Raw genomic sequence first — 144,179 nt, 5'->3', positions numbered from 1 at the left:
CTCCAACAAGCTTTTACAGTGAAAACTGCAGAAACTTCAAACCGGCACTAGGAATAAGACTGTGAATCCAGAGTAAAATTTCTCCTGCAACACGTTCCCTTTGTGATAGATGAAAGAACGTCTCTCCACATGCTCAGTCCTGAGAGATAAGTGTGTGAAAGCCGTTCTTCACATAGCTTTTAGGGAATACATAGTTTCTTTTCATTAAAAAACTCCACTCCATACATATCTATTGGGAGGTACTAGCTTCAACGCTGTTTTACAGGGAAAACTGCAGGAACATAAAACCGGCACTAGGAAACAGACTGAGCAACCAGATTAAAAGTTTCTCCTGCAACCCGTTCCCTTTGTGATAGATGAACGAACGTCTCTCCAAATGCTCAGATCTGAGAGATAAGTGTGTGTGAAAGACATATTTCACATAGCATGTTGGGAACACAAAGATTCTTTTCAGTAGCAAACTCCACTCCATACATATCTATGGGTATGTGCTAGCTCCAACTCGGTTTTACAGTGAAAAATGCAGGAACTTCAAACCGGCACTAGGAAACAGTCTGAGAATCCAGAGTAAAAGTTTTCTCCTGCAAACCGTTCCCTTTTTTGATAGATGAAGGAACGTCTCCCCACATGCTCAGTTCTGAGAGATATTTCTGTGTGAAAGCCGTCCTTCACCTAACTTGTTGGGAGCACAAAGTTCCTATTCATTTGCAAACTCCACTCCATACATATATATGGGCAGGTACTAGCTCTAACTCGGTTTTACAGTGATAACTCAGGAACTTCAAACCGGCACTAGGAAACAAACTGAGAAACCAGAGTAAAAGTTTCTCCTGCAACCCGTTCCCTTTGGGCTAGGTGAAAGAACGTCTCTCCACATGCTCAGTTCTGAGACATAAGTGTGTGTGAAAGCCGACCTTCACCTAACTTGTTGGGAACACAAAGTTTCTTTCAGTAGCCAACTCCACTCCATACATATCAATGGTTATGGGCTAGCTCCAACACTGTTTTACAGGGAAAACTGCAGGAACATCAAACCGGCACTAGGAAACAGACTGAGCAACCAGAGTAAATGTTTCTCCGGCAACCCATTCACTTTCTGCTAGATGAACGAACGTCTTTCCACATGCTCAGTTCTGAGAGAATAGTATGTGTGAAATCCGTCCTTCAACTAGCTTGTTGGGAACACAGGGTTTCTTTTAGGTTGCAAAATCCACTCCATACATATATACGGGGAAGTACTAGCTCCAACTCTGTTTTACAGTGAAAACTGCAGGAACTTCAAAACGGCACTAGGAAACAGACTGAGAAACCAGAGTAAAAGTTTCTACTACAACCCGTTCCCTTCATGCGAGATGAAAGATTGTCTCTCCACATGCTCAGTTCTGAGAGATAAGTGTGTTTGAAAGCCGTCCTTCACCTAGCTTGTTGGGATCACAAAGTTTCTTTTCAGTTGCAAACTCCAATCCATACATTTATGGGGAGTTACTAGCTCCAAATCGGTTTTACAGTGAAAACTGCAGGAACTTCTAACCGGCACTAGGAAACAGACTGAGAAACCAGAGAAAAAGTTTCCCCTGAAAACCTTTCCCTTTGTGCTTGATGAACGAACATCTCTCCACATGCTCATTTCTGTGACGTAAGTGTATGTGAAAACCGTACTTCAACTTGCTTGTAGGGAACACAAAGTTTCTTTTCAGTAGCAATCTCCACTCCATAAATATCTATGGGTATGGGCTAGCTCCAACTCGGTTTTACAGTGAAAAAATGCAGGAACTTCAAACCGGCACTAGGAAACAGTCTTAGAATCCAGAATAATAGTTTCTCCTGCAAGCCGTTCCCTTTGTGTTAGATGAACGAACATCTTTCCACATGCTCAATTCTGAGAGATAAGTGTGTTTGAAAGCCTCCTTCACCTAGCTTGTTGGGAACACAAAGTTTCTTTTCAGTTGCAAACTCCACTCCATACATATATATGAGGAGTTACTAGCTCCAACTCGGTTTTACAGTAAAAACTGCAGGAACATCAAACAGGCATTCGGAAACAGACTGAGAAACCAGAGTAAAAGTTTCTCCGGCAACACGTTCCCATTGTGCTAGATGATCGAACTTCTCTCCACATTCTCATTTCTGAGGAATAAGTGTGTGTGAAAGCCGATCTTCACCTAGCTTGTTGGGAACACAAAGTTTCTTTTCAGTTGCAAACTCCAATCCATACATATATATGGGGAGTTACAAGCTCCAACTCGGTTTTACAGTGAAACTTGCAGGAAATTCAAACCGGCACTAGGAATCAGACTGAGAATCCAGAGTAAAAGTTTCTCCTGCAACCTGTTCCCTTTGTGCTAGATGAACGAACGTCTCTCCACATGCTCAGTTCTAAGGAATAACTGTGTATGAAAGCCGACCTTCACCTAGCTTGTTCGGAACACAAAGTTTCTTTTCAGTAGCAAACCCCACTCCATAAATATTTATGGGTTTGAGCTAGCTCCAACTCGATTTTACAGTGAAAACTGCAGGAAATTCAAACTGGCACTAGGAAACAGACTGAGAAACCAGAGTAAAAGTTTCTCCTGCAACCTGTTCCCTTTGTGCTAGATGAACGAACGTCTCTCCACATGCTCAGTTCTAAGGAATAACAGTGTATGAAAGCCGACCTTCACCTAGCTTGTTCGGAACACAAAGTTTCTTTTCAGTAGCAAACTCCACTCCATAAATATCTATGGGTTTGGGCTAGCTCCAACTCTGTTTTACAGTGAAAACTGCAGGAACTTCAAACCGGCACTAGGAAACAGACTGAGAATTCAGAGTAAAGTTTCTCCTGAAACCCGTTCCCTTTGTGGTAGATGAACGAACTTCTCTCCACATGCTCAGTTCTGAGACATAAGTGTGTGTGAAAGCCATCCTTCAACTAGCTTGTTGGGAACACAAAGTTTCTTTTCATTTGCAAATTCCACTCCATACATATCTAAGGTTATGGGCTTGCTACAACTCGGTATTACAGTGAAAACAGCAGGAACTTCATACCGGCACTAGGAAAGAGACTGAGAGACCAGAGTAAAATTTCTCCTGCAAACTGTTCCCTTTGTGCTAGATGAACGAACGTCTATCCACATGCTCAGTTCTGAGAGATAAGTGTGTTTCTAAGCCGTCCTTCAGCTAGCTTGTTGGGAACACAAAGTTTCTTTTCAGTGGCAAACTCCACTCTATACATATATATGGTGAGGTACAAGCTCCGACTCGGTTTTACAGTGAAAACTGCAGGAAATTCTAACCGGCACTAGGAAACAGACTGAGAAACCAGTGTAAAAGTTTCTCCTGCAAACCGTTCCCTTGTGCTAGTTGAAAGAACGTCTCTCCACATGCTCATTTCTGAGTGGTAAATGTGTGTGAAAGCCGTCCTTCACCTAGCTTGTGAGGAACACAAAGTTTCTTTTCATTAACAAACTCCACTCTATACATATCTATGGGGATGGTAATAGCTCCAACTCTGTTTTACAGTGAAATCTGCAGGAATTTCAAACCGGCTCTATGAAACACACTGAGAAACCAGAGTAAAATTTTCCCATGCAACCCGTTCCCTTTGTGCTAGATGAACGAACGTCTCTCCACATGCTGAATTCTGAGATATGTGTGTGTGAATGCCGTACTTCCCATAGCGTGTTGTGAACACAAAGTTTCTTTTCAGTTGCAAACTCCTATCCATACATATGTATGGGTAGGTACAATCTCCAACTCTGTTTTACAGTGAAAACTGCAGGAACTTCAAACCAGCATTAGGTAAAAGACTGAGAAACCAGAGTAAAATTTCTAATGCAACCCTTTCCCTTAGTACTAGATGAAAGAACTTCTCTACACATGCTCAATTCAGAGAGACAATTGTGTTTCTAAGCCGTCCTTCACCTAGCTTTTTGGGAACACAAAGATTCTTTTCAGTTGCAAACCCCACTCCATAAATATATATGGGGAGGTACTAGCTCCAACTCTGTTTTACAGTGGATACTGCAGGAATTTCAAAACGTCTCTACTAAACAGACTGAGAAAACAAAATAAATGTTTCTCCTGGAACCCATTCCCTTTTTGCTAGATGAACGAAAGTCTCTCCACATGCTCATTTCTGAGGGATAAGTTTGTGTGAAAGCCGTCCTTCAACTCGATTGTTGGGAACACAAAGTTTCTATTAATTTGCAAACTCAACTCCATACATATATATGGGGAGGTTCTCCCACCAACTCGGTTTTCACATGAAAATTGCAGGAAATTCAAACCGGCACTAGGAAACAGACTGAGAAACCAGAGTAAAAATTTCTCCTGCAAACCTTTCCCTTTGTGCTAGATGAACGAACCTCTCTCCACATGGTCATTTCTGAGAGATATGTCTGTGTGAATGCCGTCCTTCAATTACCTTGTTGGGAACACAAATTTTCTTTTCATTTGCAAACTCCACTCCATACATATCTATGGGTTTGGGCTAGATCCAACTCGGTTTTACAGTGAAAACTGCAGGAAGTTCAAACCGGCACTAGGAAACAGACTGAGAAACCAGAGTAAAAGTTTCTCCTGCAACCCGTTCCCTTTGTGCTAGATGAACGAACGTCTTTCCACATGCTCATTTCTGAGACATAAATGTGTGTGAAAGCCGAACTTCACCTAGCTTGTTGGGAACACAAAGTTTCTTTTCAGTTGCAAACTCCACTCCATACATATCTAAGGTTATGGGCTTGCTCCAACTCGGTTTTACAGTGAAAACAGCAGGAACTTCAAACCGGCACTAGGAAAGAGACTGAGAGACCAGAGTAAAATTTCTCCTGCAAACTGTTCCCTTTGTGCTAGATGAACGAACGTCTATCCACATGCTCAGTTCTGAGAGATAAGTGTGTTTCTAAGCCGTCCTTCAGCTAGCCTGTTGGGAACACAAAGTTTCTTTTCAGTGGCAAACTCCACTCTATACATATATATGGTGAGGTACAAGCTCCAACTCGGTTTTACAGTGAAAACTGCAGGAAATTCTAACCGGCACTAGGAAACAGACTGAGAAACCAGTGTAAAAGTTTCTCCTGCAAACCGTTCCCTTGTGCTAGTTGAACGAACGTCTCTCCACATGCTCAGTTCTGAGGCATAAGTGTGTGTGAAAGCCGACCTTCACTTAGCTTGTTGGGAACACAAAGATTCTTTTCAGTAGCAAACTCCACTCCATACATATCTATGGGTTTCGGCTAGCTCCAACTCTGTTTTACAGTGAAAACTGCAGGAACTTCAAACCGGCCCTAGGAAACAGACTGAGAAACCAGCGTAAAATTTCTACTGCAACCGTTCCATTTGTGCTAGATGAACGAACGTCTCTCCACATGCTCAGTTCTGAGATATGTGTTTGTGAATGCCGTACTTCCCATAGCGTGTTGTGAACACAAAGTTTCTTTTCAGTTGCAAACTCCAATCCATACATATGTATGGGTAGGTACACTCTCCAACTCGGTTTTACAGTGAAAACTGCAGGAAATTCTAACCGGCACTAGGAAACAGACTTAGAAACCTGAGTAAAAGATTCTCCTGCAATCAGTTCCCTTTGTGCTAGATGACCGAACTTCTCTACATATGCTCAGATCTGAGAGATAATTGTGTTAAAGCAGTCCTTCACATAGCTTGTTGGGAACACAATGTTTCTTTTAAGTTGCAGACTCCAATCCATACATATCTATGATTAGGTAGTAGCTCCAAATCGATTTTACTGTGAAAACTGCAGGAACTTCAAACCGGCACTAGAAAACAGACTGAGAAACCAGAGTAAAAATTTCTCCTGTAACACGTTCCCTTGGTGATAGATGAACTAACGTCTCTCAACATGCTCAATTCTGAGAGATATTTGTCTTTGAAAGCCGTGCTAAACCTAGCTTGTTAAAAACACAAAGTTTATTTTCAGTTGCAAACTGCACTCCATACATATATATGGGGAGGAAATAGCTCAAAATCGTTTTTACAGTGAAAACTAAAGGAACTTCAAACCGGCACTAGGAAACAGTCTGTGAAACCAGAGTAAAACTTTCACCTGCAAACCGTTCCCTTTTTGCTAGTTGAACGAACGTCTCTCCACATGCTCAGTTCTGAGAGATAAGTGTGTGTGAAAGACATCTTTCACATAGCATGTTGGGAACACAAAGATTCTTTTCAGTAGCAAACTCCACTCCATACATATCTATGGGTATGTGCTAGCTCCAACTCGGTTTTACAGTGAAACATGCAGGAACTTCAAACCGGCACTAGGAAACAGTCTGAGAATCCAGAGTAAAAGTTTCTCCTGCAAACCGTTACCTTTGTGATAGATGAAGGAACGTCTCCCCACATGCTCAGTTCTGAGAGATATGTCTGTGTGAAAGCCGTCCTTCACCTAACTTGTTGGGAACACAAAGTTCCTATTCATTTGCAAACTCCACTCCATACATATATATGGGCAGGTACTAGCTCCAACTCGGTTTTACAGTGATAACTCAGGAACTTCAAACCGGCACTAGGAAACAGACTGAGAAACCAGAGTAAAAGTTTCTCCTGCAACCCGTTCCCTTTGTTCTAGATGAACGAACGTCTCTCCACATGCTCAGTTCTGAGACATAACTGTGTGTGAAAGCCGACCTTCACCTAACTTGTTGGGAACACAAAGTTTCTTTTCAGTAGTCAACTCCACTCCATACATATCAATGGTTATGGGCTAGCTCCAACACGGTTTTACAGTGAAAACTGCAGGAACTTCAAACCGGCACTAGGAAACATACTGAGAAACCAGAGTAAAAGTTTCTCCTGCAACCCGTTCCCTTTGTTCTAGATGAACGAACGTCTCTCCACATGCTCAGTTCTGAGACATAAGTGTGTGTGAAAGCCGTCCTTCACGTAGCTTGTGGGGAACACAAAGTTTCTTTTCAGTTGCCAAATCAACTCCATACATACTTATGGGGAGGTACTATCTCCAACAAGCTTTTACAGTGAAAACTGCAGGAACTTCAAACCGGCACTAGGAAACATACTGAGAAACCAGTGTAAAATTTCTCCTGCAACCCGTTCCCTTTGTGATAGATGAACGAACTTCTCTCCACATGCTCAGTCCTGAGAGATAAGTGTGTGTGAAAGCCGTTCTTCACATAGCTTTTTGGGAATACATAGTTTTTTTTCATTAAATAACTCCACTCCATACATATCTATGGGGAGGTACTTGCTCCTACTCTGTTTTACAGGGAAAACTGCAGGAACATCAAACCGGCACTAGAAAACAGACTGACCAACCAGAGTAATAGTTTCTCTGGCAACCCGATCACTTTCTGCTAGATGAACGAACGTCTTTTCACATGCTCATTTCTGAGAGAATAGTATGAGTGAAATCCGTCCTTCAACTAGCTTGTTGGGAACACAGGGTTTCTTTTAGGTTGCAAAATCCACTCCATACATATATACGGGGAAGTACTAGCTCCAACTCTGTTTTACAGTGAAAACTGCAGGAACTTCAAACCGGCACTAGGAAACAGACTGAGAAACCAGAGTAAAAGTTTCTACTGCAACCAGTTCCCTTCAAGCTAGATGAAAGTTTGTCTCTCCACATGCTCAGTTCTGAGAGATAAGTGTGTTTGAAAGCCGTCCTTCACCTAGCTTGTTGGGATCACAAAGTTTCTTTTCAGTGGCAAACTCCTATCCATACATTTATATGGGGAGTTACTAGCTCCAAATCGGTTTTACAGTGAAATCTGCAGGAACTTCTAACCGGCACAAAGAAACGGACTGAGAAACCAGAGAAAAAGTTTCCCCTGAAAAACTTTCCCTTTGTGGTAGATGAACGAACGTCTCTCCAAATGCTCATTTCTGTGACATAAGTGTATGTGAAAACCGTACTTCAAATTGCTTGTTGGGAACACAAAGTTTCTTTTCAGTAGCAGTCACCACTCCATAAATATCTATGGGTATGGGCTAGCTCCAACTCGGTTTTACAGTGAAAAATGCAGGAACTTCAAACCGGCACTAGGAAACAGTCTTAGAAACCAGAATAAAAGTTTCTCCTGCAAGCCGTTCCCTTTGTGATAGATGAACGAACATCTTTCCACATGCTCAATTCTGAGAGATAATTTGTTTGAAAGCCGCCTTCACCTAGCTTGTTGGAAACACAAAGTTTCTTTTCAGTTGCAAACTCCACACCATACATATATATGAGGAGTTACTAGCTCCAACCCGGTTTTACAGTAAAAACTGCAGGAACATCAAACAGGCATTCGGAAACACACTGAGAAACCAGAGTAAAAGTTTCTCCTGCAACACGTTCCCTTTGTGCTAGATGATCGAACTTCTCTCCACATACTCAGTTCTGAGGAATAAGTGTGTGTTAAAGCCGAACTTCACCTAGCTTGTTGGGAACACAAAGTTTCTTTTAAGTTGCAGACTCCAATCCATACATATCTATGATTAGGTAGTAGCTCCAAATCGGTTTTACTGTGAAAACTGCAGGAACTTCAAACCGGCACTAGAAAACAGACTGAGAAACCAGAGTAAAAATTTCTCCTCTAACACGTTCCCTTGAAGGTAGATGAACGAACGTCTCTCAACATGCTCAATTCTGAGAGATATTTGTCTTTGAAAGCCGTGCTACACCTAGCTTGTTGGAAACACAAAGTTTATTTTCAGTTGCAAACTCCACTCCATACATATATATGGGGAGGTAATAGCTCAAAATCGTTTTTACAGTGAAAACTAAAGGAACTTCAAACCGGCACTAGGAAACAGTCTGTGAAACCAGAGTAAAACTTTCACCTGCAAACCGTTCCCTTTTTGCTAGATGAACGAACGTCTCTCCACATGCTCAGTTTTGAGAGATAAGTGTGTGTGAAAGGCATCTTTCACATAGCATGTTGGGAACACAAAGATTCTTTTCAGTAGCAAACTCCACTCCATAAATATCTATGGGTATGTGCTAGCTCCAACTCGGTTTTACAGTGATAACTCAGGAAATGCAAACCGGCACTAGGAAACAGACTGAGAAACCAGAGTAAAAGTTTCTCCTGCAACCCGTTCCCTTTGTGCTAGATGAACGAACGTCTCTCCACATGCTCAGTTCTGAGACATAAGTGTGTGTGAAAGCCAACCTTCACCTAACTTGTTGGGAACAAAAAGTTTCTTTTCAGTAGCCAAATCCACTCCATACATATCAATGGTTATGGGCTAGCTCCAACACGGTTTTACAGTGAAAACTGCAGGAACTTCAAACTGGCACTAGGAAACATACTGAGAAACCAGAGTAAAAGTTTCTCCTGCAACCCATTCACTTTGTGCTAGATGAACGAACGTCTCTACACATTCTCAGTTCTGAGAGATAAGTGTGTGTGAAAGCTGTCCTTCACGTAGCTTGTGGGGAACACAAAGTTTCTTTTCAGTTGCCAAATCAACTCCATACATACTTATGGGGAGGTACTATCTCCAACAAGCTTTTACAGTGAAAACTGCAGAAACTTCAAACCGGCACTAGGAATAAGACTGTGAATCCAGAGTAAAATTTCTCCTGCAACACGTTCCCTTTGTGATAGATGAAAGAACGTCTCTCCACATGCTCAGTCCTGAGAGATAAGTGTGTGAAAGCCGTTCTTCACATAGCTTTTAGGGAATACATAGTTTCTTTTCATTAAAAAACTCCACTCCATACATATCTATTGGGAGGTACTAGCTTCAACGCTGTTTTACAGGGAAAACTGCAGGAACATAAAACCGGCACTAGGAAACAGACTGAGCAACCAGATTAAAAGTTTCTCCTGCAACCCGTTCCCTTTGTGATAGATGAACGAACGTCTCTCCAAATGCTCAGTTCTGAGAGATAAGTGTGTGTGAAAGACATATTTCACATAGCATGTTGGGAACACAAAGATTCTTTTCAGTAGCAAACTCCACTCCATACATATCTATGGGTATGTGCTAGCTCCAACTCGGTTTTACAGTGAAAAATGCAGGAACTTCAAACCGGCACTAGGAAACAGTCTGAGAATCCAGAGTAAAAGTTTCTCCTGCAAACCGTTCCCTTTTTTGATAGATGAAGGAACGTCTCCCCACATGCTCAGTTCTGAGAGATATTTCTGTGTGAAAGCCGTCCTTCACCTAACTTGTTGGGAGCACAAAGTTCCTATTCATTTGCAAACTCCACTCCATACATATATATGGGCAGGTACTAGCTCTAACTCGGTTTTACAGTGATAACTCAGGAACTTCAAACCGGCACTAGGAAACAAACTGAGAAACCAGAGTAAAAGTTTCTCCTGCAACCCGTTCCCTTTGGGCTAGGTGAAAGAACGTCTCTCCACATGCTCAGTTCTGAGACATAAGTGTGTGTGAAAGCCGACCTTCACCTAACTTGTTGGGAACACAAAGTTTCTTTTCAGTAGCCAACTCCACTCCATACATATCAATGGTTATGGGCTAGCTCCAACACTGTTTTACAGGGAAAACTGCAGGAACATCAAACCGGCACTAGGAAACAGACTGAGCAACCAGAGTAAATGTTTCTCCGGCAACCCATTCACTTTCTGCTAGATGAACGAACGTCTTTCCACATGCTCAGTTCTGAGAGAATAGTATGTGTGAAATCCGTCCTTCAACTAGCTTGTTGGGAACACAGGGTTTCTTTTAGGTTGCAAAATCCACTCCATACATATATACGGGGAAGTACTAGCTCCAACTCTGTTTTACAGTGAAAACTGCAGGAACTTCAAAACGGCACTAGGAAACAGACTGAGAAACCAGAGTAAAAGTTTCTACTACAACCCGTTCCCTTCATGCGAGATGAAAGATTGTCTCTCCACATGCTCAGTTCTGAGAGATAAGTGTGTTTGAAAGCCGTCCTTCACCTAGCTTGTTGGGATCACAAAGTTTCTTTTCAGTTGCAAACTCCAATCCATACATTTATGGGGAGTTACTAGCTCCAAATCGGTTTTACAGTGAAAACTGCAGGAACTTCTAACCGGCACTAGGAAACAGACTGAGAAACCAGAGAAAAAGTTTCCCCTGAAAACCTTTCCCTTTGTGCTTGATGAACGAACATCTCTCCACATGCTCATTTCTGTGACGTAAGTGTATGTGAAAACCGTACTTCAACTTGCTTGTAGGGAACACAAAGTTTCTTTTCAGTAGCAATCTCCACTCCATAAATATCTATGGGTATGGGCTAGCTCCAACTCGGTTTTACAGTGAAAAATGCAGGAACTTCAAACCGGCACTAGGAAACAGTCTTAGAATCCAGAATAATAGTTTCTCCTGCAAGCCGTTCCCTTTGTGTTAGATGAACGAACATCTTTCCACATGCTCAATTCTGAGAGATAAGTGTGTTTGAAAGCCTCCTTCACCTAGCTTGTTGGGAACACAAAGTTTCTTTTCAGTTGCAAACTCCACTCCATACATATATATGAGGAGTTACTAGCTCCAACTCGGTTTTACAGTAAAAACTGCAGGAACATCAAACAGGCATTCGGAAACAGACTGAGAAACCAGAGTAAAAGTTTCTCCGGCAACACGTTCCCATTGTGCTAGATGATCGAACTTCTCTCCACATTCTCATTTCTGAGGAATAAGTGTGTGTGAAAGCCGATCTTCACCTAGCTTGTTGGGAACACAAAGTTTCTTTTCAGTTGCAAACTCCAATCCATACATATATATGGGGAGTTACAAGCTCCAACTCGGTTTTACAGTGAAACTTGCAGGAAATTCAAACCGGCACTAGGAATCAGACTGAGAATCCAGAGTAAAAGTTTCTCCTGCAACCTGTTCCCTTTGTGCTAGATGAACGAACGTCTCTCCACATGCTCAGTTCTAAGGAATAACTGTGTATGAAAGCCGACCTTCACCTAGCTTGTTCGGAACACAAAGTTTCTTTTCAGTAGCAAACCCCACTCCATAAATATTTATGGGTTTGAGCTAGCTCCAACTCGATTTTACAGTGAAAACTGCAGGAAATTCAAACTGGCACTAGGAAACAGACTGAGAAACCAGAGTAAAAGTTTCTCCTGCAACCTGTTCCCTTTGTGCTAGATGAACGAACGTCTCTCCACATGCTCAGTTCTAAGGAATAACAGTGTATGAAAGCCGACCTTCACCTAGCTTGTTCGGAACACAAAGTTTCTTTTCAGTAGCAAACTCCACTCCATAAATATCTATGGGTTTGGGCTAGCTCCAACTCTGTTTTACAGTGAAAACTGCAGGAACTTCAAACCGGCACTAGGAAACAGACTGAGAATTCAGAGTAAAGTTTCTCCTGAAACCCGTTCCCTTTGTGGTAGATGAACGAACTTCTCTCCACATGCTCAGTTCTGAGACATAAGTGTGTGTGAAAGCCATCCTTCAACTAGCTTGTTGGGAACACAAAGTTTCTTTTCATTTGCAAATTCCACTCCATACATATCTAAGGTTATGGGCTTGCTACAACTCGGTATTACAGTGAAAACAGCAGGAACTTCATACCGGCACTAGGAAAGAGACTGAGAGACCAGAGTAAAATTTCTCCTGCAAACTGTTCCCTTTGTGCTAGATGAACGAACGTCTATCCACATGCTCAGTTCTGAGAGATAAGTGTGTTTCTAAGCCGTCCTTCAGCTAGCTTGTTGGGAACACAAAGTTTCTTTTCAGTGGCAAACTCCACTCTATACATATATATGGTGAGGTACAAGCTCCGACTCGGTTTTACAGTGAAAACTGCAGGAAATTCTAACCGGCACTAGGAAACAGACTGAGAAACCAGTGTAAAAGTTTCTCCTGCAAACCGTTCCCTTGTGCTAGTTGAAAGAACGTCTCTCCACATGCTCATTTCTGAGTGGTAAATGTGTGTGAAAGCCGTCCTTCACCTAGCTTGTGAGGAACACAAAGTTTCTTTTCATTAACAAACTCCACTCTATACATATCTATGGGGATGGTAATAGCTCCAACTCTGTTTTACAGTGAAATCTGCAGGAATTTCAAACCGGCTCTATGAAACACACTGAGAAACCAGAGTAAAATTTTCCCATGCAACCCGTTCCCTTTGTGCTAGATGAACGAACGTCTCTCCACATGCTGAATTCTGAGATATGTGTGTGTGAATGCCGTACTTCCCATAGCGTGTTGTGAACACAAAGTTTCTTTTCAGTTGCAAACTCCTATCCATACATATGTATGGGTAGGTACAATCTCCAACTCTGTTTTACAGTGAAAACTGCAGGAACTTCAAACCAGCATTAGGTAAAAGACTGAGAAACCAGAGTAAAATTTCTAATGCAACCCTTTCCCTTAGTACTAGATGAAAGAACTTCTCTACACATGCTCAATTCAGAGAGACAATTGTGTTTCTAAGCCGTCCTTCACCTAGCTTTTTGGGAACACAAAGATTCTTTTCAGTTGCAAACCCCACTCCATAAATATATATGGGGAGGTACTAGCTCCAACTCTGTTTTACAGTGGATACTGCAGGAATTTCAAAACGTCTCTACTAAACAGACTGAGAAAACAAAATAAATGTTTCTCCTGGAACCCATTCCCTTTTTGCTAGATGAACGAAAGTCTCTCCACATGCTCATTTCTGAGGGATAAGTTTGTGTGAAAGCCGTCCTTCAACTCGATTGTTGGGAACACAAAGTTTCTATTAATTTGCAAACTCAACTCCATACATATATATGGGGAGGTTCTCCCACCAACTCGGTTTTCACATGAAAATTGCAGGAAATTCAAACCGGCACTAGGAAACAGACTGAGAAACCAGAGTAAAAATTTCTCCTGCAAACCTTTCCCTTTGTGCTAGATGAACGAACCTCTCTCCACATGGTCATTTCTGAGAGATATGTCTGTGTGAATGCCGTCCTTCAATTACCTTGTTGGGAACACAAATTTTCTTTTCATTTGCAAACTCCACTCCATACATATCTATGGGTTTGGGCTAGATCCAACTCGGTTTTACAGTGAAAACTGCAGGAAGTTCAAACCGGCACTAGGAAACAGACTGAGAAACCAGAGTAAAAGTTTCTCCTGCAACCCGTTCCCTTTGTGCTAGATGAACGAACGTCTTTCCACATGCTCATTTCTGAGACATAAATGTGTGTGAAAGCCGAACTTCACCTAGCTTGTTGGGAACACAAAGTTTCTTTTCAGTTGCAAACTCCACTCCATACATATCTAAGGTTATGGGCTTGCTCCAACTCGGTTTTACAGTGAAAACAGCAGGAACTTCAAACCGGCACTAGGAAAGAGACTGAGAGACCAGAGTAAAATTTCTCCTGCAAACTGTTCCCTTTGTGCTAGATGAACGAACGTCTATCCACATGCTCAGTTCTGAGAGATAAGTGTGTTTCTAAGCCGTCCTTCAGCTAGCTTGTTGGGAACACAAAGTTTCTTTTCAGTGGCAAACTCCACTCTATACATATATATGGTGAGGTACAAGCTCCAACTCGGTTTTACAGTGAAAACTGCAGGAAATTCTAACCGGCACTAGGAAACAGACTGAGAAACCAGTGTAAAAGTTTCTCCTGCAAACCGTTCCCTTGTGCTAGTTGAACGAACGTCTCTCCACATGCTCAGTTCTGAGGCATAAGTGTGTGTGAAAGCCGACCTTCACTTAGCTTGTTGGGAACACAAAGATTCTTTTCAGTAGCAAACTCCACTCCATACATATCTATGGGTTTCGGCTAGCTCCAACTCTGTTTTACAGTGAAAACTGCAGGAACTTCAAACCGGCCCTAGGAAACAGACTGAGAAACCAGCGTAAAATTTCTACTGCAACCGTTCCATTTGTGCTAGATGAACGAACGTCTCTCCACATGCTCAGTTCTGAGATATGTGTTTGTGAATGCCGTACTTCCCATAGCGTGTTGTGAACACAAAGTTTCTTTTCAGTTGCAAACTCCAATCCATACATATGTATGGGTAGGTACACTCTCCAACTCGGTTTTACAGTGAAAACTGCAGGAACTTCAAACCGGCATTAGGTAAAAGAATGAGAAACCAGAGTAAAAGTTTCTAATGCAACCCTTTCCCTTAGTACTAGATGAAAGAACTTCTCTACACATGCTCAATTCAGAGAGATAAGTGTGTTTCTAAGCCGTCCTTCACCTAGCTTTTTGGGAACACAAAGATTCTTTTCAGTTGCAAACTCCACTCCATAAATATATATGGGGAGGTACTAGCTCCAACTCTGTTTTACAGTGAATACTGCAGGAATTTCAAAACGTCTCTACTAAACAGACTGAGAAAACAAAATAAATGTTTCTCCTGGAACCCATTCCATTTTTGCTAGATGAACGAAAGTCTCTCCACATGCTCATTTCTGAGGGATAAGTTTGTGTGAAAGCCGTCCTTCAACTCGATTGTTGGGAACACAAAGTTTCTATTAATTTGCAAACTCAACTCCATACATATATATGGGGAGGTTCTCCCACCAACTCGGTTTTCACATGAAAATTGCAGGAAATTCAAACCGGCACAAGGAAACAGACTGAGAAACCAGAGTAAAAATTTCTCCTGCAAACCTTTCCCTTTGTGCTAGATGAACGAACCTCTCTCCACATGCTCATTTCTGAGAGATATGTCTGTGTGAAAGCCGTCCTTCACTTACCTTGTTGGGAACACAAATTTTCTTTTCATTTGCAAACTCCACTCCATACATATCTATGGGTTTGGGCTACATCCAACTCGGTTTTACAGTGAAAACTGCAGGAAGTTCAAAACGGCACTAGGAAACAGACTGAGAAACCAGAGTAAAAGTTTCTCCTGCAACCCGTTCCCTTTGTGCTAGATGAACGAACGTCTCTCCACATGCTCATTTCTGAGACATAAATGTGTGTGAAAGCCGAACTTCACCTAGCTTGTTGGGAACACAAAGTTTCTTTTCAGTTGCAAACTCCACTCCATACATATATATGGGGAGGTACTAGCTCCAACTAAATTTTACAGTGAAAACTGCAGGAATTTCAAACCGTCACTAGGAAACAGACTGTGAAACCAGAGTAAAAGTTTCTCCTGTAACCCGTTCCCATTGTGTAGATGAACGAACGTCTCTCCACATGCTCAATTCTGAGACATAAGTGTATGTGAAAGCCGTCCATCACCTAGCTTGTTGGGAACACAAATTTTTTTTAGTTGCAAACTCCAATCCATACATATATATGGGGAGGTACTAGCTCCAACTCGATTTTACAGTGAAAACTGCAGGAAATTCAAACCGGCACTAGGAAAGAGACTGAGAAACCAGAGTAAAAGTTTCACCTGCAACCCGTTCCCTTTGTGCTAGATGAACGAACGTCTCTCCACATGCTCAATTCTGAGACATAAGTGTGTGTGAAAGCCGTCCTTCAACCTGCTTGTTGAGAACACAAAGTTCCTTTCATTTGCAAACTCCACTCCATACATATATATGGCTATGGTCTAGCTCCAACTCGATTTTACAGTGAAAACTGCAGGAAGTTCAAACCGGCACTAGGAAACAGACTGAGAAACCAGAGTAAAAGTTTCTCCTGCAACCTGTTCCCTTTCTGTACATGAACGAAAGTCTCCACATGCTCAATTCTGAGAGATCATTGTGTTTGAAAGCCGTCCTTCACCTAGCTTGTTGGGAACACAAAGTTTCTTTTCAGTTGCAAACACCACTCCATACATATATATGGGGAGGTACTAGCTACAAATCTGTTTTACAGTGAAAACTGCGGGAAATACAAACCGGCTCTAGGAAACAGACTGAGAAACCAGAGTAAAAGTTTCTCCTGCAAACCGTTCCCTTTGTGATAGATGAACGAAAGTCTCTCCACATGCTCAGTTCTCATTCATATATATGTGTGAAAGCCGAACTTCACCTAGCTTCTTGGGAAACCAAAGTTTCTTTTCAGTAGCAAATTCCACTCCATACATATCAATGGGTATGGGCTAGCTCCAGCTCGGTATTACAGTGAAAACTGCAGGAATTTCAAACCGGCACTAGGAAACAGACTGAGAATCCAGAGTATAGTTTCTCTTGAAACCCGTTCCTTTTGTGCTAGATGAACGAACTTCTCTCCACATGCTAAGTTCTGAGAGATAATTTTGTGTGAAAGCCGTTCTTCACCTAGCTTGATGGGAACACAAATTTTCTTTTCAGTATCCAACTCAGCTCCATAAATATATATGGGGAGGTAATAGCTCCAAATCGGTTTTTCAGTGAAAACTGCAGGAATTCAAACTTTCACTAGGAAACAGACTGAGAAACCAGAGTAAAAGTTTCTCCTGCAAACCGTTCCCTTCTGCTAGATGAACGAACGTCTCTCCACATGCTCAGTTCTGAGGCATAAGTGTGTGTGAAAGCCGAACTTCACATAGCGTGTTGGGAACACAAGGATTCTTTTCAGTAGCAAACTCCACTCCATACATATCTATGGGTTTGGGCTAGCTCCAACTCGGTTTTACAGTGAAAAATGCAGGAACTTCAAACTGGCACCAGGAAACAGACTGAGAATCCAGAGTAAAATTTCTCCTGCAACCCGTTCCCATTGTGCTAGATGAAAGAACGTCTCTCCACATGCTCAGTTCTGAGAGGTAAGTGTGTGTGAAAGCCGTCCTTCAAAAAGCTTGTTGGGAAAACAAATTTCTTTTCAGTTGCAAATCCCAATCCATACATATCTATGGGTATGGACTATCTCCAACTCGGTATTACAGTGAAAACAGCAGGAACTTCAAACCGGCACTAGAAAACAAACTGAGAATCCAGGGTAATAGTTTCCCCTGCAACACGTTCCCTTTGTGATAGAAGAACGAACGTCTCTCCACATGCACTATTCTGAGAGATAAGTGTGTTTTAAAGCCGTCTTTCAACTAGCTTGTTGGGAACACAAAGTTTCTTTTCAGATGCAAAATACGTTCCATTCATATATATGGGGAGGTACAAACTCCAACTCGGTTTTATAGTGAAAACTGATGGAAATTCAAACTGGCACTAGGAAACATACTGAGAAACCAGAGTAAAAGTTTTTCCTGCAACCCGTTGCCATTTTGCTAGATGAACGAACGTCTCTCCACATGCTCAGTTGTGAGATATAAGTGTGAGTGAAAGCCGTCCTTCACCTAGCTTGTTGGGAACACAAAGTTTCTTTTAAGTTGCAAACTCCAATCCATACATATCTATGGGTAAGGGCTAGATCCAACTCGGTTTTACAGTGAAAACTGCAGGAACTTCAAACCGGCACTAGTAAACAGACTGAGAATCCAGAGTAAATGTATCTCCTGCAACCCGTTCCCTTTGTGTTAGATGAACGAACGTCTCTCCACATGCTAAGTTCTGAGAGATAAGTGTGTGTGAAAGCCGAACTTCACATAGCTTGTTGGGAACACAAATTTTCTTTTCAGTTGCAAACTCAAGTCCATAAATATATATGGGGAAGTACTAGCTCCAAATCGGTCTTACAATGGAAACTGCAGGAATTTCAAACCGGCACTAGGAAACAGACTTAGAAACCAGAGTAAAAGTTACTCCTGCAAACAGTTCCCTTTGTGCTAGATGAACGAACTTCTCTACACATGCTCAGATCTGACAGATAAGTGTGTTAAAGCAGTCCTTCACATAGCTTGTTGGGAACACAATGATTCTTTTAAGTTGCAAACTCCAATACATACATATCTATGATTGGGGAATAGCTCCAACTCGGCTTTACAGTGATAACTGCAGGAACTTCAAACCGGCACTAGAAAAAAGACTGAGAATCCAGAGTAAAAATTTCTCCTGTAAAACGTTCCCATTGTGATAGATGAACGAACGTCTCTCCACATGCTCAGTTCTGAGAGATATGTGTCTGTGAAAGCCGTGCTTCACCTAGATTGTTGGGAACACAAAGTTTATTTTCAGTTGCATACTCCACTCCATACATATTTATGGGGATGTAATAGCTCCAAATCTGTTTTACAGTGAAAACTGCAGGAAGATCAACCTGGCACTAGGAAACAGACTGAGAAACCAGAGTAAAAGTTCCTCCTGCAACCCGTACCCTTTGTGCAAGATGAACAAACGTCTCTCCACATGCTAAGTTCTGAGAGATAAGTGTGTGTGAATGACATCCTTCACATAGCATGTTGGGAACACAAAGATTCTTTTCAGTTGCAAACTCCACTCCATACATATATATGGGTAGATACTATCTCCAACTCGGTTTCACAGTGAAAACTGCAGGAATTTCAAACCGGCTGTAGGAAACAGACTGAGAAACCAGAGTAATAGTTTCTCCTGCAACCCGTTCCCTTTGTGCTAGGTGAACGAACGTCTCTCCACATGCTCAGTTCTGAGAGATATATCTGTGTGAAAACCGTCCTTAAACTATCTTGTTGGGAACACAAAGTTTCTATTTATTTGCAAATTCCACTCCATACAGATATATGGGAAGGTACTAGCTCCAACTCGCTTTTACAGTTATAACTCAGGAACTTCAAACCGACACTAGAATGCAGACTGAGAAACCAGAGTAAAAGTTTCTCATGCAAACCGTTCCCATTGTGCTAGATGAACGAACGTCTCTCCACATGCTCAATTCTGAGAGATAAGTGTGTTTGAATGCCGTCCTTCACCTAGACTGTTGGGAACACAAAGTTTCTTTTCAGTTGGAAACTACACTCAATACATATATATGGGGCAGTACTAGCTCCAACTCGGCTTTACAGTGAAAACTGCAGGAACTTCCAACCGGCACTAAGAAACAGCCTGATAAACAGGAGTAAAATTTTGCCTGCAAAACGTTCCCTTTGTGGTAGATGAACGAACGTCTCTCCACATGCTCAGTTCAGAGAGATAAGTCTGTGTGAAAGCCGTCCATCACCTATCTTGTTGGGAACACAAAGTTTCTTTTCAGGTGCAAACTCCGCTCCATACATATATATGGGGAAGTACTAGCTCCAACACGGTTTTACAGTGAAAACTGCAGGAATTTCAAAACGGCACTAGGAAACAGACTTAGAAACCTGAGTAAAAGATTCTCCTGCAATCAGTTCCCTTTGTGCTAGATGACCGAACTTCTCTACATATGCTCAGATCTGAGAGATATTTGTGTTAAAGCAGTCCTTCACATAGCTTGTTGGGAACACAATGTTTCTTTTAAGTTGCAGACTCCAATCCATACATATCTATGATTAGGTAGTAGCTCCAAATCGATTTTACTGTGAAAACTGCAGGAACTTCAAACCGGCACTAGAAAACAGACTGAGAAACCAGAGTAAAAATTTCTCCTGTAACACGTTCCCTTGGTGATAGATGAACTAACGTCTCTCAACATGCTCAATTCTGAGAGATATTTGTCTTTGAAAGCCGTGCTAAACCTAGCTTGTTAAAAACACAAAGTTTATTTTCAGTTGCAAACTGCACTCCATACATATATATGGGGAGGAAATAGCTCAAAATCGTTTTTACAGTGAAAACTAAAGGAACTTCAAACCGGCACTAGGAAACAGTCTGTGAAACCAGAGTAAAACTTTCACATGCAAACCGTTCCCTTTTTGCTAGTTGAACGAACGTCTCTCCAAATGCTCAGTTCTGAGAGATAAGTGTGTGTGAAAGGCATCTTTCACATAGCATGTTGGGAACACAAAGATTCTTTTCAGTAGCCAACTCCACTCCATACATATCAATGGTTATGGGCTAGCTCCAAAACGGTTTTACAGTGAAAACTGCAGGAACTTCAAACCGGCACTAGGAAACATACTGAGAAACCAGAGTAAAAGTTTCTCCTGCAACCCGTTCCCTTTGTGCTAGATGAACGAACATCTCTCCACATGCTCAGTTCTGAGACATAATTGTGTGTGAAAGCCGTCCTTCACGTAGCTTGTGGGGAACACAAAGTTCTTTTCAGTTGCCAAATCAACTCCATACATACTTATGGGGAGGTACTATCTCCAACAAGCTTTTACAGTGAAAACTGCAGGAACTTCAAACCGGCACTAGGAAACATACTGAGAAACCAGTGTAAAATTTCTCCTGCAACCCGTTCCCTTTGTGATAGATGAACGAACGTCTCTCCACATGCTCAGTCCTGAGAGATAAGTGTGTGTGAAAGCCGTTCTTCACATAGCTTTTTGGGAATACATAGTTTTTTTTCATTAAATAACTCCACTCCATACATATCTATGGGGAGGTACTTGCTCCTACACTGTTTTAAAGGGAAAACTGCAGGAACATCAAACCGGCACTAGAAAACAGACTGAGCAACCAGAGTAATAGTTTCTCTGGCAACCCGTTCACTTTCTGCTAGATGAACGAACGTCTTTCCACATGCTCATTTCTGAGAGAATAGTATGAGTGAAATCCGTCCTTCAACTAGCTTGTTGGGAACACAGGGTTTCTTTTAGGTTGCAAAATCCACTCCATACATATATACGGGGAAGTACTAGCTCCAACTCTGTTTTACAGTGAAAACTGCAGGAACTTCAAACCGGCACTAGGAAACAGACTGAGAAACCAGAGTAAAAGGTTCTACTGCAACCAGTTCCCTTCATGCGAGATGAAAGTTTGACTCACCACATGCTCAGTTCTGAGAGATAAGTGTGTTTGAAAGCCGTCCTTCACCTAGCTTGTTGGGATCACAAAGTTTCTTTTCAGTGGCAAACTCCTATCCATACAGTTATATGGGGAGTTACTAGCTCCAAATCGGTTTTACAGTGAAAACTGCAGGAACTTCTAACCGGCACCAAAAACGGACTGAGAAACCAGAGAAAAAGTTTCCCCTGAAAACCTTTCCCTTTGTGATAGATGAACGAACGTCTCTCCACATGCTCATTTCTGTGACATAAGTGTATGTGAAAACCGTACTTCACCTTGCTTGTTGGGAACACAAAGTTTCATTTCAGTAGCAGTCTCCACTCCATAAATATCTATGGGTATGGGCTAGCTCCAACTCGGTTTTACAGTGAAAAATGCAGGAACTTCAAACCGGCACTAGGAAACAGTCTTAGAAACCAGAATAAAAGTTTCTCCTGCAAGCCGTTCCCTTTGTGATAGATGAACGAACATCTTTCCACATGCTCAATTCTGAGAGATAATTTGTTTGAAAGCCGCCTTCACCTAGCTTGTTGGGAACACAAAGTTTCTTTTCAGTTGCAAACTCCACACCATACATATATATGAGGAGTTACTAGCTCCAACCCGGTTTTACAGTAAAAACTGCAGGAACATAAAACAGGCATTCGGAAACACACTGAGAAACCAGAGTAAAAGTTTCTCCTGCAACACGTTCCCTTTGTGCTAGATGATCGAACTTCTCTCCACATACACATTTCTGAGGAATAAGTGTGTGTGAAAGCCGACCTTCACCTAGCTTGTTGGGAACACAAAGATTCTTTTCTGTAGAAAACTCCACACCATAAATATCTATGGGTTTGGGCTAGCTCCAACTCGGTTCTACAGTGAAAAATGCAGGAACTTCAAACCGGCACTAGGAAAAAACTGAGAAACCAGAGTAAAAGTTTCTCCTGCAACCCGTTCCATTTGTGCTAGATGAACGAACGTCTCTCCACATGCTCAGTTCTAAGAGATAAGTGTGTTTGAAAGCCGACCTTCACCTAGCTTGTTGGGAACACAAAGTTTCTTTTAACTTGCAGACACTAATCCATACATATCTATGATTAGGTAGTAGCTCCAAATCGGTTTTACTGTGAAACCTGCAGGAACTTCAAACCGGCACTAGAAAACAGACTGAGAAACCAGAGTAAAAATTTCTCCTCTAACACGTTCCCTTGGTGGTAGATGAACGAACGTCTCTCAACATGCTCAATTCTGAGAGATATTTGTCTTTGAAAGCCGTGCTACACCTAGCTTGTTGGAAACACAAAGTTTATTTTCTGTTGCAAACTCCACTCCATACATATATATGGGGAGGTAATAGCTCAAAATCGTTTTTACAGTGAAAACTACAGGAACTTCAAACCGGCACTAGGAAACAGTCTGTGAAACCAGAGTAAAAATTTCACCTGCAAACCGTTCCCTTTTTGCTAGATGAACGAACGTCTCTCTACATGCTCAGTTCTGAGAGATAAGTGTGTGTGAAAGCCGACCTTCACCTAACTTGTTGGGAACAAAAAGTTTCTTTTCAGTAGCCAAATCCACTCCATACATATCAATGGTTATGGGCTAGCTCCAACACGGTTTTACAGTGAAAACTGCAGGAACTTCAAACCGGCACTAGGAAACATACTGAGAAACCAGAGTAAAAGTTTCTCCTGCAACCCATTCACTTTGTGCTAGATGAACGAACGTCTCTCCACATTCTCAGTTCTGAGAGATAAGTGTGTGTGAAAGCCGTACTTCACGTAGCTTGTGGGGAACACAAAGTTTCTTTTCAGTTGCCAAATCAACTCCATACATACTTATGGGGAGGTACTATCTCCAACAAGCTTTTACAGTGAAAACTGCAGGAACTTCAAACCGGCACTAGGAATAAGACTGAGAAACCAGAGTAAAATTTCTCCTGCAACCCGTTCCCTTTGTGATAGATGAAAGAACGTCTCTCCACATGCTCAGTCCTGAGAGATAAGTGTGTGAAAGCCGTTCTTCACATAGCTTTTAGGGAATACATAGTTTCTTTTCATTAAAAAACACCACTCCATACATATCTATTGGGAGGTACTAGCTCCTACGCTGTTTTACAGGGAAAACTGCAGGAACATAAAACCGGCACTAGGAAACAGACTGAGAAACCAGAGTAAAAGTTTCTCCTGCAACCCGTTCCCTTTGTGATAGATGAACGAACGTCTCTCCAAATGCTCAGTTCTGAGAGATAAGTGTGTGTGAAAGACATCTTTCACATAGCATGTTGGGAAAACAAAGATTATTTTCAGTAGCAAACTCCACTCCATACATATCTATGGGTATGTGCTAGCTCCAACTCGGTTTTACAGTGAAAAATGCAGGAACTTCAAACCGGCACTAGGAAACAGTCTGAGAATCCAGAGTAAAATTTTCTATTGCAAACCGTTCCCTTTTTTGATAGATGAAGGAACGTCTCCCCACATGCTCAGTTCTGAGAGATATTTCTGTGTTAAAGCCGTCCTTCACCTAACTTGTTGGGAGCACAAAGTTCCTATTCATTTGCAAACTCCACTCCATACATATATATGGGCAGGTACTAGCTCTAACTCGGTTTTACAGTGATAAATCAGGAACTTCAAACCGGCACTAGGAAACAAACTGAGAAACCAGAGTAAAAGTTTCTCCTGCAACCCGTTCCCTTTGGGCTAGATGAAAGAACGTCTCTCCACATGCTCAGTTCTGAGACATAAGTGTGTGTGAAAGCCGACCTTCACCTAACTTGTTGGGAACACAAAGTTTCTTTTCAGTAGCCAACTCCACTCCATACATATCAATGGTTATGGGCTAGCTCCAACACTGTTTTACAGGGAAAACTGCAGGAACATCAAACCGGCACTAGGAAACAGACTGAGCAACCAGAGTAAAAGTTTCTCCGGCAACCCATTCACTTTCTGCTAGATGAACGAACGTCTTTCCACATGCTCAGTTCTGAGAGAATATTATGTGTGAAATCCGTCCTTCAACTAGCTTGTTGGGAACACAGGGTTTCTTTTAGGTTGCAAAATCCACTCCATACATATATACGGGGAAGTACTAGCTCCAACTCTGTTTTACAGTGAAAATTGCAGGAACTTCAAAACGGCACTAGAAAACAGACTGAGAAACCAGAGTAAAAGTTTCTAATGCAACCCGTTCCCTTCATGCGAGATGAAAGATTGTCTCTCCACATGCTCAGTTCTGAGAGATAAGTGTGTTTGGAAGCCGTCCTTCACCTAGCTTGTTGGGATCACAAAGTTTCTTTTCAGTTGCAAACTCCAATCCATACATTTATATGGGGAGTTACTAGCTCCAAATCGGTTTTACAGTGAAAAATGCAGGAACTTCTAACCGGCACTAGGAAACAGACTGAGAAACCAGAGAAAAAGTTTCCCCTGAAAACCTTTCCCTTAGTGCTTGATGAACGAACATCTCTCCACATGCTCATTTCTGTGACGTAAGTGTATGTGAAAACCGTACTTCAACTTGCTTGTTGGGAACACAAAGTTTCTTTTCAGTAGCAATCTCCACTCCATAAATATCTATGGGTATGGGCTAGCTCCAACTCGGTTTTACAGTGAAAAATGCAGGAACTTCAAACCGGCACTAGGAAACAGTCTTAGAATCCAGAATAATAGTTTCTCCTGCAAGCCGTTCCCTTTGTGATAGATGAACGAACATCTTTCCACATGCTCAATTCTGAGAGATAAGTGTGTTTGAAAGCCTCCTTCACCTAGCTTGTTGGGAACACAAAGTTTCTTTTCAGTTACAAACTCCACTCCATATATATATACTGGAAGGTACTACCTCCAACGCGGTTTTACAGTGAAAACTGCAGGAACTTCAAACCGGTCACTAGGAAACAACTGAGAATCCAGAGTAAAAGTTTCTCCTGCAACCCGTTCCCTTGGTGCTAGATGAACGAACGTCTCCCCACATGCTCAGTTCTTAGAGATAAGTGTGTGTGAAAGCCTTCCTTCACCTAGCTTGTTGGGAACAGAAAGATTCTTTTCAGTTGCCAACTCCACTCAATACATATATATGGGGATGTACTAGCTCCTACTCTGTTTTACAGGGAAAACTGCAGGAACTTCAAACCGGCACTAGGAAACAGACTGAGAAACCATGGTAATAGTTTCTCCTGCAACACGTTTCCTTTGTGATAGATGAACGAACGTCCCTCCACAAGCTCAGTTCTGAGAGATAAGTGTGTGTGAAAGCCGTCCTTCACCTAGATTGTGGGGAACACAAAGTTTATTTTCATTTGCAAACTCCAATCCATATATATTTATCGGTAGGGTCTAGCTCCAACTCGGTTTTACAGTGAAAACTGCAAGAACTTCAAACTGGCACTAGGAAACAGACTAAGAAAACAGGGTAAAAATTTCTCCTGCAACCCGTTCCCTTTGTGTTAGATGAACGACCGTCTCTCCACATGCTCAGTTCCGAGATAAGTGTGTGTGAAAAGCCATCCTTCACATATCTTGTTGGGAACACAAAGTTTCTTTTCAGTTGCACACTCCAATCCATACATATCTATTTGTAGGGACTATCTCCAACTCGGTTTTACAGTGAAAAATGCAGGAACTTCAAACCGGCATTAGAAAACAGACTGAGAAACCAGAGTAATAGTTTCTCCTGCAAAACGTTTCCTTTGTGATAGATGAACGAACGTCTCTCCTCATGCTCAGTTCTGATAGATAAGTGTGTGTGAAAGCCGTACTTCAACTAGATTGTTGGGAACACAAAGTTTCTTTTCACTTGGAAACCCCACTCCATACATATATATGGGGAGGTACTATGTCCAAATCGGTTTTACAGTGAAAAATGCAGGAACTTCAAACCGGCACTAGGAAACAGACTGAGAATCCAGAGTAAAAGTTTCACTTGCAACCCGTTTCCGTTGGGCTAATTGAAAGTACGTCTCTCCACATGCTCAGTTCTGAGGGATAATTGTGTTTGATAGCCGTTCTTCAACTAGCTTGTTGGGAACACAAGGTTTCTTTCAAGTTGCCAACTCCATTCCATACATTTATATTGGGAGGTACTAGATACAACTCGGTTTTACAGTGATAACTCTGGAAATTCATACCTGCACTAGGAAAAAGACTGAGAAACCAGAGGGATAGTTTCTCCTGCAACCCGTTCCAATTGTGCTAGATGAACGAACGTCTCTCCACATGCTCATTTCTGAGAGATAAGTCTGTGTGAAAGCCTTCCTTCACTTAGCTTGTTGGGAACAAAAAGATTCTTTTCCCTTGCCAAATCCACTCCATACCTATCTATGGGTATGGGCAAGCTCCATATCGGTTTTAGAGTGAAAACTGCAGGAACTTCAAACAGGCACTAGGAAACAGACTGAGAACCCAGAGTAAAAGATTCTCCCACAAACCGTTCCCTTTCTGCTAGATGAAAGAACGTCTCTCCACATGCTCAGTTCTGAGAGTTAAGTGTGTGTGATAGCCGTCCTTCATATAGCTTGTTGGGAACACAATGTTTCTTTTCATTAACAAACTCCAATCCATACATATCTATGGGTAGGGAATAGCTCCAACTCGGTTTTACAGGGAAAACTGCAGGAAATTCCAACCGGCACTAGGAAACAGAATGAGAAACCAGAGTAAAAGTTTCTCCTGCAACCCATTCACTTTGTGCTAGATGAACGAACGTCTCTCCACATGCTCATTTCTGAGATAAGTGTGTGTGAAAGCCGTCCTTCCATTGGCTTGTTGGGAACACAATTTTTGTTTTAAGTTGCAAACTCCAATCCATACATATCTATGATTAGGGACTAGCTCCAACTCGGTTTTACAGTGAAAACTGCAGGAACTTCAAACCGGCACTAGAAAACAGACTGAGAATCAAAAGTAAAGTTTCCCCTGCAACACGTTCCCTTTGTGACAGATGAACGAACGTCTCTCAACATGCTCATTTCTGAGAGATATTTGTGTTTGAAAGCCGTGCTTCACCTAGATTGTTGGGAACACAAAGTTTATTTTCAGTTTCAAACTCCACTCCATACATATATATGGGGAGGAACTAGCTCCAAATCGGTTTTACAGTGAAAACTGCAGGAACTTCATACCGGCACTAGGAAACAGAATGAGAAACCAGAGTAAAATTTTCCCCTGCAACACGTTCCCATTGTGCTAGATGAAAGAAGGTCTCTCCTCATGCACCGTTCTGAGAGATAAGTGTGATTGAAATCCGTCCTTCAACTAGCTTGTTGGGAACACAAAGTTTCTTTCGAGTTGCCAACTCCACTACATACATATTTATGGGGAGGCAGTAGATCCAACTTGGTTTTACAGTGATAACTCAGGAACTTCAATCCGGCACTAGGAAACAGACTGATAAACCAAGGTAAAAGTTTCACCTGCATCCAGTTTCATTTGTTCTAGATGGACGAACATCTCTCCAGATGCTTATATCTGAGAGATAAGTGTGTGTGAAGCCTTCCTTCACCTAGCTTTTTGGGAACTCAATGTTTCTTTTCAGTTGAAAACTCCACTCCATACATATATATAGGGAGGTACTAGCTCCAACACGGTTTTTCAGTGAAAACTGCAGGAACTTCAAACCGGCAATAGGAAACAGACATAGAAACCAGAGTAAAAGTTTCTCCTGCAAACCGATCCCTTTGTGCTAGATGAAGGAACGTCCCTCCACATGCTCAGTTCTGAGAGATAAGTGTGTGTGAAAGCCGTACTTCAACTAGATTGTTGGGAACACAAAGTTCCTTTTCACTTGGAAACCCCACTCCATACATACATATGGAGAAGTACTAGCTCCAACTCGGCTTTACAGTGAAAACTGCTGGAAATTCCAATGGCACTAAGAAACAGAATGAGAAACCTGAGTAAAAGTTTCCCTTGCAACCCGTTCCCTTTGTGCTAGATGAACGAAAGTCTCTCCACATGCTCAGTTCTGAGAGATAAGTGTTTGTGAAAGCCGCCCTTCATATAGCTTGTTGGGAACACAAAGTTTCTTTTCATTAACAAACACCACTCCATACATATCTATGGGTAGGGACTATCTCCACCTCGGTTTTACAGTGAAAACTGCAGGAAATTCAAAGCGGCACTAGGAAACAGACTCAGAAATCAGAGTAATAGTTACTCCTGCAACCCGTTCAATTTGTGCTAGATGAACGAACGTCTCTCCACATGCTCAGTTCTGAGAGAAGTGTGTGTGAAACCGTCCTTCCATTGGCTTGTTGGGAACACAAATTTTCTTTTAAGTTGCAAACTCCAATCCATACATATCTATGATTAGGGACTAGCTCCAACTCTGTTTTACAGTGAAAACTGCAGGAACTTCATACGGGCACTAGAAAACCTACTGAGAAACCAGAGTAAAAGTTTCTCCTGCAACACGTTCCCTTTGTGATAGATGAACGAACGTCTCTCCACATGCTCAGTTCTGAGAGTTAAGCCTGTGTGAAAGCCGTCCTTCAACAGGCTTGTTGGAAACACAAAGCTTCTATAAATTGGCAATCTCCAATCCATAAATATATATACGGAGGTACTAGCTCCAACTCGGTTTTACCGTGATAACTCAGGAACTTCAATGTGGCAGTAGAAAACAGACTGAGAAAATAGAGTAATTGTTTCTCCTGCAACCCGTTCCATTTGTGCTAGATGAACGAACTTCTCCCCACATGCTAAGTTCTGAGAAATAAGTCTGTGTGAAAGCTGTCCTTCACCAAGCTTGTTGGGAAAACAAAGTTTCTTTTAAGTTGCAAGCTCTAATCCATACATATATATGGGGAGGTGCTAGCTAGAACACGGGTTTACAGTGAAAACTGCAGAAACATCAAACCGGCACTAGGAAACAGACTGAGAAAGCCGAGAAAAAGTTTTCCCTGCAACCCGTTCCCTTTGTGCTAGATGAACGAACTTCTCTCCACATGCTCAGTTCTGAGAGTAGTGTGTGTGAAACCGTCCTTCCATTTGCTTGTTGGGAACACAATTTTTCTTTTAAGTTGCAAACTCCAATCCATACATATCTATGATTAGGGATTAGCTCCAACTCTATTTTACAGTGAAAACTGCAGGAACTTCAAACCTGCACTAGAAAACAGACTGAGAAACCAGAGTAAAAGTTTCTCCTGCAACACGTTCCCTTTGTGATAGATGAACGAACGTCTCTCCACATGCTCAATTCTGAGAGAAAAGTGTGTTTCAAAGCCGTGCTTCACCTAGCTTGTTGGGAACACAAAGTTTCTTTTCAGTTGCAAATTCCACTCAATAAATATATATATGGGGAAGTACTAGCCCCAACTCGGCTTTATAGTGAAAACTGCAGGAAATTCCAACCAGCACTAAGAAACAGACTGAGAAACCAGAGTAAAAGTTTCTCCTGCAACCCGTTCCTTTGTGCTAGATGAACGAACGTCTCTCCAAATGCTCAGTTCTGAGAGATATGTCTGTGTGAATGCTGTCCTTCACACAGCTTGTTTGGAACACAAAGTATCTTTTCAGTTGAAAATTCCACTCCATACATGTCTATGGGTATGTGCTAGCTCCAACTCGGTTTTACAGTGAAAACTGCAGGAATTTCAAACCGGCAATATGAAACAGACTTAGAAACCAGAGTAAAAGATTCTCCTGCAAACAGTTCCCTTTGTGTTAGATGAACGAACGCCTCTACAAATGCTCAATTCTGAGAGATAAGTGTGTTTTAAAGCCGTACTTCACCTAGCTTGTAGGGAACACAAAGTTTCTTTTCAGTTTCAAACTCCAATCCATACATATATATGGGGAAGTACTAGCTCCAAATCGGCTTTACAGTGAAAACTGCAGGAAATTCAAACCGGCACTAGAAAACAGACTGAGAATCCAGAGTAAAAGTTTCCCTGCAAAAGTTCCTTTTCTGATAGATGAACGAACGTCTATCCACATGCTCAGTTCTGAAACATATGTGTGTGTGAAAGCCGTCCTTCAACTTGCTTGTTGGGAACACAAAGTTTCTTTTCAATTGCCAACTCCACTCCATACATATATATGGGTATGGACTAGCTCCAACTCGGTTTTACAGTGAAAACTGCAGGAACTTCAAACCGGCAGTAGGAAACAGAATGAGAAACCAGAGTAAAAGTTTCTCATGCAACCAGTTCCCTTTCTGCTAGATGAACGAAAGTCTCTCCACATGCTCAGTTCTGAGAGATATGTCTGTGTGAAAGCCGTCTTTCACGTAGCTTGTTGGGAACACAAAGTATCTTTTCTGTTGCCATTTCCACTCCATACATATATATGGGGTAGTAGTAGTTCAAACTCGGTGTTACAGTGAAAACTGCAGGAACTTGGACCCGGCACTAAGAAACAGACTTAGAAACCAGAGTAAAAGTTTCTACTGCAACCCGTTTCCTTTGTGCTAGATGAATGAAAGTCTCTCCACATTCTCAGTTCTGAGAGATAAGTGTGTATCAAAGCCGTTCTTCACATAGCTTGTTGGGAACACAAAGTTTCTTTTTTTAACAAACACCACTCCATACATATCTATGGGTAGGGACAATCTCCAACTCGGTTTTACAGTGAAAACAGCAGGAAATACAAACCTGCACTAGGAAACAGCCTGAGAAACCAGAGTAAAAGTTATTCCTGCAACCCGTTCACTTTGTGCTAGATGAACGAACGTCTCTCCACATGCTCAGTTCTGAGAGAAGTCTGTGTGAAAGCCGTCCTACCGTTAGCTTGTTGGGAACACAATGTTTCTTTTAAGTTTCAATGTCTAATCCATATATATCTATGATTAGGGACTAGCTCCAACTCGGCTTTACACTGAAAACTGCAGGAAATTCAAACCGGCACTAGAAAACAGACTGAGAAACCAGAGTAAAAGTTTCTCCTGCATCACGATCCCTTTGTGATAGATGAAGGAACGTCTCTCCACATGCTCAATTCTGAGAGATATGTGTCTTTGTAAGCCGAGCTTCACCTAGCTTGTTGGGAACACAAAGTTAATTTTCAGTTGCAAACTCAACTCCATACATAAATATGGGAAGGTACTAGCTCCAACTCGGTTTTAAAGTGATAACTCAGGAACTTCAAAACGGCACTAGAATACAGACAGAGAAACCAGAGTAAAATTTCTCATGCAGACCGTTCCATTTGTGCTAGATGAAAGAAAGTCTCTCCACATGCTCAGTTCTGAGAGATAATTCTGTGTGAAAGCCGTCTTTCACCTTGCTTGTTGGGAACACATAGTTTCTTTTTAGTTGCCAATTCCAATCCATACATATATATGGGGAAGTACCAACACCAAATCGGTTTTACAGTGAAAACTGAAGGAATTTCAAACCGGCACTAGGAAACAGACTTAGAAACCAGAGTAAAAGATTCTCCTGCAACCAGTTCCCTTTGTGCTAGATGAACGAACGTCTCTACACATGCTCAGATCTGAGAGATATGTGTGTTAAAGCCATCCTTCACATAGCTTGTTGGGAACACAAAGTTTCTTTTCATTAACAAACTCCACTCCATACATATCTATAGGTAGGGACTATCTCCAACTCGGTTTTACAGTGAATACTGCAGGAAATTCAATCCGGCACTAGGAAAGAGACTGAGAATACAGAGTAAATGTTTCTCCTGCAACCCGTTCACTTTGTGCTATATGAATGAACGTCTCTCCACATGCTCAGTTCTGAGATATAAGTGTGTGTGAAAGCCATCCTTCACTTAGCTTTTGGGGAACACAAAGTTTCTTTTCGGTTGTAAACTCCACTCCATACATATCTATGGGTATGGGCTAGCTCCAACACGGATTTACAGTGAAAACTGCAGGAAATTGAAACCGGCTCTAGGAAACAGACTGAGAAACAAGAGTAAAAGTTTCTCCTGCAACCCGTTCCATTTTTGTTACATGAACGAACGTCACTCCACATGCTCAGTTCTGAGAATTATGTCTGTGTGAAAGCCGTCTTTCACGTAGCTTGTTGGGAACACAAAACATCTTTTAAGTTGCCAACTCCACTCCAAACATATATATGGGGAAGTACTAACTCCAACTCGCTTTTACAGTGAAAAATGCGGGAACTTCAAACTGGCACTAGGAAACAGACTGAGAAATCAGAGTAAAAGTTTCTCCTGCAACCCGTTCCCTTTGTGCTAGATGAAAGAAAGTCTCTCCACATGCTCAGTTCTGAGAGATAAGTGTGTGTGAAAGCCGTCCTTCAACTATCTTGTTGGGAATACAAAGTTTCTATGTATTTTCAAATTCCACTCCATACATAAATAAGGGATTGTACTAGCTCCAACTCGGTTTTACAGTGATAACTCAGGAACTTCATACAGGCACTAGAATACAGACTGAGAAACCAGAGTAAAAATTTCACATGCAAACCGTTCCCCTTGTTCTAGATGAAAGAACGTCTCTCCACATGCTCAATTCTGAGAGATAAGTGTGTTAGAAAGCCGTCTTTCAAATAGCTTGTTCGGAACACAAAGTTTCTTTTCAGTTGCAAACACCACTCAATACATATATATGGGGAAGTACTAGGTCCATCTCGGCTTTACAGTGAAAATCGTGGAACTTCCAACAGGCACTAAGAAACAGACTGAGAAACCAGAGAAAAAGTTTCTACTGCAACACGTTCCCTTTGTGCTAGATGAAAGAAAATCTCTCCACATGCTCAGTTCTGAGAGATATGTCTGTGTGAAAGCCCTACTTCACGTAGCTTGTTGGGAACACAAAGTATCTTTTCAGTTGCCAACTCCACTCCATACATACATATGGGGAAGTACTAACTCCAACTCGATTTTACAGTAAAAACTGCAGGAACTTCAAACAGGCACTAGGAAACAGACTGAGAAACCAGAGTAATAGATTCTACTGCAACCCGTTCCCTTTGTGCTAGATGAACGAACGTCTCTCCAAATGCTCAGTTCTGAGAGATAAGTGTGTGTGAAAGCCGTCCTTCACATAGCTTTTTGGGAAAACAAAGTTTCTTTTCATTAACAAACTCCACTCCATACATATCTATGGGTAGGGACTAGCTCCAACTCGGCTTTACACTGAAAACTGCAGGAAATTCAAACCGGCACTAGAAAACAGACTGAGAAACCAGAGTAAAAGTTTCTCCTGCATCACGATCCCTTTGTGATAGATGAAGGAACGTCTCTCCACATGCTCAATTCTGAGAGATATGTGTCTTTGTAAGCCGAGCTTCACCTAGCTTGTTGGGAACACAAAGTTAATTTTCAGTTGCAAACTCAACTCCATACATAAATATGGGAAGGTACTAGCTCCAACTCGGTTTTAAAGTGATAACTCAGGAACTTCAAAACGGCACTATAATACAGACAGAGAAACCAGAGTAAAATTTCTCATGCAGACCGTTCCATTTGTGCTAGATGAAAGAACGTCTCTCCACATGCTCAATTCTGAGAGATAAGTGTGTTAGAAAGCCGTCTTTCACCTAGCTTGTTGGGAACACAAAGTTAATTTTCATTAACAAACTCCACTCCATACATATCTATGGGTAGGGACTAGCTCCAACTCGGTTTTACAGTGAAAACTGCCGGAAATTCAAACCGGCACTAGGAAACAGACTGAGAAACCAGAGTAATATTTTCTCCTGCAACACGTTCATTTTGTGCTACATGAACGAACGTCTCTCATCATGCTCAGTTCTGAGATATGTGTGTGTGTGAAAGCTGTCCTTCCCTTGGCTTGTTGGGAACACAATGTTTGTTTTAAGTTGCAAACACCAATCCATACATATCTATGATTAGGGACAAGCTCCAACTCTGTTTTACAGTGAAAACTGCAGGAACTTCAAAACGGCACTTGAAAACAGACTGAGAAACCAGAGTAAATGTTTCTCCTTCAACACGTTCCCTTTGTGCTAGATGATCGAACGTCTCTCCACATGCTCAGTTCTGAGAGATAAGTGTGTGTTAAAGACATTCTTCACATAGCATGTTGGGAACACTAAGACTCTTTTATGTTACAAACTCCACTGCATACATATTTATGGGTAGGTACTAACTCCAACTCTGATTGACATGAAAACTGCAGGAAATTAAAACCGGCTATAGGAAACAGACTGAGAATCCAGAGAAAAATTTCCCCTGCAACCCATTCCCTTTGTGCTAGATGAACGAACGTCTCTCCACATGCTCAATTCTGAGAGATAAGTGTATTTGAATGCCGTCTTCAACAAGCTTGTTGGGAACACAAAGTTCCTTTTCAGTTGCCAACTCGTCTCCATACAAATCTATGGGTATGGGCTAGCTCCAACTCGGTTTTACAGTGATAACTCAGAAACTTCAAACCGGCACTAGAAAACAGACTGAGAAACCAGAGTAAAAATTTCCCCTGCAACCCGTTACCTTTGTGCTAAATGAACGAACGTCTCTCCACATGCTCAGATCTGAGAGATAAGTCTCTGTGAAAGCCTACCTTCACCTAGCTTGTTGGGAACACAAAGTTTCTTTTCAGTTGCAAACTCCATTCCATACATATATATGGGGAGGTACTAGCTCCAAATCGGTTTTACAGTGAAAACTGCAGGAATGTCAAACCGGCACTTGGAAACAGAATGAGAAACAAGAGTAAAAGTTTTTCGTGCAACCTGTTCCCTTTTTGCTAGATGAATGAACGTCTCCCCACATGCTAAGTTCTGAGAGATAAGTCTGTGTGAAAGCTGTCCTTCACCAAGCTTGTTGGGAAAACAAAGTTTCTTTTAAGTTGCAAGCTCTAATCCATACATATATATGGGGAGGTGCTAGCTAGAACACGGGTTTACAGTGAAAACTGCAGGAACATCAAACCGGCACTAGGAAACAGACTGAGAAATCCGAGAAAAAGTTTTCCCTACAAACCGTTCCCTTTGTGCTAGATGAACGAACTTCTCTCCACATGCTCAGTTCTGAGAGTAGTGTGTGTGAAACCGTCCTTCCATTTGCTTGTTGGGAACACAATTTTTCTTTTAAGTTGCAAACTCCAATCCGTACATATCTATGATTAGGGATTAGCTCCAACTCTATTTTACAGTGAAAACTGCAGGAACTTCAAACCTGCACTAGAAAACAGACTGAGAAACCAGAGTAAAATTTTCTCCTGCAACACGTTCCCTTTGTGATAGATGAACGAACGTCTCTCCACATGCTCAATTCTGAGAGAAAAGTGTGTTTCAAAGCCGTGCTTCACCTAGCTTGTTGGGAACACAAAGTTTCTTTTCAGTTGCAAATTCCACTCAATACATATATATGGGGAAGTACTAGCCCCAACTCGGCTTTACAGTGAAAACTGCAGGAAATTCCAACCAGCACTAAGAAACAGACTGAGAAACCAGAGTAAAAGTTTCTCCTGCAACCCGTTCCTTTGTGCTAGATGAACGAACGTCTCTCCAAATGCTCAGTTCTGAGAGATATGTCTGTGTGAATGCTGTCCTTCACACAGCTTGTTTGGAACACAAAGTATCTTTTCAGTTGAAAATTCCACTCCATACATGTCTATGGGTATGTGCTAGCTCCAACTCGGTTTTACAGTGAAAACTGCAGGAATTTCAAACCGGCAATAGGAAACAGACTTAGAAACCAGAGTAAAAGATTCTCCTGCAAACAGTTCCCTTTGTGTTAGATGAACGAACGCCTCTACACATGCTCAATTCTGAGAGATAAGTGTGTTTTAAAGCCGTACTTCACCTAGCTTGTAGGGAACACAAAGTTTCTTTTCAGTTTCAAACTCCAATCCATACATATATATGGGGAAGTACTAGCTCCAAATCGGCTTTACAGTGAAAACTGCAGGAAATTCAAACCGGCACTAGAAAACAGACTGAGAATCCAGAGTAAAAGTTTCCCTGCAAAAGTTCCTTTTCTGATAGATGAACGAACGTCTATCCACATGCTCAGTTCTGAAACATATGTGTGTGTGAAAGCCGTCCTTCAACTTGCTTGTTGGGAACACAAAGTTTCTTTTCAATTGCCAACTCCACTCCATACATATATATGGGTATGGACTAGCTCCAACTCGGTTTTACAGTGAAAACTGCAGGAACTTCAAACCGGCAGTAGGAAACAGAATGAGAAACCAGAGTAAAAGTTTCTCATGCAACCAGTTCCCTTTCTGCTAGATGAACGAAAGTCTCTCCACATGCTCAGTTCTGAGAGATATGTCTGTGTGAAAGCCGTCTTTCACGTAGCTTGTTGGGAACACAAAGTATCTTTTCTGTTGCCATTTCCACTCCATACATATATATGGGGTAGTAGTAGTTCGAACTCGGTGTTACAGTGAAAACTGCAGGAACTTGGACCCGGCACTAAGAAACAGACTTAGAAACCAGAGTAAAAGTTTCTACTGCAACCCGTTTCCTTTGTGCTAGATGAACGAAAGTCTCTCCACATGCTCAGTTCTGAGAGATAAGTGTGTATCAAAGCCGTTCTTCACATAGCTTGTTGGGAACACAAAGTTTCTTTTTTAACAAACACCACTCCATACATATCTATGGGTAGGGACAATCTCCAACTCGGTTTTACAGTGAAAACAGCAGGAAATTCAAACCTGCACTAGGAAACAGCCTGAGAAACCAGAGTAAAAGTTATTCCTGCAACCCGTTCACTTTGTGCTAGATGAACGAACGTCTCTCCACATGCTCAGTTCTGAGAGAAGTCTGTGTGAAAGCCGTCCTACCGTTAGCTTGTTGGGAACACAATGTTTCTTTTAAGTTTCAATGTCTAATCCATATATATCTATGATTAGGGACTAGCTCCAACTCGGCTTTACACTGAAAACTGCAGGAAATTCAAACCGGCACTAGAAAACAGACTGAGAAACCAGAGTAAAAGTTTCTCCTGCATCACGATCCCTTTGTGATAGATGAAGGAACGTCTCTCCACATGCTCAATTCTGAGAGATATGTGTCTTTGTAAGCCGAGCTTCACCTAGCTTGTTGGGAACACAAAGTTAATTTTCAGTTGCAAACTCAACTCCATACATAAATATGGGAAGGTACTAGCTCCAACTCGGTTTTAAAGTGATAACTCAGGAACTTCAAAACGGCACTAGAATACAGACAGAGAAACCAGAGTAAAATTTCTCATGCAGACCGTTCCCTTTGTGCTAGATGAAAGAAAGTCTCTCCACATGCTCAGTTCTGAGAGATAATTCTGTGTGAAAGCCGTCTTTCACCTTGCTTGTTGGGAACACAAAGTTTCTTTTTAGTTGCCAATTCCAATCCATACATATATATGGGGAAGTACCAACACCAAATCGGTTTTACAGTGAAAACTGAAGGAAGTTCAAACCGGCACTAGGAAACAGACTTAGAAACCAGAGTAAAAGATTCTCCTGCAACCAGTTCCCTTTGTGCTAGATGAACGAACGTCTCTACACATGCTCAGATCTGAGAGATATGTGTGTTAAAGCCATCCTTCACATAGCTTGTTGGGAACACAAAGTTTCTTTTCATTAACAAACTCCACTCCATACATATCTATAGGTAGGGACTATCTCCAACTCGGTTTTACAGTGAATACTGCAGGAATTTCAATCCGGCACTAGGAAAGAGACTGAGAATACAGAGTAAATGTTTCTCCTGCAACCCGTTCACTTTGTGCTATATGAACGAACGTCTCTCCACATGCTCAGTTCTGAGATATAAGTGTGTGTGAAAGCCATCCTTCACTTAGCTTTTGGGGAACACAAAGTTTCTTTTCGGTTGTAAACTCCACTCCATACATATCTATGGGTATGGGCTAGCTCCAACACGGATTTACAGTGAAAACTGCAGGAAATTGAAACCGGCTCTAGGAAACAGACTGAGAAACAAGAGTAAAAGTTTCTCCTGCAACCCGTTCCATTTTTGTTACATGAACGAACGTCACTCCACATGCTCAGTTCTGAGAATTATGTCTGCGTGAAAGCCGTGTTTCACGTAGCTTGTTGGGAACACAAAACATCTTTTAAGTTGCCAACTCCACTCCAAACATATATATGGGGAAGTACTAACTCCAACTCGCTTTTACAGTGAAAAATGCGGGAACTTCAAACTGGCACTAGGAAACAGACTGAGAAATCAGAGTAAAAGTTTCTCCTGCAACCCGTTCCCTTGTGCTAGATGAAAGAACGTCTCTCCACATGCTCAGTTCTGAGAGATAAGTGTGTGTGAAAGCCGTCCTTCAACTATCTTGTTGGGAATACAAAGTTTCTATGTATTTGCAAATTCCACTCCATACATAAATAAGGGATTGTACTAGCTCCAACTCGGTTTTACAGTGATAACTCAGGAACTTCATACCGGTACTAGAATACAGACTGAGAAACCAGAGTAAAAATTTCACATGCAAACCGTTCCCCTTGTTCTAGATGAAAGAACGTCTCTCCACATGCTCAATTCTGAGAGATAAGTGTGTTAGAAAGCCGTCTTTCACCTAGCTTGTTCGGAACACAAAGTTTCTTTTCAGTTGCAAACACCACTCAATACATATATATGGGGAAGTACTAGGTCCAACTCGGCTTTACAGTGAAAATCGCGGAACTTCCAACAGGCACTAAGAAACAGACTGAGAAACCAGAGAAAAAGTTTCTACTGCAACACGTTCCCTTTGTGCTAGATGAACGAAAATCTCTCCACATGCTCAGTTCTGAGAGATATGTCTGTGTGAAAGCCCTACTTCACGTAGCTTGTTGGGAACACAAAGTATCTTTTCAGTTGCCAACTCCACTCCATACATACATATGGGGAAGTACTAACTCCAACTCGATTTTACAGTAAAAAACTGCAGGAACTTCAAACAGGCACTAGGAAACAGACTGAGAAACCAGAGTAATAGATTCTACTGCAACCCGTTCCCTTTGTGCTAGATGAACGAACGTCTCTCCAAATGCTCAGTTCTGAGAGATAAGTGTGTGTGAAAGCCGTCCTTCACATAGCTTTTTGGGAAAACATTGTTTCTTTTCATTAACAAACTCACTCCATACATATCTATGGGTAGGGACTAGCTCCAACTCGGCTTTACACTGAAAACTGCAGGAAATTCAAACCGGCACTTGAAAACAGACTGAGAAACCAGAGTAAAAGTTTCTCCTGCATCACGATCCCTTTGTGATAGATGAAGGAACGTCTCTCCACATGCTCAATTCTGAGAGATATGTGTCTTTGTAAGCCGAGCTTCACCTAACTTGTTGGGAACACAAAGTTAATTTTCAGTTGCAAACTCAACTCCATACATAAATATGGGAAGGTACTAGCTCCAACTCGGTTTTAAAGTGATAACTCAGGAACTTCAAAACGGCACTAGAATACAGACAGAGAAACCAGAGTAAAATTTCTCATGCAGACCGTTCCATTTGTGCTAGATGAAAGAAAGTCTCTCCACATGCTCAGTTCTGAGAGATAATTCTGTGTGAAAGCCGTCTTTCACCTTGCTTGTTGGGAACACAAAGTTTCTTTTTAGTTGCCAATTCCAATCCATACATATATATGGGGAAGTACCAACACCAAATCGGTTTTACAGTGAAAACTGAAGGAAGTTCAAACCGGCACTAGGAAACAGACTTAGAAACCAGAGTAAAAGATTCTCCTGCAACCAGTTCCCTTTGTGCTAGATGAACGAACGTCTCTACACATGCTCAGATCTGAGAGATATGTGTGTTAAAGCCATCCTTCACATAGCTTGTTGGGAACACAAAGTTTCTTTTCATTAACAAACTCCACTCCATACATATCTATAGGTAGGGACTATCTCCAACTCGGTTTTACAGTGAATACTGCAGGAAATTCAATCCGGCACTAGGAAAGAGACTGAGAATACAGAGTAAATGTTTCTCCTGCAACCCGTTCACTTTGTGCTATATGAACGAACGTCTCTCCACATGCTCAGTTCTGAGATATAAGTGTGTGTGAAAGCCATCCTTCACTTAGCTTTTGGGGAACACAAAGTTTCTTTTCGGTTGTAAACTCCACTCCATACATATCTATGGGTATGGGCTAGCTCCAACACGGATTTACAGTGAAAACTGCAGGAAATTGAAACCGGCTCTAGGAAACAGACTGAGAAACAAGAGTAAAAGTTTCTCCTGCAACCCGTTCCATTTTTGTTACATGAACGAACGTCACTCCACATGCTCAGTTCTGAGAATTATGTCTGCGTGAAAGCCGTCTTTCACGTAGCTTGTTGGGAACCCAAAACATCTTTTAAGTTGCCAACTCCACTCCAAACATATATATGGGGAAGTACTAACTCCAACTCGCTTTTACAGTGAAAAATGCGGGAACTTCAAACTGGCACTAGGAAACAGACTGAGAAATCAGAGTAAAAGTTTCTCCTGCAACCCGTTCCCTTTGTGCTAGATGAAAGAACGTCTCTCCACATGCTCAGTTCTGAGAGATAAGTGTGTGTGAAAGCCGTCCTTCAACTATCTTGTTGGGAATACAAAGTTTCTATGTATTTGCAAATTCCACTCCATACATAAATAAGGGATTGTACTAGCTCCAACTCGGTTTTACAGTGATAACTCAGGAACTTCATACCGGCACTAGAATACAGACTGAGAAACCAGAGTAAAAATTTCACATGCAAACCGTTCCCCTTGTTCTAGATGAAAGAACGTCTCTCCACATGCTCAATTCTGAGAGATAAGTGTGTTAGAAAGCCGTCTTTCACCTAGCTTGTTCGGAACACAAAGTTTCTTTTCAGTTGCAAACACCACTCAATACATATATATGGGGAAGTACTAGGTCCAACTCGGCTTTACAGTGAAAATCGCGGAACTTCCAACAGGCACTAAGAAACAGACTGAGAAACCAGAGAAAAAGTTTCTACTGCAACACGTTCCCTTTGTGCTAGATGAACGAAAATCTCTCCACATGCTCAGTTCTGAGAGATATGTCTGTGTGAAAGCCCTACTTCACGTAGCTTGTTGGGAACACAAAGTATCTTTTCAGTTGCCAACTCCACTCCATACATACATATGGGGAAGTACTAACTCCAACTCGATTTTACAGTAAAAACTGCAGGAACTTCAAACAGGCACTAGGAAACAGACTGAGAAACCAGAGTAATAGATTCTACTGCAACCCGTTCCCTTTGTGCTAGATGAACGAACGTCTCTCCAAATGCTCAGTTCTGAGAGATATGTCTGTGTGAATGCTGTCCTTCACACAGCTTGTTTGGAACACAAAGTATCTTTTCAGTTGAAAATTCCACTCCATACATGTCTATGGGTATGTGCTAGCTCCAACTCGGTTTTACAGAGAAAACTGCAGGAATTTCAAACCGGCAATAGGAAACAGACTTAGAAAACAGAGTAAAAGATTCTCCTGCAAACAGTTCCCTTTGTGTTAGATGAACGAACGCCTCTACACATGCTCAATTCTGAGAGATAAGTGTGTTTTAAAGCCGTACTTCACCTAGCTTGTAGGGAACACAAAGTTTCTTTTCAGTTTCAAACTCCAATCCATACATATATATGGGGAAGTACTAGCTCCAAATCGGCTTTACAGTGAAAACTGCAGGAAATTCAAACCGGCACTAGAAAACAGACTGAGAATCCAGAGTAAAAGTTTCCCTGCAAAAGTTCCTTTCTGATAGATGAACGAACGTCTATCCACATGCTCAGTTCTGAAACATATGTGTGTGTGAAAGCCGTCCTTCAACTTGCTTGTTGGGAACACAAAGTTTCTTTTCAATTGCCAACTCCACTCCATACATATATATGGGTATGGACTAGCTCCAACTCGGTTTTACAGTGAAAACTGCAGGAACTTCAAACCGGCAGTAGGAAACAGAATGAGAAACCAGAGTAAAAGTTTCTCATGCAACCAGTTCCCTTTCTGCTAGATGAACGAAAGTCTCTCCACATGCTCAGTTCTGAGAGATATGTCTGTGTGAAAGCCGTCTTTCACGTAGCTTGTTGGGAACACAAAGTATCTTTTCTGTTGCCATTTCCACTCCATACATATATATGGGGTAGTAGTAGTTCGAACTCGGTGTTACAGTGAAAACTGCAGGAACTTGGACCCGGCACTAAGAAACAGACTTAGAAACCAGAGTAAAAGTTTCTACTGCAACCCGTTTCCTTTGTGCTAGATGAACGAAAGTCTCTCCACATGCTCAGTTCTGAGAGATAAGTGTGTATCAAAGCCGTTCTTCACATAGCTTGTTGGGAACACAAAGTTTCTTTTTTTAACAAACACCACTCAATACATATCTATGGGTAGGGACAATCTCCAACTCGGTTTTACAGTGAAAACAGCAGGAAATTCAAACCTGCACTAGGAAACAGCCTGAGAAACCAGAGTAAAAGTTATTCCTGCAACCCGTTCACTTTGTGCTAGATGAACGAACGTCTCTCCACATGCTCAGTTCTGAGAGAAGTCTGTGTGAAAGCCGTCCTACCGTTAGCTTGTTGGGAACACAATGTTTCTTTAAGTTTCAATGTCTAATCCATATATATCTATGATTAGGGACTAGCTCCAACTCGGCTTTACACTGAAAACTGCAGGAAATTCAAACCGGCACTAGAAAACAGACTGAGAAACCAGAGTAAAAGTTTCTCCTGCATCACGATCCCTTTGTGATAGATGAAGGAACGTCTCTCCACATGCTCAATTCTGAGAGATATGTGTCTTTGTAAGCCGAGCTTCACCTAGCTTGTTGGGAACACAAAGTTAATTTTCAGTTGCAAACTCAACTCCATACATAAATATGGGAAGGTACTAGCTCCAACTCGGTTTTAAAGTGATAACTCAGGAACTTCAAAACGGCACTAGAATACAGACAGAGAAACCAGAGTAAAATTTCTCATGCAGACCGTTCCCTTTGTGCTAGATGAAAGAAAGTCTCTCCACATGCTCAGTTCTGAGAGATAATTCTGTGTGAAAGCCGTCTTTCACCTTGCTTGTTGGGAACACAAAGTTTCTTTTTAGTTGCCAATTCCAATCCATACATATATATGGGGAAGTACCAACACCAAATCGGTTTTACAGAGAAAACTGAAGGAAGTTCAAACCGGCACTAGGAAACAGACTTAGAAACCAGAGTAAAAGATTCTCCTGCAACCAGTTCCCTTTGTGCTAGATGAACGAACGTCTCTACACATGCTCAGATCTGAGAGATATGTGTGTTAAAGCCATCCTTCACATAGCTTGTTGGGAACACAAAGTTTCTTTTCATTAACAAACTCCACTCCATACATATCTATAGGTAGGGACTATCTCCAACTCGGTTTTACAGTGAATACTGCAGGAATTTCAATCCGGCACTAGGAAAGAGACTGAGAATACAGAGTAAATGTTTCTCCTGCAACCCGTTCACTTTGTGCTATATGAACGAACGTCTCTCCACATGCTCAGTTCTGAGATATAAGTGTGTGTGAAAGCCATCCTTCACTTAGCTTTTGGGGAACACAAAGTTTCTTTTCGGTTGTAAACTCCACTCCATACATATCTATGGGTATGGGCTAGCTCCAACACGGATTTACAGTGAAAACTGCAGGAAATTGAAACCGGCTCTAGGAAACAGACTGAGAAACAAGAGTAAAAGTTTCTCCTGCAACCCGTTCCATTTTTGTTACATGAACGAACGTCACTCCACATGCTCAGTTCTGAGAATTATGTCTGCGTGAAAGCCGTGTTTCACGTAACTTGTTGGGAACACAAAACATCTTTTAAGTTGCCAACTCCACTCCAAACATATATATGGGGAAGTACTAACTCCAACTCGCTTTTACAGTGAAAAATGCGGGAACTTCAAACTGGCACTAGGAAACAGACTGAGAAATCAGAGTAAAAGTTTCTCCTGCAACCCGTTCCCTTGTGCTAGATGAAAGAACGTCTCTCCACATGCTCAGTTCTGAGAGATAAGTGTGTGTGAAAGCCGTCCTTCAACTATCTTGTTGGGAATACAAAGTTTCTATGTATTTGCAAATTCCACTCCATACATAAATAAGGGATTGTACTAGCTCCAACTCGGTTTTACAGTGATAACTCAGGAACTTCATACCGGTACTAGAATACAGACTGAGAAACCAGAGTAAAAATTTCACATGCAAACCGTTACCCTTGTTCTAGATGAAAGAACGTCTCTCCACATGCTCAATTCTGAGAGATAAGTGTGTTAGAAAGCCGTCTTTCACCTAGCTTGTTCGGAACACAAAGTTTCTTTTCAGTTGCAAACACCACTCAATACATATATATGGGGAAGTACTAGGTCCAACTCGGCTTTACAGTGAAAATCGCGGAACTTCCAACAGGCACTAAGAAACAGACTGAGAAACCAGAGAAAAAGTTTCTACTGCAACACGTTCCCTTTGTGCTAGATGAACGAAAATCTCTCCACATGCTCAGTTCTGAGAGATATGTCTGTGTGAAAGCCCTACTTCACGTAGCTTGTTGGGAACACAAAGTATCTTTTCAGTTGCCAACTCCACTCCATACATACATATGGGGAAGTACTAACTCCAACTCGATTTTACAGTAAAAACTGCAGGAACTTCAAACAGGCACTAGGAAACAGACTGAGAAACCAGAGTAATAGATTCTACTGCAACCCGTTCCCTTTGTGCTAGATGAACGAACGTCTCTCCAAATGCTCAGTTCTGAGAGATAATTGTGTGTGAAAGCCGTCCTTCACATAGCTTTTTGGGAAAACATTGTTTCTTTTCATTAACAAACTTCACTCCATACATATCTATGGGTAGGGACTAGCTCCAACTCGGCTTTACACTGAAAACTGCAGGAAATTCAAACCGGCACTTGAAAACAGACTGAGAAACCAGAGTAAAAGTTTCTCCTGCATCACGATCCCTTTGTGATAGATGAAGGAACGTCTCTCCACATGCTCAATTCTGAGAGATATGTGTCTTTGTAAGCCGAGCTTCACCTAGCTTGTTGGGAACACAAAGTTAATTTTCAGTTGCAAACTCAACTCCATACATAAATATGGGAAGGTACTAGCTCCAACTCGGTTTTAAAGTGATAACTCAGGAACTTCAAAACGGCACTAGAATACAGACAGAGAAACCAGAGTAAAATTTCTCATGCAGACCGTTCCATTTGTGCTAGATGAAAGAAAGTCTCTCCACATGCTCAGTTCTGAGAGATAATTCTGTGTGAAAGCCGTCTTTCACCTTGCTTGTTGGGAACACAAAGTTTCTTTTTAGTTGCCAATTCCAATCCATACATATATATGGGGAAGTACCAACACCAAATCGGTTTTACAGTGAAAACTGAAGGAAGTTCAAACCGGCACTAGGAAACAGACTTAGAAACCAGAGTAAAAGATTTCTCCTGCAACCAGTTCCCTTTGTGCTAGATGAACGAACGTCTCTACACATGCTCAGATCTGAGAGATATGTGTGTTAAAGCCATCCTTCACATAGCTTGTTGGGAACACAAAGTTTCTTTTCATTAACAAACTCCACTCCATACATATCTATAGGTAGGGACTATCTCCAACTCGGTTTTACAGTGAATACTGCAGGAAATTCAATCCGGCACTAGGAAAGAGACTGAGAATACAGAGTAAATGTTTCTCCTGCAACCCGTTCACTTTGTGCTATATGAACGAACGTCTCTCCACATGCTCAGTTCTGAGATATAAGTGTGTGTGAAAGCCATCCTTCACTTAGCTTTTGGGGAACACAAAGTTTCTTTTTCGGTTGTAAACTCCACTCCATACATATCTATGGGTATGGGCTAGCTCCAACACGGATTTACAGTGAAAACTGCAGGAAATTGAAACCGGCTCTAGGAAACAGACTGAGAAACAAGAGTAAAAGTTTCTCCTGCAACCCGTTCCATTTTTGTTACATGAACGAACGTCACTCCACATGCTCAGTTCTGAGAATTATGTCTGCGTGAAAGCCGTCTTTCACGTAGCTTGTTGGGAACCCAAAACATCTTTTAAGTTGCCAACTCCACTCCAAACATATATATGGGGAAGTACTAACTCCAACTCGCTTTTACAGTGAAAAATGCGGGAACTTCAAACTGGCACTAGGAAACAGACTGAGAAATCAGAGTAAAAGTTTCTCCTGCAACCCGTTCCCTTTGTGCTAGATGAAAGAACGTCTCTCCACATGCTCAGTTCTGAGAGATAAGTGTGTGTGAAAGCCGTCCTTCAACTATCTTGTTGGGAATACAAAGTTTCTATGTATTTGCAAATTCCACTCCATACATAAATAAGGGATTGTACTAGCTCCAACTCGGTTTTACAGTGATAACTCAGGAACTTCATACCGGCACTAGAATACAGACTGAGAAACCAGAGTAAAAATTTCACATGCAAACCGTTCCCCTTGTTCTAGATGAAAGAACGTCTCTCCACATGCTCAATTCTGAGAGATAAGTGTGTTAGAAAGCCGTCCTTCACCTAGCTTGTTCGGAACACAAAGTTTCTTTTCAGTTGCAAACACCACTCAATACATATATATGGGGAAGTACTAGGTCCAACTCGGCTTTACAGTGAAAATCGCGGAACTTCCAACAGGCACTAAGAAACAGACTGAGAAACCAGAGAAAAAGTTTCTACTGCAACACGTTCCCTTTGTGCTAGATGAACGAAAATCTCTCCACATGCTCAGTTCTGAGAGATATGTCTGTGTGAAAGCCCTACTTCACGTAGCTTGTTGGGAACACAAAGTATCTTTTCAGTTGCCAACTCCACTCCATACATACATATGGGGAAGTACTAACTCCAACTCGATTTTACAGTAAAAACTGCAGGAACTTCAAACAGGCACTAGGAAACAGACTGAGAAACCAGAGTAATAGATTCTACTGCAACCCGTTCCCTTTGTGCTAGATGAACGAACGTCTCTCCAAATGCTCAGTTCTGAGAGATAAGTGTGTGTGAAAGCCGTCCTTCACATAGCTTTTTGGGAAAACAAAGTTTCTTTTCATTAACAAACTCCACTCCATACATATCTATGGGTAGGGACTAGCTCCAACTCGGTTTTACAGTGAAAACTGCCGGAAATTCAAACCGGCACTAGGAAACAGACTGAGAAACCAGAGTAATATTTTCTCCTGCAACACGTTCATTTTGTGCTACATGAACGAACGTCTCTCATCATGCTCAGTTCTGAGATATGTGTGTGTGTGAAAGCTGTCCTTCCCTTGGCTTGTTGGGAACACAATGTTTGTTTTAAGTTGCAAACACCAATCCATACATATCTATGATTAGGGACAAGCTCCAACTCGGTTTTACAGTGAAAACTGCAGGAACTTCAAAACGGCACTTGAAAACAGACTGAGAAACCAGAGTAAATGTTTCTCCTTCAACACGTTCCCTTTGTGCTAGATGATCGAACGTCACTCCACACGCTCAGTTCTGAGAGATAAGTGTGTGTTAAAGACATTCTTCACATAGCATGTTGGGAACACTAAGACTCTTTTATGTTACAAACTCCACTGCATACATATTTATGGGTAGGTACTAACTCCAACTCTGATTGACATGAAAACTGCAGGAAATTAAAACCGGCTATAGGAAACAGACTGAGAATCCAGAGAAAAATTTCCCCTGCAACCCATTCCCTTTGTGCTAGATGAACGAACGTCTCTCCACATGCTCAATTCTGAGAGATAAGTGTATTTGAATGCCGTCTTCACCTAGCTTGTTGGGAACACAAAGTTCCTTTTCAGTTGCCAACTCGTCTCCATACAAATCTATGGGTATGGGCTAGCTCCAAATCGGTTTTACAGTGATAACTCAGAAACTTCAAACCGGCACTAGAAAACAGTCTGAGAAACCAGAGTAAAAATTTCTCCTGCAACCCGTTACCTTTGTGCTAAATGAACGAACGTCTCTCCACATGCTCAGATCTGAGAGATAAGTCTCTGTGAAAGCCTACCTTCACCTAGCTTGTTGGGAACACAAAGTTTCTTTTCAGTTGCAAACTCCATTCCATACATATATATGGGGAGGTACTAGCTCCAAATTGGTTTTACAGTGAAAACTGCAGGAATGTCAAACCGGCACTTGGAAACAGACTGAGAAACCAGAGTAAAAGTTTTTCGTGCAACCTGTTCCCTTTTTGCTAGATGAATGAACGTCTCCCAACATGCTCAGTTCTGATAGATAATTCTGTGTGAAAGCCGTCTTTACCTAGCTTGTTGGGAACACAATGTTTCTATTCATTGGCAAACTCAACTCCATACATATATATGGGGATGTACTAGCTCCAACTCTGTTTTACAGTGATAACTCAGGAACATCAAACCGGCACTTAAAAACAGACTGAGAAACCAGAGTAAATGTTTCTCCTGCTACTTGTTCCCTTTGTGCTAGATGAACGAACGTCTCTCCACATGCTCAGTTCTGAGAGATAAGTCTGTGTGAAAGCCGTCCTTCACCTAGCTTGTTGGGAACACAAAGTTTCTTTTCAGTTGCAAAATCCACTCCATACATATCTATGGTTATGGGCTTGCTCCAACTCGGTTTTACAGTGAAAAATGCAGGAACTTCAAACCGGCACTAGGAAACAGACTGAGAAACCAGAGAAAAAGTTTCCCCTGCAACCCGTTCCCTTTCTGCTAGATGAACGAACGTCTTTCCACATGCTCAGTTCTGAGAAGTAAGTTTCTGTGAAAGCCGTACTTCAAGTAACTTGTTGTGAACACAAAGTTTCTTTTCAGTTGCAAACTCAACTCCATACATATATATGGGGAGGTACTAGCTCCAACTCTGTTTTATAGTGAAAACTGCAGGAACGTCAAACCGGCACTAGGTAACAAACTGAGAAACCAGAGAAATAGTTTTCCCTGCAACCCGTTCCCTTTGTGCTAGATGAACGAAGGTCACTCCACATGCTCAGTTCTGAGAGATATGTCTGTGTGAACGCCGTCCTTATCCTAGCTTGTTGGGAACACAATGTTTCTATTTATTTGCAAACTCCACTCCATATATATATATGGGAAAGGACTAGCTCCAACTTGGTTTTACAGTGATAACTCAGGAACTTCAAACCGGCACTAGAATACAGACTGAGAAACCAGAGTAAAAGTTTCTAATGCAAACCGTTCCCTTTGTGCTAGATGAACGAACGTCTCTCCACATGCTCAAATCTGAGAGTTAAGTGTGTTTGAATGCCGTCCTTCACCTAGCTTGTTGGGAACACCAAGTTTCTTTTCATTAAAAAACCCCAATCCATTCATATCTATGGGTAGGGACTAGCTCCAACACGGTTTTACACTGAAAACTGCAGGAAGTTCAAACCGGAACTAGGAAACAGACTGAGAAACCAGAGTAAAATTTTCCCCTGCAACACGTTCCCATTGTGCTAGATGAAAGAAGGTCTCTCCTCATGCTCCGTTCTGAGAGATAAGTGTATTTGAATGCCGTCTTCACCTAGCTTGTTGGGAACACAAAGTTCCTTTTCAGTTGCCAACTCGTCTCCATACAAATCTATGGGTATGGGCTAGCTCCAACTCGGTTTTACAGTGATAACTCAGAAACTTCAAACCGGCACTAGAAAACAGTCTGAGAAACCAGAGTAAAAATTTCTCCTGCAACCCGTTACCTTTGTGCTAAATGAACGAACGTCTCTCCACATGCTCAGTTCTGAGAGATAAGTCTGTGTGAAAGCCGTCCTTCACCTAGCTTGTTGGGAACACAAAGTTTCTTTTCAGTTGCAAAATCCACTCCATACATATCTATGGTTATGGGCTTGCTCCAACTCGGTTTTACAGTGAAAAATGCAGGAACTTCAAACCGGCACTAGGAAACAGACTGAGAAACCAGAGAAAAAGTTTCCTCTGCAACCCGTTCCCTTTCTGCTAGATGAACGAACGTCTTTCCACATGCTCAGTTCTGAGAAGTATGTTTCTGTGAAAGCCGTACTTCAAGTAACTTGTTGTGAACACAAAGTTTCTTTTCAGTTGCAAACTCAACTCCATACATATATATGGGGAGGTACTAGCTCCAACTCTGTTTTATAGTGAAAACTGCAGGAACGTCAAACCGGCACTAGGTAACAAACTGAGAAACCAGAGAAATAGTTTTCCCTGCAACCCGTTCCCTTTGTGCTAGATGAACGAAGGTCACTCCACATGCTCAGTTCTGAGAGATATGTCTGTGTGAAAGCCGTCCTTATCCTAGCTTGTTGGGAACACAATGTTTCTATTTATTTGCAAACTCCACTCCATATATATATATGGGAAAGTACTAGCTCCAACTTGGTTTTACAGTGATATCTCAGGAACTTCAAACCGGCACTAGAATACAGACTGAGAAACCAGAGTAAAAGTTTCTAATGCAAACCGTTCCCTTTGTGCTAGATGAACGAACGTCTCTCCACATGCTCAAATCTGAGAGTTAAGTGTGTTTCAATGCCGTCCTTCACCTAGCTTGTTGGGAACACCAAGTTTCTTTTCATTAAAAAACTCCAATCCATTCATATCTATGGGTAGGGACTAGCTCCAACACGGTTTTACACTGAAAACTGCAGGAAGTTCAAACCGGAACTAGGAAACAGACTGAGAAACCAGAGTAAAATTTTCCCCTGCAACACGTTCCCATTGTGCTAGATGAAAGAAGGTCTCTCCTCATGCTCCGTTCTGAGAGATAAGTGTGATTGAAAGCCGTCCTTCACCTAGCTTGTTGGGAACACAAAGTTTCTTTCCAGTTGCCAACTCCACTACATACATATTTATGGGGAGGCAGTAGATCCAACTTGGTTTTACAGTGATAACTCAGGAACTTCAAACCGGCACTAGGAAACAGACTGATAAACCAAGGTAAAAGTTTCACCTGCATCCAGTTTCATTTGTTCTAGATGAACGAACATCTCTCCAGATGCTTATTTCTGAGAGATAAGTGTGTGTGAAGCCTTCCTTCACCTAGCTTTTTGGGAACTCAATGTTTCTTTTCAGTTGAAAACTCCACTCCATACATATATATAGGGAGGTACTAGCTCCAACACGGTTTTTCAGTGAAAACTGCAGGAACTTCAAACCGGCAATAGGAAACAGACTTAGAAACCAGAGTAAAAGTTTCTCCTGCAAACCGATCCCTTTGTGCTAGATGAAGGAACGTCCCTCCACATGCTCAGTTCTGAGAGATAAGTTTGTGTGAAAGCCGTACTTCAACTAGATTGTTGGGAACACAAAGTTCCTTTTCACTTGGAAACCCCACTCCATACATATATATGGGGAAGTACTAGCTCCAACTCGGCTTTACAGTGAAAACTGCTGGAAATTCCAATGGCACTAAGAAACAGACTGAGAAACCTGAGTAAAAGTTTCTCTTGCAACCCGTTCCCTTTGTGCTAGATGAACGAAACTCTCTCCACATGCTCAGTTCTGAGAGATAAGTGTTTGTGAAAGCCGCCCTTCATATAGCTTGTTGGGAACACAAAGTTTCTTTTCATTAACAAACTCCACTCCATACATATCTATAGGTAGGGACTATCTCCAACTCGGTTTTACAGTGAAAACTGCAGGAAATTCAAAGCGGCACTAGGAAACAGACTGAGAAACCAGAGTAATAGTTACACCTGCAACCCGTTCAATTTGTGCTAGATGAACGAACGTCTCTCCACATGCTCAGTTCTAAGAGAAGTTTGTGTGAAACCGTCCTTCCATTGGCTTGTTGGGAACAAAAATTTTCTTTTAAGTTGCAAACTCCAATCCATACATATCTATGATTAGGGACTAGCTCCAACTCTGTTTTACAGTGAAAACTGCAGGAACATCTTACGGGCACTAGAAAACAGACTGAGAAACCAGATTAAAAGTTTCTCCTGCAACACGTTCCCTTTATGATAGATGAACGAACGTCTCTCCACATGCTCAGTTCTTAGAGTTAAGTCTGTGTGAAAGCCGTCCTACAACTAGCTTGTTGGAAACACAAAGCTTCTATAAATTTGCAATCTGCAATCCATACATATATATATGGAGGTACTAGCTCCAACTCGGTTTTACAGTGATAACTCAGGAACTTCAATGTGGCACTAGAAAACAGACTGAGAATATAGAGTAATTGTTTCTTCTGCAACCCGTTCCATTTGTGCTAGATGAACGAACTTCTCCCCACATGCTTAGTTCTGAGAGATAAGTCTGTGTGAAAGCTGCCCTTCACCAAGTTTGTTGGGAAAACAAAGTTTCTTTTCAGTTGCAAGCTCTAATCCATACATATATATGGGGAGGTGCTAGCTAGAACACGGGTTTACAGTGAAAACTGCAGGAACTTCAAACCGGCACTAGGAAACAGACTGAGAAAGCAGAGAAAAAGTTTTCCCTGCAACCTGTTCCCTTTTTGCTAGATGAACGAACGTCTCCCAACATGCTCAGTTCTGATAGATAATTCTGTGTGAAAGCCGTCTTTACCTAGCTTGTTGGGAACACAATGTTTCTATTCATTGGCAAACTCAACTCCATACATATATATGGGGATGTACTAGCTCCAACTCTGTTTTACAGTGATAACTCAGGAACATCAAACCGGCACTTAAAAACAGACTGAGAAACCAGAGTAAATATTTCTCCTGCTACTTGTTCCCTTTGTGCTAGATGAACGAACGTCTCTCCACATGCTCAGTTCTGAGAGATAAGTCTGTGTGAAAGCCGTCCTTCACCTAGCTTGTTGGGAACACAAAGTTTCTTTTCAGTTGCAAAATCCACTCCATACATATCTATGGTTATGGGCTTGCTCCAACTCGGTTTTACAGTGAAAAATGCAGGAACTTCAAACCGGCACTAGGAAACAGACTGAGAAACCAGAGAAAAAGTTTCCCCTGCAACCCGTTCCCTTTCTGCTAGATGAACGAACGTCTTTCCACATGCTCAGTTCTGAGAAGTAAGTTTGTGTGAAAGCCGTACTTCAAGTAACTTGTTGTGAACACAAAGTTTCTTTTCAGTTGCAAACACAACTCCATACATATATATGGGGAGGTACTAGCTCCAACTCTGTTTTATAGTGAAAACTGCAGGAACGTCAAACCGGCACTAGGTAACAAACTGAGAAACCAGAGAAATAGTTTTCCCTGCAACCCGTTCCCTTTGTGCTAGATGAACGAAGGTCACTCCACATGCTCAGTTCTGAGAGATATGTCTGTGTGAAAGCCGTCCTTATCCTAGCTTGTTGGGAACACAATGTTTCTATATATTTGCAAACTCCACTCCATATATATATATGGGAAAGTACTAGCTCCAACTTGGTTTTACAGTGATATCTCAGGAACTTCAAACCGGCACTAGAATACAGACTGAGAAACCAGAGTAAAAGTTTCTAATGCAAACCGTTCCCTTTGTGCTAGATGAACGAACGTCTCTCCACATGCTCAAATCTGAGAGTTAAGTGTGTTTCAATGCCGTCCTTCACCTAGCTTGTTGGGAACACCAAGTTTCTTATCATTAAAAAACTCCAATCCATTCATATCTATGGGTAGGGACTAGCTCCAACACGGTTTTACACTGAAAACTGCAGGAAGTTCAAACCGGAACTAGGAAACAGACTGAGAAACCAGAGTAAAATTTTCCCCTGCAACACGTTCCCATTGTGCTAGATGAAAGAAGGTCTCTCCTCATGCTCCGTTCTGAGAGATAAGTGTGATTGAAAGCCGTCCTTCACCTAGCTTGTTGGGAACACAAAGTTTCTTTCCAGTTGCCAACTCCACTACATACATATTTATGGGGAGGCAGTAGATCCAACTTGGTTTTACAGTGATAACTCAGGAACTTCAAACCGGCACTAGGAAACAGACTGATAAACCAAGCTAAAAGTTTCACCTGCATCCAGTTTCATTTGTTCTAGATGAACGAACATCTCTCCAGATGCTTATTTCTGAGAGATAAGTGTGTGTGAAGCCTTCCTTCACCTAGCTTTTTGGGAACTCAATGTTTCTTTTCAGTTGAAAACTCCACTCCATACATATATATAGGGAGGTACTAGCTCCAACACGGTTTTTCAGTGAAAACTGCAGGAAATTCAAAACGGCAATAGGAAACAGACTTAGAAACCAGAGTAAAAGTTTCTCCTGCAAACCGATCCCTTTGTGCTAGATGAAGGAACGTCCCTCCACATGCTCAGTTCTGAGAGATAAGTGTGTGTGAAAGCCGTACTTCAACTAGATTGTTGGGAACACAAAGTTCCTTTTCACTTGGAAACCCCACTCCATACATATATATGGGGAAGTACTAGCTCCAACTCGGCTTTACAGTGAAAACTGCTGGAAATTCCAATGGCACTAAGAAACAGACTGAGAAACCTGAGTAAAAGTTTCTCTTGCAACCCGTTCCCTTTGTGCTAGATGAACGAAAGTCTCTCCACATGCTCAGTTCTGAGAGATAAGTGTTTGTGAAAGCCGCCCTTCATATAGCTTGTTGGGAACACAAAGTTTCTTTTCATTAACAAACTCCACTCCATACATATCTATAGGTAGGGACTATCTCCAACTCGGTTTTACAGTGAAAACTGCAGGAAATTCAAAGCGGCACTAGGAAACAGACTGAGAAACCAGAGTAATAGTTACACCTGCAACCCGTTCAATTTGTGCTAGATGAACGAACTTCTCTCCACATGCTCAGTTCTAAGAGAAGTGTGTGTGAAACCGTCCTTCCATTGGCTTGTTGGGAACACAAATTTTCTTTTAAGTTGCAAACTCCAATCCATACATATCTATGATTAGGGACTAGCTCCAACTCTGTTTTACAGTGAAAACTGCAGGAACTTCTTACGGGCACTAGAAAACAGACTGAGAAACCAGATTAAAAGTTTCTCCTGCAACACGTTCCCTTTATGATAGATGAACGAACGTCTCTCCACATGCTCAGTTCTTAGAGTTAAGTCTGTGTGAAAGCCGTCCTACAACTAGCTTGTTGGAAACACAAAGCTTCTATAAATTTGCAATCTGCAATCCATACATATATATATGGAGGTACTAGCTCCAACTCGGTTTTACAAGTGATAACTCAGGAACTTCATTGTGGCACTAGAAAACAGACTGAGAAAATAGAGTAATTGTTTCTCCTGCAACCCGTTCCATTTGTGCTAGATGAACGAACTTCTACCCACATGCTTAGTTCTGAGAGATAAGTCTGTGTGAAAGCTGCCCTTCACCAAGTTTGTTGGGAAAACAAAGTTTCTTTTCAGTTGCAAGCTCTAATCCATACATATATATGGGGAGGTGCTAGCTAGAACACGGGTTTACAGTGAAAACTGCAGGAACTTCAAACCGGCACTAGGAAACAGACTGAGAAAGCAGAGAAAAAGTTTTCCCTGCAACCTGTTCCCTTTTTGCTAGATGAACGAACGTCTCCCAACATGCTCAGTTCTGATAGATAATTCTGTGTGAAAGCCGTCTTTACCTAGCTTGTTGGGAACACAATGTTTCTATTCATTGGCAAACTCAACTCCATACATATATATGGGGATGTACTAGCTCCAACTCTGTTTTACAGTGATAACTCAGGAACATCAAACCGGCACTTAAAAACAGACTGAGAAACTAGAGTAAATGTTTCTCCTGCTACTTGTTCCCTTTGTGCTAGATGAACGAACGTCTCTCCACATGCTCAGTTCTGAGAGATAAGTCTGTGTGAAAGCCGTCCTTGACCTAGCTTGTTGGGAACACAAAGTTTCTTTTCAGTTGCAAAATCCACTTCATACATATCTATGGTTATGGGCTTGCTCCAACTCGGTTTTACAGTGAAAAATGCAGGAACTTCAAACCGGCACTAGGAAACAGACTGAGAAACCAGAGAAAAAGTTTCCCCTGCAACCCGTTCCCTTTCTGCTAGATGAACGAACGTCTTTCCACATGCTCAGTTCTGAGAAGTAAGTTTGTGTGAAAGCCGTACTTCAAGTAACTTGTTGTGAACACAAAGTTTCTTTTCAGTTGCAAACACAACTCCATACATATATATGGGGAGGTACTAGCTCCAACTCTGTTTTATAGTGAAAACTGCAGGAACGTCAAACCGGCACTAGGTAACAAACTGAGAAACCAGAGAAATAGTTTTCCCTGCAACCCGTTCCCTTTGTGCTAGATGAACGAAGGTCACTCCACATGCTCAGTTCTGAGAGATATGTCTGTGTGAAAGCCGTCCTTATCCTAGCTTGTTGGGAACACAATGTTTCTATTTATTTGCAAACTCCACTCCATATATATATATGGGAAAGTACTAGCTCCAACTTGGTTTTACAGTGATATCTCAGGAACTTCAAACTGGCACTAGAATACAGACTGAGAAACCAGAGTAAAAGTTTCTAATGCAAACCGTTCCCTTTGTGCTAGATGAACGAACGTCTCTCCACATGCTCAATTCTGAGAGTTAAGTGTGTTTGAATGCCGACCTTCACCTAGCTTGTTGGGAACACCAAGTTTCTTTTCATTAAAAAACCCCAATCCATACATATCTATGGGTAGGGACTAGCTCCAACTCGGTTTTACAATGAAAACTGCAGGAAGTTCAAACCGGAACTAGGAAACAGACTGAGAAACCAGAGTAAAATTTTCCCCTGCAACACGTTCCCATTGTGCTAGATGAAAGAAGGTCTCTCCTCATGCTCCGTTCTGAGAGATAAGTGTGATTGAAAGCCGTCCTTCACCTAGCTTGTTGGGAACACAAAGTTTCTTTCCAGTTGCCAACTCCACTACATACATATTTATGGGGAGGCAGTAGATCCAACTTGGTTTTACAGTGATAACTCAGGAACTTCAAACCGGCACTAGGAAACAGACTGATAAACCAAGGTAAAAGTTTCACCTGCATCCAGTTTCATTTGTTCTAGATGAACGAACATCTCTCCAGATGCTTATTTCTGAGAGATAAGTGTGTGTGAAGCCTTCCTTCACCTAGCTTTTTGGGAACTCAATGTTTCTTTTCAGTTGAAAACTCCACTCCATACATATATATAGGGAGGTACTAGCTCCAACACGGTTTTTCAGTGAAAACTGCAGGAACTTCAAACCGGCAATAGGAAACAGACTTAGAAACCAGAGTAAAAGTTTCTCCTGCAAACCGATCCCTTTGTGCTAGATGAAGGAACGTCCCTCCACATGCTCAGTTCTGAGAGATAAGTGTGTGTGAAAGCCGTACTTCAACTAGATTGTTGGGAACACAAAGTTCCTTTTCACTTGGAAACCCACTCCATACATATATATGGGGAAGTACTAGCTCCAACTCGGCTTTACAGTGAAAACTGCTGGAAATTCCAATGGCACTAAGAAACAGACTGAGAAACCTGAGTAAAAGTTTCTCTTGCAACCCGTTCCCTTTGTGCTAGATGAACGAAAGTCTCTCCACATGCTCAGTTCTGAGAGATAAGTGTTTGTGAAAGCCGCCCTTCATATAGCTTGTTGGGAACACAAAGTTTCTTTCATTAACAAACTCCACTCCATACATATCTATAGGTAGGGACTATCTCCAACTCGGTTTTACAGTGAAAACTGCAGGAAATTCAAAGCGGCACTAGGAAACAGACTGAGAAACCAGAGTAATAGTTACACCTGCAACCCGTTCAATTTGTGCTAGATGAACGAACGTCTCTCCACATGCTCAGTTCTAAGAGAAGTGTGTGTGAAACCGTCCTTCCATTGGCTTGTTGGGAACACAAATTTTCTTTTAAGTTGCAAACTCCAATCCATACATATCTATGATTAGGGACTAGCTCCAACTCTGTTTTACAGTGAAAACTGCAGGAACTTCTTACGGGCACTAGAAAACAGACTGAGAAACCAGATTAAAAGTTTCTCCTGCAACACGTTCCCTTTGTGATAGATGAACGAACGTCTCTCCACATGCTCAGTTCTTAGAGTTAAGTCTGTGTGAAAGCCGTCCTACAACTAGCTTGTTGGAAACACAAAGCTTCTATAAATTTGCAATCTGCAATCCATACATATATATATGGAGGTACTAGCTCCAACTCGGTTTTACAGTGATAACTCAGGAACTTCAATGTGGCACTAGAAAACAGACTGAGAAAATAGAGTAATTGTTTCTCCTGCAACCCGTTCCATTTGTGCTAGATGAACGAACTTCTCCCCACATGCTTAGTTCTGAGAGATAAGTCTGTGTGAAAGCTGCCCTTCACCAAGCTTGTTGGGAAAACAAAGTTTCTTTTCAGTTGCAAGCTCTAATCCATACATATATATGGGGAGGTGCTAGCTAGAACACGGGTTTACAGTGAAAACTGCAGGAACTTCAAACCGGCACTAGGAAACAGACTGAGAAAGCAGAGAAAAAGTTTTCCCTGCAACCCGTTCCCTTTGTGCTAGATGAACGAACTTCTCTCCACATGCTCAGTTCTGAGAGTAGTGTGTGTGAAACCGTCCTTCCATTGGCTTGTTGGGAACACAATTTTTCTTTTAAGTTGCAAACTCCAATCCATACATATCTATGATTAGGGATTAGCTCCAACTCTATTTTACAGTGAAAACTGCAGGAACTTCAAACCTGCACTAGAAAACAGACTGAGAAACCAGAGTAAAAGTTTCTCCTGCAACACGTTCCCTTTGTGATAGATGAACGAACGTCTCTCCACATGCTCAATTCTGAGAGAAAAGTGTGTTTCAAAGCCGTGCTTCACCTAGCTTGTTGGGAACACAAAGTTTCTTTTCAGTTGCAAATTCCACTCAATACATATATATGGGGAAGTACTAGCCCCAACTCGGCTTTACAGTGAAAACTGCAGGAAATTCCAACCAGCACTAAGAAACAGACTGAGAAACCAGAGTAAAAGTTTCTCCTGCAACCCGTTCTTTGTGCTAGATGAACGAACGTCTCTCCAAATGCTCAGTTCTGAGAGATATGTCTGTGTGAATGCTGTCCTTCACACAGCTTGTTTGGAACACAAAGTATCTTTTCAGTTGAAAATTCCACTCCATACATGTCTATGGGTATGTGCTAGCTCCAACTCGGTTTTACAGTGAAAACTGCAGGAATTTCAAACCGGCACTAGGAAACAGACTTAGAAACCAGAGTAAAAGATTCTCCTGCAACCAGTTCCCTTTGTGTTAGATGAACGAACGCCTCTACACATGCTCAATTCTGAGAGATAAGTGTGTTTGAAAGCCGTACTTCACCTAGCTTGTAGGGAACACAAAGTTTCTTTTCAGTTTCAAACTCCAATCCATACATATATATGGGGAAGTACTAGCTCCAAAACGGCTTTACAGTGAAAAGTGCAGGAACTTCCAACAGGCACTAAGAAACAGACTGAGGAACCAGAGTAAAAGTTTCCCTTGCAAACCTTTCCCTTTTTGCTAGATGAACGAACGTCTCTCCACATGCTCAGTTCTGAGAGATAAGTGTATTTGAATGCCGTCTTCACCTAGCTTGTTGGGAACACAAAGTTTCTTTTCAGTTGCCAACTCGTCTCCATACATATCTATGGGTATGGGCTAGCTCCAACTCGGTTTTACAGTGATAACTCAGAAACTTCAAACCGGCACTAGAAAACAGTCTGAGAAACCAGAGTAAAAATTTCTCCTGCAACCCGTTACCTTTGTGCTAAATGAACGAACGTCTCTCCACATGCTCAGATCTGAGAGATAAGTCTCTGTGAAAGCCTAACTTCACCTAGCTTGTTGGGAACACAAAGTTTCTTTTCAGTTGCAAACTCCATTCCATACATATATATGGGGAGGTACTAGCTCCAAATATGTTTTACAGTGAAAACTGCAGGAATGTCAAACCGGCACTTGGAAACAGACTGAGAAACCAGAGTAAAAGTTTTTCGTGCAACCTGTTCCCTTTTTGTTAGATGAACGAACGTCTCCCAACATGCTCAGTTCTGATAGATAATTCTGTGTGAAAGCCGTCTTTACCTAGCTTGTTGGGAACACAATGTTTCTATTCATTGGCAAACTCAACTCCATACATATATATGGGGATGTACTAGCTCCAACTCTGTTTTACAGTGATAACTCAGGAACATCAAACCGGCACTTAAAAACAGACTGAGAAACCAGAGTAAATGTTTCTCCTGCTACTTGTTCCCTTTGTGCTAGATGAACGAACGTCTCTCCACATGCTCAGTTCTGAGAGATAAGTCTGTGTGAAAGCCGTCCTTCACCTAGCTTGTTGGGAACACAAAGTTTCTTTTCAGTTGCAAAATCCACTCCATACATATCTATGGTTATGGGCTTGCTCCAACTCGGTTTTACAGTGAAAAATGCAGGAACTTCAAACCGGCACTAGGAAACAGACTGATAAACCAAGGTAAAAGTTTCACCTGCATCCAGTTTCATTTGTTCTAGATGAACGAACATCTCTCCAGATGCTTATTTCTGAGAGATAAGTGTGTGTGAAGCCTTCCTTCACCTAGCTTTTTGGGAACTCAATGTTTCTTTTCAGTTGAAAACTCCACTCCATACATATATATAGGGAGGTACTAGCTCCAACACGGTTTTTCAGTGAAAACTGCAGGAACTTCAAACCGGCAATAGGAAACAGACTTAGAAACCAGAGTAAAAGTTTCTCCTGCAAACCGATCCCTTTGTGCTAGATGAAGGAACGTCCCTCCACATGCTCAGTTCTGAGAGATAAGTGTGTGTGAAAGCCGTACTTCAACTAGATTGTTGGGAACACAAAGTTCCTTTTCACTTGGAAACCCCACTCCATACATATATATGGGGAAGTACTAGCTCCAACTCGGCTTTACAGTGAAAACTGCTGGAAATTCCAATGGCACTAAGAAACAGACTGAGAAACCTGAGTAAAAGTTTCTCTTGCAACCCGTTCCCTTTGTGCTAGATGAACGAAAGTCTCTCCAAATGCTCAGTTCTGAGAGATAAGTGTTTGTGAAAGCCGCCCTTCATATAGCTTGTTGGGAACACAAAGTTTCTTTTCATTAACAAACTCCACTCCATACATATCTATAGGTAGGGACTATCTCCAACTCGGTTTTACAGTGAAAACTGCAGGAAATTCAAAGCGGCACTAGGAAACAGACTGAGAAACCAGAGTAAAAGTTACACCTGCAACCCGTTCAATTTGTGCTAGATGAACGAACGTCTCTCCACATGCTCAGTTCTAAGAGAAGTGTGTGTGAAACCGTCCTTCCATTGGCTTGTTGGGAACAAAAATTTTCTTTTAAGTTGCAAACTCCAATCCATACATATCTATGATTAGGGACTAGCTCCAACTCTGTTTTACAGTGAAAACTGCAGGAACTTCTTACGGGCACTAGAAAACAGACTGAGAAACCAGATTAAAAGTTTCTCCTGCAACACGTTCCCTTTGTGATAGATGAACGAACGTCTCTCCACATGCTCAGTTCTTAGAGTTAAGTCTGTGTGAAAGCCGTCCTACAACTAGCTTGTTGGAAACACGAAGCTTCTATAAATTTGCAATCTGCAATCCATACATATATATATGGAGGTACTAGCTCCAACTCGGTTTTACAGTGATAACTCAGGAACTTCAATGTGGCACTAGAAAACAGACTGAGAAAATAGAGTAATTGTTTCCCCTGCAACCCGTTCCATTTGTGCTAGATGAACGAACTTCTCCCCACATGCTTAGTTCTGAGAGATAAGTCTGTGTGAAAGCTGCCCTTCACCAAGCTTGTTGGGAAAACAAAGTTTCTTTTCAGTTGCAAGCTCTAATCCATACATATATATGGGGAGGTGCTAGCTAGAACACGGGTTTACAGTGAAAACTGCAGGAACTTCAAACCGGCACTAGGAAACAGACTGAGAAAGCAGAGAAAAAGTTTTCCCTGCAACCCGTTCCCTTTGTGCTAGATGAACGAACTTCTCTCCACATGCTCAGTTCTGAGAGTAGTGTGTGTGAAACCGTCCTTCCATTGGCTTGTTGGGAACACAATTTTTCTTTTAAGTTGCAAACTCCAATCCATACATATCTATGATTAGGGATTAGCTCCAACTCTATTTTACAGTGAAAACTGCAGGAACTTCAAACCTGCACTAGAAAACAGACTGAGAAACCAGAGTAAAAGTTTCTCCTGCAACACGTTCCCTTTGTGATAGATGAACGAACGTCTCTCCACATGCTCAATTCTGAGAGAAAAGTGTGTTTCAAAGCCGTGCTTCACCTAGCTTGTTGGGAACACAAAGTTTCTTTTCAGTTGCAAATTCCACTCAATACATATATATGGGGAAGTACTAGCCCCAACTCGGCTTTACAGTGAAAACTGCAGGAAATTCCAACCAGCACTAAGAAACAGACTGAGAAACCAGAGTAAAAGTTTCTCCTGCAACCCGTTCTTTGTGCTAGATGAACGAACGTCTCTCCAAATGCTCAGTTCTGAGAGATATGTCTGTGTGAATGCTGTCCTTCACACAGCTTGTTTGGAACACAAAGTATCTTTTCAGTTGAAAATTCCACTCCATACATGTCTATGGGTATGTGCTAGCTCCAACTCGGTTTTACAGTGAAAACTGCAGGAATTTCAAACCGGCACTAGGAAACAGACTTAGAAACCAGAGTAAAAGATTCTCCTGCAACCAGTTCCCTTTGTGTTAGATGAACGAACGCCTCTACACATGCTCAATTCTGAGAGATAAGTGTGTTTGAAAGCCGTACTTCACCTAGCTTGTAGGGAACACAAAGATTCTTTTCAGTTTCAAACTCCAATCCATACATATATATGGGGAAGTACTAGCTCCAAAACGGCTTTACAGTGAAAAGTGCAGGAAATTCCAACAGGCACTAAGAAACAGACTGAGAAACCAGAGTAAAAGTTTCCCTTGCAAACCGTTCCCTTTTTGCTAGATGAACGAAAGTCTCTCCACATGCTCAGTTCTGAGACATAAATGTGTGTGAAAGCCATCCTTCATATAGCATGTTGGGAACCCAAAGATTCTTTTCAGTTGCAAACTCCACTCCATACATATACATGAGGAGGCACTAGCACCAACTCGGTTTTACTGTGAAAACTGCAGGAATTTCAAACCGGCTATAGGAAACAGACTGAGAATCCAGAGTAAAAATTTCCCCTGCAACCCATTCCCTTTGTGCTAGATGAACGAACGTCTCTCCACATGCTCAATTCTGAGAGATAAGTGTATTTGAATGCTGTCTTCACCTAGCTTGTTGGGAACACAAAGTTTCTTTTCAGTTGCCAACTCGTCTCCATACATATCTATGGGTATGGGCTAGCTCCAACTCGGTTTTACAGTGATAACTCAGAAACTTCAAACCGGCACTAGAAAACAGTCCGAGAAACCAGAGTAAAAATTTCTCCTGCAACCCGTTACCTTTGTGCTAAATGAACGAACGTCTCTCCACATGCTCAGATCTGAGAGATAAGTCTCTGTGAAAGCCTACCTTCACCTAGCTTGTTGGGAACACAAAGTTTCTTTTCAGTTGCAAACTCCATTCCATACATATATATGGGGAGGTACTAGCTCCAAATCGGTTTTACAGTGAAAACTGCAGGAATGTCAAACCGGCACTTGGAAACAGACTGAGAAACCAGAGTAAAAGTTTTTCGTGCAACCTGTTCCCTTTTTGCTAGATGAACGAACGTCTCCCAACATGCTCAGTTCTGATAGATAATTCTGTGTGAAAGCCGTCTTTACCTAGCTTGTTGGGAACACAATGTTTCTATTCATTGGCAAACTCAACTCCATACATATATATGGGGATGTACTAGCTCCAACTCTGTTTTACAGTGATAACTCAGGAACATCAAACCGGCACTTAAAAACAGACTGAGAAACCAGAGTAAATGTTTCTCCTGCTACTTGTTCCCTTTGTGCTAGATGAACGAACGTCTCTCCACATGCTCAGTTCTGAGAGATAAGTCTGTGTGAAAGCCGTCCTTCACCTAGCTTGTTGGGAACACAAAGTTTCTTTTCAGTTGCAAAATCCACTCCATACATATCTATGGTTATGGGCTTGCTCCAACTCGGTTTTACAGTGAAAAATGCAGGAACTTCAAACCGGCACTAGGAAACAGACTGAGAAACCTGAGAAAAAGTTTCCCCTGCAACCCGTTCCCTTTCTGCTAGATGAACGAACGTCTTTCCACATGCTCAGTTCTGAGAAGTAAGTTTGTGTGAAAGCCGTACTTCAAGTAACTTGTTGTGAACACAAAGTTTCTTTTCAGTTGCAAACTCAACTCCATACATATATATGGGGAGGTACTAGCTCCAACTCTGTTTTATAGTGAAAACTGCAGGAACGTCAAACCGGCACTAGGTAACAAACTGAGAAACCAGAGAAATAGTTTTCCCTGCAACCCGTTCCCTTTGTGCTAGATGAACGAAGGTCACTCCACATGCTCAGTTCTGAGAGATATGTCTGTGTGAAAGCCGTCCTTATCCTAGCTTGTTGGGAACACAATGTTTCTATTTATTTGCAAACTCCACTCCATATATATATATGGGAAAGTACTAGCTCCAACTTGGTTTTACAGTGATATCTCAGGAACTTCAAACTGGCACTAGAATACAGACTGAGAAACCAGAGTAAAAGTTTCTAATGCAAACCGTTCCCTTTGTGCTAGATGAACGAACGTCCATCCACATGCTCAATTCTGAGAGTTAAGTGTGTTTGAATGCCGTCCTTCACCTAGCTTGTTGGGAACACCAAGTTTCTTTTCATTAAAAAACTCCAATCCATACATATCTATGGGTAGGGACTAGCTCCAACTCGGTTTTACAATGAAAACTGCAGGAAGTTCAAACCGGAACTAGGAAACAGACTGAGAAACCAGAGTAAAATTTTCCCCTGCAACACGTTCCCATTGTGCTAGATGAAAGAAGGTCTCTCCTCATGCTCCGTTCTGAGAGATAAGTGTGATTGAAATCCGTCCTTCACCTAGCTTGTTGGGAACACAAAGTTTCTTTCCAGTTGCCAACTCCACTACATACATATTTATGGGGAGGCAGTAGATCCAACTTGGTTTTACAGTGATAACTCAGGAACTTCAAACCGGCACTAGGAAACAGACTGGTAAACCAAGGTAAAAGTTTCACCTGCATCCAGTTTCATTTGTTCTAGATGAACGAACATCTATCCAGATGCTTATTTCTGAGAGATAAGTGTGTGTGAAGCCTTCCTTCACCTAGCTTTTTGGGAACTCAATGTTTCTTTTCAGTTGAAAACTCCACTCCATACATATATATAGGGAGGTACTAGCTCCAACACGGTTTTTCAGTGAAAACTGCAGGAACTTCAAACCGGCAATAGGAAACAGACTTAGAAACCAGAGTAAAAGTTTCTCCTGCAAACCGATCCCTTTGTGCTAGATGAAGGAACGTCCCTCCACATGCTCAGTTCTGAGAGATAAGTGTGTGTGAAAGCCGTACTTCAACTAGATTGTTGGGAACACAAAGTTCCTTTTCACTTGGAAACCCCACTCCATACATATATATGGGGAAGTACTAGCTCCAACTCGGCTTTACAGTGAAAACTGCTGGAAATTCCAATGGCACTAAGAAACAGACTGAGAAACCTGAGTAAAAGTTTCTCTTGCAACCCGTTCCCTTTGTGCTAGATGAACGAAAGTCTCTCCACATGCTCAGTTCTGAGAGATAAGTGTTTGTGAAAGCCGCCCTTCATATAGCTTGTTGGGAACACAAAGTTTCTTTTCATTAACAAACTCCACTCCATACATATCTATAGGTAGGGACTATCTCCAACTCGGTTTTACAGTGAAAACTGCAGGAAATTCAAAGCGGCACTAGGAAACAGACTGAGAAACCAGAGTAAAAGTTTCTCCTGCAACCCGTTCAATTTGTGCTAGATGAACGAACGTCTCTCCACATGCTCAGTTCTAAGAGAAGTGTGTGTGAAACGGTCCTTCCATTGGCTTGTTGGGAACAAAAATTTTCTTTTAAGTTGCAAACTCCAATCCATACATATCTATGATTAGGGACTAGCTCCAACTCTGTTTTACAGTGAAAACTGCAGGAACTTCTTACGGGCACTAGAAAACAGACTGAGAAACCAGATTAAAAGTTTCTCCTGCAACACGTTCCCTTTGTGATAGATGAACGAACGTCTCTCCACATGCTCAGTTCTTAGAGTTAAGTCTGTGTGAAAGCCGTCCTACAACTAGCTTGTTGGAAACACAAAGCTTCTATAAATTTGCAATCTGCAATCCATACATATATATATGGAGGTACTAGCTCCAACTCGGTTTTACAGTGATAACTCAGGAACTTCAATGTGGCACTAGAAAACAGACTGAGAAAATAGAGTAATTGTTTCTCCTGCAACCCGTTCCATTTGTGCTAGATGAACGAACTTCTCCCCACATGCTTAGTTCTGAGAGATAAGTCTGTGTGAAAGCTGCCCTTCACCAAGCTTGTTGGGAAAACAAAGTTTCTTTTCAGTTGCAAGCTCTAATCCATACATATATATGGGGAGGTGCTAGCTAGAACACGGGTTTACAGTGAAAACTGCAGGAACTTCAAACCGGCACTAGGAAACAGACTGAGAAAGCAGAGAAAAAGTTTTCCCTGCAACCCGTTCCCTTTGTGCTAGATGAACGAACTTCTCTCCACATGCTCAGTTCTGAGAGTAGTGTGTGTGAAACCGTCCTTCCATTGGCTTGTTGGGAACACAATTTTTCTTTTAAGTTGCAAACTCCAATCCATACATATCTATGATTAGGGATTAGCTCCAACTCTATTTTACAGTGAAAACTGCAGGAACTTCAAACCTGCACTAGAAAACAGACTGAGAAACCAGAGTAAAAGTTTCTCCTGCAACACGTTCCCTTTGTGATAGATGAACGAACGTCTCTCCACATGCTCAATTCTGAGAGAAAAGTGTGTTTCAAAGCCGTGCTTCACCTAGCTTGTTGGGAACACAAAGTTTCTTTTCAGTTGCAAATTCCACTCAATACATATATATGGGGAAGTACTAGCCCCAACTCGGCTTTACAGTGAAAACTGCAGGAAATTCCAACCAGCACTAAGAAACAGACTGAGAAACCAGAGTAAAAGTTTCTCCTGCAACCCGTTCTTTGTGCTAGATGAACGAACGTCTCTCCAAATGCTCAGTTCTGAGAGATATGTCTGTGTGAATGCTGTCCTTCACACAGCTTGTTTGGAACACAAAGTATCTTTTCAGTTGAAAATTCCACTCCATACATGTCTATGGGTATGTGCTAGCTCCAACTCGGTTTTACAGTGAAAACTGCAGGAATTTCAAACCGGCACTAGGAAACAGACTTAGAAACCAGAGTAAAAGATTCTCCTGCAACCAGTTCCCTTTGTGTTAGATGAACGAACGCCTCTACACATGCTCAATTCTGAGAGATAAGTGTGTTTGAAAGCCGTACTTCACCTAGCTTGTAGGGAACACAAAGTTTCTTTTCAGTTTCAAACTCCAATCCATACATATATATGGGGAAGTACTAGCTCCAAAACGGCTTTACAGTGAAAAGTGCAGGAACTTCCAACAGGCACTAAGAAACAGACTGAGGAACCAGAGTAAAAGTTTCCCTTGCAAACCTTTCCCTTTTTGCTAGATGAACGAAAGTCTCTCCACATGCTCAGTTCTGAGACATAAATGTGTGTGAAAGCCATCCTTCATATAGCATGTTGGGAACCCAAAGATTCTTTTCAGTTGCAAACTCCACTCCATACATATACATGAGGAGGCACTAGCACCAACTCGGTTTTACTGTGAAAACTGCAGGAATTTCAAACCGGCTATAGGAAACAGACTGAGAATCCAGAGTAAAAATTTCCCCTGCAACCCGTTCCCTTTCTGCTAGATGAACGAACGTCTCTCCACATGCTCAGTTCTGAGAGATAAGTGTATTTGAATGCCGTCTTCACCTAGCTTGTTGGGAACACAAAGTTTCTTTTCAGTTGCCAACTCGTCTCCATACATATCTATGGGTATGGGCTAGCTCCAACTCGGTTTTACAGTGATAACTCAGAAACTTCAAACCGGCACTAGAAAACAGTCTGAGAAACCAGAGTAAAAATTTCTCCTGCAACCCGTTACCTTTGTGCTAAATGAACGAACGTCTCTCCACATGCTCAGATCTGAGAGATAAGTCTCTGTGAAAGCCTAACTTCACCTAGCTTGTTGGGAACACAAAGTTTCTTTTCAGTTGCAAACTCCATTCCATACATATATATGGGGAGGTACTAGCTCCAAATATGTTTTACAGTGAAAACTGCAGGAATGTCAAACCGGCACTTGGAAACAGACTGAGAAACCAGAGTAAAAGTTTTTCGTGCAACCTGTTCCCTTTTTGTTAGATGAACGAACGTCTCCCAACATGCTCAGTTCTGATAGATAATTCTGTGTGAAAGCCGTCTTTACCTAGCTTGTTGGGAACACAATGTTTCTATTCATTGGCAAACTCAACTCCATACATATATATGGGGATGTACTAGCTCCAACTCTGTTTTACAGTGATAACTCAGGAACATCAAACCGGCACTTAAAAACAGACTGAGAAACCAGAGTAAATGTTTCTCCTGCTACTTGTTCCCTTTGTGCTAGATGAACGAACGTCTCTCCACATGCTCAGTTCTGAGAGATAAGTCTGTGTGAAAGCCGTCCTTCACCTAGCTTGTTGGGAACACAAAGTTTCTTTTCAGTTGCAAAATCCACTCCATACATATCTATGGTTATGGGCTTGCTCCAACTCGGTTTTACAGTGAAAAAATGCAGGAACTTCAAACCGGCACTAGGAAACAGACTGATAAACCAAGGTAAAAGTTTCACCTGCATCCAGTTTCATTTGTTCTAGATGAACGAACATCTCTCCAGATGCTTATTTCTGAGAGATAAGTGTGTGTGAAGCCTTCCTTCACCTAGCTTTTTGGGAACTCAATGTTTCTTTTCAGTTGAAAACTCCACTCCATACATATATATAGGGAGGTACTAGCTCCAACACGGTTTTTCAGTGAAAACTGCAGGAACTTCAAACCGGCAATAGGAAACAGACTTAGAAACCAGAGTAAAAGTTTCTCCTGCAAACCGATCCCTTTGTGCTAGATGAAGGAACGTCCCTCCACATGCTCAGTTCTGAGAGATAAGTGTGTGTGAAAGCCGTACTTCAACTAGATTGTTGGGAACACAAAGTTCCTTTTCACTTGGAAACCCCACTCCATACATATATATGGGGAAGTACTAGCTCCAACTCGGCTTTACAGTGAAAACTGCTGGAAATTCCAATGGCACTAAGAAACAGACTGAGAAACCTGAGTAAAAGTTTCTCTTGCAACCCGTTCCCTTTGTGCTAGATGAACGAAAGTCTCTCCACATGCTCAGTTCTGAGAGATAAGTGTTTGTGAAAGCCGCCCTTCATATAGCTTGTTGGGAACACAAAGTTTCTTTTCATTAACAAACTCCACTCCATACATATCTATAGGTAGGGACTATCTCCAACTCGGTTTTACAGTGAAAACTGCAGGAAATTCAAAGCGGCACTAGGAAACAGACTGAGAAACCAGAGTAAAAGTTACACCTGCAACCCGTTCAATTTGTGCTAGATGAACGAACGTCTCTCCACATGCTCAGTTCTAAGAGAAGTGTGTGTGAAACCGTCCTTCCATTGGCTTGTTGGGAACAAAAATTTTCTTTTAAGTTGCAAACTCCAATCCATACATATCTATGATTAGGGACTAGCTCCAACTCTGTTTTACAGTGAAAACTGCAGGAACTTCTTACGGGCACTAGAAAACAGACTGAGAAACCAGATTAAAAGTTTCTCCTGCAACACGTTCCCTTTGTGATAGATGAACGAACGTCTCTCCACATGCTCAGTTCTTAGAGTTAAGTCTGTGTGAAAGCCGTCCTACAACTAGCTTGTTGGAAACACGAAGCTTCTATAAATTTGCAATCTCCAATCCATACATATATATATGGAGGTACTAGCTCCAACTCGGTTTTACAGTGATAACTCAGGAACTTCAATGTGGCACTAGAAAACAGACTGAGAAAATAGAGTAATTGTTTCCCCTGCAACCCGTTCCATTTGTGCTAGATGAACGAACTTCTCCCCACATGCTTAGTTCTGAGAGATAAGTCTGTGTGAAAGCTGCCCTTCACCAAGCTTGTTGGGAAAACAAAGTTTCTTTTCAGTTGCAAGCTCTAATCCATACATATAAATGGGGAGGTGCTAGCTAGAACACGGGTTTACAGTGAAAACTGCAGGAACTTCAAACCGGCACTAGGAAACAGACTGAGAAAGCAGAGAAAAAGTTTTCCCTGCAACCCGTTCCCTTTGTGCTAGATGAACGAACTTCTCTCCACATGCTCAGTTCTGAGAGTAGTGTGTGTGAAACCGTCCTTCCATTGGCTTGTTGGGAACACAATTTTTCTTTTAAGTTGCATACTCCAATCCATACATATCTATGATTAGGGATTAGCTCCAACTCTATTTTACAGTGAAAACTGCAGGAACTTCAAACCTGCACTAGAAAACAGACTGAGAAACCAGAGTAAAAGTTTCTCCTGCAACACGTTCCCTTTGTGATAGATGAACGAACGTCTCTCCACATGCTCAATTCTGAGAGAAAGTGTGTTTCAAAGCCGTGCTTCACCTAGCTTGTTGGGAACACAAAGTTTCTTTTCAGTTGCAAATTCCACTCAATACATATATATGGGGAAGTACTAGCCCCAACTCGGCTTTACAGTGAAAACTGCAGGAAATTCCAACCAGCACTAAGAAACAGACTGAGAAACCAGAGTAAAAGTTTCTCCTGCAACCCGTTCTTTGTGCTAGATGAACGAACGTCTCTCCAAATGCTCAGTTCTGAGAGATATGTCTGTGTGAATGCTGTCCTTCACACAGCTTGTTTGGAACACAAAGTATCTTTTCAGTTGAAAATTCCACTCCATACATGTCTATGGGTATGTGCTAGCTCCAACTCGGTTTTACAGTGAAAACTGCAGGAATTTCAAACCGGCACTAGGAAACAGACTTAGAAACCAGAGTAAAAGATTCTCCTGCAACCAGTTCCCTTTGTGTTAGATGAACGAACGCCTCTACACATGCTCAATTCTGAGAGATAAGTGTGTTTGAAAGCCGTACTTCACCTAGCTTGTAGGGAACACAAAGATTCTTTTCAGTTTCAAACTCCAATCCATACATATATATGGGGAAGTACTAGCTCCAAAACGGCTTTACAGTGAAAAGTGCAGGAACTTCCAACAGGCACTAAGAAACAGACTGAGAAACCAGAGTAAAAGTTTCCCTTGCAAACCGTTCCCTTTTTGCTAGATGAACGAAAGTCTCTCCACATGCTCAGTTCTGAGACATAAATGTGTGTGAAAGCCATCCTTCATATAGCATGTTGGGAACCCAAAGATTCTTTTCAGTTGCAAACTCCACTCCATACATATACATGAGGAGGCACTAGCACCAACTCGGTTTTACTGTGAAAACTGCAGGAATTTCAAACCGGCTATAGGAAACAGACTGAGAATCCAGAGTAAAAATTTCCCCTGCAACCCATTCCCTTTGTGCTAGATGAACGAACGTCTCTCCACATGCTCAATTCTGAGAGATAAGTGTATTTGAATGCTGTCTTCACCTAGCTTGTTGGGAACACAAAGTTTCTTTTCAGTTGCCAACTCGTCTCCATACATATCTATGGGTATGGGCTAGCTCCAACTCGGTTTTACAGTGATAACTCAGAAACTTCAAACCGGCACTAGAAAACAGTCTGAGAAACCAGAGTAAAAATTTCTCCTGCAACCCGTTACCTTTGTGCTAAATGAACGAACGTCTCTCCACATGCTCAGATCTGAGAGATAAGTCTCTGTGAAAGCCTAACTTCACCTAGCTTGTTGGGAACACAAAGTTTCTTTTCAGTTGCAAACTCCATTCCATACATATATATGGGGAGGTACTAGCTCCAAATATGTTTTACAGTGAAAACTGCAGGAATGTCAAACCGGCACTTGGAAACAGACTGAGAAACCAGAGTAAAAGTTTTTCGTGCAACCTGTTCCCTTTTTGCTAGATGAACGAACGTCTCCCAACATGCTCAGTTCTGATAGATAATTCTGTGTGAAAGCCGTCTTTACCTAGCTTGTTGGGAACACAATGTTTCTATTCATTGGCAAACTCAACTCCATACATATATATGGGGATGTACTAGCTCCAACTCTGTTTTACAGTGATAACTCAGGAACATCAAACCGGCACTTAAAAACAGACTGAGAAACCAGAGTAAATGTTTCTCCTGCTACTTGTTCCCTTTGTGCTAGATGAACGAACGTCTCTCCACATGCTCAGTTCTGAGAGATAAGTCTGTGTGAAAGCCGTCCTTCACCTAGCTTGTTGGGAACACAAAGTTTCTTTTCAGTTGCAAAATCCACTCCATACATATCTATGGTTATGGGCTTGCTCCAACTCGGTTTTACAGTGAAAAATGCAGGAACTTCAAACCGGCACTAGGAAACAGACTGAGAAACCAGAGAAAAAGTTTCCCCTGCAACCCGTTCCCTTTCTGCTAGATGAACGAACGTCTTTCCACATGCTCAGTTCTGAGAAGTAAGTTTGTGTGAAAGCCGTACTTCAAGTAACTTGTTGTGAACACAAAGTTTCTTTTCAGTTGCAAACTCAACTCCATACATATATATGGGGAGGTACTAGCTCCAACTCTGTTTTATAGTGAAAACTGCAGGAACGTCAAACCGGCACTAGGTAACAAACAGAGAAACCAGAGAAATAGTTTTCCCTGCAACCCGTTCCCTTTGTGCTAGATGAACGAAGGTCACTCCACATGCTCAGTTCTGAGAGATATGTCTGTGTGAAAGCCGTCCTTATCCTAGCTTGTTGGGAACACAATGTTTCTATTTATTTGCAAACTCCACTCCATATATATATATGGGAAAGTACTAGCTCCAACTTGGTTTTACAGTGATATCTCAGGAACTTCAAACTGGCACTAGAATACAGACTGAGAAACCAGAGTAAAAGTTTCTAATGCAAACCGTTCCCTTTGTGCTAGATGAACGAACGTCCATCCACATGCTCAATTCTGAGAGTTAAGTGTGTTTGAATGCCGTCCTTCACCTAGCTTGTTGGGAACACCAAGTTTCTTTTCATTAAAAAACTCCAATCCATACATATCTATTGGTAGGGACTAGCTCCAACTCGGTTTTACAATGAAAACTGCAGGAAGTTCAAACCGGAACTAGGAAACAGACTGAGAAACCAGAGTAAAATTTTCCCCTGCAACACGTTCCCATTGTGCTAGATGAAAGAAGGTCTCTCCTCATGCTCCGTTCTGAGAGATAAGTGTGATTGAAATCCGTCCTTCACCTAGCTTGTTGGGAACACAAAGTTTCTTTCCAGTTGCCAACTCCACTACATACATATTTATGGGGAGGCAGTAGATCCAACTTGGTTTTACAGTGAGAACTCAGTAACTTCAAACCGGCACAAGGAAACAGACTGGTAAACCAAGGTAAAAGTTTCACCTGCATCCAGTTTCATTTGTTCTAGATGAACGAACATCTCTCCAGATGCTTATTTCTGAGGGGTAAGTGTGTGTGAAGCCTTCCTTCACCTAGCTTTTTGGGAACTCAATGTTTCTTTTCAGTTGAAAACTCCACTCCATACATATATATAGGGAGGTACTAGCTCCAACACGGTTTTTCAGTGAAAACTGCAGGAACTTCAAACCGGCAATAGGAAACAGACTTAGAAACCAGAGTAAAAGTTTCTCCTGCAAACCGATCCCTTTGTGCTAGATGAAGGAACGTCCCTCCACATGCTCAGTTCTGAGAGATAAGTGTTTGTGAAAGCCGCCCTTCATATAGCTTGTTGGGAACACAAAGTTTCTTTTCATTAACAAACTCCACTCCATACATATCTATAGGTAGGGACTATCTCCAACTCGGTTTTACAGTGAAAACTGCAGGAAATTCAAAGCGGCACTAGGAAACAGACTGAGAAACCAGAGTAATAGTTACACCTGCAACCCGTTCAATTTGTGCTAGATGAACGAACGTCTCTCCACATGCTCAGTTCTAAGAGAAGTGTGTGTGAAACGGTCCTTCCATTGGCTTGTTGGGAACAAAAATTTTCTTTTAAGTTGCAAACTCCAATCCATACATATCTATGATTAGGGACTAGCTCCAACTCTGTTTTACAGTGAAAACTGCAGGAACTTCTTACGGGCACTAGAAAACAGACTGAGAAACCAGATTAAAAGTTTCTCCTGCAACACGTTCCCTTTATGCTAGATGAACGAACGTCTCTCCACATGCTCAGTTCTTAGAGTTAAGTCTGTGTGAAAGCCGTCCTACAACTAGATTGTTGGAAACACAAAGCTTCTATAAATTTGCAATCTGCAATCCATACATATATATATGGAGGTACTAGCTCCAACTCGGTTTTACAGTGATAACTCAGGAACTTCAATGTGGCACTAGAAAACAGACTGAGAAAATAGAGTAATTGTTTCTCCTGCAACCCGTTCCATTTGTGCTAGATGAACGAACTTCTCCCCACATGCTTAGTTCTGAGAGATAAGTCTGTGTGAAAGCTGCCCTTCACCAAGCTTGTTGGGAAAACAAAGTTTCTTTTCAGTTGCAAGCTCTAATCCATACATATATATGGGGAGGTGCTAGCTAGAACACGGGTTTACAGTGAAAACTGCAGGAACTTCAAACCGGCACTAGGAAACAGACTGAGAAAGCAGAGAAAAAGTTTTCCCTGCAACCCGTTCCCTTTGTGCTAGATGAACGAACTTCTCTCCACATGCTCAGTTCTGAGAGTAGTGTGTGTGAAACCGTCCTTCCATTGGCTTGTTGGGAACACAATTTTTCTTTTAAGTTGCAAACTCCAATCCATACATATCTATGATTAGGGATTAGCTCCAACTCTATTTTACAGTGAAAACTGCAGGAACTTCAAACCTGCACTAGAAAACAGACTGAGAAACCAGAGTAAAACTTTCTCCTGCAACACGTTCCCTTTGTGATAGATGAACGAACGTCTCTCCACATGCTCAATTCTGAGAGAAAAGTGTGTTTCAAAGCCGTGCTTCACCTAGCTTGTTGGGAACACAAAGTTTCTTTTCAGTTGCAAATTCCACTCAATACATATATATGGGGAAGTACTAGCCCCAACTCGGCTTTACAGTGAAAACTGCAGGAAATTCCAACCAGCACTAAGAAACAGACTGAGAAACCAGAGTAAAAGTTTCTCCTGCAACCCGTTCTTTGTGCTAGATGAACGAACGTCTCTCCAAATGCTCAGTTCTGAGAGATATGTCTGTGTGAATGCTGTCCTTCACACAGCTTGTTTGGAACACAAAGTATCTTTTCAGTTGAAAATTCCACTCCATACATGTCTATGGGTATGTGCTAGCTCCAACTCGGTTTTACAGTGAAAACTGCAGGAATTTCAAACCGGCACTAGGAAACAGACTTAGAAACCAGAGTAAAAGATTCTCCTGCAACCAGTTCCCTTTGTGTTAGATGAACGAACGCCTCTACACATGCTCAATTGTGAGAGATAAGTGTGTTTGAAAGCCGTACTACACCTAGCTTGTAGGGAACACAAAGTTTCTTTTCAGTTTCAAACTCCAATCCATACATATATATGGGGAAGTACTAGCTCCAAAACGGCTTTACAGTGAAAAGTGCAGGAACTTCCAACAGGCACTAAGAAACAGACTGAGAAACCAGAGTAAAAGTTTCCCTTGCAAACCGTTCCCTTTTTGCTAGATGAACGAACATCTCTCCAAATGCTCAGTTCTGAGGGTTAAGTGTGTGTGATAGCCGTCCTTCACATAGCTTGTTGGGAACACAAAGTTTCTTTTCATTAACAAACTCCAATCCATACATATCTATAGGTAGGGACTATCTCCAACTCGGTTTTACAGTGAAAACTGCAGGAAATTCAAAGCGGCACTAGGAAACAGACTGAGAAACCAGAGTAAAAGTTACACCTGCAACCCGTTCAATTTGTGCTAGATGAACGAACGTCTCTCCACATGCGCAGTTCTAAGAGAAGTGTGTGTGAAACCGTCCTTCCATTGGCTTGTTGGGAACACAAATTTTCTTTTAAGTTGCAAACTCCAATCCATACATATCTATGATTAGGGACTAGCTCCAACTCTGTTTTACAGTGAAAACTGCAGGAACTTCTTACGGGCACTAGAAAACAGACTGAGAAACCAGATTAAAAGTTTCTCCTGCAACACGTTCCCTTTGTGATAGATGAACGAACGTCTCTCCACATGCTCAGTTCTTAGAGTTAAGTCTGTGTGAAAGCCGTCCTACAACTAGCTTGTTGGAAACACAAAGCTTCTATAAATTTGCAATCTCCAATCCATACATATATATATGGAGGTACTAGCTCCAACTCGGTTTTACAGTGATAACTCAGGAACTTCAATGTGGCACTAGAAAACAGACTGAGAAAATAGAGTAATTGTTTCTCCTGCAACCCGTTCCATTTGTGCTAGATGAACGAACTTCTCCCCACATGCTTAGTTCTGAGAGATAAGTCTGTGTGAAAGCTGCCCTTCACCAAGCTTGTTGGGAAAACAAAGTTTCTTTTCAGTTGCAAGCTCTAATCCATACATATATATGGGGAGGTGCTAGCTAGAACACGGGTTTACAGTGAAAACTGCAGGAATTTCAAACCGGCACTAGGAAACAGACTGAGAAAGCAGAGAAAAAGTTTTCCCTGCAACCCGTTCCCTTTGTGCTAGATGAACGAACATCTCTCCACATGCTCAGTTCTGAGAGTAGTGTGTGTGAAACCGTCCTTCCATTGGCTTGTTGGGAACACAATTTTTCTTTTAATTTGCAAACTCCAATCCATACATATCTATGATTAGGGATTAGCTCCAACTCTATTTTACAGTGAAAACTGCAGGAACTTCAAACCTGCACTAGAAAACAGACTGAGAAACCAGAGTAAAAGTTTCTCCTGCAACACGTTCCCTTTGTGATAGATGAACGAACGTCTCTCCACATGCTCAATTCTGAGAGAAAAGTGTGTTTGAAAGCCGTGCTTCATCTAGCTTTTTGGGAACACAAAGTTTCTTTTCAGTTGCAAATTCCACTCAATACATATATATGGGGAAGTACTAGCCCCAACTCGGCTTTACAGTGAAAACTGCAGGAAATTCCAACCAGCACTAAGAAACAGACTGAGAAACCAGAGTAAAAGTTTCTCCTGCAACCCGTTCTTTGTGCTAGATGAACGAACGTCTCTCCAAATGCTCAGTTCTGAGAGATATGTCTGTGTGAATGCTGTCCTTCACACAGCTTGTTTGGAACACAAAGTATCTTTTCAGTTGAAAATTCCACTCCATACATGTCTATGGGTATGTGCTAGCTCCAACTCGGTTTTACAGTGAAAACTGCAGGAATTTCAAACCGGCACTAGGAAACAGACTTAGAAACCAGAGTAAAAGATTCTCCTGCAACCAGTTCCCTTTGTGTTAGATGAACGAACGCCTCTACACATGCTTAATTGTGAGAGATAAGTGTGTTTGAAAGCCGTACTTCACCTAGCTTGTAGGGAACACAAAGTTTCTTTTCAGTTTCAAACTCCAATCCATACATATATATGGGGAAGTACTAGCTCCAAATCGGCTTTACAGTGAAAAGTGCAGGAACTTCCAACAGGCACTAAGAAACAGACTGAGAAACCAGAGTAAAAGTTTCCCTTGCAAACCGTTCCATTTTTGCTAGATGAACGAAAGTCTCTCCACATGCTCAGTTCTGAGACATAAATGTGTGTGAAAGCCATCCTTCATATAGCATGTTGGGAACCCAAAGATTCTTTTCAGTTGCAAACTCCACTCCATACATATTCATGAGGAGGCACTAGCACCAACTCGGTTTTACTGTGAAAACTGCAGGAATTTCAAACCGGCTCTAGGAAACAGACTGAGAAACCAGAGTAAAAGTTTCTCCTGCAAACCGTTCCCTTTGTGCTAGATGAACGAACTTCTCTCCAAATGCTCAGTTCTGAGAGTTAAGTGTGTGTGATAGCCGTCCTTCAAATAGCTTGTTGGGAACACAAAGTTTCTTTTCATTAACAAACTCCAATCCATACACATCTATGGGTAGGGAATAGCTCCAACTCGGTTTTACAGGGAAAACTGCAGGAAATTCCAACCGGCACTAGGAAACAGAATGAGAAACCAGAGTAAAAGTTTCTCCTGCAACCCATTCACTTTGTGCTAGATGAACGAACGTCTCTCCACATGCTCAGTTCTGAGATAAGTGTGTGTGAAAGCCATCCTTCCATTGGCTTCTTGGGAACACAATATTTGTTTTAAGTTGCAAACTCCAATCCATACATATCTAAGATTAGGGACTAGCTCCAACTCGGTTTTACAGTGAATACTGCAGGAACTTCAAACCGGCACTAGAAAACAGACTGAGAATCAAAAGTAAAGTTTCCCCAGCAACACGTTCCCTTTGTGATAGATGAACGAACGTCTCTCCACATGCTCAGTTCTGAGAGATAAGTCTGTGTGAAAGCCGTCCATCACCTATCTTGTTGGGAACACAAAGTTTCTTTTCAGGTGCAAATTCCACTCCATACATATATATGGGGAAGTACTAGCTCCAACACGGTTTTACAGTGAAAACTGCAGGAATTTCAAAACGGCACTAGGAAACAGACTTAGAAACCTGAGTAAAAGATTCTCCTGCAGTCATTTCCCTTTGTGCTCGATGACCGAACTTCTCTACATATGCTCAGATCTGAGAGATATTTGTGTTAAAGCAGTCCTTCACATAGCTTGTTGGGAACACAATGTTTCTTTTAAGTTGCAGACTCCAATCCATACATATCTATGATTAGGTAGTAGCTCCAAATCGGTTTTACTGTGAAAACTGCAGGAACTTCAAACCGGCACTAGAAAACAGACTGAGAAACCAGAGTAAAAATTTCTCCTGTAACACGTTCCCTTGGTGATAGATGAACGAACGTCTCTCCACATGCTCAATTCTGAGAGATATTTGTCTTTGAAAGCCGTGCTACACCTAATTGTTGGAAACACAAAGTTTATTTTCAGTTGCAAACTCCACTCCATACATATATATGGGGAGGTAATAGCACAAAATCGTTTTTACAGTGAAAACTACAGGAACTTCAAACCGGCACTAGGAAACAGTCTGTGAAACCAGAGTAAAACTTTCACCTGCAAACCGTTCCCTTTGTGCTAGATGAACGAACGTCTCTCCACATGCTCAGTTCTGAGAGATAAGTGTGTGTGAAAGACATCTTTCACATAGCATGTTGGGAACACAAAGATTCTTTTCAGTAGCAAACTCCACTCCATACATATCTATGGGTATGTGCTAGCTCCAACTCGGTTTTACAGTGAAAAATGAAGGAACTTCAAACCGGCACTAGGAAACAGTCTGAGAATCCAGAGTAAAAGTTTCTCCTGCAAACCTTTCCCTTTGTGATAGATGAAGGAACGTCTCCCCACATGCTCAGTTCTGAGAGATATGTCTGTGTGAAAGCCGTCCTTCACCTAACTTGTTGGGAACACAAAGTTCCTATTCATTTGCAAACTCCACTCCTTACTTATATATGGGCAGGTACTAGCTCCAACTCGGTTTTACAGTGATAACTCAGGAACTTCAAACCGGCACTAGGAAACAGACTGAGAAACCAGAGTAAAAGTTTCTCCTGCAACCCGTTCCCTTTGTGCTAGATGAACGAACGTCTCTCCACATGCTCAGTTCTGAGACATAAGTGTGTGTGAAAGCGGACCTTCACCTAACTTGTTGGGAACACAAAGTTTCTTTTCAGTAGCCAACTCCACTCCATACATATCAATGGTTATGGCTAGCTCCAACACGGTTTTACAGTGAAAACTGCAGGAACTTCAAACCGGCACTAGGAAACATACTGAGAAACCAGAGTAAAAGTTTCTCCTGCAACCCGTTCACTTTGTGCTAGATGAACGAACGTCTCTCCACATTCTCAGTTCTGAGAGATAAGTGTGTGTTAAAGCCGTCCTTCACGTAGCTTGTGGGGAACACAAAGTTTCTTTTCAGTTGCCAAATCAACTCCATACATACTTATGGGTAGGTACTATCTCCAACAAGCTTTTACAGTGAAAACTGCAGGAACTTCAAACCGGCACTAGGAAAAATACTGAGAAACCAGAGTAAAATTTCTCCTGCAACCCGTTCCCTTTGTGATAGATGAACGAACGTCTCTCCACATGCTCAGTCCTGAGAGATAAGTGTGTGTGAAAGCCGTTCTTCACATAGCTTTTTGGGAATACATAGTTTCTTTTCATTAAAAACTCCACTCCATACATATCTATGGGGAGGTACTATCTCCAACTCTGCTTTATAGGGAAAACTGCAGGAACATCAAACCGGCACTAGGAAACAGACTGAGCAACCAGATTAAATGTTTCTCCTGCAACCCGTTCCCTTTGTGATAGATGAACGAACGTCTCTCCACATGCTCAGTTCTGAGAGATAAGTGTGTGTGAAAGACATCTTTCACATAGCATGTTGGGAACACAAAGATTCTTTTCAGGAGCAAACCCCACTCCATACATATCAATGGGTATGTCCTAGCTCCAACTCGGTTTTACAGTGAAAAATGCAGGAACTTCAAACCGGCACTAGGAAACAGTCTGAGAATCCAGAGTAAAAGTTTCTCCTGCAAACCTTTCCCTTTGTGATAGATGAAGGAACGTCTCCCCACATGCTCAGTTCTGAGAGATATGTCTGTGTGAAAGCCGTCCTTCACCTAACTTGTTGGGAACACAAAGTTCCTATTCATTTGCAATCTCCACTCCTTACATATATATGGGCAGGTAAGAGCTCCAACTCTGTTTTACAGTGATAACTCAGGAATTTCAAACCGGCACTAGGAAACAGACTGAGAAACCAGAGTAAAAGTTTCTCCTGCAACCCGTTCCTTTTGTGCTAGATGAACGAACGTCTCTCCACATGCTCAGTTCTGAGACATAAGTGTGTGTGAAAGCCGACCTTCAACTAACTTGTTGGGAACACAAAGTTTCTTTTCAGTAGCCAAATCCACTCCATATATATCAATGGTTATGGGCTAGCTCCAACACGGTTTTACAGTGAAAACTGCAGGAACTTCAAACCGGCACTAGGAAAGATACTGAGAAACCAGTGTAAAAGTTTCTCCTGCAACCCGTTCACATTGTGCTAGATGAACGAACGTCTCTCCACATTCTCAGTTCTGAGAGATATGTGTGTGTGAAAGCCGTCCTTCACGTAGCTTGTGGGGAAAACAAAGTTTCTTTTCAGTTGCTATCTCCAATCCGTACATATCTATGATTAGGGCTAGCTCCAACTCGGTTTTAGGGTGAAAACTGCAGGAACTTCAAACCGGCACTAGAAAACAGACTGAGAATCCAGAGTAAAAGTTTCCCTGCAAAAGTTCCTTTTCTGATAGATGAACGAACATCTAACCACATGCTCAGTTCTGAAACATATGTGTGTGTGAAAGCCGTCCTTCACCTTGCTTGTTGGGAACACAAAGATTCTTTTCAATTGCCAACTCCACTCCATACATATATATGGGTATGGACTAGCTCCAACTCGGTTTTACAGTGAAAACTGCAGGAACTTCAAACCGGCAGTAGGAAACAGAATGAGAAACCAGAGTAAAAGTTTCTCATGCAACCAGTTCCCTTTCTGCTAGATGAACGAAAGTCTCTCCACATGCTCAGTTCTGAGAGATATGTCTGTGTGAAAGCCGTCTTTCACGTAGCTTGTTGGGAACACAAAGTATCTTTTCAGTTGCCAACTCCACTCCATACATATATATGGGGTAGTAGTAGTTCGAACTCGGTGTTACAGTGAAAACTGCAGGAACTTGGACCCGGCACTAAGAAACAGACTTAGAAAGCAGAGTAAAAGTTTCTAATGCAACCCGTTTCCTTTGTGCTAGATGAACGAAAGTCTCTCCACATGCTCAGTTCTGAGAGATAAGTGTGTATCAAAGCCGTACTTCACATAGCTTGTTGGGAACACAAAGTTTCTTTTTTTAAAAAACTCCACTCCATACATATCTATGGGTAGGGATAATCTCCAACTCGGTTTTACAGTGAAAACTGCAGGAAATTCAAACCTGCACTAGGAAACAGACTGAGAAACCAGAGTAAAAGTTATTCCTGCAACCCGTTCACTTTGTGCTAGATGAACGAACGTCTCTCCACATGCTCAGTTCTGAGAGAAGTCTGTGTGAAAGCCGTCCTACCGTTAGCTTGTTGGGAACACAATGTTTCTTTTAAGTTTCAAAATCTAATCCATATATATCTATGATTAGGGACTAGCTCCAACTCGGCTTTACACTGAAAACTGCAGGAAATTCAAACCGGCACTAGAAAACAGACTTAGAAACCAGAGTAAAAATTTCTCCTGCATCACGTTCCCTTTGTGATAGATGAAGGAACGTCTCTCCACATGCTCAATTCTGAGAGATATGTGTCTTTGTAAGCCGAGCTTCACCTAGCTTGTTGGGAACACAAAGTTAATTTTCAGTTGCAAACTCCACTCCATACATAAATATGGGAAGGTACTAGCTCCAACTCGGTTTTAAAGTGATAACTCAGGAACTTCAAAATGGCACTAGAATACAGACAGAGAAACCAGAGTAAAATTTCTCATGCAGACCGTTCCCTTTGTGCTAGATGAAAGAAAGTCTCTCCACATGCTCAGTTCTGAGAGATAATTCTGTGTGAAAGCCGTCTTTCACCTTGGTTGTTGGGAACACAAAGTTTCTTTTTAGTTGCCAATTCCACTCCATACATATATATGGGGAAGTACCAACACCAAATCGGTTTTACAGTGAAAACTGAAGGAAGTTCAAACCGGCACTAGGAAACAGACTTAGAAACCAGAGTAAAAGATTCTCCTGCAACCAGTTCCCTTTGTGCTAGATGAACGAACGTCTCTACACATGCTCAGATCTGAGAGATATGTGTGTTAAAGCCATCCTTCACATAGCTTGTTGGGAACACAAAGTTTCTTTTCAGTAGCAAATTCCACTCCATACATATCTATGGGTATGGGCTAGCTCCAACACGGATTTACAGTGAAAACTGCAGGAAATTGAAACCGGCTCTAGGAAACAGAATGAGAAACCAGAGTAAAAGTTTCTCATGCAACCAGTTCCCTTTCTGCTAGATGAACGAAAGTCTCTCCACATGCTGAGTTCTGAGAGATATGTCTGTGTGAAAGCCGTCTTTCACGTAGCTTGTTGGGAACACAAAGTATCTTTTCAGTTGCCAACTCCACTCCATACATATATATGGGGTAGTAGTAGTTCGAACTCGGTGTTACAGTGAAAACTGCAGGAACTTGGACCCGGCACTAAGAAACAGACTTAGAAACCAGAGTAAAAGTTTCTACTGCAACCCGTTTCCTTTGTGCTAGATGAACGAAAGTCTCTACACATGCTCAGTTCTGAGAGATAAATGTGTATCAAAGCCGTTCTTCACATAGCTTGTTGGGAACACAAAGTTTCTTTTTTTAACAAACTCCACTCCATACATATCTATGGGTAGGGACAATCTCCAACTCGGTTTTACAGTGAAAACTGCAGGAAATTCAATCCTGCACTAGGAAACAGACTGAGAAACCAGAGTAAAAGTTATTCCTGCAACCCGTTCACTTTGTGCTAGATGAACGAACGTCTCTCCACATGCTCAGTTCTGAGAGAAGTCTGTGTGAAAGCCGTCCTACCGTTAGCTTGTTGGGAACACAATGTTTCTTTTAAGTTTCAAAATCTAATCCATATATATCTATGATTAGGGACTAGCTCCAACTCGGCTTTACACTGAAAACTGCAGGAAATTCAAACCGGCACTAGAAAACAGACTGAGAACCCAGAGTAAAAGTTTCTCCTGCATCACGTTCCCTTTGTGATAGATGAAGGAACGTCTCTCCACATGCTCAATTCTGAGAGATATGTGTCTTTGTAAGCCGAGCTTCACCTAGCTTGTTGGGAACACAAAGTTAATTTTCAGTTGCAAACTCCACTCCATACATAAATATGGGAAGGTACTAGCTCCAACTCGGTTTTAAAGTGATAACTCAGGAACTTCAAAACGGCACTAGAATACAGACAGAGATACCAGAGTAAAATTTCTCATGCAGACCGTTCCCTTTGTGCTAAATGAAAGAAAGTCTCTCCACATGCTCAGTTCTGAGAGATAATTCTGTGTGAAAGCCGTCTTTCACCTTGGTTGTTGGGAACACAAAGTTTCTTTTTAGTTGCCAATTCCACTCCATACATATATATGGGTAAGTACCAACACCAAATCGGTTTTACAGTGAAAACTGAAGGAAGTTCAAACCAGCACTAGGAAACAGACTTAGAAACCAGAGTAAAAGATACTCCTGCAACCAGTTCCCTTTGTGCTAGATGAACGAACGTCTCTACACATGCTCAGATCTGAGAGATATGTGTGTTAAAGCCATCCTTCACATAGCTTGTTGGGAACACAAAGTTTCTTTTCAGTAGCAAATTCCACTCCATACATATCTATGGGTATGGGCTAGCTCCAACTCGGTTTTACAGTGAAAACTGCAGGAAATTCAATCCGGCACTAGGAAACAGACTGAGAATACAGAGTAAATGTTTCTCCTGCAACCCGTTCACTTTGTGCTATATGAACGAACGTCTCTCCACATGCTCAGTTCTGAGATATAAGTTTGTGTGAAAGCCATCCTTCACTTAGCTTTTTGGGAACACAAAGTTTCTTTTCGGTTGTAAACTCCACTCCATACATATCTATGGGTATGGGCTAGCTCCAACACGGATTTACAGTGAAAACTGCAGGAAATTGAAACCGGCTCTAGGAAACAGACTGTGAAACAAGAGTAAAAGTTTCTCCTGCAGCCCGTTCCATTTTTGTTACATGAACGAACGTCACTCCACATGCTCAGTTCTGAGAATTATGTCTGTGTGAAAGCCGTCTTTCACGTAGCTTGTTGGGAACACAAAACATCTTTTAAGTTGCCAACTCCACTCCAAACATATATATGGGGAAGTACTAATTCCAACTCTCTTTTACAGTGAAAAATGCGGGAACTTCAAACTGGCACTAGGAAACAGACTGAGAAATCAGAGTAAAAGTTTCTCCTGCAACCCATTCCCTTTGTGCTAGATGAAAGAAAGTCTCTCCACATGCTCAGTTCTGAGAGATAAGTGTGTGTGAAAGCCGTCCTTCAACTATCTTGTTGGGAATACAAAGTTTCTATGTATTTGCAAATTCCACTCCGTACATAAATAAGGGATTGTACTAGCTCCAACTCGGTTTTACAGTGATAACTCAGGAACTTCATACCGGCACTAGAATACAGACTGAGAAACCAGAGTAAAAATTTCACATGCAAACCGTTCCCCTTGTTCTAGATGAAAGAAAGTCCCTCCACATGCTCAATTCTGAGAGATAAGTGTGTTAGAATGCCGTCCTTCACCTAGATTGTTCGGAACTCAAAGTTTCTTTTCAGTTGCAAACACCATTCAATACATATATATGGGGAAGTACTAGGTCCAACTCGGCTTTACAGTGAAAATCGCGGAACTTCCAACAGACACTAAGAAACAGACTGAGAAACCAGAGAAAAAGTTTCTACTGCAACACGTTCCCTTTGTGCTAGATGAACGAAAATCTCTCCACATGCTCAGTTCTGAGAGATATGTCTGTGTGAAAGCCCTACTTCACGTAGCTTGTTGGGGACACAAAGTATCTTTTCAGTTGCCAACTCCACTCCATACATACATATGGGGAAGTACTAACTCCAACTCGATTTTACAGTAAAAACTGCAGGAACTTCAAACAGGCACTAGGAAACAGACTGAGAAATCAGAGTAATAGATTCTCCTGCAACCCGTTCCCTTTGTGCTAGATGAACGAACGTCTCTCCAAATGCTCAGTTCTGAGAGATAAGTGTGTGTGAAAGCCGTCCTTCACATAGCTTTTTGGGAAAACAAAGATTCTTTTCATTAACAAACTCCACTCCATACATATCTATGGGTAGGGACTTGCTCCAACTCGGATTTACAGTGAAAAGCTGACGGAAATTCAAACCGGCACTAGGAAACAGAATGAGAAACCAGAGTAATAGTTTCTCCTGCAACACGTTCACTTTGTGCTACATGAACGAACGTCTCTCATCATGCTCAGTTCTGAGATATGTGTGTGTGAAAGCTGTCCTTCCCTTGGCTTGTTGGGAACACAATGTTTCTTTTCAGTTGAAAACCCCACTCCATACATATATATAGGGAGGTACTAGCTCCAACACGGTTTTTCAGTGAAAACTGCAGGAACTTCAAACCAGCAATAGGAAACAGACTTAGAAACCAGAGTAAAAGTTTCTCCTGCAAACCGATCCCTTTGTGCTAGATGAAGGAACGTCCCTCCACATGCTCAGTTCTGAGAGATAAGTGTGTGTGATAGCCGTACTTCAACTAGATTGTTGGGAACACAAAGTTCCTTTTCACTTGGAAACCCCACTCCATACATATATATGGGGAAGTACTAGCTCCAACTCGGCTTTACAGTGAAAACTGCTGGAAATTCCAATGGCACTAAGAAACAGACTGAGAAACCTGAGTAAAAGTTTCTCTTGCAACCCGTTCCCTTTGTGCTAGATGAACGAAAGTCTCTCCACATGCTCAGTTCTGAGAGATAAGTGTTTGTGAAAGCCGCCCTTCATATAGCTTGTTGGGAACACAAAGTTTCTTTTCATTAACAAACTCCACTCCATACATATCTATAGGTAGGGACTATCTCCAACTCGGTTTTACAGTGAAAACTGCAGGAAATTCAAAGCGGCACTAGGAAACAGACTGAGAAACCAGAGTAAAAGTTACACCTGCAACCCGTTCAATTTCTGCTAGCATGAACGAACGTCTCTCCACATGCTCAGTTCTTAGAGTTAAGTCTGTGTGAAAGCAGTCCTACAACTAGCTTGTTGGAAACACAAAGCTTCTATAAATTTGCAATCTCCAATCCATACATATATATATGGAGGTACTAGCTCCAACTCGGTTTTACAGTGATAACTCAGGAACTTCAATCTGGCACTAGAAAACAGACTGAGAAAATAGAGTAATTGTTTCTCCTGCAACCCGTTCCATTTGTGCTAGATGAACGAACTTCTCCCCACATGCTTAGTTCTGAGAGATAAGTCTGTGTGAAAGCTGCCCTTCACCAAGCTTGTTGGGAAAACAAAGTTTCTTTTCAGTTGCAAGCTCTAATCCATACATATATATGGGGAGGTGCTAGCTAGAACACGGGTTTACAGTGAAAACTGCAGGAACTTCAAACCGGCACTAGGAAACAGACTGAGAAAGCAGAGAAAAAGTTTTCCCTGCAACCCGTTCCCTTTGTGCTAGATGAACGAACTTCTCTCCACATGCTCAGTTCTGAGAGTAGTGTGTGTGAAACAGACCTTCCATTGGCTTGTTGGGAACACAATTTTTCTTTTAAGTTGCAAACTCCAATCCATACATATCTATGATTAGGGATTAGCTCCAACTCTATTTTACAGTGAAAACTGCAGGAACTTCAAACCTGCACTAGAAAACAGACTGAGAAACCAGAGTAAAAGTTTCTCCTGCAACACGTTCCCTTTGTGATAGATGAACGAACGTCTCTCCACATGCTCAATTCTGAGAGAAAAGTGTGTTTCAAAGCCGTGCTTCACCTAGCTTTTTGGGAACACAAAGTTTCTTTTCAGTTGCAAATTCCACTCAATACATATATATGGGGAAGTACTAGCCCCAACTCGGCTTTACAGTGAAAACTGCAGGAAATTCCAACCAGCACTAAGAAACAGACTGAGAAACCAGAGTAAAAGTTTCTCCTGCAACCCGTTCTTTGTGCTAGATGAACGAACGTCTCTCCAAATGCTCAGTTCTGAGAGATATGTCTGTGTGAATGCTGTCCTTCACACAGCTTGTTTGGAACACAAAGTATCTTTTCAGTTGAAAATTCCACTCCATACATGTCTATGGGTATGTGCTAGCTCCAACTCGGTTTTACAGTGAAAACTGCAGGAATTTCAAACCGGCACTAGGAAACAGACTTAGAAACCAGAGTAAAAGATTCTCCTGCAACCAGTTCCCTTTGTGTTAGATGAACGAACGCCTCTACACATGCTCAATTGTGAGAGATAAGTGTGTTTGAAAGCCGTACTTCACCTAGCTTGTAGGGAACACAAAGTTTCTTTTCAGTTTCAAACTCCAATCCATACATATATATGGGGAAGTACTAGCTCCAAATCGGCTTTACAGTGAAAAGTGCAGGAACTTCCAACAGGCACTAAGAAACAGACTGAGAAACCAGAGTAAAAGTTTCCCTTGCAAACCGTTCCATTTGTGCTAGATGAACGAAAGTCTCTCCACATGCTCAGTTCTGAGACATAAATGTGTGTGAAAGCCATCCTTCATATAGCATTGTTGGGAACCCAAAGATTTCTTTTCAGTTGCAAACTCCAATCCATACATATACTATGAGGAGGGCACTAGCACCAACTCGGTTTTACTGTGAAACTGCAGGAAATTCAAACCGGGTCACTAGGAAACAGACTGAGAAACAGAGTATAAAGTTTCTTCCTGCAATCACCTGTTCCCTTTGTGATAGATGAACGAACTTCTCTCCACATGCTCAGTTCTGAAGAGTAGTGTGTCGTTGATAGCCCGATCATTCACCTAGCTTGTTGGGAACACAAAGTTATTTTCAGTTAACAAACTCCACTCCTACACATATATGGGTAGGTGACTAGCTACCAACTCGGTTTTAAAGGGAATACTGCAGGAACTTCAAAATGGCACTAGAATACAGACAGAGAACCAGAGTAAAATTTCTCATGCAACCGTTCCCTTTGTGCTAGATGAAAAGAAGGCTCTCCACATGCTCAGTTCTGAGAGATAATTCTGTGTGAAAGCCGTCTTTCACCTTGTTGTTGGAACACAAAGTTTCTGTTTTAGTGTTGCCAATTCCCTCATACATATATATGGGGAGTACCAACACCAAATCGTTTTTACAGTGAAATACTGCAGGAACTTCAAACCGGCACTAGAAACAGACTGAGAATCAAAGTAAAGTTTCCCCTGCAACACGTTCCCTTTGTGATAGATGAACGAACGTCTCTCCCACATGCTCAGTTCTGAGAGATAAGTCTGTGTGAAAGCCGTCCATCACCTATCTTGTTGGGAACACAAAGTTTCTTTTCAGGTGCAAATTCCACTCCATACATATATATGGGGAAGTACTAGCTCCAACACGGTTTTACAGTGAAAACTGCAGGAATTTCAAAACGGCACTAGGAAACAGACTTAGAAACCTGAGTAAAAGATTCTCCTGCAGTCAGTTCCCTTTGTGCTAGATGACCGAACTTCTCTACATATGCTCAGATCTGAGAGATAATTGTGTTAAAGCAGTCCTTCACATAGCTTGTTGGGAACACAATGTTTCTTTTAAGTTGCAGACTCCAATCCATACATATCTATGATTAGGTAGTAGCTCCAAATCGGTTTTACTGTGAAAACTGCAGGAACTTCAAACCGGCACTAGAAAACAGACTGAGAAACCAGAGTAAAAATTTCTCCTGTAACACGTTCCCTTGGTGATAGATGAACGAAAGTCTCTCCACATGCTCAATTCTGAGAGATATTTGTCTTTGAAAGCCGTGCTACACCTAATTGTTGGAAACACAAAGTTTATTTTCAGTTGCAAACTCCACTCCATACATATATATGGGGAGGTAATAGCACAAAATCGTTTTACAGTGAAAACTACAGGAACTTCAAACCGGCACTAGGAAACAGTCTGTGGAAACCAGAGTAAAAAACTTTCACCTGCAAAACCGTTCCCTTTGTGCTAGATGAACGAACGTCTCTCCACATGCTCAGTTCTGAGAGATAAGTGTGTGTGAAAGACATCTTTCACATAGCATGTTGGGAACACAAAGATTCTTTTCAGTAGCAAACTCCACTCCATACATATCTATGGGTATGTGCTAGCTCCAACTCGGTTTACAGTGAAAAATGCAGGAACTTCAAACCGGCACTAGGAAACAGTCTGAGAATCCAGAGTAAAAGTTTCTCCTGCAAACCTTTCCCTTTGTGATAGATGAAGGAACGTCTCCCCACATGCTCAGTTCTGAGAGATATGTCTGTGTGAAAGCCGTCCTTCACCTAACTTGTTGGGAACACAAAGTTCCTATTCATTTGCAAACTCCACTCCTTACATATATATGGGCAGGTACTAGCTCCAACTCGGTTTTACAGTGATAACTCAGGAACTTCAAACCGGCACTAGGAAACAGACTGAGAAACCAGAGTAAAAGTTTCTCCTGCAAACCCGTTCCCTTTGTGCTAGATGAACGAACGTCTTTCCACATGCTCAGTTCTGAGACATAAGTGTGTGTGAAAGCCGACCCTTCACCTAACTTGTTGGGAACACAAAGTTTCTTTTCAGTAGCCAACTCCACTCCATACATATCAATGGTTATGGCTAGCTCCAACACGGTTTTACAGTGAAAACTGCAGGAACTTCAAACCGGCACTAGGAAACATACTGAGAAACTAGAGTAAAAGTTTCTCCTGCAACCCGTTCACTTTGTGCTAGATGAACGAACGTCTCTCCACATTCTCAGTTCTGAGAGATAAGTGTGTGTTAAAGCCGTCCTTCACGTAGCTTGTGGGGAACACAAAGTTTCTTTTCAGTTGCCAAATCAACTCCATACATACTTATGGGTAGGTACTATCTCCAACAAGCTTTTACAGTGAAAACTGCAGGAACTTCAAACCGGCACTAGGAAAAATACTGAGAAACCAGAGTAAAATTTCTCCTGCAACCCGTTCCCTTTGTGATAGATGAACGAACGTCTCTCCACATGCTCAGTCCTGAGAGATAAGTGTGTGTGAAAGCCGTTCTTCACATAGCTTTTGGGAATACATAGTTTCTTTTCATTAAAAACTCCACTCCATACATATCTATGGGGAGGTACTATCTCCAACTCTGCTTTATAGGGAAAACTGCAGGAACATCAAACCGGCACTAGGAAACAGACTGAGCAACCAGATTAAATGTTTCTCCTGCAACCCGTTCCCTTTGTGATAGATGAAGGAACTTCTCCCCACATGCTCAGTTCTGAGAGATATGTCTGTGTGAAAGCCGTCCTTCACCTAACTTGTTGGGAACACAAAGATTCTTTTCAGTAGCAAACTCCACTCCATACATATCAATGGGTATGTCCTAGCTCCAACTCGGTTTTACAGTGAAAAATGCAGGAACTTCAAACCGGCACTAGGAAACAGTCTGAGAATCCAGAGTAAAAGTTTCTCCTGCAAACCTTTCCCTTTGTGATAGATGAAGGAACGTCTCCCCACATGCTCAGTTCTGAGAGATATGTCTGTGTGAAAGCCGTCCTTCACCTAACTTGTTGGGAACACAAAGTTCCTATTCATTTGCAATCTCCACTCCTTACATATATATGGGCAGGTAAGAGCTCCAACTCGGTTTTACAGTGATAACTCAGGAACTTCAAACCGGCACTAGGAAACAGACTGAGAAACCAGAGTAAAAGTTTCTCCTGCAACCCGTTCCCTTTGTGCTAGATGAACGAACGTCTCTCCACATGCTCAGTTCTGAGACATAAGTGTGTGTGAAAGCCGACCTTCAACTAACTTGTTGGGAACATAAAGTTTCTTTTCAGTAGCCAACTCCACTCCATATATATCAATGGTTATGGGCTAGCTCCAACACGGTTTTACAGTGAAAACTGCAGGAACTTCAAACCGGCACTAGGAAAGATACTGAGAAACCAGAGTAAAAGTTTCTCCTGCAACCCGTTCACTTTGTGCTAGATGAACGAACGTCTCTCCACATTCTCAGTTCTGAGAGATATGTGTGTGTGAAAGCCGTCCTTCACGTAGCTTGTGGGGAAAACAAAGTTTCTTTTCATTTGCCATCTCCAATCCATACATATCTATGATTAGGGCTAGCTCCAACTCGGTTTTAGGGTGAAAACTGCAGGAACTTCAAACCGGCACTAGAAAAGAGACTGAGAATCCAGAGTAAAAGTTTCCCTGCAAAAGTTCCTTTTCTGATAGATGAACGAACATCTAACCACATGCTCAGTTCTGAAACATATGTGTGTGTGAAAGCCGTCCTTCACCTTGCTTGTTATGAACACAAAGATTCTTTTCAATTGCCAACTCCACTCCATACATATATATGGGTATGGACTAGCTCCAACTCGGTTTTACAGTGAAAACTGCAGGAACTTCAAACCGGCAGTAGGAAACAGAATGAGAAACCAGAGTAAAAGTTTCTCATGCAACCAGTTCCCTTTCTGCTAGATGAACGAAAGTCTCTCCACATGCTCAGTTCTGAGAGATATGTCTGTGTGAAAGCCGTCTTTCACGTAGCTTGTTGGGAACACAAAGTATCTTTTCAGTTGCCAACTCCACTCCATACATATATATGGGGTAGTAGTAGTATTTCGAACTCGGTGTTACAGTGAAAACTGCAGGAACTTGGACCCGGCACTAAGAAACAGACTTAGAAACCAGAGTAAAAGTTTCTAATGCAACCCGTTTCCTTTGTGCTAGATGAACGAAAGTCTCTCCACATGCTCAGTTCTGAGAGATAAGTGTGTATCAAAGCCGTTCTTCACATAGCTTGTTGGGAACACAAAGTTTCTTTTTTTAACAAACTCCACTCCATACATATCTATGGGTAGGGACAATCTCCAACTCGGTTTTACAGTGAAAACTGCAGGAAATTCAAACCTGCACTAGGAAACAGACTGAGAAACCAGAGTAAAAGTTATTCCTGCAACCCGTTCACTTTGTGCTAGATGAACGAACGTCTCTCCACATGCTCAGTTCTGAGAGATAATTCTGTGTGAAAGCCGTCTTTCACCTTGGTTGTTGGGAACACAAAGTTTCTTTTTAGTTGCCAATTCCACTCCATACATATATATGGGGAAGTACCAACACCAAATCGGTTTTACAGTGAAAACTGAAGGAAGTTCAAACCGGCACTAGGAAACAGACTTAGAAACCAGAGTAAAAGATTCTCCTGCAACCAGTTCCCTTTGTGCTAGATGAACGAACGTCTCTACACATGCTCAGATCTGAGAGATATATGTGTTAAAGCCATCCTTCACATAGCTTGTTGGGAACACAAAGTTTCTTTTCAGTAGCAAATTCCACTCCATACATATCTATGGGTATGGGCTAGCTCCAACTCGGTTTTACAGTGAAAACTGCAGGAAATTCAATCCGGCACTAGGAAACAGACTGAGAATACAGAGTAAATGTTTCTCCTGCAACCCGTTCACTTTGTGCTATATGAACGAACGTCTCTCCACATGCTCAGTTCAGAGATATAAGTGTGTGTGAAAGCCATCCTTCACTTAGCTTTTTGGGAACACAAAGTTTCTTTTCGGTTGTAAACTCCACTCCATACATATCTATGGGTATGGGCTAGCTCCAACACGGATTTACAGTGAAAACTACAGGAAATTGAAACCGGCTCTAGGAAACAGAATGAGAAACCAGAGTAAAAGTTTCTCATGCAACCAGTTCCCTTTCTGCTAGATGAACGAAAGTCTCTCCACATGCTGAGTTCTGAGAGATATGTCTGTGTGAAAGCCGTCTTTCACGTAGCTTGTTGGGAACACAAAGTATCTTTTCAGTTGCCAACTCCACTCCATACATATATATGGGGTAGTAGTAGTTCGAACTCGGTGTTACAGTGAAAACTACAGGAACTTGGACCCGGCACTAAGAAACAGACTTAGAAACCAGAGTATAAGTTTCTACTGCAACCCGTTTCCTTTGTGCTAGATGAACGAAAGTCTCTCCACATGCTCAGTTCTGAGAGATAAATGTGTATCAAAGCCGTACTTCACATAGCTTGTTGGGAACACAAAGTTTCTTTTTTTAACAAACTCCACTCCATACATATCTATGGGTAGGGACAATCTCCAACTCGGTTTTACAGTGAAAACTGCAGGAAATTCAATCCTGCACTAGGAAACAGACTGAGAAACCAGAGTAAAAGTTATTCCTGCAACCCGTTCACTTTGTGCTAGATGAACGAACGTCTCTCCACATGCTCAGTTCTGAGAGAAGTCTGTGTGAAAGCCGTCCTACCGTTAGCTTGTTGGGAACACATTGTTTCTTTTAAGTTTCAAAATCTAATCCATATATATCTATGATTAGGGACTAGCTCCAACTCGGCTTTACACTGAAAACTGCAGGAAATTCAAACCGGCACTAGAGAACAGACTGAGAAACCAGAGTAAAAGTTTCTCCTGCATCACGTTCCCTTTGTGATAGATGAAGGAACGTCTCTCCACATGCTCAATTCTGAGAGATATGTGTTTTTGTAAGCCGAGCTTCACCTAGCTTGTTGGGAACACAAAGTTAATTTTCAGTTTCAAACTCCACTCCATACATAAATATGGGAAGGTACTAGCTCCAACTCGGTTTTAAAGTGATAACTCAGGAACTTCAAAACGGCACTAGAATACAGACAGAGATACCAGAGTAAAATTTCTCATGCAGAACGTTCCCTTTGTGCTAGATGTAAGAAAGTCTCTCCACATGCTCAGTTCTGAGAGATAATTCTGTGTGAAAGCCGTCTTTCACCTTGGTTGTTGGGAACACAAAGTTTCTTTTTAGTTGCCAATTCCACTCCATACATATATATGGGGAAGTACCAACACCAAATCGGTTTTACAGTGAAAACTGAAGGAAGTTCAAACCGGCACTAGGAAACAGACTTAGAAACCAGAGTAAAAGATTCTCCTGCAACCAGTTCCCTTTGTGCTAGATGAACAAACGTCTCTACACATGCTCAGATCTGAGAGATATGTGTGTTAAAGCCATCCTTCACATAGCTTGTTGGGAACACAAAGTTTCTTTTCAGTAGCAAATTCCACTCCATACATATCTATGGGTATGGGCTAGCTCCAACTCGGTTTTACAGTGAAAACTGCAGGAAATTCAATCCGGCACTAGGAAACAGACTGAGAATACAGAGTAAATGTTTCTCCTGCAACCCGTTCACTTTGTGCTATATGAACGAACGTCTCTCCACATGCTCAGTTCTGAGATATAAGTGTGTATGAAAGCCATCCTTCACTTAGCTTTTTGGGAACACAAAGTTTCTTTTCGGTTGTAAACTCCACTGCATACATATCTATGGCTATGGGCTAGCTCCAACACGGATTTACAGTGAAAACTGCAGGAAATTGAAACCGGCTCTAGGAAACAGACTGTGAAACAAGAGTAAAAGTTTCTCCTGCAGCCCGTTCCATTTTTGTTACATGAACGAACGTCACTCCACATGCTCAGTTCTGAGAATTATGTCTGTGTGAAAGCCGTCTTTCACGTAGCTTGTTGGGAACACAAAACATCTTTTAAGTTGCCAACTCCACTCCAAACTTATATATGGGGAAGTACTAACTCCAACTCGCTTTTACAGTGAAAAATGCGGGAACTTCAAACTGGCACTAGGAAACAGACTGAGAAATCAGAGTAAAAGTTTCCCTGCAACCAATTCCCTTTGTGCTAGATGAAAGAAAGTCTCTCCACATGCTCAGTTCTGAGAGATAAGTGTGTGTGAAAGCCGTCCTTCAACTATCTTGTTGGGAATACAAAGTTTCTATGTATTTGCAAATTCCACTCCGTACATAAATAAGGGATTGTACTAGCTCCAACTCGGTTTTACAGTGATAACTCAGGAACTTCATACCGGCACTAGAATACAGACTGAGAAACCAGAGTAAAAATTTCACATGCAAACCGTTCCCCTTGTTCTAGATGAAAGAAATTCCCTCCACATGCTCAATTCTGAGAGATAAGTGTGTTAGAATGCCGTCCTTCACCTAGATTGTTCGGAACACAAAGTTTCTTTTCAGTTGCAAACACCATTCAATACATATATATGGGGAAGTACTAGGTCCAACTCGGCTTTACAGTGAAAATCGCGGAACTTCCAACAGGCACTAAGAAACAGACTGAGAAACCAGAGAAAAAGTTTCTACTGCAACACGTTCCCTTTGTGCTAGATGAACGAAAATCTCTCCACATGCTCAGTTCTGAGAGATATGTCTGTGTGAAAGCCTACTTCACGTAGCTTGTTGGGAACACAAAGTATCTTTTCAGTTGCCAACTCCACTCCATACATACATATGGGGAAGTACTAACTCCAACTCGATTTTACAGTAAAAACTGCAGGAACTTCAAACAGGCACTAGGAAACAGACTGAGAAACCAGAGTAATAGATTCTCCTGCAACCCGTTTCCTTTGTGCTAGATGAACGAAAGTCTCTACACATGCTCAGTTCTGAGAGATAAATGTGTATCAAAGCCGTTCTTCACATAGCTTGTTGGGAACACAAAGTTTCTTTTTTTTAACAACCTCCACTCCATACATATCTATGGGTAGGGACAATCTCCAACTCGGTTTTACAGTGAAAAGTGCAGGAAATTCAATCCTGCACTAGGAAACAGACTGAGAAACCAGAGTAAAAGTTATTCCTGCAACCCGTTCACTTTGTGCTAGATGAACGAACGTCTCTCCACATGCTCAGTTCTGAGAGAAGTCTGTGTGAAAGCCGTCCTACCGTTAGCTTGTTGGGAACACAATGTTTCTTTTAAGTTTCAAAATCTAATCCATATATATCTATGATTAGGGACTAGCTCCAACTCGGCTTTACACTGAAAACTGCAGGAAATTCAAACCGGCACTAGAAAACAGACTGAGAAACCAGAGTAAAAGTTTCACCTGCATCACGTTCCCTTTGTGATAGATGAAGGAACGTCTCTCCACATGCTCAATTCTGAGAGATATGTGTCTTTGTAAGCCGAGCTTCACCTAGCTTGTTGGGAACACAAAGTTAATTTTCAGTTGCAAACTCCACTCCATACATAAATATGGGAAGGTACTAGCTCCAACTCAGTTTTAAAGTGATAACTCAGGAACTTCAAAACGGCACTAGAATACAGACAGAGATACCAGAGTAAAATTTCTCATGCAGACCGTTCCCTTTGTGCTAGATGAAAGAAAGTCTCTCCACATGCTCAGTTCTGAGAGATAATTCTGTGTGAAAGCCGTCTTTCACCTTGGTTGTTGGGAACACAAAGTTTCTTTTTAGTTGCCAATTCCACTCCATACATATATATGGGGAAGTACCAACACCAAATCGGTTTTACAGTGAAAACTGAAGGAAGTTCAAACCGGCACTAGGAAACAGACTTAGAAACCAGAGTAAAAGATTCTCCTGCAACCAGTTCCCTTTGTGCTAGATGAACGAACGTCTCTACACATGCTCAGATCTGAGAGATATGTGTGTTAAAGCCATCCTTCACATAGCTTGTTGGGAACACAAAATTTCTTTTCAGTAGCAAATTCCACTCCATACATATCTATGGGTATGGGCTAGCTCCAACTCGGTTTTACAGTGAAAACTGCAGGAAATTCAATCCGGCACTAGGAAACAGACTGAGAATACAGAGTAAATGTTTCTAGTGCAACCCGTTCACTTTGTGCTATATGAACGAACGTATCTCCACATGCTCAGTTCTGAGATATAAGTGTGTGTGAAAGCCATCCTTCACTTAGCTTTTTGGGAACACAAAGTTTCTTTTCGGTTGTAAACTCCACTGCATACATATCTATGGGTATGGGCTAGCTCCAACACGGATTTACAGTGAAAACTGCAGGAAATTGAAACCGGCTCTAGGAAACAGACTGTGAAACAAGAGTAAAAGTTTCTCCTGCAGCCCGTTCCATTTTTGTTACATGAACGAACGTCATTCCACATGCTCAGTTCTGAGAATTATGTCTGTGTGAAAGCCGTCTTTCACGTAGCTTGTTGGGAACACAAAACATCTTTTAAGTTGCCAACTCCACTCCAAACTTATATATGGGGAAGTACTAACTCCAACTCGCTTTTACAGTGAAAAATGCGGGAACTTCAAACTGGCACTAGGAAACAGACTGAGAAATCAGAGTAAAAGTTTCTCCTGCAACCGATTCCCTTTGTGCTAGATGAAAGAAAGTCTCTCCACATGCTCAGTTCTGAGAGATAAGTGTGTGTGAAAGCCGTCCTTCAACTATCTTGTTGGGAATACAAAGTTTCTATGTATTTGCAAATTCCACTCCGTACATAAATAAGGGATTGTACTAGCTCCAACTCGGTTTTACAGTGATAACTCAGGAACTTCATACCGGCACTAGAATACAGACTGAGAAACCAGAGTAAAAATTTCACATGCAAACCGTTCCCCTTGTTCTAGATGAAAGAAAGTCCCTCCACATGCTCAATTCTGAGAGATAAGTGTGTTAGAATGCCGTCCTTCACCTAGATTGTTCGGAACACAAAGTTTCTTTTCAGTTGCAAACACCATTCAATACATATATATGGGGAAGTACTAGGTCCAACTCGGCTTTACAGTGAAAATCGCGGAACTTCCAACAGGCACTAAGAAACAGACTGAGAAACCAGAGAAAAAGTTTCTACTGCAACACGTTCCCTTTGTGCTAGATGAACGAAAATCTCTCCACATGCTCAGTTCTGAGAGATATGTCTGTGTGAAAGCCCTACTTCACGTAGCTTGTTGGGAACACAAAGTATCTTTTCAGTTGCCAACTCCACTCCATACATACATATGGGGAAGTACTAACTCCAACTCGATTTTACAGTAAAAACTGCAGGAACTTCAAACAGGCACTAGGAAACAGACTGAGAAACCAGAGTAATAGATTCTCCTGCAACCCGTTCCCTTTGTGCTAGATGAACGAACGTCTCTCCAAATGCTCAGTTCTGAGAGATAAGTGTGTGTGAAAGCCGTCCTTCACATAGCTTTTTGGGAAAACAAAGATTCTTTTCATTAACAAACTCCACTCCATACATATCTATGGGTAGGGACTAGCTCCAACTCGGTTTTACAGTGAAAACTGACGGAAATTCAAACCGGCACTAGGAAACAGAATGAGAAACCAGAGTAATAGTTTCTCCTGCAACACGTTCACTTTGTGCTACATGAACGAACGTCTCTCATCATGCTCAGTTCTGAGATATGTGTGTGTGAAAGCTGTCCTTCCCTTGGCTTGTTGGGAACACAATGTTTCTTTTAAGTTGCAAACTCCAATCCATACATATCTATGATTAGGGACAAGCTCCAACTCGGTTTTACAGTGAAAACTGCAGGAATTTCAAAACGGCACTTGAAAACAGACTGAGAAACCAGAGTAAATGTTTCTCCTTCAACACGTTCCCTTTGTGCTAGATGATCGAACGTGTCTCCACATGCTCAGTTCTGAGAGATAAGTGTGTGTTAAAGACATTCTTCAATAGCATGTTGGGAACACTAAGACTCTTTTATGTTACAAACTCCACTGCATACATATTTATGGGTAGGTACTAACTCCAACTCTGATTGACATGAAAACTGCAGGAAATTAAAACCGGCTATAGGAAACAGACTGAGAATCCAGAGTAAAAATTTCCCCTGCAACCCATTCCCTTTGTGCTAGATGAACGAACGTCTCTCCACATGCTCAATTCTGAGAGATAAGTGTATTTGAATGCCGTCTTCACCTAGCTTGTTGGGAACACAAAGATTCTTTTCAGTTGCCAACTCGTCTCCATACATATCTATGGGTATGGGCTAGCTCCAACTCGGTTTTACAGTGATAACTCAGAAACTTCAAACCGGCACTAGAAAACAGACTGAGAAACCAGAGTAAAAATTTCTCCTGCAACCCGTTACCTTTGTGCTAAATGAACGAACGTCTCTCCACATGCTCAGATCTGAGAGATAAGTCTCTGTGAAAGCCTACCTTCACCTAGCTTGTTGGGAACACAAAGTTTCTTTTCAGTTGCAAACTCCATTCCATACATATATATGGGGAGGTACTAGCTCCAAATCGGTTTTACAGTGAAAACTGCAGGAATGTCAAACCGGCACTTGGAAACAGACTGAGAAACCAGAGTAAAAGTTTCTCCTGCAACCTGTTCCCTTTTTGCTAGATGAACGAACGTCTCCCAACATGCTCAGTTCTGATAGATAATTCTGTGTGAAAGCCGTCTTTACCTAGCTTGTTGGGAACACAATGTTTCTATTCATTGGCAAACTCAACTCCATACATATATATGGGGATGTACTAGCTCCAACTCTGTTTTACAGTGATAACTCAGGAACATCAAACCGGCACTTAAAAACAGACTGAGAAACCAGAGTAAATATTTCTCCTGCTACTTGTTCCCTTTGTGCTGGATGAACGAACGTCTCTCCACATGCTCAGTTCTGAGAGATAAGTCTGTGTTAAAGCCGTCCTTCACCTAGCTTGTTGGGAACACAAAGTTTCTTTTCAGTTGCAAAATCCACTCCATACATATCTATGGTTATGGGCTTGCTCCAACTCGGTTTTACAGTGAAAAATGCAGGAACTTCAAACCGGCACTAGGAAACAGACTGAGAAACCTGAGAAAAAGTTTCCCCTGCAACCCGTTCCCTTTCTGCTAGATGAACGAACGTCTTTCCACATGCTCAGTTCTGAGAAGTAAGTTTGTGTGAAAGCCGTACTTCAAGTAACTTGTTGTGAACACAAAGTTTCTTTTCAGTTGCAAACTCAACTCCATACATATATATGGGGAGGTACTAGCTCCAACTCTGTTTTATAGTGAAAACTGCAGGAACGTCAAACCGGCACTAGGTAACAAACTGAGAAACCAGAGAAATAGTTTTCCCTGCAACCCGTTCCCTTTGTGCTAGATGAACGAAGGTCACTCCACATGCTCAGTTCTGAGAGATATGTCTGTGTGAAAGCTGTCCTTATCCTAGCGTGTTGGGAACACAATGTTTGTATTTATTTGCAAACTCCACTCCATATATATATATGGGAAAGTACTAGCTCCAACTTGGTTTTACAGTGATATCTCAGGAACTTCAAACCGGCACTAGAATACAGACTGAGAAACCAGAGTAAAAGTTTCTAATGCAAACCTTTCCCTTTGGGCTAGATGAACGAACGTCTCTCCACATGCTCAATTCTGAGAGTTAAGTGTGTTTGAATGCCGTCCTTCACCTAGCTTGTTGGGAACACCAAGTTTCTTTTCATTAAAAAACTCCAATCCATACATATCTATGGGTAGGGGCTAGCTCCAACTCGGTTTTACACTGAAAACTGCAGGAAGTTCAAACCGGAACTAGGAAACAGACTGAGAAACCAGAGTAAAATTTTCCCCTGCAACACGTTCCCATTGTGCTAGATGAAAGAAGGTCTCTCCTCATGCTCCGTTCTGAGAGATAAGTGTGATTGAAAGCCGTCCTTCACCTAGCTCGTTGGGAACACAAAGTTTCTTTCCAGTTGCCAACTCCACTACATACATATTTATGGGGAGGCAGTAGATCCAACTTGGTTTTACAGTGATAACTCAGGAACTTCAAACCGGCACTAGGAAACAGACTGGTAAACCAAGGTAAAAGTTTCACCTGCATCCAGTTTCATTTGTTCTAGATGAACGAACATCTCTCCAGATGCTTATTTCTGAGAGATAAGTGTGTGTGAAGCCTTCCTTCACCTAGCTTTTTGGGAACTCAATGTTTCTTTTCAGTTGAAAACTCCACTCCATACATATATATAGGGAGGTACTAGCTCCAACACGGTTTTTCAGTGAAAACTGCAGGAACTTCAAACCGGCAATAGGAAACAGACTTAGAAACCAGAGTAAAAGTTTCTCCTGCAAACCGATCCCTTTGTGCTAGATGAAGGAACGTCCCTCCACATGCTCAGTTCTGAGAGATAAGTGTGTGTGAAAGCCGTACTTCAACTAGATTGTTGGGAACACAAAGTTCCTTTTCACTTGGAAACCCCACTCCATACATATATATGGGGAAGTACTAGCTCCAACTCGGCTTTACAGTGAAAACTGCTGGAAATTCCAATGGCACTAAGAAACAGACTGAGAAACCTGAGTAAAAGTTTCCCTTGCAACCCGTTCCCTTTGTGCTAGATGAACGAAAGTCTCTCCACATGCTCAGTTCTGAGAGATAAGTGTTTGTGAAAGCCGCCCTTCATATAGCTTGTTGGGAACACAAAGTTTCTTTTCATTAACAAACTCCACTCCATACATATCTATAGGTAGGGACTATCTCCAACTCGGTTTTACAGTGAAAACTGCAGGAAATTCAAAGCGGGCACTAGGAAACAGACTGAGAAACCAGAGTAAAAGTTACACCTGCAACCCGTTCAATTTGTGCTAGATGAACGAACTTCTCTCCACATGCTCAGTTCTAAGAGAAGTGTGTGTGAAACCGTCCTTCCATTGGCTTGTTGGGAACACAAATTTTCTTTTAAGTTGCAAACTCCAATCCATACATATCTATGATTAGGGACTAGCTCCAACTCTGTTTTACAGTGAAAACTGCAGGAACTTCTTACGGGCACTAGAAAACAGACTGAGAAACCAGATTAAAAGTTTCTCCTGCAACACGTTCCCTTTGTGATAGATGAACGAATGTCTCTCCACATGCTCAGTTCTTAGAGTTAAGTCTGTGTGAAAGCCGTCCTACAACTAACTTGTTGGAAACACGAAGCTTCTATAAATTTGCAATCTCCAATCCATACATATATATATGGAGGTACTAGCTCCAACTCGGTTTTACAGTGATAACTCAGGAACTTCAATGTGGCACTAGAAAACAGACTGAGAAAATAGAGTAATTGTTTCTCCTGCAACCCGTTCCATTTGTGCTAGATGAACGAACTTCTCCCCACATGCTTAGTTCTGAGAGATAAGTCTGTGTGAAAGCAGCCCTTCACCAAGCTTGTTGGGAAAACAAAGTTTCTTTTCAGTTGCAAGCTCTAATCCATACATATATATGGGGAGGTGCTAGCTAGAACACGGGTTTACAGTGAAAACTGCAGGAACTTCAAACCGGCACTAGGAAACAGACTGAGAAAGCAGAGAAAAAGTTTTCCCTGCAACCCGTTCCCTTTGAGCTAGATGAACGAACTTCTCTCCACATGCTCAGTTCTGAGAGTAGTGTTTGTGAAACCGTCCTTCCATTGGCTTGTTGGGAACACAATTTTTCTTTTAAGTTGCAAACTCCAATCCATACATATCTATGATTAGGGATTAGCTCCAACTCTATTTTACAGTGAAAACTGCAGGAACTTCAAACCTGCACTAGAAAACAGACTGAGAAACCAGAGTAAAAGTTTCACCTGCAACACGTTCCCTTTGTGATAGATGAACGAACGTCTCTCCACATGCTCAATTATGAGAGAAAAGTGTGTTTCAAAGCCGTGCTTCACCTAGCTTGTTGGGAACACAAAGTTTCTTTTCAGTTGCAAATTCCACTCAATACATATATATGGGGAAGTACTAGCCCCAACTCGGCTTTACAGTGAAAACTGCAGGAAATTCCAACCAGCACTAAGAAACAGACTGAGAAACCAGAGTAAATTTTCTCCTGCAACCCGTTCTTTGTGCTAGATGAACGAACGTCTCTCCAAATGCTCAGTTCTGAGAGATATGTCTGTGTGAATGCTGTCCTTCACACAGCTTGTTTGGAACACAAAGTATCTTTTCAGTTGAAAATTCCACTCCATACATGTCTATGGGTATGTGCTAGCTCCAACTCGGTTTTAGAGTGAAAACTGCAGGAATTTCAAACCGGCACTAGGAACAGACTTAGAAACCAGAGCAAAAGATTCACCTGCAACCAGTTCCCTTTGTGTTAGATGAACGAACGCCTCTACACATGCTCAATTCTGAGAGATAAGTGTGTTTGAAAGCCGTACTTCACCTAGCTTGTAGGGAACACAAAGTTTCTTTTCAGTTTCAAACTCCAATCCATATATATATATGGGGAAGTACTAGCTCCAAATCGGCTTTACAGTGAAAACTGCAGGAACTTCCAACAAGCACTAAGAAACAGACTGAGAAACCAGAGTAAAAGTTTCCCTTGCAAACCGTTCCCTTTTTGCTAGATGAACGAAAGTCTCTCCACATGCTCAGTTCTGAGACATAAATGTGTGTGAAAGCCATCATTCATATAGCATGTTGGGAACCCAAAGATTCTTTTCAGTTGCAAACTCCACTCCATACATATACATGAGGAGGCACTAGCACCAACTCGGTTTTACTGTGAAAACTGCAGGAATTTCAAACCGGCTATAGGAAACAGACTGAGAATCCAGAGTAAAAATTTCCCCTGCAACCCATTCCCTTTGTGCTAGATGAACGAACGTCTCTCCACATGCTCAATTCTGAGAGATAAGTGTATTTGAATGCCGTCTTCACCTAGCTTGTTGGGAACACAAAGTTTCTTTTCAGTTGCAAACTCCATTCCATACATATATATGGGGAGGTACTAGCTCCAAATCGGTTTTACAGTGAAAACTGCAGGAATGTCAAACCGGCACTTGGAAACAGACTGAGAAACCAGAGTAAAAGTTTTTCGTGCAACCTGTTCCCTTTATGCTAGATGAACGAACGTCTCCCAACATGCTCAGTTCTGATAGATAATTCTGTGTGAAAGCCGTCTTTACCTAGCTTGTTGGGAACACAATGTTTCTATTCATTGGCAAACTCAACTCCATACATATATATGGGGATGTACTAGCTCCAACTCTGTTTTACAGTGATAACTCAGGAACATCAAACCGGCACTTAAAAACAGACTGAGAAACCAGAGTAAATGTTTCTCCTGCTACTTGTTCCCTTTGTGCTAGATGAACGAACGTCTCTCCACATGCTCAGTTCTGAGAGATAAGTCTGTGTGAAAGCCGTCCTTCACCTAGCTTGTTGGGAACACAAAGTTTCTTTTCAGTTGCAAAATCCACTCCATACATATCTATGGTTATGGGCTTGCTCCAACTCGGTTTTACAGTGAAAAATGCAGGAACTTCAAACCGGCACTAGGAAACAGACTGAGAAACCAGAGAAAAAGTTTCCCCTGCAACCCGTTCCCTTTCTGCTAGATGAACGAACGTCTTTCCACATGCTCAGTTCTGAGAAGTAAGTTTGTGTGAAAGCCGTACTTCAAGTAACTTGTTGTGAACACAAAGTTTCTTTTCAGTTGCAAACTCAACTCCATACATATATATGGGGAGGTACTAGCTCCAACTCTGTTTTATAGTGAAAACTGCAGGAACGTCAAACCGGCACTAGGTAACAACTGAGAAACCAGAGAAATAGTTTTCCCTGCAACCCGTTCCCTTTGTGCTAGATGAACGAAGGTCACTCCACATGCTCAGTTCTGAGAGATATGTCTGTGTGAAAGCCGTCCTTATCCTAGCGTGTTGGGAACACAATGTTTGTATTTATTTGCAAACTCCACTCCATATATATATATGGGAAAGTACTAGCTCCAACTTGGTTTTACAGTGATATCTCAGGAACTTCAAACCGGCACTAGAATACAGACTGAGAAACCAGAGTAAAAGTTTCTAATGCAAACCGTTCCCTTTGTGCTAGATGAACGAACGTCTCTCCACATGCTCAATTCTGAGAGTTAAGTGTGTTTGAATGCCGTCCTTCACCTAGCTTGTTGGGAACACCAAGTTTCTTTTCATTAAAAAACTCCAATCCATACATATCTATGGGTAGGGACTAGCTCCAACTCGGTTTTACACTGAAAACTGCAGGAAGTTCAAACCGGAACTAGGAAACAGACTGAGAAACCAGAGTAAAATTTTCCCCTGCAACACGTTCCCATTGTGCTAGATGAAAGAAGGTCTCTCCTCATGCTCCGTTCTGAGAGATAAGTGTGATTGAAAGCCGTCCTTCACCTAGCTCGTTGGGAACACAAAGTTTCTTTCCAGTTGCCAACTCCACTACATACATATTTATGGGGAGGCAGTAGATCCAACTTGGTTTTACAGTGATAACTCAGGAACTTCAAACCGGCACTAGGAAACAGACTGGTAAACCAAGGTAAAAGTTTCACCTGCATCCAGTTTCATTTGTTCTAGATGAACGAACATCTCTCCAGATGCTTATTTCTGAGAGATAAGTGTGTGTGAAGCCTTCCTTCACCTAGCTTTTTGGGAACTCAATGTTTCTTTTCAGTTGAAAACTCCACTCCATATATATATATAGGGAGGGTACTAGCTCCAACACGGTTTTTCAGAGAAAACTGCAGGAACTTCAAACCGGCAATAGGAAACAGACTTAGAAACCAGAGTAAAAGTTTCTCCTGCAAACCGATCCCTTTGTGCTAGATGAAGGAACGTCCCTCCACATGCTCAGTTCTGAGAGATAAGTGTGTGTGAAAGCCGTACTTCAACTAGATTGTTGGGAACACAAAGTTCCTTTTCACTTGGAAACCCCACTCCATACATATATATGGGGAAGTACTAGCTCCAACTCGGCTTTACAGTGAAAACTGCTGGAAATTCCAATGGCACTAAGAAACAGACTGAGAAACCTGAGTAAAAGTTTCCCTTGCAACCCGTTCCCTTTGTGCTAGATGAACGAAAGTCTCTCCACATGCTCAGTTCTGAGAGATAAGTGTTTGTGAAAGCCGCCCTTCATATAGCTTGTTGGGAACACAAAGTTTCTTTTCATTAACAAACTCCACTCCATACATATCTATAGGTAGGGACTATCTCCAACTCGGTTTTACAGTGAAAACTGCAGGAAATTCAAAGCGGCACTAGGAAACAGACTGAGAAACCAGAGTAAAAGTTACACCTGCAACCCGTTCAATTTGTGCTAGATGAACGAACGTCTCTCCACATGCTCAGTTCTAAGAGAAGTGTGTGTGAAACCGTCCTTCCATTGGCTTGTTGGGAACACAAATTTTCTTTTAAGTTGCAAACTCCAATCCATACATATCTATGATTAGGGACTAGCTCCAACTCTGTTTTACAGTGAAAACTGCAGGAACTTCTTACGGGCACTAGAAAACAGACTGAGAAACCAGATTAAAAGTTTCTCCTGCAACACGTTCCCTTTGTGATAGATGAACGAACGTCTCTCCACATGCTCAGTTCTTAGAGTTAAGTCTGTGTGAAAGCCGTCCTACAACTAGCTTGTTGGAAACACAAAGCTTCTATAAATTTGCAATCTCCAATCCATACATATATATATGGAGGTACTAGCTCCAACTCGGTTTTACAGTGAAAAATGCAGGAACTTCAAACCGGCACTAGGAAACAGACTGAGAAACCAGAGAAAAAGTTTCCCCTGCAACCCGTTCCCTTTCTGCTAGATGAACGAACGTCTTTCCACATGCTCAGTTCTGAGAAGTAAGTTTGTGTGAAAGCCGTACTTCAAGTAACTTGTTGTGAACACAAAGTTTCTTTTCAGTTGCAAACTCAACTCCATACATATATATGGGGAAGTACTAGCTCCAACACGGTTTTACAGTGAAAACTGCCGGAATTTCAAAACGGCACTAGGAAACAGACTTAGAAACCTGAGTAAAAGATTCTCCTGCAATCAGTTCCCTTTGTGCTAGATGACCGAACTTCTCTACATATGCTCAGATCTGAGAGATAATTGTGTTAAAGCAGTCCTTCACATAGCTTGTTGGGGACACAATGTTTCTTTTAAGTTGCAGACTCCAATCCATACATATCTATGATTAGGTAGTAGCTCCAAATCGGTTTTACTGTGAAAACTGCAGGAACTTCAAACCGGCACTAGAAAACAGACTGAGAAACCAGAGTAAAAATTTCTCCTGTAACACGTTCCCTTGGTGATATATTAACGAACGTCTCTCCACATGCTCAATTCTGAGAGATATTTGTCTTTGAAAGCCGTGCTACACCTAGCTTGTTGGAAACACAAAGTTTATTTCCAGTTGAATACTCCACTCCATAAATATATATATGGGGAGGTAATATCTCAAAATCGTTTTTACAGTGAAAATTACAGGAACTTCAAACCGGCACTAGGAAACAGTCTGTGAATCCAGAGTAAAACTTTCACCTGCAAACCGTTCCATTTGTGCTAGATGAACGACCGTCTCTCCACATGCTCAGTTCTGAGAGATAAGTGTGTGTGAAAGACATCTTTCACATAGCATGTTGGGAACACAAAGATTCTTTTCAGAAGCAAACTCCACTCCATACATATCTATGGGTATGTGCTAGCTCCAACTCGGTTTTACAGTGAAAAATGCAGGAACTTCAAACCGGCACTAGGAAACAGTCTGAGAATCCAGAGTAAAAGTTACTCCTGCAAACATTTCCCTTTGTGATAGATGAAGGAACGTCTCCCCACATGCTCAGTTCTGAGAGATATGTCTGTGTGAAAGCCGTCCTTCACCTAACTTGTTGGGAACACAAAGTTCCTATTCATTTGCAAACTCCACTCCTTACATATATATGGGCAGGTACTAGCTCCAACTCTCTTTTACAGTGATAACTCAGGAACTTCAAACCGGCACTAGGAACAGACTGAGAAACCAGAGTAAAAGTTTCTCCTGCAACCCGTTCCCTTTGTGCTAGATGAACGAACGTCTCTCCACATGCTCAGTTCTGAGACATAAGTGTGTGTGAAAGCCGACCTTCACCTAACTTGTTGGGAACACAAAGTTTCTTTTCAGTAGCCAACTCCACTCCATACATATCAATGGTTATGGCTACCTCCAACACGGTTTTACAGTGAAAACTGCCGGAACTTCAAACCGGCACTAGGAAACATACTGATAAACCAGAGTAAAAGTTTCTCCTGCAACCCGTTCACTTTGTGCTAGATGAACGAACGTCTCTCCACATGCTCAGTTCTGAGAGATAAGTGTGTGTGAAAGCCGTACTTCACTTAGCTTGTTGGGAAGAGAAAGTTTCTTTTCAGTTGCCAAATCAACTCCATACATACTTATGGGTAGGTACTATCTCCAACAATCTTTTACAGTGAAAACTGCAGGAACTTCAAACCGGCACTAGGAAAAAGACTGAGAAACCAGAGTAAAATTTCTCCTGCAACCCGTTCCCTTTGTGATAGATGAACGAACGTCTCTCCACATGCTCAGTCCTGAGAGATAAGTGTGTGTGAAAGCCGTTCTTCACATAGCTTTTTGGGAATACATAGTTTCTTTTCATTAAAACTTCACTCCATACATATCTATGGGGAGGTACTAGCTCCAACTCTGTTTTAAAGGGAAAACTGCAGGAACATCAAACCGGCACTAGGAAACAGACTGAGCAACCAGATTAAAAGTTTCTCCTGCAACCCGTTCCCTTTGTGATAGATGAACGAACGTCTCTCCACATGCTCAGTTCTGAGAGATAAGTGTGTGTGAAAGACATCTTTCAAATAGCATGTTGGGAACACAAAGATTCTTTTCAGTAGCAAAATCCACTCCATACATATCAATGGGTATGTGCTGGGTCCAACTCGCTTTTACAGTGAAAAATGCAGGAACTTCAAACCGGCACTAGGAAACAGTCTGAGAATCCAGAGTAAAAGTTTCTCCTGCAAACCTTTCCCTTTGTGATAGATGAAGGAACGTCTCCCCACATGCTCAGTTCTGAGAGATATGTCTGTGTGAAAGCCGTACTTCACCTAATTTGTTGGGAACACAAAGTTCCTATTCATTTGCAAACTCCACTCCTTACATATATATGGGCAGGTACTAGCTCCAACTCTATTTTACTTTGATAACTCAGGAACTTCATACCGGCACTAGGAAACAGACTGAGAAACCAGAGTAAAAGTTTCTCCTGCAACCCGTTCCCTTTGTGCTAGATGAACGAACGTCTCTCCACATGCTCAGTTCTGAGACATAAGTGTGTGTGAAAGCCGACCTTCAACTAACTTGTTGGGAACACAAAGTTACTTTTCAGTAGCCAACTCCACTCCATACATATCAATGGTTATGGCTAGCTCCAACACGGTTTTACAGTGAAAACTGCAGGAACTTCAAACCGGCACTAGGAAACATACTGATAAACCAGAGTAAAAGTTTCTCCTGCAACCCGTTCACTTTGTGCTAGATGAACGAACGTCTCTCCACATTCTCAGTTCTGAGAGATAAGTGTGTGTGAAAGCCGTCCTTCACGTAGCTTGTGGGGAACACAAAGTTTCTTTTCAGTTGCCATCTCCAATCCATACATATCTATGATTAGGGCTAGTTCCAACTCGGTTTTAGGGTGAAAACTGCAGGAACTTCAAACCGGCACTAGAAAACAGACTGAGAATCCAGAGTAAAAGTTTCCCTGCAAAAGTTCCTTTTCTGATAGATGAACGAACGTCTATCCACATGCTCAGTTCTAAAACATAAGTGTGTTTGAAAGCCGTCCTTCACCTAGCTTGTTGGGATCACAAAGTTTCTTTTCAGTTGCAAACTCCAATCCATACATTTATATGGGGAGTTTCTAGCTCCAAATCTGTTTTACAGTGAAAACTGCAGGAACTTCTAACCGGCACTAGGAAACAGACTGAGAAACCAGAGAAAAAGTTTCCCCTGAAAACCTTTCCCTTAGTGCTAGATGAACGAATGTCTCTCCACATGCTCATTTCTGTGACATAAGTGTATGTGAAAACCGTACTTCACCTTGCTTGTTGGGAACACAAAGTTTCTTTTCAGTAGAAATTTCCACTCCATAAATATCTATGGGTATGGGCTAGCTCCAACTCGGTTTTACAGTGAAAAATGCAGGAACTTCAAACCGGCACTAGGAAACAGTCTTAGAATCCAGAATAAAAGTTTCTCCTGCAAGCCGTTCCCATTGTGATAGATGAACGAACATCTTTCCACATGCTCAATTCTGAGAGATAAGTGTGATTGAAAGCCGCCTTCACCTAGCTTGTTGGGAACACAAAGTTTCTTTTCAGTTGCAAATTCCACACCATACATATATATGAGGAGTTACTAGCTCCAACTCGGTTTTACAGTAAAAACTGCAGGAACATCAAACAGGCATTTGGAAACAGACTGAGAACCAGAGTAAAAGTTTCTCCTGCAACACGTTCCCTTTGTGCTAGATGATCGAAATTCTCTCCACATTCTCAGTTCTGAGGAATAAGTGTGTGTGAAAGCCGACCTTCAACTAGCTTGTTGGGAACACAAAGTTTCTTTTCTGTAGAAAACTCCACACCATACATATCTATGGGTTTGGGCTAGCTCCAACTCTGTTCTACAGTGAAAAATGCAGGAACTTCAAACCGGCACTAGGAAAAAGACTGAGAAAGCAGAGTAAAACTTTCTCCTGCAACCCGTTCCCTTTGTGCTAGATGAACGAACGTCTCTCCACATGCTCAGATCTGAGAGATAAGTGTGTTTGAAAGCCGACCTTCACCTATCTTGTTGGGAACACAAAGTTTCTTTTCATTTGCAAACTCCAATCCATATATATTTATAGGTAGGGTCTAGCTCCAACTCGGTTTTACAGTGAAAACTGCAAGAACTTCAAACCGGCACTAGGAAACAGACTAAGAAACAGGGTAAAAATTTCTCCTGCAACCCGTTCCCTTTGTGCTAGATGAACGACCGTCTCTCCAAATGCTCAGTTCTGAGAGTTAAGTGTGTGTGATAGCCGTCCTTCACATAGCTTGTTGGGAACACAAAGTTTCTTTTCATTAACAAACTCCAATCCATACATATCTATGGGTAGGGACTAGCTCCAACTCGGTTTTACACTGAAAACTGCAGGAAGTTCAAACCGGAACTAGGAAACAGACTGAGAAACCAGAGTAAAATTTTCCCCTGCAACACGTTCCCATTTTGCTAGATGAAAGAAGGTCTCTCCTCATGCTCCGTTCTGAGAGATAAGTGTGTTGAAAGCCGTCCTTCACCTAGCTGTTGGGAAAACAAAGTTTCTTTCCAGTTGCCAACTCCACTACATACATATTTATGGGGAGGCAGTAGATCCAACTTGGTTTTACAGTGATAACTCAGGAACTTCAAACCGGCACTAGGAAACAGACTGATAAACCAAGGTAAAAGTTTCACCTGCATCCAGTTTCATTTGTTCTAGATGAACGAACATCTCTCCAGATGCTTATTTCTGAGAGATAAGTGTGTGTGAAGCCTTCCTTCACTTAGATTTTTGGGAACACAAAGTTTCTTTTCAGTTGCAAACTCCAATCCATACATATATATGGGGATTTACAAGCTCCAACTCGAATTTACAGTGAAACTTGCAGGAACTTCAAACCGGCACTAGGAATCAGACTGAGAATCCAGAGTAAATGTTTCTCCTGCAAACTTTTCCCTTTGTGTTAGATGAACGAACGTCTCTCCACATGCTCAGTTCTAAGGAATAACAGTGTATGAAAGCCGACCTTCATTTAGCTTGTTCGGAACACAAAGTTTCTTTTCAGTAGCAAACCACACTCCATAAATATTTATGGGTTTGAGCTAGCTCCAACTCGATTTTACAGTGAAAACTGCAGGAAATTCAAACTGGCACTAGGAAACAGACTGAGAAACCAGAGTAAAATTTCTCCTGCAACCCGTTCCTTTGTGCTAGATGAACGAACGTCTCTCCACATGCTCAGTTCTGAGATAATAATAAGTGTGAAAGCCGTCCTTCAACTAGCTTGTTTGGAACACAAAATTTCTTTCAGGTTGCAAAATCCACTCCATACATATATACTTGGATGTACTAGCTCCAACTCTGTTTTACAGTGAAAACTGCAGGAATTTCAAACCGGCACTAGGAAACATACTGAGAAACTAGAGTAAAATTTTCTACTGCAAACCTTTCCATTCGTGCGAGATGAACGAACGTCTCTCCACATGCTCTGATCTGAGAGATAAGTGTCTGTGAAAGCCATTCTTCAAACAGCTTGTTTGGAATACAAAGTTTCTTTTCAGTTACCAACTCCACTCCATATATATATAAGGGAAGGTACTACCTCCAACGCGGTTTTACAGTGAAAACTGCAGGAACTTCAAACCGGCAATAGGAAACAGACTGAGAATCCAGAGTAAAAGTTTCTCCTGCAACCCGTTCCCTTGGTGCTAGATGAACGAACGTCTCCCCACATGCTCAGTTCTTAGAGATAAGTGTGTGTGAAAGCCTTCCTTCACCTATCTTGTTGGGAACAGAAAGATTCTTTTCAGTTGCCAACTCCACTCAATACATATATATGGGGATGTACTAGCTCCTACTCTGTTTTACAGGGAAAACTGCAGGAACTTCAAAACGGCACTAGGAAACAGACTGAGAAACCAGGGTAATAGTTTCTCCTGCAACACGTTTCCTTTGTGATAGATGAACGAACGTCCCTCCACATGCTCAGTTCTGAGAGATAAGTGTGTGTGAAAGCCGTCCTTCAACTAGCTTGTGGGGAACACAAAGTTTATTTTCATTTGCAAACTCCAATCCATATATATTTATCGGTAGGGTCTAGCTCCAACTCGGTTTTACAGTGAAAACTGCAAGAACTTCAAACCGGCACTAGGAAACAGACTAAGAAAACAGGGTAATAATTTCTCCTGCAAACCGTTCCCTTTGTTCTAGATGAACGACCGCCTCTACAAATGCTCAGTTCTGAGAGTTAAGTGTGTGTGATAGCCGTCCTTCACATAGCTTGTTGGGAACACAAAGTTTCTTTTCATTAACAAACCCGAATCCATACATATCTATGGGTAGGGAATAGCTCCAACTCGGTTTTACAGGGAAAACTGCAGGAAATTCCAACCGGCACTAGGAAACAGAATGAGAAACCAGAGTAAAAGTTTCTCCTGCAACCCATTCACTTTGTGCTAGATGAACGAACGTCTCTCCACATGCTCATTTCTGAGATAAGTGTGTGTGAAAGCCGTCCTTCCATTGGCTTGTTGGGAACACAATTTTTGTTTTAAGTTGCAAACTCCAATCCATACATATCTATGATTAGGGACTAGCTCCAACTCGGTTTTACAGTGAAAACTGCAGGAACTTCAAACCGGCAATAGGAAACAGACTTAGAAACCAGAGTAAAAGTTTCTCCTGCAAACCGTTCCCTTTGTGCTAGATGAAGGAACGTCCCTCCACATGCTCAGTTCTGAGAGATAAGTGTGTGTGAAAGCCGTACTTCAACTAGATTGTTGGGAACACAAAGTTTCTTTTCACTTGGAAACCCCACTCCATACATATATATGGGGAAGTACTAGCTCCAACTCGGCTTTACAGTGAAAACTGCTGGAAATTCCAATGGCACTAAGAAACAGACTGAGAAACCTGAGTAAAAGTTTCCCTTGCAACCCGTTCCCTTTGTGCTAGATGAACGAAAGTCTCTCCACATGCTCAGTTCTGAGAGATAAGTGTTTGTGAAAGCCGCCCTTCATATAGCTTGTTGGGAACACAAAGATTCTTTTCATTAACAAACTCCACTCCATACATATCTATGGGTAGGGACTATCTCCAACTCGGTTTTACAGTGAAAACTGCAGGAAATTCAAAGCGGCACTAGGAAACATACTGAGAAACCAGAGTAATAGTTACTCCTGCAACCCATTCTAATTGTGCTAGATGAACGAACGTCTCTCCACATGCTCAGTTCTGAGAGAAGTGTGTGTGAAACCGTCCTTCCATTGGCTTGTTGGGAACACAAATTTTTCTTTTAAGTTGCAAAACACCAATCCATACATATCTATGATTAGGGACTAGCTCCAACTCTGTTTTACAGTGAAAACTGCAGGAAATTCATATGAGCACTAGAAAACAGACTGAGAATCCAGATTAAAAGTTTCTCCTGCAACACGTTCCCTTTGTGATAGATGAACGAACGTCTCTCCACATGCTCATTTCTGACAGTAAAGTCTGTGTGAAAGCCGTCCTTCAACTAGCTTGTTGGAAACACAAAGCTTCTATAAATTTGCAATCTCCAATCCATACATATATATATGGAAAGTACTAGCTCCAACTCGGTTTTACATTGATAACTCAGGAACTTCAATGTGGCACTAGAAAACAGACTGAGAATATAGAGTAATTGTTTCTCCTGCAACCCGTTCCATTTGTGCTAGATGAACGAACTTCTCCCCACATGCTAAGTTCTGAGAGATAAGTCTGTGTGAAAGCTGTCCTTCACCAAACTTCTTGGGAAAACAAAGTTTCTTTTCAGTTGCAAGCTTTAATCAATACATATATATGGGGAGGTGCTAGCTAGAACACGGGTTTACAGTGAAAACTGCAGGAACTTCAAACCGGCACTAGGAAACAGACTGAGAAAGCAGAGAAAAAGTTTTCCCTGCAACCCGTTCACTTTGTGCTAGATGAACGAACTTCTCTCCACATGCTCAGTTCTGAGAGTAGTGTGTGTGTGAAAACGTCCTTCCATTGGCTTGTTGGGAACACAATTTTTCTTTTAAGTTGCAAACTCCAATCCATACATATCTATGATTAGGGATTAGCTCCAACTCTATTTTACAGTCAAAACTGCAGGAACTTCAAACCGGCACTAGAAAACAGACTGAGAAACCAGAGTAAAATTTCTCCTGCAACCCCTTCTTTGTGCTAGATGAACAAACGTCTCTCCAAATGCTCAGTTCTGAGAGATATGTATGTGTGAATGCTGTCCTTCACACAGCTTGTATAGAACACAAAGTATCTTTTCAGTTGAAAATTCCACTCCATACATGTCTACGGGTATGTGCTAGCTCCAACTCGGTTTTACAGTGAAAACTGCAGGAATTTCAAACCGGCACTAGGAAACAGACTTAGAAACCAGAGTAAAAGATTCTCCTGCATACATTTCCCTTTGTGTTAGATGAACGAACGCCTCTACACATGCTCAATTCTGAGAGATAACTGTGTTTGAAAGCCGTACTTCACCTAGCTTGTAGGGAACACAAAGTTTCTTTTCAGATTCAAACTCCAATCCATACATATATATGGGGAAGTACTAGCTCCAAATCGGCTTTACAGTGAAAACTGCAGGAACTTCCAACAGGCACTAAGAAACAGACTGAGAAACACAGTAAAAGTTTCCCTTGCAAACCGTTCCCTTTGTGCTAGATGAACGAAAGTCTCTCCACATGCTCAGTTCTGAGAGAAGTCTGTGTGAAAGCCGTCCTACCGTTAGCTTGTTGGGAACACAATGTTTCTTTTAAGTTTCAAAATCTAATCCATATATATCTATGATTAGGGACTAGCTCCAACTCGGCTTTACAGTGAAAACTGCAGGAAATTCAAACCGGCACTACAAAACAGACTGAGAAACCAGAGTAAAAATTTCTCCTGCATCACGTTCCCTTTGTGATAGATGAAGGAAAGTCTCTCCACATGCTCAATTCTGAGAGATATGTGTCTTGAAAGCCGTGCTTCACCTAGCTTGTTGGGAACACAAAGTTAATTTTCAGTTGCAAACTCCACTCCATACATAAATATGGGAAGGTACTAGCTCCAAATCGGTTTTAAAGTGATAACTCAGGAACTTCAAAACGGCACTAGAATACAGACAGAGAAACCAGAGTAAAATTTCTCATGCAGAACGTTCCCTTTGTGCTAGATGAAAGAAAGTCTCTCCACATGCTCAGTTCTGAGAGATAATTCTGTGTGAAAGCCGTATTTCAGCTTGCTTGTTGGGAACACAAAGTTTCTTTTTAGTTGCCAACTCCACTCCATACATATATATGGGGAAGTACTAGCACCAAATCGGTTTTTACAGTGAAAACTGAAGGAAGTTCAAACCAGCACTAGGAAACAGACTTAGAAACCAGAGTAAAAGATTCTCCTGCAACCAGTTCCCTTTGTGCTAGATGATCGAACGTCTCTCCACATGCTCAGTTCTGAGAGATAAGTGTGTGTTAAAGACATTCTTCACATAGCATGTTGGGAACACTAAGACTCTTTTATGTTACAAACACCACTGCATAAATATTTATGGGTAGGTACTAACTCCAACTCGGATTTACATGAAAACAGCAGGAAATTCAAACCGGTTATAGGAAACAGACTGAGAATCCAGAGTAAAAATTTCTCCTGCAACCCATTCCCTTAGTGCTAGATGAACGAACGTCTCTCCACATGCTCAATTCTGAGAGATAAGTGTATTTGAATGCCGTCTTCACCTAGCTTGTTGGGAACACAAAGTTTCTTTTCAGTTGCCAACTCGTCTCCATACATATCTATGGGTATGGGCTAGCTCCAACTCGGTTTTACAGTGATAACTCAGAAACTTCAAACCGGCACTAGAAAACAGACTGAGAAACCAGAGTAAAAATTTCTCCTGCAACCCGTTACCTTTGTGCTAAATGAACGAACGTCTCTCCACATGCTCAGATCTGAGAGATAAGTCTCTGTGAAAGCCTATCTTCACCTAGCTTGTTGGGAACACAAAGTTTCTTTTCAGTTGCAAACTCCATTCCATACATATATATGGGGAGGTACTAGCTCCAAATTGGTTTTACAGTGAAAACTGCAGGAATGTCAAACCGGCACTTGGAAACAGACTGAGAAACCAGAGTAAAAATTTTTCGTGCAACCTGTTCCCTTTTTGCTAGATGAACGAACGTCTCCCAACATGCTCAGTTCTGATAGATAATTCTGTGTGAAAGCCGTCTTTAGCTTGCTTGTTGGGAACACAATGTTTATATTCATTAGCAAACTCAACTCCATACATATATATGGGGATGTACTAGCTCCAACTCTGTTTTACAGTGATAACTCAGGAACATCAAACCGGCACTTAAAAACAAACTGAGAAACCAGAGTAAATGTTTCTCCTGCAAATTGTTCCCTTTGTGCTAGATGAAAGAACGTCTCTCCACATGCTCAATTCTGAGAGATAAGTCTGTGTGAAAGCCGTCCTTCACCTAGCTTGTTGGGAACACAAAGTTTCTTTTCAGATGCAAAATCCACTCCATACATATCTATGGTTATGGGCTTGCTCCAACTCGGTTTTACAGTGTAAAATGCAGGAACTTCAAACCGGCACTAGGAAACAGACTGAGAAACCAGAGAAAAAGTTTCCCCTGCCACCCGTTCCCTTTCTGCTAGATGAACGAACGTCTTTCCACATGCTCAGTTCTGAGAAGTATGTTTGTGTGAAAGCCGTACTTCAAGTAACTTGTTGTGAACACAAAGTTTCTTTTCAGTTGCAAACTCAACTCCATACATATATATGGGGAGGTACTAGCCCCAACTCTGTTTTATAGTGAAAACTGCAGGAATGTCAAACCGGCACTAGGTAACAAACTGAGAAACCAGAGAAATAGTTTTCCCTGCAACCCGTTCCCTTTGTGCTACATGAACGAAAGTCACTCCACATGCTCAGTTCTGAGAGATATGTCTGTGTGAAAGCCGTCCTTATCCTAGCTTGTTGGGAACACAAAGTTTCTATTTATTTGCAAACTCCACTCCATACATATATATGGGAAAGTACTAGCTCCAACTTGGTTTTACAGTGATATCTCAGGAACTTCAAACTGGCACTAGAATACAGACTGAGAAATCAGAATATATGTTTCTAATGCAAACCGTTCCCTTTGTGCTAGATGAACGAACGTCTCTCCACATGCTCAATTCTGAGAGTTAAGTGTGTTTGAATGCCGTCCTTCACCTAGCTTGTTGGGAACACCAAGTTTCTTTTCATTAAAATACTCCAATCCATACATATCTATGGGTAGGGACTAGCTCCAACTCGGTTTTACACTGAAAACTGCAGGAAGTTCAAACCGGCACTAGGAAACAGACTGAGAAACCAGAGTAAAATTTTCCCCTGAAACACGTTCCCATTGTGCTACATGAAAGAAGGTCTCTCCTCATGCTCCGTTCTGAGAGATAAGTGTGATTGAAAGCCGTCCTTCACCTAGATTGTTGGGAACACAAAGTTTCTTTCTAGTTGCCAACTCCACTGCATACATATTTATGGGGAGGCAGTAGATCCAACTTGGTTTTACAGTGATAACTCAGGAACTTCCAAACCGGCACTAGGAAACAGACTGATAAACCAAGGTAAAAGTTTCACCTGCATCCAGTTTCATTTGTTCTAGATGAACGAACATCTCTCCAGATGCTTATTTCTGAGAGATAAGTGTGTGTGAATCCTTCCTTCAGCTAGCTTTTTGGGAACTCAATGTTTCTTTTCAGTTGAAAACTCCACTCCATACATATATATAGGGAGGTACTAGCTCCAACACGGTTTTTCAGTGAAAACTGCAGGAACTTCAAACCGGCAATAGGAAACAGACTTAGAAACCAGAGTAAAAGTTTCTCCTGCAAACCGTTCCCTTTGTGCTAGATGAAGGAACGTCCCTCCACATGCTCAGTTCTGAGAGATAAGTGTGTGTGAAAGCCGTACTTCAACTAGATTGTTGGGAACACAAAGTTTTTTTCACTTGGAAACCCCACTCCATACATATATATGGGGAAGTACTAGCTCCAACTCGGCTTTACAGTGAAAACTGCTGGAAATTCCAATGGCACTAAGAAACAGACTGAGAAACCTGAGTAAAAGTTTCTCTTGCAACCCGTTCCCTTTGTGCTAGATGAACAAAAGTCTCTCCACATGCTCAGTTCTGAGAGATAAGTGTTTGTGAAAGCCGCCCTTCATATAGCTTGTTGGGAACACAAAGTTTCTTTTCATTAACAAACTCCACTCCATACATAATCTATAGGTAGGGACTATCTCCAACTCGGTTTTACAGTGAAAACTGCAGGAAATTCAAAAGCGGCACTAGGAAACAGACTGAGAAACCAGAGTAATAGTTACACCTGCAACCCGTTCAATTTGTGTTAGATGAACGAACGTCTCTCCACATGCTCAATTCTGAGAGAAAAGTGTGTTTGAAAGCCGTGCTTCACCTAGCTTGTTGGGAACACAAAGTTTCTTTTCAGTTGCAAATTCCACTCAATACATATATATGGGGAAGTACTAGCCCCAACTCTGCTTTACAGTGAAAACTGCAGGAAATTCCAACCAGCACTAAGAAACAGAGTGAGAAACCAGAGTAAAACTTTCTCATGCAACCCGTTCCTTTGTGCTAGATGAACGAACGTCTCTCCAAATGCTCAGTTCTGAGAGATATGTCTGTGTGAATGCTGTACTTCACACAGCTTGTTTGGAACACAAAGTATCTTTTCAGTTGAAAATTCCACTCCATACATGTCTATGGGTATGTGCTAGCTCCAACTCGGTTTTACAGTGAAAACTGCAGGAATTTCAAACCGGCACTAGGAAACAGACTTAGAAACCAGAGTAAAAGATTCTCCTGCAACCAGTTCCCTTTGTGTTAGATGAACGAACGCCTCTACACATGCTCAATTCTGAGAGATAATTGTGTTTGAAAGCCGTACTTCACCTAGCTTGTAGGAACACAAAGTTTCTTTTCAGTTTCAAACTCCAATCCATACATATATATGGGGAAGTACTAGCTCCAAATCGGCTTTACAGTGAAAACTGCAGGAACTTCCAACAGGCACTAAGAAACAGACTGAGAAACCAGAGTAAAAGTTTCCCTTGCAAACCGTTCCCTTTTTGCTAGATGAACGAAAGTCTCTCCACATGCTCAGTTCTGAGACATAAATGTGTGTGAAAGCCATCCTTCATATAGCATGTTGGGAACCCAAAGATTCTTCTCAGTTGCAAACTCCACTCCATACATATACATGAGGAGGCACTAGCACCAACTCGGTTTTACTGTGAAAACTGCAGGAATTTCAAACCGGCTCTAGGAAACAGACTGAGAAACCAGAGTAAAAGTTTCTCCTGCAACCAGTTCCATTTGTGCTAGATGAACGAACGTCTCTCCACATGCTCAGTTCTGAGAGATATGTCTGTGTGAAAGGCTTCCTACAACTAGCTTATTGGAAACACAAAGCTTCTATAAATTTGCAATTTCCAACCAATACATATATATGGGGAGGTACTAGCTCCAACTCCGTTTTACAGTGATAACTCAGGAACTTCAAACCGGCACTAGAAAACAGACTTAGAATACAGAGTAAATGTTTCTCCTGCAACCCGTTCCCTTTGTGCTAGATGAACGAACTTCTCTCCACATGCTCAATTCTGAGATATAAGTGTGTTTTGAAAGCCGTACTTCACCTAGCTTGTTGGGAACACAAAGTTTCTTTTCAGTTGCCAAATCCACTCCATAAATATATATGTGTTAGTACTAGTTACAACTCTGTTTTACAGTGAAAACTGCAGGAATTTAAACAAGCACTAGGAAACAGACTTAGAAACCAGAGTAATAGATTCACCTGCAACCATTTCCCTTTGTGCTAGATGAATGAACGTCTCTACACATGCCTCAGATCTGAGAGATAAGTGTGTTAAAGCCGTCCTTCATATAGCTCGTTGGGAACACAAATTTCTTTTCATTTAAATATTCCACTCCATACAAATCTATGGGTAGGGACTAGTTCCACTCGGATTTACAGTGAAAACTGCAGGAAATTCATACCAGCACTAGGAAACATACTGAGAAACCAGCGTAAATTTTCTCCTGCAACCCGTTCATTTTCTGCTATATGAACGAACGTCTTTCCACATGCTCAGTTCTGACATAAGTGTGTGTGAAATCCGTCCATCACCTAGCTTGCTGGGAACACAAATTTTCTTTTCAATTGCCATTTCCAATCGATACATATCTATGATTAGGGCTAGTTCCAACTCGGTTTTAGGGTGAAAACTGCAGGAACTTCAAACCGGCACTAGAAAACAGACTGAGAATCCAGAGTAAAAGTTTCCCTGCAAAAGTTCCTTTCTGATAGATGAACGAACGTCTATCCACATGCTCAGTTCTGAAATATATGTGTGTGTGAAAGCCGTCCTTCACCTTGCTTGTTGGGAACACAAAGTTTCTTTTCAATTGCCAACTCCACTCCATACATATATATGGGTATGGACTAGCTCCAAATCGGTTTTACAGTGAAAACTGCAGGAACTTCAAACCGGCAGTAGGAAACAGAATGAGAAACCAGAGTAAAATTTTCTCATGCAACCAGTTCCCTTTCTGCTAGATGAACGAAAGTCTCTCCACATGCTCAGTTCTGAGAGATATGTCTGTGTGAAAGCCGTCCTTCACGTAGCTTGTTGGGAACACAAAGTATCTTTTCAGTTGCCAACTCCACTCCATACATATATATGGGGGTAGTAGTAGTTCGAACTCGGTGTTACAGTGAAAACTTCAGGAACTTGGACCTGGCACTTAGAAACAGACTTAGAAATCAGAGTAAAAGTTTCTACTGCAACCCGTTTCCTTTGTGCTAGATGAACGAAAGTCACTCCACATGCTCAGTTCTGAGAGATAAGTGTGTATCAAAGCCGTCCTTCACATAGCTTGTTGGGAACACAAAGTTTCTTTTTTTAACAAACTCCACTCCATACATATCTATGGGTAGGGACAATCTCCAACTCGGTTTTACAGTGAAAACTGTAGGAAATTCAAACCTGCACTAGGAAACAGACTGAGAAACCAGAGTAAAAGTTTCTCATGCAACCAATTCCCTTTCTGCTAGATGAACGAACGTCTCTCCACATGCTCAGATCTGAGAGATAAGTCTCTGTGAAAGCCTACTTTCACATAGCTTCTTGGGAACACAAAGTTTCTTTTCAGTTGCAAACTCCACTCCATACATATATATGGGGTGGTACTAGCTCCAAATCTGTTTTACAGTGAAAACTGCAGGAATGTCAAACCGGCACTTGGAAACAGACTGAGAAACCAGAGTAAAAGTTTTCGTGCAACCTTTTCCCTTTTTGCTAGATGAACGAACGTCTCCCAACATGCTCAGTTCTGATAGATATGTCTGTGTGAAAAGCCGTCTTAACCTAGCTTTTTGGGAACACAATGTTTCTATTCATTGGCAATCTCAACTCCATACATATATAAGGGGATGAACTAGCTCCAACTCTGTTTTACAGAGATAACTCAGGAACATCAAACCTGCACTTAAAAACAGACTGAGAAACCAGAGTAAATGTTTCTCCTGCCACCTGTTCCCTTTGTGCTATATGAACGAACGTCTTTCCACATGCTCAGTTCTGAGATAAGTGTGTGTGAAATCCGTCCATCACCTAGCTTGCTGGGAACACAAAGTTTCTTTTCAGTTGCCATTTCCAATCGATACATATCTATGATTAGGGGCTAGCTCCAACTCGGTTTTAGGGTGAAAACTGCAGGAACTTCAAACCGGCACTAGAAAACAGACTGAGAATCCAGAGTAAAAGTTTCCCTGCAAAAGTTCCTTTTCTGATAGATGAACGAACGTCTATCCACATGCTCAGTTCTGAAATATATGTGTGTGTGAAAGCCGTCCTTCACCTTGCTTGTTGGGAACACAAAGTTTCTTTTCAATTGCCAAATCCACTCCATACATATATATGGGTATGGACTAGCTCCAACTCGGTTTTACAGTGAAAACTGCAGGAACTTCAAACCGGCAGTAGGAAACAGAATGAGAATCCAGAGTAAAAGTTTCTCATGCAACCAGTTCCCTTTCTGCTAGATGAACGAAAGTCTCTCCACATGCTCAGTTCTGAGAGATATGTCTGTGTGAAAGCCGTCCTTCACGTAGCTTGTTGGGAACACAAAGTATCTTTTCAGTTGCCAACTCCACTCCATACATATATATGGGGTAGTAGTAGTTCGAACTCGGTGTTACAGTGAAAACTGCAGGAACTTGGACCCGGCACTAAGAAAGAGACTTAGAAATCAGAGTAAAAGTTTCTACTGCAACCCGTTTCCTTTGTGCTAGATGAACGAAAGTCTCTCCACATGCTCAGTTCTGAGAGATAAGTGTGTATCAAAGCCGTCCTTCACATAGCTTGTTGGGAACACAAAGTTTCTTTTTTTAACAAACTCCACTCCATACATATCTATGGGTAGGGACAATCTCCAACACGGTTTTACAGTGAAAACTGTAGGAAATTCAAACCTGCACTAGGAAACAGACTGAGAAACCAGAGTAAAAATTTCTCATGCAACCAATTCCCTTTCTGCTAGATGAACGAACGTCTCTCCACATGCTCAGATCTGAGAGATAAGTCTCTGTGAAAGCCTACCTTCACATAGCTTCTTGGGAACACAAAGTTTCTTTTCAGTTGCAAACTCCACTCCATACATAGATATGGGGTGGTACTAGCTCCAAATCTGTTTTACAGTGAAAACTGCAGGAATGTCAAACCGGCACTTGGAAACAGACTGAGAAACCAGAGTAAAAGTTTTTTCGTGCAACCTGTTCCCTTTTTGCTAGATGAACGAACGTCTCCCAACGTGCTCAGTTCTGATAGATATGTCTGTGTGAAAGCCGTCTTAACCTAGCTTTTTGGGAACACAATGTTTCTATTCATTGGCAATCTCAATCCATACATATATAAGGGGATGAACTATCTCCAACTCTGTTTTACAGAGATAACTCAGGAACAACAAACCTGCACTTAAAAACAGACTGAGAAACCAGAGTAAATGTTTCTCCTGCCACCTGTTCCCTTTGTGCTAGATGAACGAACGTCTCTCCACATGCTCAGTTCTGAGAGATAAGTCGGTGTGAAAGCCGTCCTTCACCTAGCTGGTTGGGAACACAAAGTTTCTTTTCAGATGCAAACTCCGCTCCATACATATATATGGGTAGGAAGTAGCTCCAACTCCGGTTTACAGTGAAAACTGCAGGTACTTCAAACCGGCACTAGGAAACAAACTAAGAAACCAGATTAAAAGTTTTCCCTGCAACACGTTCCCTTTGTGCTAGATGACGAAGGTATCTCCACATGCTCAGTACTGAGAGACTATTCTGTGTGAAAGCCGTCATTCACGTAGCTTGTTTGGAACACAAAGTTTCTTTTCATTGCCAACTCGACTCCATACATATATACGGGGAAGTACTAGCTCCAATTCGGTATTACACAGAAAACTGCTGGAACTTTAAACCGGCACTAGGAAACAACTGAGATACCAGAGTAAACGTTTCCCCTGCAACCCGTTCCGTTTCTGCTAGATGAACGAAAGTCTCTACACATGCTCAGTTCTGATTAATAAATGTGTGTGAATGACATCCTTCACCTAGCTTGTTGGGAACACAAAGATTCTTTTTAGTTGCCAATTCGACTCCATACATATATATGGGAATGTACTATCTCCAAAACTTTTTACAGTTAAAACTGCAGGAACTTCAAACCGGCACTAGGAAACAGACGGAGAAACCAGAAAATATGTTCCCCCTGCAACCCGTTCCCTTGTGCTAGATGAACGAGCGTCTCTCCACATGCTCACTTCTGAGAGATAAGTGTGTTTGAATGCCGTCCTTCACCTAGCTTGTAGGGAACACAAAGATTCTTTTCAGTTGCCAACTCGAGTCCATAAATATATATGGGGAGGTACAAACTCCAAATCAATTTATAGTGAAAACTGCAGGAACTTCAAACCGGCACTAGGAAACAGACTGAGAAACCAGAGTAAATGTTTCCCCTGCAACCCGTTCCATTTATGCTAGATGAAAGAACGTCTCTCCACATGCTAAATTCTGAGACATGAGTGTGTGTGAAAGCCGTCCTTCACCTAGCTTGTTGGGAACACAAAGTTTCTCTTCATTGGCAAAACCCAATCCATACATATATGGGGAGTTACTAGCTCCAACTCGGTTTTACAGTGATATCTCAGGAACTTCAAACTGGCACTAAAAAATAGACTGAGAAAACAGAGTAAAATATTCTCCTGCAACCTTTTCCCTTTGTGCTAGATGAACGAACGTCTCTCCACATGCTCAGTTCTGAGACATAAGTGTGTGAAAGCCGTCCTTCACCTAGCTTGTTGGGAACACAAAGTTTCTTTTCAATTGCAAATTCCACTGAATACATATATATGGGTAGGTACTAGCTCCAACTCGGTTTTACATTGAAAACTGCAGGAACGTCAAACCGGCATTAGGAAACAGACTGTGAAACCAGAATAAAAGTTTCTCCTGCAACCCGTTCCTTTTGTGCTAGATGAACGAACGTCTCTCCACATGCTAAGTTCTGAGACAGTAAGTGTGTGTGAAAGCCGTAGTTCACCTAGCTTGTTGGGAACACAAAGTTTCTTTTCTGTTGCAAACTCCACTCCATACATATCTAAGGGTATGGGTTAGCTCCAACTCGGTTTTACAATGAAAACTGCAGGAACTTCAAACAGGCACTAGGAAACAACTGAGAAACCAGAGTAAAATTTCTCCTGCAAACTTTTCCCTTTCTGCTAGATGAACGAACGTCTCTCCACATGCTAAGTTCTTAGAGATAAGTGTGTGTAAATGAAGTTCTTCACATAGCTTTTTGGGAACACAAAGATACTTTTCAGTTGCCAACTCGACTCCATACATATATATGGGGAGGTACTAGCTCCAAATCTGTTTTACAGTGAAAACTGCAGGAACTTCAAACCGGCACTGGGAAACAAACTGAGAAACCAGAGTAAATGTTTCCCCTGCAAACCGTTCCCTTTGTGCTAGATGAAAGAACGTTTTTCCACATGCTCAATTCTGAGAGATATGTGTGTTTGAAAGCCGTACTTCATCTAGCTTGTTGGGAACACAAAGTTTCTTTTCAGTTGCAAACTCCAATCCATATATATATATGGGGAGGTTCTAGCTCCAACTCGGTTTTACAGTGATAACTCAGGAAATTCAAACCGGCACTAGAAAACAGACTGAGAAAACAGAGTTAAAATTTCTCCTGCAACGTGTTCCTTTTCTGCTAGATGTACGAAAGTCTCTCCACATGCTCACATCTGAGAGATAAGTCTCTGTGAAAGACTTCCTTCACCTAGCTTGTTGGGAACACAAAGTTTCTTTTCAGATGCAAACACCACCACATATATATATATGGGGAGGTACAAGCTCCAACTCGGGTTTACAGTGAAAACTGCAGGTACGTCAAACCGGCACTAGGAAACAGACTGAGAAACCAGAGTAAAAGTTTCTCCTGCAACACGTTCCCTTTGTGCTTGATGACGAAAGTCTCTCCACATGCTCAGTTCTGAGAGATAAGTCTGTGTGATGCCGTCCTTCAACTAGCTGGTTGGGAACACAAAGTTTCTTTTCAGTTGCAACACCACTCCATACATATATATGGGGAGGTACTAGCTCCAACTCTGTTTTACAGTGAAAACTGCAGGAACTTCAAACCGGCATTAGGAAACAGACTGAGAAACCAGAGTAAAAGTTTCTCCTGCAACCCGTTCCCTTTGGGCTAGATGAAAGAAAGTCTATCCACATGCTCAGTTCTGAGATATAATTCTGTGTGAAAGCCGTCTTTCACCTACCTTGTTGGGGACAAAAAGATTCTTTTCAGTTGCCAACACGACTGCATACATATGTATGCTGAGGTACTAGCTCCAACTCTGTTTTACAGTGAAAACTGCAGGAACATCAAACCGGCACTAGGAAACCGACTGAGAAACCTGAGTAAAAGTTTCTACTGCAAATCGTTCCGTTTGTGATATATGAACGAACGTCTCTCCTCATGCTCATTTCTGAGACATAAATGTGTTGGAAAGCCGTTCTTCACCTAGCTTGTTGGAAAAACAGAGTTTCTTTTCAGTTGCAATCTCCACTCCATACATATATATGGGTATGGGCTATCTCCAACTCGGTTTTACAGTGAAAACTGCAGGAACGTCAAAATGCACTAGGAAATAGACTGAGAAAGCAGAGTAAAAATTTCTCCTGCATCTCGTTCCCTTTCTGGTAGATGAACGAAAGTCTCTCCACATGCTCAGTTCTGAGAGATAATTGTTTGTGAAAGCCGTACTTCATGTAGCTTGTTGGGAACACAAAGTTTCTTTTCATTAGCAAACTCCACTCCATACATATCTATGGTTATGGGCTATCTCCAACTCGGTTTTACAGTGAAAACTGCAGGAACGTCAAACCGGCACTAGGAAATAGACTGAGAAACCAGAGCAAAATTTTCTCCTGCAAACCGATCCCTTTGTGCTAGATGAACGAAAGTCTCTCCACATGCTCAGTTCTGAGAGATAGGTGTGTGTGAAAGCCGTCCTTCAACAAGCTTGTTGGGAACACAAAGTTTCTTTTCAGTTGCAAACTCCATTCCATACATATGTATGGGGAGGTACTAGCTCCAAATCGGTTTTACAGTGATAACTCAGGAACTTCAAAACGGCACTAGAAAACAGACTGAGAAACCAGAGTAAAAGTTTCTCCTTCAACCCGTTCCCTTTATGCTAGATGAAAGAACGTCTCTCCACAAGCTCAGTTCTGAGAGATAAGTGTGTGTGAAAGCCTTACTTCACCTAGCTTGTTGGGAACACAAAGTTTCTATTCAGTTGCAAACTCCACTCCATACATACATATGGGGAGTTACTAGCTCCAACTCGGTTTTACAGTGAAAACTGCAAGAAGGTCAAATCGGCACTAGGAAACAGACTGAGAAACCAGAATAAATGTTTTTCCAGCATCCCGTTCCCTTTGTGCTAGATGAACGAACGTCTCTCCACATGTTCAGTTCTGAGAGATAAGTCTGTGTGAAAGCCGTCCTTCACCTAGCTTGTTGGGAACACAAAGTTTCTTTTCAGTTGCCAACTCGACTCTATACATATATATGGGGCGGTCATAGCTCCAACTCGGTTTTACAGTGAAAACTGCAGGAAATTCAAACAGGCACTAGGAAACAGACTGAGAAACCAGAGTAAAATTTTTTTCTGCAACCCGTTCCCTTTGTGCTTCATGTCGAATGTCTCTCCACATGCTCAGTTCTGAGAGATAATTCTGTGTGAAAGCCGTCCTTCACCTAGCTTGTTGGGAACACAAACACTCTTTTCAGTTGCAGACTCCACTCCATACATATCTATGGGTATGGGCTAGCTCCAACTCGGTTTTACAGTGAAAACTGCAGGAACTTCAAACTGGCACTAGGAAACAGACAGAGAATCCAGAGTAAAATTTAGCCTGCAACCCGTTTCCTTTGTGCTAGATGAACGAACGTCTCTCCAAATGCTCAGTTCTGAGAAAAGTGTGTGTGAATGCCATTCTTCACATAGCATGTTGGGAACACAAAGATTCTTTTCACTTGCAACTCCACTCCATAGTTATATATGGGTAGGTACAATCTCCAACACGGTTTTATAGTGAAAACTGCAGGAACTTCAAACCGGCTCTAGGAAACACACTGAGAAACCAGAGTAAAGTTTCTCCTGCAACCCGTTCCCTTTGTGCTATATGAACGAACGTCTCTCCAAATCCTCAGTTCTGAGAGATTAGAGTGTGTGAAAGCCGTCCTTCTTATAGCTTGTTGGGAATACAAAGTTTCTTTTCAGTTGCAAACTATGCTCAATACATATATATGGAGAGGTACTTTCTCCAAATCGGTTTTACAGTGAAAACTGCAGGAACTTCAAACCGGCTCTAGGAAACACACTGAGAAACCAGAGTAAAATTTTCTCCTGCAACCCGTTCCCTTTGGGCTAGATGAACGAAAGTCTATCCACATGCTCAGTTCTGAGAGATAAGACTGTGTGAAAGCCGTCTTTCACCTAGCTTGTTGGGAACAAAAAGATTCTTTTCAGTTGCCAACTCGACTGCATACATATATATGCTGAGGTAATAGCTCCAACTCTGTTTTACAGTGAAAACTGCAGGAACATCAAACCGGCACTAGGAAACAGACTGAGAAACCAGAGTAAAAGATTTCCTGCAACTCGTTCCCTTTGTTCTTGATGTCGAATGTCTCTCCACATGCTCAGTTCTGAGACATAATTGTGTGTGAAAGCCGTCCTTCACGTAGCTTGTTGGGAACTCAAAGTTTCTTTTCAGTTGCAAACTCCACTCCATACATATCTATGGGTATAAGCTAGCTCCAACTCGGTTTTACATTGAAAAATGCAGGAACTTCAAATATTCACTAAGAAAGAGACTGAGAATCCAGAGTAAAATTTCTCAAGCAACCCGTTCCATTTGTGCTAGATGAATGAACGACTCTCCACATGCTCAGATCTGAGAGAAGTGTGTGTGTGAAAGCCAACCTTTACCTATCTTTTTGGGAACACAAAGATTTTTTTCACTTGCAAACTCCACTCCATAAATATATAAGGAACGTACTAGCTCCAACTCAGTTTTACAGAGAAAACTGCAGGAACTTCAAACCGGCACTAGGAAACAGACTGAGAAACCAGAGTAAAAGATTTCCTGCAACTCGTTCCCTTTGTTCTTGATGTCGAATGTCTCTCCACATGCTCAGTTCTGAGAGATAAGTCTGTGTGAATGCCGTCCTTCACCTTGCTTGTTGGGAACACATATTTTCTTTTCAGTTGCTAACTCCACTCCATACATATGTATGGGTCGGTACAATCTCCAACACGGTTTTGCAGTGAAAACTGCAGGAATTCCAAATCGGCAATAAGAAAAAGACTGAGAAAAAAGATTAAAATTTTCCCCTTCAACCCGTTCCCTTTTTTGCAAGATTAACGAATGTCTTTCCACTTGCTTACTTCTGAGAGTTAATTGAGTGTGTAAGCCGTCATTCACCTAGCTAGTTGGGAACACAAATTTTCTTTTCAGTTGTAAACTCCACTCCATATATTATATGGGGGGTATTAGCTCCAAATCGGTTTTACAGAAATAACTCAGGAACTTCAAACTGGCACCAGGAAACAGACTTAGATACCAGAGTAAAAGTTACTCCTAAAACCCGTTCCCTTTGTGCTATATGAACAAACGTCTCTCCTAATGCTCAGTTCTGAGAGATAAGTGTGTGTTAAAGCCGTCCTTCAAATAGCTTGTTGGGAATACAAAGTTTCTTTTCAGTTGCAAACTCCACTCCATAGCTATATATGGGGGGGTACTATATCCAAATCGGTTTTACAGTGAATACTGCAGGAACTTCAAACCGGCACTAGGAAACAAACTGAGAAACCAGAGTAAAATTTTCCCCTGGAACCCGTTCCCCTTGTGCTAGATGAACGAACTTCACTCCACATGCTCAGTTCTGGGAGATAAGTGTGTGTGAAAGCCGTCCTTCACCTAACTTGTTTGGAACACAAATTTCTTTTCAGTTGCAAACTCCACCCCATACATATATATGGGGAGGAACTAGCTCCAAATCGGTTTTACAGTGAAAACTGCAGAAATTTCAAATCGGCACTAGGAAAAATTCTGAGAAACCAGAGTAAAAGTTTATCCTTCAAACCGTTCCATTTGTGCTATGTGAACGAATTTCTCTCCAAATACTGAGTTCTGAGAGATAAGTGTGTGTGAAAGCCGTCGTTCACATAGCTTCTTGGGAACACAAATTTTCTTTTCAGTTGCAAACTCCACTCCATACATATCAATGGGTAGGTACTAGCTCCAACACAATTTTACAGTGAAAACTGCAGGAACATAAACCGGCACTTGGAAACAGACTGAGAAACCAGTGTAGAAGTTTCTCCTGAAACCCGTTACATTTGTGCTAGATGAACGAACGTCTCTCCACATGCTCAGTTCTGAGAGATATATGTGTGTGTGAAAGCCGTCCTTCACCTAGCTTGTTGGGAACACAAAGTTTTTTTTCAGTTGCAAACTCCACTCCACACCTATCTATGGGGAGGTACAAGCTCCAACTCGGTTTTACAATGATAACTGCAGGAACATCATACCGGCACTAGGAAACAGACTGAGAATCCAGAGTAAAAGTTTCACCTGCAACCCATTCCCTTTGTACTAGATGAATGAACGTCTCTCCACATGCTCATTTCTGAGAGATAATTGTGTGCGAATGCCGTCATTCACGTAGCTTCTTGGGAAAACATATTTTGTTTTCAGTGGCCAACTCCACTCCATACATAAATGGGGAGGTAATAGCTCCAAATCGGTTTTACAGTGAAAACTGCACGAACATCAAACCGGCACTAGGAAACAGACTGAGAGACCAGAGTAAAAGTTTCTCTTGCAACCCGTTCCCTTTGTGCTATATGAACGAACGTCTCTCCAAATCCTCAGTTCTGAGAGATTAGTGTGTGTGAAAGCCGTCCTTCATATAGCTTGTTGGGAATACAAAGTTTCTTTTCAGTTGCAAACTACGCTCCATACCTATATATGGGGAGGTACTATCTTCAAATCGGTTTTACAGTGAAAACTGCAGGAACTTAAAACCGGCACTAGGAAACAGACTGAGAAACCAGAGTAAAAGTTTATTTGCAACCCTTTCTCTTTGTGCTAGATGAACGAACTTCTATCCACATGTTCATTTCTGGGAGATAAGTGTGTGTGAAAGACGTCCTTAAACTAAACTGGTGGGAACACAAATTTCTTTTCAGTTGCAAATTCTACCCCATAAATATATATATGGGTGTACTAGATCCAACTCGGTTTTACAGTGAAAACTACAGGAATTTCAAACCGGTACTAGGAGAAAGACTGAGAAACTAGAGTGAAAGTTTCCCCTTCAACCCGTTCCCTTTGTGCTAGATGAACGAACGTCTTTCCACATGCTCACTTCTGAGATATGTGAGTGTGAAAGCCGTCCTTCACCTAGCTTGTTGGGAACACAAAGTTTCTTTTCAGTTGTAAACTCCACTCCATATATATTTATGGGTAGGTACGAGCTCCAAATCGGTTTTACAGTGAAAAATGTAGGAATTTCAAACCGGCACTAGGAAACAGACTGAGAAACAAGAGTAAATGTTTCTCCTGCAACCCGTTCCCTTTGTGCTAGATGAACGAACGTCTTTAAACATGCTCAGTTCTGAGAAAAGGGTGTGTGAAAGCCATTCTTCACATAGCATGTTGGGATCACAAAGATTCTTTTCAATTGCAAACTCCACTCCATAAATATATATGGGTAGGTACTAGCTCCAACTCGGTTTTACAGGGAAAAATTCAGGAATTTCAAACCGGCTCTAGGTAAAACACTGAGAAACCAGAGTAAAAGTTTCTCCTGCAACCCGTTCCCTTTGTGCTAGATGAACGAAAGTCTCTCCACATGATCAGTTCTGAGAGATATGTGTGTGTGAAAGCCATCCTTCACATAGCATGTTGGGAACACAAAGATTCTTTCCACTTGCAACTCCACTCCATAGTTATATAGGGTAGGTACAATCTCCAACACGGTTTTACAGTGAAAACTGCAGGAACTTCAAACCGGCTCTAGGAAACACACTGAGAAACCAGAGTAAAAGTTTCTCCTGCAACCCGTTCCCTTTGTGCTATGTGAACGAACGTCTCTCCAAATCCTCAGTTCTGAGAGATTAGAGTGTGTGAAAGCCGTCCTTCTTATAGCTTGTTGGGAATACAAAGATTCTTTTCAGTTGCAAACTACGCTCCATACCTATATATGGAGAGGTACTTTCTCCAAATCGGTTTTACAGTGAAAACTGCAGGAACTTCAAACCGGCTCTAGGAAACACCCTGAGAAACCAGAGTAAAAGTTTCTCCTGCAACCCTTTCCCTTTGGGCTAGATGAAAGAAAGTCTATCCACATGCTCAGTTCTGAGATATAATTCTGTGTGAAAGCCGTCTTTCACCTACCTTGTTGGGGACAAAAAGATTCTTTTCAGTTGCCAACACGACTGCATACATATATATGCTGAGGTACTAGCTCCAACTCTGTTTTACAGTGAAAACTGCAGGAACATCAATCCGGCACTAGGAAACAGACTGAGAAACCAGAGTAAAAGTTTCTACTGCAAATCGTTCCGTTTGTGATATATGAACGAACGTCTCTCCACATGCTCATTTCTGAGACATAAGTGTGTTGGAAAGCCTTTCTTCACCTAGCTTGTTGGAAAAACAGAGTTTCTTTTCAGTTGCAATCTCCACTCCATACATATATATGGGTATGGGCTATCTCCAACTCGGTTTTACAGTGAAAACTGCAGGAACGTCAAAAAGGCACTAGGAAATAGACTGAGAAAGCAGAGTAAAAATTTCTCCTGCATCTCGTTCCCTTTCTGGTAGATGAACGAAAGTCTCTCCACATGCTCAGTTCTGAGAGATAAGTGTTTGTGAAAGCCGTACTTCATGTAGCTTGTTGGGAACACAAAGTTTCTTTTCATTAGCAAACTCCACTCCATACATATCTATGGTTATGGGCTATCTCCAACTCGGTTTTACAGTGAAAACTGCAGGAACGTCAAACCGGCACTAGGAAATAGACTGAGAAACCAGAGCAAAATTTTCTCCTGCAAACCGATCCCTTTGTGCTAGATGAACGAAAGTCTCTCCACATGCTCAGTTCTGAGAGATAGGTGTGTGTGAAAGCCGTCCTTCAACAAGCTTGTTGGGAACACAAAGTTTCTTTTCAGTTGCAAACTCCATTCCATACATATGTATGGGGAGGTACTAGCTCCAAATCGGTTTTACAGTGATAACTCAGGAACTTCAAAACGGCACTAGAAAACAGACTGAGAAACCAGAGTAAAAGTTTCTCCTTCAACCCGTTCCCTTTATGCTAGATGAAAGAACGTCTCTCCACAAGCTCAGTTCTGAGAGATAAGTGTGTGTGAAAGCCTTACTTCACCTAGCTTGTTGGGAACACAAAGTTTCTATTCAGTTGCAAACTCCACTCCATACATACATATGGGGAGTTACTAGCTACAACTCTGTTTTACAGTGAAAACTGCAAGAAGGTCAAAACGGCACTAGGAAACAGACTGAGAAACCAGAATAAATGTTTTTCCAGCATCCCGTTCCCTTTGTGCTAGATGAACGAACGTCTCTCCACATGTTCAGTTCTGAGAGATAAGTCTGTGTGAAAGCCGTCCTTCACCTTGATTGTTGGGAACACAAAGTTTCTTTTCAGTTGCCAACTCGACTCCATACATATATATGGGGAGGTCATAGCTCCAACTCGGTTTTACAGTGAAAACTGCAGGAAATTCAAACAGGCACTAGGAAACAGACTGAGAAAACAGAGTAAAATTTTTTTCTGCAACCCGTTCCCTTTGTGCTTCATGTCAAATGTCTCTCCACATGCTCAGTTCTGAGAGATAATTCTGTGTGAAAGCCGTCCTTCACCTAGCTTGTTGGGAAGACAAATACTCTTTTCAGTTGCAGACTCCACTCCATACATATCTATGGGTATGGGCTAGCTCCAACTCGGTTTTACAGTGAAAACTGCAGGAACTTCAAACTGGCACTAGGAAACAGACAGAGAATCCAGAGTAAAATTTAGCCTGCAACCCGTTTCCTTTGTGCTAGATGAACGAACGTCTCTCCACATGCTCAGTTCTGAGAGATAAGTGTGTGTGAAACCCGTCCTTCACCTAGCGTGTTGGGAACACAAAGTTCCTTTTCACTTGCAAACCCCAATCCATATACATATTTGGGGATGTACTAGCTCCAACCCGGTTTTACAGTGAAAAATGCAGGAAGTTCATACCGGCACTAGGAAACAGACTGAGAAACTAGAGTAAAACTTTCTCCTTCAAACCGTTCCATTTGTGCTAGATGAACGAAAGTCTCTCCAAATGCTCAGTTCTGAGATATAATTGTGTGTGAATGCCGTCCTTCACCTAGCTTGTTGGGAACACAAAGTTTCTTTTCAGTTGCAAACTCCATTCCATACATATGTATGAGTAGGGTCTAGTTCCAACTCGGGTTTACAGAGATAACTGCAGGAACTTCAAACCGGCACTACGAAACAGACTGAGAAACCATCAAAAATTTCCCCTGCAACCATTTCCCTTTGTGCTAGATGAACGAATTTCTCTCCACATGCTCAGTTCTGAGAGAGAATTGTGTGTGAAAGCCGTCCTTCATCATGCTTGTTGGGAACACAAAGTTTCTTTTCAGTAGCAAACACAAATCCATAATTATATATGGGGAGGTACGAGCTCCAACTCGGTTTTACAGTGAAACCTGCAGGAACTTCAAACCGGCACTAAAAAACAGACTGAGAATCCAGAGTAAAAGTTTCCCCAGCAACCCGTTCCCTTTGTGCTATATGAACGAAAGTATCTCAACATGCTCAGTTCTGAGAGATAAATGTGTGTGAAACCCGTACTTCACCTAGCTTGTTGGGAACACAAAGTTTCTTTTCATTTGCCAACTACACTCCATACATATATATGGGGAGGTACAATCATCAACTCGGTTTTACAGTGAAAACTGCAGGAACATCAAACCGGCACTAGGAAACAGACTTTGAAACCAGAGTAAAATTTTCTCCTGCAACCCGTTCCCTTTGTGCTACATGAACGAACGTCTCTCCACATGCTCAGTTCTGAGAGATATGTGTGTGTGAAAGCCGTCCTTCACAAAGCTTGTTGGGAACACAAAGTTACTTTTAAGTTGCAAACTCCAATCCATACATATATATGGGTAGGTAAAACCTCCAACTCTGTTTTACATTGAAAACTGCAGGAAATTCAAACCGGCACTAAAAAACAGACTGAGAATCCAGAGTAAAAGTTTTTCATGCAACCTGTTACCTTTGTGCTAGATGAATGAACGTATCTCCACATGCTCAATTCTGGGAAATAATTCTGTGTGAAAGCCGACATTCACATAGCTTGTTGGGAGCACAAAGTTTCTTTTCAGTTGCAAACTCCACTCCATACATAAATATGGGGAGGTACTAGCTATAACTCGGATTTACAGTGAAAACTGCAGGAACATCAAACCGGCACTAGGAAACAGACTGAGAAACCAGAGTAAAATTTTTTCCGGCAACCCGTTCCCTTTGTGCTTGATGGCGAATATCTCTCCACATGCTCAGTTCTGAGAGATAAGTCTGTGTGAATGCCGTACTTCACCTACCTTTTTGGGAACAGAAAGATTTTTTTCAGTTGCAAACTCCACTCCATACATATCTATGGGTATGAGCTAGCTCCAACTCGGTTTTACATTGAAAAATACAGGAACTTCAAATAGGCACTAAGAAAGAGACTGAGAATCCAGAGTAAAATTTCTCAAGCAACCCGTTCCATTTGTGCTAGATGAATGAATGTCTCTCCACATGCTCAGATCTGAGAGAAGTGTGTGTGTGAAAGCCAACCTTTACCTATCTTTTTGGGAACACAAAGATTTTTTTCACTTGCAAACTCCACTCCATAAATATATAAGGAACGTACTAGCTCCAACTCAGTTTTACAGAGAAAACTGCAGGAACTTAAAACCGGCACTAGGAAACAGACTGAGAAACCAGAGTAAAATTTCTCCTGCAACCAGTTCCCTTTGTGCTAGATGAACGAACGTCTCTCCACATGCTCAGTTCTGAGAGACAAGTGTGTGTGAAAGCCATTCTTCACATAGCATGTTGGGAACACAAAGATTCTTTTCACTTGCAAACTCCACTCCATAGATATATATGGGTAGGTACTAGCACCAACTCGGTTTTACAGGGAAAAATGCAGGAATTTCAAACTGGCTCTAGGAAAAACACTGAGAAACCAGAGTAAAAGTTTCTCCTGCAACCCGTTCCCTTTGTGCTAGATGAACGAAAGTCTATCCACATGATCTGTTCTGAGAGATAAGTGTGTGTGAAAGCCATCCTTCACATAGCATGTTGGGAACACAAAGATTCTTTTCACTTGCAACTCCACTCCATAGTTATATATGGGTAGGTACAATCTCCAACACGGTTTTACAGTGAAAACTGCAGGAACTTCAAACCGGCTCTATGAAACACACTGAGAAACCAGAGTAAAGTTTCTCCTGCAACCCGTTCCCTTTGTGCTATATGAACGAACGTCTCTCCAAATCCTCAGTTCTGAGAGATTAGAGTGTGTGAAAGCCGTCCTTCTTATAGCTTGTTGGGAATACAAAGTTTCTTTTCAGTTGCAAACTACGCTCAATACATATATATGGAGAGGTACTTTCTCCAAATCGGTTTTACAGTGAAAACTGCAGGAACTTCAAACCGGCTCTAGGAAACACACTGAGAAACCAGAGTAAAAGTTTCTCCTGCAACCCGTTCCCTTTGGGCTAGATGAACGAAAGTCTATCCACATGCTCAGTTCTGAGAGATAAGTCTGTGTGAAAGCCGTCTTTCACCTAGCTTGTTGGGAACAAAAAGATTCTTTTCAGTTGCCAACTCGACTGCATACATATATATGCTGAGGTACTAGCTCCAACTCTGTTTTACTGTGAAAACTGCAGGAACATCAAACCGGCACTAGGAAACAGACTGAGAAACCAGAGTAAAAGATTTCCTGCAACCCGTTCCCTTTGTGCTTGATGTCGAATGTCTCTCCACATGCTCAGTTCTGAGAGATAAGTCTGTGTGAATGCCGTCCTTCACCTTGCTTGTTGGGAACACATATTTTCTTTTCAGTTGCTAACTCCACTCCATACATATGTATGGGTCGGTACAATCTCCAACACGGTTTTACAGTGAAAACTGCAGGAATTCCAAATCGGCAATAAGAAAAAGACTGAGAAAAAAGATTAAAATTTTCCCCTTCAACCCGTTCCCTTTTTTGCAAGATTAACGAATGTCTTTCCACTTGCTTACTTCTGAGAGTTAATTGAGTGTGTAAGCCGTCATTCACCTAGCTAGTTGGGAACACAAAGTTTCTTTTCAGTTGTAAAATCCACTCCATATATTATATGGGGGGTATTAGCTCCAAATCGGTTTTACAGAAATAACTCAGGAACTTCAAACCGGCACTAGGAAACAGACTTAGATACCAGAGTAAAAGTTACTCCTAAAACCCGTTCCCTTTGTGCTATATGAACGAACGTCTCTCCTAATGCTCAGTTCTGAGAGATAAGTGTGTGTTAAAGCCGTCCTTCAAATAGCTTGTTGGGAATACAAAGTTTCTTTTCAGTTGCAAACTCCACTCCATAGCTATATATGGGGGGGTTCTATATCCAAATCGGTTTTACAGTGAATACTGCAGGAACTTCAAACCGGCACTAGGAAACAAATTGAGAAACCAGAGTAAAATTTTCCCCTGGAACCCGTTCCCCTTGTGCTAGATGAACGAACTTCACTCCACATGCTCAGTTCTGGGAGATAAGTGTGTGTGAAAGCCGTCCTTCACCTAACTTGTTTGGAACACAAATTTCTTTTCAGTTGCAAACTCCACCCCATACATATATATGGGGAAGAACTAGCTCCAAATCGGTTTTACAGTGAAAACTGCAGAAATTTCAAATCGGCACTAGGAAAAATTCTGAGAAACCTGAGTAAAAGTTTATCCTTCAAACCGTTCCATTTGTGCTATGTGAACGAAATTCTCTCCAAATACTGAGTTCTGAGAGATAAGTGTGTGTGAAAGCCGTCGTTCACATAGCTTCTTGGGAACACAAATTTTCTTTTCAGTTGCAAACTCCACTCCATACATATCAATGGGTAGGTACTAGCTCCAACTCAATTTTACAGTGAAAACTGCAGGAACATAAACCGGCACTTGGAAACAGACTGAGAAACCAGTGTAGAAGTTTCTCCTGAAACCCGTTACATTTGTGCTAGATGAACGAACGTCTCTCCACATGCTCAGTTCTGAGAGATATATGTGTGTGTGAAAGCCGTCCTTCACCTAGCTTGTTGGGAACACAAAGTTTTTTTTCAGTTGCAAACTCCACTCCACACCTATCTATGGGGAGGTACAAGCTCCAACTCGGTTTTACAATGATAACTGCAGGAACATCATACCGGCACTAGGAAACAGACTGAGAAACCAGAGTAAAAGTTTCACCTGCAACCCATTCCCTTTGTACTAGATGAATGAACGTCTCTCCACATGCTCATTTCTGAGAGATAATTGTGTGCGAATGCCGTCATTCACGTAACTTCTTGGGAAAACATATTTTGTTTTCAATGGCCAACTCCACTCCATATATAAATGGGGAGGTAATAGCTCCAAATCGGTTTTACAGTGAAAACTGCATGAACATCAAACCGGCACTAGGAAACAGACTGAGAGACCAGAGTAAAAGTTTCTCCTGCAACCCGTTCCCTTTGTGCTATATGAACGAACGTCTCTCCAAATCCTCAGTTCTGAGAGATTAGTGTGTGTGAAAGCCGTCCTTCATATAGCTTGTTGGGAATACAAAGTTTCTTTTCAGTTGCAAACTACGCTCCATACCTATATATGGGGAGGTACTATCTTCAAATCGGTTTTACAGTGAAAACTGCAGGAACTTAAAACCGGCACTAGGAAACAGACTGAGAAACCAGAGTAAAAGTTTATTTGCAACCCTTTCTCTTTGTGCTAGATGAACGAACTTCTATCCACATGTTCATTTCTGGGAGATAAGTGTGTGTGAAAGACGTCCTTAAACTAAACTGGTGGGAACACAAATTTCTTTTCAGTTGCAAATTCTACCCCATAAATATATATATGGGTGTACTAGATCCAACTCGGTTTTACAGTGAAAACTACAGGAATTTCAAACCGGTACTAGGAGAAAGACTGAGAAACTAGAGTGAAAGTTTCCCCTTCAACCCGTTCCCTTTGTGCTAGATGAACGAACGTCTTTCCACATGCTCACTTCTGAGAGATATGTGAGTGTGAAAGCCGTCCTTCACCTAGCTTGTTGGGAACACAAAGTTTCTTTTCAGTTGTAAACTCCACTCCATATATATTTATGGGTAGGTACGAGCTCCAAATCGGTTTTACAGTGAAAAATGTAGGAATTTCAAACCGGCACTAGGAAACAGACTGAGAAACAAGAGTAAATGTTTCTCCTGCAACCCGTTCCCTTTGTGCTAGATGAACGAACGTCTTTAAACATGCTCAGTTCTGAGAAAAGGGTGTGTGAAAGCCATTCTTCACATAGCATGTTGGGAACACAAAGATTCTTTTCAATTGCAAACTCCACTCCATAGATATATATGGGTAGGTACTAGCTCCAACTCGGGTTTACAGGGAAAAATTCAGGAATTTCAAACCGGCTCTAGGTAAAACACTGAGAAACCAGAGTAAAAGTTTCTCCTGCAACCCGTTCCCTTTGTGCTAGATGAACGAAAGTCTCTCCACATGATCAGTTCTGAGAGATATGTGTGTGTGAAAGCCATCCTTCACATAGCATGTTGGGAACACAAAGATTCTTTCCACTTGCAACTCCACTCCATAGTTATATATGGGTAGGTACAATCTCCAACACGGTTTTACAGTGAAAACTGCAGGAACTTCAAACCGGCTCTAGGAAACACACTGAGAAACCAGAGTAAAAGTTTCTCCTGCAACCCGTTCCCTTTGTGCTATGTGAACGAACGTCTCTCCAAATCCTCAGTTCTGAGAGATTAGAGTGTGTGAAAGCCGTCCTTCTTATAGCTTGTTGGGAATACAAAGATTCTTTTCAGTTGCAAACTACGCTCCATACCTATATATGGAGAGGTACTTTCTCCAAATCGGTTTTACAGTGAAAAACTGCAGGAACTTCAAACCGGCTCTAGGAAACACACTGAGAAACCAGAGTAAAAATTTCTCCTGCAACCCGTTCCCTTTGGGCTAGATGAAAGAAAGTCTATCCACATGCTCAGTTCAGAGATATAATTCTGTGTGAAAGCCGTCTTTCACCTACCTTGTTGGGGACAAAAAGATTCTTTTCAGTTGCCAACACGACTGCATACATATATATGCTGAGGTACTAGCTCCAACTCTGTTTTACAGTGAAAACTGCAGGAACATCAAACCGGCACTAGGAAACAGACTGAGAAACCAGAGTAAAAGTTTCTACTGCAAATCGTTCCGTTTGTGATATATGAACGAACGTCTCTCCACATGCTCATTTCTGAGACATAAGTGTGTTGGAAAGCCGTTCTTCACCTAGCTTGTTGGAAAAACAGAGTTTCTTTTCAGTTGCAATCTCCACTCCATACATATATATGGGTATGGGCTATCTCCAACTCGGTTTTACAGTGAAAACTGCAGGAACGTCAAAAAGGCACTAGGAAATAGACTGAGAAAGCAGAGTAAAAATTTCTCCTGCATCTCGTTCCCTTTCTGGTAGATGAACGAAAGTCTCTCCACATGCTCAGTTCTGAGAGATAAGTGTTTGTGAAAGCCGTACTTCATGTAGCTTGTTGGGAACACAAAGTTTCTTTTCATTAGCAAACTCCACTCCATACATATCTATGGTTATGGGCTATCTCCAACTCGGTTTTACAGTGAAAACTGCAGGAACGTCAAACCGGCACTAGGAAATAGACTGAGAAACCAGAGCAAAATTTTCTCCTGCAAACCGATCCCTTTGTGCTAGATGAACGAAAGTCTCTCCACATGCTCAGTTCTGAGAGATAGGTGTGTGTGAAAGCCGTCCTTCAACAAGCTTGTTGGGAACACAAAGTTTCTTTTCAGTTGCAAACTCCATTCCATACATATGTATGGGGAGGTACTAGCTCCAAATCGGTTTTACAGTGATAACTCAGGAACTTCAAAACGGCACTAGAAAACAGACTGAGAAACCAGAGTAAAAGTTTCTCCTTCAACCCGTTCCCTTTATGCTAGATGAAAGAACGTCTCTCCACAAGCTCAGTTCTGAGAGATAAGTGTGTGTGAAAGCCTTACTTCACCTAGCTTGTTGGGAACACAAAGTTTCTATTCAGTTGCAAACTCCACTCCATACATACATATGGGGAGTTACTAGCTCCAACTCGGTTTTACAGTGAAAACTGCAAGAAGGTCAAAACGGCACTAGGAAACAGACTGAGAAACCAGAATAAATGTTTTTCCAGCATCCCGTTCCCTTTGTGCTAGATGAACGAACGTCTCTCCACATGTTCAGTTCTGAGAGATAAGTCTGTGTGAAAGCCGTCCTTCACCTAGCTTGTTGGGAACACAAAGTTTCTTTTCAGTTGCCAACTCGACTCCATACATATATATGGGGAGGTCATAGCTCCAACTCGGTTTTACAGTGAAAACTGCAGGAAATTCAAACAGGCACTAGGAAACAGACTGAGAAACCAGAGTAAAATTTTTTTCTGCAACCCGTTCCCTTTGTGCTTCATGTCGAATGTCTCTCCACATGCTCAGTTCTGAGAGATAATTCTGTGTGAAAGCCGTCCTTCACCTAGCTTGTTGGGAACACAAATACTCTTTTCAGTTGCAGACTCCACTCCATACATATCTATGGGTATGGGCTAGCTCCAACTCGGTTTTACAGTGAAAACTGCAGGAAATTCAAACTGGCACTAGGAAACAGACAGAGAATCCAGAGTAAAATTTAGCCTGCAACCCGTTTCCTTTGTGCTAGATGAACGAACGTCTCTCCACATGCTCAGTTCTGAGAGATAAGTGTGTGTGAAACCCGTCCTTCACCTAGCGTGTTGGGAACACAAAGTTCCTTTTCACTTGCAAACCCCAATCCATATACATATATGGGGATGTACTAGCTCCAACTCGGTTTTACAGTGAAAAATGCAGGAAGTTCATACCGGCACTAGGAAACAGACTGAGAAACTAGAGTAAAACTTTCTCCTTCAAACCGTTCCATTTGTGCTAGATGAACGAAAGTCTCTCCAAATGCTCAGTTCTGAGATATAATAGTGTGTGAATGCCGTCCTTCACCTAGCTTGTTGGGAACACAAAGTTTCTTTTCAGTTGCAAACTCCATTCCATACATATGTATGAGTAGGGTCTAGTTCCAACTCGGGTTTACAGAGATAACTGCAGGAACTTCAAACCGGCACTACGAAACAGACTGAGAAACCATCAAAAATTTCCCCTGCAACCATTTCCCTTTGTGCTAGATGAACGAATTTCTCTCCACATGCTCAGTTCTGAGAGAGAATTGTGTGTGAAAGCCGTCCTTCATCTTGCTTGTTGGGAACACAAAGTTTCTTTTCAGTAGCAAACACAAATCCATAATTATATATGGGGAGGTACGAGCTCCAACTCGGTTTTACAGGGAAACCTGCAGGAACTTCAAACTGGCACTACTAAACAGACTGAGAATCCAGAGTAAAAGTTTCCCCAGCAACCCGTTCCCTTTGTGCTATATGAACGAAAGTATCTCAACATGCTCAGTTCTGAGAGATAAATGTGTGTGAAACCCGTACTTCACCTAGCTTGTTGGGAACACAAAGTTTCTTTTCATTTGCCAACTACACTCCATACATATA

Source organism: Camelus ferus, chromosome 36 (assembly GCF_009834535.1).
Source record: "Camelus ferus isolate YT-003-E chromosome 36, BCGSAC_Cfer_1.0, whole genome shotgun sequence".
Lineage (NCBI taxonomy): Eukaryota > Metazoa > Chordata > Mammalia > Artiodactyla > Camelidae > Camelus > Camelus ferus.
This window is presented reverse-complemented; position numbering follows the sequence as displayed.